Raw genomic sequence first — 107,901 nt, forward strand, 5'->3', positions numbered from 1 at the left:
ACTGCTACCTGAATACTAGTCCAATGACTAAAAATTATACTAAGCCACGGGAATTCCTATTACTCGATGTGTTATTTTCCATTAAATCAGGTTTCATCAATTGGTATTTTGTTACCATTGTTGTAAGTTCATTTTAGTGATGAGCTACTGGAGCATTCATCGGTTCATGAGCTAATTAGCAAGTATCTACGTATACTGTATACACAGTGTGTATATACGTTTCACAAATTTGGGATACGTTTCACAAATTCGGGAATTTTCAAAATGTGTATTAGACTCTTTAAAAATCATAAATTTGTCATTAGTTATAGAGATCTTCCTGATACCAACATGCCGGTTTGGCTGCTCCAATTGCAATTCCGGACCTGATCGGGAGAAGTTAGGAACTTCGACGATGAGAACCAAGACTGGGTTATTAGGAAGTTGTCGATGCAGTATCAGACATACTGCAACATCAACTGAATATATGATAGAATTGTGGGCCAGGACATTCAGTTAAACTAGCGTAGTTTGCGAATTCCTTTCCTGACAGCCAATTACTTCCTCACAATTTATATGGCGTCGAACTAAAACACAAACTCTGAGAAATATTTAATATAATATTGATATTCATGAACCGCAGACATACAAGCTTTTTGTGATTTATTGATTTACTTGGTGGTCATCTCGCATCAGAATAATGAGTTCGCAGGACAGTAAAATGTTCTCGAAGAGGTAATATACGAAATTATGCCTATATATATATATATATATAAATATTAAAAAATAAGGGTATATTCAATTTGATACCGGAAACGTGTTTTCCAAATTCAGCCTAAAATCGTGCAACAGCTTGATTCACGCACACCAAGTAACGCAAACATTTTTACTTAAGCACCTTACAATTAATACTGATATTTAAGGCAGAGCAATACTCAGGAGTGATTCTTTCTGCATAATGAAAGTAAATTTGCAAGGATAGGCGAAACAATCAAAATTATCTTGATACTTCTTCTACGTTATTGAATTGTATTGTAATTCAGCTTTCCCTTTTCGTTCTGTGTCACGAGAGTTAAAATTTATTGTAAATTGATTTGACACAAAATTGCATCATTTCTATCTACTCAGTTTAAAACGATTTCAGAACGTTGCATGAAATAAGGCTACCACATCTATTGTCTATGAACAAGTTAAATGATAAATGGATTTGCATGATTCTTTGGGAAACAGCTTTTATCTTTACTCTAAGCCTCGTGCAAGAATCACTGGAAGCGTGCAAATTCACATTCAAGAAGTCACTGATAAGTCAAATTAGAATTACTACGCAGGTAAACATTAAATAATAATGGTATTTTTGTCGGCTGACGTTGCAGGGACTCGTATTTAGACGATGCACGGCGCATGCAATGCATTTGCAGTGCTTTCTAGGGCTTATAATGTTGACATTAAATTGAACCATTTCCAATATTTTACACTACTTTTCGATTAAAATTATTTGAAAATAATATAGTACTCGTGACTACAAAAGGATGATGGAACAACACGACCTATACAAAAGGATGCTGTTATCTAATGCTAACATCAAAACCTGAAAACCCTCAATGCAGAATCTGCTCTTCCAGAATGTTGTACTAAATATAGTTATTTGAAAGGAAGAAGAAATTAGAATTAATTTATCACGAATTTCTTGTTTCGGACGTGAACGTTGTAAGAACGAAGTGTATCATCCAATGACTCAAAATCGCTTCCATTTACCGAAAAAATATTATAACTGACTAGTCATTTGCTCAATTGTAATCATTCATAATTTGTACGTAACGAGTTTTTACCCTCGCCTCATAGCGTACCGTACTCAACAATAGTTACGATATTTCAAATAAATGAACAAATTTCTATAAAATCACAAACATATTGATCTAAAACATCTTTATTCGCAGACATTGGACCATTCGCACATATTTAAGTCGATAATCACCGACACAAGGCTGAAAATGCCGAAATATTTTATTTAAACACTAGAAGCGGAGTCAACGTGAAAGATTTGGCAACCTTAATTAATTAACCCTTTCACGGGGAAGTTACCATATATGATCACTTGAAATCGCGTCACAAAAAGCCTCACCACGGCTTCCTGTTTGTTTTTGAGGCATCCTTATAATGCCTCAGTCAATCACTAATTATCTGACCATCGTTCTATCTATAGCATCACCAGCTGCAAAGACCACAAATTGAAATATGAGCATTTAAATGAAGGTTTTGACTCGGACAATGGAACTGACGCTCTTTCCGCATTTTCTTCAAAAAGTGGAAGTATAAATATATATATTTATTTATTTTGGCAACTTGATTAAATTTAATTAAATTAAATTTTTATGTTTCAAATTTTTCATTTGCATAAACTGAATTTTAATTATAAAGAAAAATTTTGTGTACTGATCGCATTTATTGAATTCTTCAAGTGCGATTTAAACCTTCAATAGGCAAAATTTGCATAAGTTCATAGAAATAAATATATTGTATAATACTTCTTACTATCTTGAAATGGTTTCTGAAATTTTAATTTCTGAATATTTCAATGCTTGCCCGCTAAAGGGTTGGCGTGACGCCGATTCCTGACATTTAAACCCGCGACCGCTGCCAAAATCTGGATATTCTTGATCATCCGACACATCGCCGACTACGGCTAGAATTTTCAAGGTTGTCACAGTAATCCTGAATTTTCTCAGTAATCCTGACCACTCGGCCACCCCGAATTTTGAAAGTTTTTTTTTATGAGAAATTCGTCGTATCAAACGAGAAAATCATGATTGAAAATCGTTGATTAAAATGGATTTATCTGTATAAATCGATATACGAGAAGCCGTGTCAGCTATAGAATTTGTTTGAGATATTTGTTTGATATTGATTGATTGATCACTATATCGATCATTTGATATCGATTGATAGATCATTTGACTGCTAATAATCTCCTGTCAGACTGTCAACATGGCTTTGTTGTCGGGAGATCCTGCACCACTAACCTCTTGTCGACTCTGAACGAATGGACCCGCCTGCTGGACGAAAGGGAGCCAGTAGATGCAGTGTACCTCGATTTTGCCAAGGCATTTGACAGTGTCCCACATGAGCGGTTGTTGCGTAAATTGAAGCCTAGCAAATTACGGAGCAGGCAATAAGTCCAGCAGCTATCTCAATCAATCGTCAGCTATGGAAAGATCGGGTTCCAAAGGCCAGATCCCTTGTGAATCAAGTCACGAAAAGTTCAAGAATCGGCAACAGGCCATGCATGGACCTATTTCTTCAACGCCGACACTTCTATTCTATTCTAAAAACAACTGCGATCGATTCAGTTTGCAGGCTTTAAAAATATGATAACTTGCATTGGAAAAAACTCTTATTATTTAAAATTTTTTATTTGGTGGCGGTGTTTACCTCCCATGATTCTCAACTGAACAAGAGTGAAAATTGTAAGACTTTTAAATATTGTCAGAAGTTACTTTGACAAGAATAATACTTAAGTCTCTTAAAAGGATGAACGCATAGACCGCATGCGGCTCTTTCTCGTGGTGGGTAAAATTTGTACATTTATATATACCGTCCCGAGCTATCTATTCTATCTCTGGGGATACATTACTTAAACATGGAGACAGAGTAAACGGGATGTACGGATTTTGAACATCAAATATCACTTTCGTGATATTTTTTATAAATTGAATATAATAAGTATAATAACATATTGATAAATAATATCTCTGCTTGTGATATTCCCCAGCTTAAATTAGGATGAACAATAGTCCTGAGCACAACCAACATGTTACTCATGCTTGGCTGGAGATTAAATTTGCTCTTTCCAGCTTTTTTATGCCTGATTTATTGATACTCTGTGAGACGCTGGCAATTATGGAGCTGTGTGGTCACAAGCTTAACTTTCATCAACATTGTTCATCCATTAGATATATGTACAAGTCTTTCTTTCTTGCTTTGGGAAATGTCTCACCCGTCCTGTAAAGGGAAGTATCGCCCAATTAGTTTAGACTACAAACAACAAGAGGCAGTTATCGTTACATTACTGTAGCTCTACCTGACTATAATGCAAACTCGGCAGTAAGTTGTTAGCATGCCTATTAACCCTAGAAAGACCAACAAAAATATATAGCGTTGTAGACCAACCGGGTCGTTTACGCCCGATCCCTATTTTTTTGCAAGGGCTCTGTTTTATCTCTAATATTTTCTATATAAAAGGTCTTTTAAGTGTTAAATACTGAGAATATATGTTTTGAAGCATTTAGGATAATTACTAAATAAAAAATCTTCCTTTTATTGAAATTATTCCTTTGTTCTAAGATTTGGAGCATGGTGTATCCGTTTTCTTTTGGTTACATACTAACACATACAATAAAGCATTCTCTATTGCTGGCAATATTCTAATGAAATGCACGCAAAATAAAGATAGATGAAAATATTAACCCATTCTATTTGAAAAGAATATGAAAGCATTATATTATTATCTTATTTTTTGCACTGAAGACATATATTGACGCTGTGTTCACCACAAATGCTCTGTTGACAGTCTTCGCAGTATATCTTAGATTTCCTGTCCCCTTTCGAAGGGCACAAGTAACATCTCTTTCTCTTGTTCGTATTTTCTGCGGCAACACTCGAATAGGATGAAACAGGTTTTTGAAGAGGGGGGTTGTTATTAGCTGTTACTCCTGCAAGTGATTTCGCTAACGTAATAAGCAGAGCACGGCGGACACCTTTCTTGCATTGCAGGAAGTTTGAAGTTTGATCCATATAATTATGGCATTCATTGCGCTTATATCTATCATGTTGAAGAAGACAACCATTGGCCATCTACGAGTCATTCGTTTGGTACTATAGTATCGAACCATCTGATCTATGGTATCTACTCCTCCTTTTGTAAAATTATAGTGCTGAATTATTTCTGGTTTGGTTTCACAGGGTGACTCGATACCTTTGTCATTGTGCATTGTACTTAGCAATGTGACAACTTTATTTTTCTTTGGGCAATAGGAAACAATTGTTGAATCTCTTTGAAAGCCATACATGCTACTGAAAAGCTTTCTATCTTTAGTGACCGTAAAAGCAGTCGGCAATTCCGTTCGATTTTTTCTTATTGTTCCAACTAGTGTCAGCTTTCTTCCCAGCAATTCTCGTCCTAATTGTAGACTAGTGAAAAAGTTGTCACAGGTGATATTTCTACCACTGTTTTTGTAGGAATCAGATAGATTTAGTACAACAGTAGTTCCCAAATTTGAAGCTCTTTGTTCGCTGGGCTCTTTGCCTTTGTAAATGTCCAATTTCAATACATAACTTGTTTCACTGTCGCAAATTACCCAGAATTTGATTCCGTAATTTCCAGGCTTTTATGGGATGTATTGACGGAAAAGACATCTACCTCGAAACGGTAGTAGTTGTTCATCAACAGTCAAGTTTACACCCGGGATAAAGGCATCTTGCAATGTGATGTTCCACAAGTCAAATATCTTTCGTATTGGTTGCAATTTATCTGGTGACCTGTTTTGCCTCCTCTCACAAGCGTTATCGAATCTCATCATGCGTAAAATCTCTTGAAACCTGTTTCGTGCAAAAATTGCATTGAAGATTGGTCGTCCATCATCCTTACTCCATAATTGATGAACTGGTTCTCCTTTAGATTTGTAAACTCCAATGAGCAGAAGAGTTGCAATAAATTTATTGAGTTCTTCAATATCTAGTTGCTTCCACCTATATGTAGGAATCAGATAGATTTAGTACAACAGTAGTTCCCAAATTTGAAGCTCTTTGTTCGCTGGGCTCTTTGCCTTTGTAAATGTCCAATTTCAATGCATAACTTGTTTCACTGTCGCAAATTACCCAGAATTTGATTCCGTACTTTCCAGGTTTTAATGGGATGTATTGACGGAAGGGACATCTACCTCGAAACGGTAGTAGTTGTTCATCAACAGTCAAGTTTACACCCGGTATAAAGGCATCTTGCAATGTGCTGTTCCACAAGTCAAATATTTTTCGTATTGGTTGCAATTTATCTGGTTACCTGTTTTGCCTCCTCTCACAAGCGTAATCGAATCTCATCATGCGTAAAATCTCTTGAAACCTGTTTCGTACAAAAATTGCATTGAAGATTGGTCGTCCATCATCCTTACTCCATAATTGATGAACTGGTTCTCCTTTAGATTTGTAAACTCCAATGAGCAGAGGAGTTGCAATAAGTTTCTTGAGTTCTTTAATATCTAGTTGCTTCCAACTATCTTTGAGTTTCAAGTCTCCTTCAATATTCGTAAATGTGGTCAACTGGTCAGGATTCACAACGGGACTCCGCAGCGCTTGTATCACTTAGGGGCCTCGGAGGCCCGCTTGGTAAAATATGATGTAACACTAAAAATATCAAAAAATACTGCATTATTTTCAACAATTTTTGTATGGAGGTTACATATGTACTACGCAAATAAAGTCATGTAGTTTCCGCGTAATAAGTTTACAAGTTTCTAAAATATAGACTAATAATTCCTTGAAACGGGCCTAAGAGGCCCGCTGGTCGTTCTAGGGTGAAATAAACTATGTCGATTATAACGATGCGTGCCAGCTGGTGAAAACTTTACCGATGCTTGCAAAAATTGAATATAGGAGATCATTTAACATTCGGTTTTATTCTAGTTTCTCTGTCAGATTAAAAACAAGTTAGCTTTAATCATCGGTTTTCACGGCATGAAGAATTTTTATCTGTGCACCCCATCACATTATAGGCCTGAATGTTTCTGTGACAAAAACCCAATTTATTTTAAGCGAGCGATGAAATATACGGCTTGCATTAGGCCCTAAGATTGAGTTTTTGGCTCTAATGTAGTACTAATGTAGTGTATTTTCAGGTGGCAGCGCAGCTCTGGTATGTAGGCACCATGTACTTGATGTTGATGTAGGCGTCTTTGCCGCCGTGTCTCTCCAGCATCTCCAGAGTTTCTTGGATTAGGTCGCCCAAGTTTTCTCTCCTCTGTTGTGAATAATCGATTTCATCCCCGCAGTTAACTGAAAAATTATGAAAACATCAGTATGACCAACATGCATTAAAATGATGCAAATTCAAGATTGTTGTTAATGATTTCTTAACTGTTTTGGTGACCGAACTAGCTAAGCTAGTCTGTCTTTGATACTAATCTAAGCGTCTAGCTTCAGCATTCCATCCTTTTGGTATGTTTTAGGTGTTCATTAACTTCTATACTCGTAGATTGGAAAATTATATTAAATGCATGGAATATATGAATGAGAGAAAATTCTAATTTTTCTCTGGGTAGTGGATGCTACTTCAGCAGCAATCTGATTTTACATGAGGATAAGTAACTTTATATAATTAGGACGTCACGACGAAAATTTTCTGAAATACGACCTTCAGTAATCAACTGACTGGTGGTAATTTTTTTCGTGAACTGTTCATTGTCATTCATTAAATGTACAATGAATGCGAAACTGCAACCACAGCGGCAAGGTTTACCACTTACCTAACCTATGATTTGAAAAGAAGACTGCGGGCTTAGTTCTGCTCAGTATACAAGGTTTCAACATTTTGTTAAGCATAACTTGTCCATCTCATTCCCTCTGGATTTCTCAAATATCTTGCTTGGCCAAACAGATGGTCCACTAGGATACCAGTTTGAAGACAAACGATAAAGAATGGACATCAGTTAGTTTCATTTCACACTTGATTTCTATTTTCCTGATTAGATTATATGTTCATCGTTTTTGAATAATGAGAATTTAAAGAGATAATCGGATAATAGAATTTATTTTGCGTGCAGCGCGAGCCAGTGAACATATGTAAGTAAATAGCAATCAGTGGACTGAATTAAATTAAATTATTGTAGAGTAGTTCTTCTGGAGTAAATCAGCGCCGCTCTTCCAGCGCTCAGCTCTCAGGGCTTTAAGCTTTCAGTTCGCTCACGTCACCAGGTCCTGAAGTTTGCCTGATAGGCTCAGAATTCAAAATAAAATGGTTGCATTTTATTAAATAAAACTAGCAGCACAGGGCAGTTAGATACACTGAGGGACCTTAAACCAAAGTAGGTTAAAAAATTTTTTCCAAACTTCACGTTTATAATTTTTTATTGAATATGTGCTAAAAGTGTAATGTACAAATCGGGTACAAATGCTCAAATGTTTAGTGATCACTCATGACAAATGTCATATGATTTCGTTCATCCGGCTTTGGAACATGGAATTCTTGTAGAGCAAGTCCTCTTTGATTATATGTTAAACATAATTCAAATTAATAACTAATAAAACCAACCATTGACATGCTGGAAGAGATTGAGTGTGGGCAGGAGCTGCCTGTAGTAGGGCACTATGGCCTCTCCTGCGCCAGGGGCGGCCTGCAGCAGCTCCTGCAGGACCTTCAGCACCGTGCACACCACGCCAGGGATGCGCGTGTTCAGGGCGCCTGGAAGAAAATGCTGCGTCACAACAAGCGAGTCCTACGTAAAAAACAGCATTACGAGTGTCTGAAACAAAGTAGTAGACTCGAGGCGGCTCAACAAGCGAGTCCCTCGTAAAAAACTGCATTACGAGTGAATATACCGCCTTTGCAATTAAGCTCACCTCTACAAAAAGTGTCCGTGATCTCTCGAGAATGTAATGCCACTTAACCATGTCACCATAGCTTTATGCCTTGAACACTATTCATCTACTTTTTCATTTATTTATTTATTTTTTTTTAAATCTAAAATTATCAATTCAAGCATTCAACATTACAAATTTGCTAAAAATGCTCTTCAATTACCAATAATATTTCTTTGACAGGGTGCGATACTAACAGCACGGATACGCTTTTTAACTAAAAGGTCTTTCTTTCTTTTGTACCGAATCTGTAGGTCTTACTATTTTTGTTATTTTGATTTAACAATAAAAAAAATATAAATCACTTTCCCAAAACACTTTTCACTGCACAATAGAAGCTCACATGCAACTGTAAAATAATGTATGAGCATATGGAAGGCTGATATGCAGCATTTCGCACCGCCATAATGCTGTTAAATGTGCACGTAAGTTTTATTCATGAAATTATCGAAGCAAAATACAGTTATATGACAATATTGGAAATCGGGACTACGTACTATTGAATTATTTTGTTTAGTAACTTTGAGTATACTTTAATACGGTTTTAGTATACGTATAATTGAAGAGGAATGCCTTAACTTCTTATTTATCCTGATAAAACTGTTTCTTGAAATTGACATGGATAGTAATTAGACATTTTCATCGTTAGCTTAAATAATGATTTACTGTAACAAATGCAATAACGTAGAAGCGTCAATGATTTTTTGACATTTTCATAGCGCCATTGGATTGCAGCTTCTTGCAAATGAAAATAAGTGGTAAGAACAAGAGGAATATTGACGTTACGCCCATTACATTATATGGATGAAGTGAACGGTAATTTTGTTTTCTCAAAAAATAACAACAAAACATTCAGCTGCAGAGCGTATTTGAGGGTCGGGTCAGTCCATTAACGATCGATGGCGGCTCGCTTGTGGAGGGGCTAACGCGTCTTTAGAGCCAACATTTAATTAGTTCCGGAGTCTAATTTTCCCGGCAGGATTCATGCAATAATTCTGTAAACATTATTGCACGCAGACGCTTTTATGACGTAATGACGAGCCAAATGTTACAGATGATAGGAGCTTATACGAGCTTATACAAGTAATACTCATGATGAGTATTACTTCAAATAATACTCATATGATACGAGCTTATACATGTAATACTCATTCCGAATTTTACTTATTAATCTTAATATGATCATCAACGCTGGAGCATAAAGAAAATTCGATCCAGTGTTCACAAAAATTTATTATATGCAAACTTTATTATCGAAAAACGTTTACTTTTACCACGCTGTAATTAAAGTGTTATATAATTGTCATTAAAAAATTAAAAAAACAACAATCAGCGAATAATCCAACCATCTGATAACCACTTCGTAATTGAAGCAAGAAAGCGAGGCGTCATAAATAGTCAATTAAGGCACTTAGACATAACGGGCTGAACCTGTAATGCTTGAATGAAACGATCATGTTTCATGGATAACTTCTGAACGAGGCGTGTATTTTTATGGCATTATTTATGCCTAAGTGACAAGAAACATTTACGAAAATATCAAATAAAGGAAATTTTTAGAAATCAAGCAAGATTTACTTTTCATGGGGAGAATGAGCTGGGGAATAAGAGGCACAATCTTGTCACCGCCGTTGGCCAGCAGATCGCGCACGCCCGCCCGGCTGAAGAAGTCGTATGGATGCCTCGTCTCTCGCAGCCCGTCGAAAAATAATGGCAAGTACTGACCGTAGTCCAGCTTGCTGAGGTCAACCTGCACGAGTGGAGATGAATAAACTTATAATATAATATATTAATTGGCAATAAAGCTGGTAGTCCAGCTTGCTGAGGTCAACCTGGACGAGAGGAGATGAATAAGAATTTCATAATAATAACATATTAATTGGCAAGTAATGCTGGTAGTCCGTCCGGCTTGCTGAGATCGACCTGGACGAGAAGAGCAGCATCAAACAATTGCTGAACAGTGCATGAGATTTGTCAGAGCTTTCGGGCATTAACTTGGGTTTTGACACGAATAAAAATTTATGCTAACCCGAATAAACGTTTAGTAAGTAAGATATTAGCGAAACTTGACATCAGCGAATTTATCACATTTTTGCCTGCATTATTTCGATGCCAAAATTGTACATCAGCAAATAAAAATTATCTTGCTGAGTTGGAAGTAACTCACATATCGAAAACCAATGTTCCAGAAAATATATACAGTGTTTTCGTCGTTATTCGATTTCCTTAAATCCGGTTAAGTTTTACTGGAGTGCTTATAAAATAGAGTCGAGAACATAGATATCCATGAATATTGAATACCCGCAATCAAGAGTGTTGTAGCATATTTTCAAAATTTAACCCTTTAACATAAAATCTCATATAACAGATAGTATACCAAAGAGACTACTTCTTATTTTTAACTCATTCACCATTATTTGCTAACAATGGACTTCACCATTATTTGCTAACAATGGACTTCACCATTATTTGCTAACAATGGACTTCACCATTATTTGCTAACAATGGACTTCGCCACTATTTGCTAACAATGGACTTCACCACTATTTGCTAACAATGGACTTCGCCACTATTTGCTAACCTCACCTTCCACCTGAGGGACTGTCCTCTGTGGTCGTGTAGGATGGTGACTGGGATGTCGCCTCGCTCGTACATCCTCCTGAACGTCGTAGGCGGGGAAGGTCTCGGCTCGAACACTTTTAGTCTCTGCCAGTTGGACGATTCCAAAATGTCAGTACGCAGAGTTGCAGATCATTTTTAGCGTTTAATTTAGCCGATATTTATGATAAAAATTAACAGCGAGTAGAATAATTTATTCATTATAAATATTAACTGCATCTAGGAATGATCCGATTCATCAGTTGTAACCAGTGAACAGTTTGATGTAATGTTCATGTGCACTTTGGGTTCCATATTATCACATGTGCGCTCATAATAACTATAGGTTAATATTACTAATGTGCAATGTTGGAAGCAGAACGAAGTAAGTTCTTCAAATGAATCTGTGAATTTAGACATAAATAATAATAATGATCATAATAATCATAAACGTCTAGATTCTCGAACAGCACATTAAATTTGTCCATGTTCACTTCAGACCTTTAAAACGAATTCTAATTTAGAGCTTTGTTCGTCACTGACAATAACTACGCGTAAATAAAATAATAAACATTAGTTTCACCCATTTCAGACTGCATGATTTTACATCGTTATAATCGTATCGATTGTAAGTACAGTTTTACAAATGAAATACGACACGGGTAACATACTTGTTCACCATATGATTGGAAACAACAGTGAAACTGTCTCATTGGCAGGCATGACTTAAAAACACAATACGACCATCGACAGGTGCCCTGAGTACAATTTTGACGAGGGTAAATATCAGTATGGCCCGTATGCTAAATGGGGCACTAGCACTACGAAGTAGCACTACGCACTACAAGCCGTAGTGCCTACTATAGTGCGACATGGAACACTACGGTTGGCATGCTAAATAGGGCACTAGCACTATGAAGTAGCACTACGCACTACAAGCCATAGTGCGGCATGGAACACTACGGTTGGTATGCTAAATAGGGCCAAAAGCATAACGCGCACTACAAAAATCTGAAGTGTCCTACACACCGCACTTCACGACGACACTACGGTTTATTTCACCTTGTTTACTTCGTCAGCTATGGATCTGTTTGGCTTACAGCAAAGGCATCATCGCGTAAAAACCTCAGGAACTACATGCCATGAATATAAAAAAGTGTACCGCTTCAGTGAATAACATGTTATTCTTATGGCTGACGTTTTCCTTGGCGAAACAGATGAACCGCGTAGAAGTAGAAAATACTTTTATTGTTTTTGACACCATGTTTTGTATTTTCTTTTTTGTTTTTTCTGTAGTCATTTTGAATTCTTCTGCAAGAACTTTCCATGTTTCTCTCTTTTGTTCGATGTTTTTGGGAAGCGTGGACTTTGAATATATGATGGGAAAGGTGCGCAGACGCATTGCAAATTTCAGCTCACCATCACAATTTTTACTAGTACCATTACCATCACAATTAGGCATTTTACATCAATCTTCTGCAAAGAATGAGAATTACTTAGGGAATGAGTAATTATTTGAGCACTTAACTACCATTCTTCAATAGACTCATAGCGTAGTCCGGCACTATAAAGTACTCTAACAGCGAAGTAGCACTTCAAAGTCTTTCTGCATACGAATCAGTAGTGCGACACTAAGCGACACTAAACATTGTAGAGCTACTTCGAAGTGCTAAGTTTCTGTGACGTATTTAGCATACCAACAGGACACTTCGTAGTGCATAGTGCTACTTCGTAGTGCTAGTGCCCTATTTAGCATACGGGCCAATATCAGCCGTGTATTTGGCGGCTGGTTGCTCACTTTAGGCGCGATGACGTAGGTGTTGCGCATGCGCGATGCTGGCGTGAAGGCCTCGACCGCGCGCGCAGACTGCGACCGCGGCTGACCGGCCAAGTGGCCGAGGAAGAAACTCGCCTTCGACGCTGAGCTCCGCGGCGGCGCTGACGCGGAGACCCGTGGTTTGACACGCCGTCTGGAGGGCTTGGGGGGACACAAGGGAGCAATGTAGGTGAGGATTGTGTTGAACATCTCTACGAGACAGCGATTACCTGACCTTCCAGCATTCCATTGGAGCTAGGTACACATCAACAAGAGGGAATCGGAAGTCCAGACGGTGAAGTTGTCCCAGGCAAACCGCAAATTTTCAGAGAATTTCATAATTATTGTGATAAATATTTGGGTAAAAAGATCATGAGGACATTGTGATAAATATTTGGGCAATAAGATCATGAGGACCTTTGTTTATAAAAAAAATTGTACCATTGAACTTCTTCGAATTTTCTTTGAATGCGTTGCTCTAACGGTCTTACTCCATAACCTAGCCCCGGACACGGAGAAGTAGTGAATTTCGCAGAAGTAAATCTCATGGCACTAATACTGAGTGTAAGAGATCGCTGTGCCTGCAGTGTCTTTGAATGGCAGTTCAGTAACGTTGAACGTAGAAATGTTTTTTTTGTGAAGTTGTATTTAGCAAATGACTCTCACTGAATATTTATGATAGAGAAAATATAACTGAGACCAGAAATGATAACTCCACAGCATTAGATATCAGTTGAAGATATTGTTTTTATTTCATCGAAGACTTATGAAGCGGCAGCAAATTATTAATGATTAAGCTCCTGGGAACTCTAATGGTTAAATTTAAATTCTGTCTTCAGACTTTCACGCGTTGCAAAATGTGATGTTATTGCACCTAAAAGACATGGTAAAATGTTTATCAAATTTCTTTTAATTAAGAAATAATGACTAGATTATTGAATTCGATCAAAAATATGGGAGAAAAATGCAAAAAGGAATTATGTGAGTAAATGCAAGTTGAAACAGTCAGATTCCGTCATAATAGTGGAGCATGTTGGGAATGAGACACGACAATTATTCCAATATAAGCTCATCTAAATATTAAATGAACCTAGCACTCACTTACCTCCCGTGTATCGTAATTCGCCGAGTCTGCCAGTGCACTGCCCCGGACACCCCACTGGTAGCGCTCCGCTAGCGTCTCAGGATCGCCTGGATGTCTCACTGCGGAACTCAGTAGCAGTGGAGTTTGAACCTCTCCTTGTTGTGCGCTGGTTGGGAACTCTGAGAACTTGTCACGCAATCTCTTGTTTCCATGATGATTGTTGGAACCTGGGCTGGTGAATGCAGCGATGCAGGTCTTTGGTCTCGCTCGCCGCATATTATTAGACTTTGAAGACCCAAGAATTTCTCCTTTCTCCACGGCATTATTCTTTGTTGAGCTTCGAGCGCTTAAGGCACGCGCGTGTCGATTTTTCAATAGTTTTGCTGATTGAGGCTCTTCTGAAACCACACTTTTTTCGTCCACTGTTTGTTGAAGCTTAGAGCTGACGACGCTGGATCGCCTACTGCTATTCGCACTGCCTTCCCGAATATCTGCCGAATTTTTAGCGTTGGCCGAAAGGCGATTCGCAGAGCGAGCTCGTGCATTGAACTCTTCTTCTTGTTCGATTTCAAGCTTTCTTAATTCCGCTTCAATGTCTTCGATATTCGGTCCATGAATAATGCTCTTAATGCTGCTGGTGTGGGAATATGGGCGTCGCCTTGAGTAAACGTTGTCAGGGAGGCGGGAAATCACGTTCATGTTTGCCGAATAGTTCTTCCAGTCCCGTTACTGTTTATTCCAGTCTTCAATATCGACTGCTACTCATTTTATACATTTATATGGAATTACGAACTCAAGTCATGACGTATTTAATTAGGCTGCTGCTCTCTTTAACGTAGCCTGGATCAAACTTCAAATTACTAGACACTATAACACTATTCTTTGAAAACAAATAACATCACAACTCCCGGGACGCTATATCAATTGTTCGACTCATCCGTAAGCACAATGTGTATATGCTAATAACCGTCGAGAACTCTAAATAACCACCGAGAAATCAATCAGCGCTTCTATTTCAGAGACCAGCTTACATTATGCCAAAAGTTTCTGTTAATTGATCAGTTGTCTATTCGTTGGGGCCATCGGCACAGGATTATATTTGAGGTTTTTGCCGGCACGGCACAAATGCGATCGCGGCAGACGCTCTACCCCGAGAGTTGGCAAGGAACTGTGGTGTGGCTGCGGTGCCAGTCTCGGCCCTCCTAACCAATATCGACCGAAGGAACGCTGCTTCGTCTGATTTCAATGACGTCATAACTAACGAGCATCATACATTGGTGTCACATGTTTCTGTGAGTGCATTGATTGAAATCAATAATTACCATATTTATCAAACAAGTAACTATAAAAAAGGAGGTGTTACAGGAATACTTGACAAGTAGAATGTTATATCAGGCCTAATCCTGTTGAAAGTAATCAGGGGGCGAACAGACTCGCATTTGTGAGGACCTACGTTGTCATGGCGACGGCGTTGGCACAGCTGTGCAAGATGCTGGACAGAATAAATGTGATTCTGAGACGAGGTTTTACTAGGCACCGATAGCACTATGCTTGTTTATTATCTGACTATCCTATACTTTGTGATGACTTGTAAACTATTTTTCAAAAACAATTGTTACGGTCATCAATGATAATTTGAATGAACAGTTTGAAATTCTCGATAGGCTCCACTATTGTCCTGAATTAAAAAATTAGGAATGATTTTAAATTTTTCATTAAACAAACAAAATAATAAATAATCAAGAAACTCTTCACTTTTTCTACAGGTATTTTTTTGTGCAGCCGCTATACCGGACTGACGAAGTGTCACAATGACTACGATGATATAATTTTATTGTTAAAATCTTAGGTTTTACTTTCCTTTTTCAGCTCACAATATATACATCAGTATTTAAAGTTCTATATTATCGCACAGTTAGTAAAATTATTAATATATTATTATGATTTTTAATTCAAAATGGTTCGAACCAATTAGAGTCCAATCAATAAATAAATAGGGAAAACTGCTTTCAATGACCCAAGACAAACTGCCCCAAAACGGCCTTTAATTTCGAAACTACCTTCAATGTCCTCAGACAAACTGCCCAACACTGGCTGACATCACCCTCGGTCGACCTGCGATTAAATTTGCTGCCGTCATTTGCACAACATGTTTGATATTTTAATTTGAGTTGTTCTGCTTCACATCTATGGACTGGTCTCCTACAAAATTGTTTTATTTGCTTCCTTCTGATTATTTGAGTAATTTTTCGTCTGTCTTTTTACAACCTGCGTCGTCACGACCTCCGCAAAACCTGAGCACGACATGAGTCGTGGCACCACAAGGGAGCCTGAGCACGACCTGAGTCGTCGCAACTTTAAACCGGCATGCTGCACGGCACTCACGCGTTAAATCGCAATGACAGTGTAATTCAGGAGGGGCAATTCTATGAAAAAATGTCTCGTTTATAGGTTCGACGATTGAGCCTGCATAGGCGTCCTAGGTGACTAAAAAGCGTGACAAGCTAAGCGTAATATTATTTCCTATTACCAAAAACCTTATTCTGCATTATAATTTTATTCCTGCTCAACAAGAGTCGAATCGACGATAATAGGACAAGTTTTCAAAGCGGCACAAAGAGAAACGTATATGAAATATCAGATTGGAAAAGCGTTTACTTTGTAAATAGCTAAATAAATATTACAAACAACAACCAACAAATAAGACTCAATTTACATGTTTCCTCGAGCAACAAATAAAATTCCGACTGAACGCCGCCGGAAAATTCGACTCAAGACCTGTTGCGGGTGGTTCTCGAAAACCGCCAAGCAATTAGCAACCAATAAACAATGAAATTAGTCAAGTTCGTGTGATCAGTCAAAATATTCTCACTTATGAGTATAGGGATTTTCTGAAGACATCTTGCTTCATCTCAATGTTGGTACGGATATAAACTAACGCTGAATTTTGTTGTTGTAATCGCTTATCCTGGTATAGTGGCAATTATGGAGGTGGGTAACAGGCCAGTTTTCAGGGCACTAAGTCCACTGGTAGTTCCACGACCATCACTGGCTCGCTAACCCGCCAGAACCATTATATTGCATTACACAACACCCTGGACAAGCCAGGTACTCATTTATCAAGCAGAATTAGATGAATGCTGAGTTGGCCATATGAGCTGAGCTTCTGGAATAACTTATCATGAGTGGAACTCGATCTCTAGAGCTGGGTGCGAGCGACAATTAACGCTGAATTATTAAAGTAACAGATATTCCATCGTGTTTAACATATCCGAATGATATTACAACCTCCCGACTCGTAAGCACCATACCGCCAACCGTTCCCTAAATTCAGATTTTATTCCCCTACATCAGAATCGCATTAACCGAATTTAGGCTAAATGTTAAACAAGGATTGGACTTTAAAAATTTAATAAAAATTTCAGTTCAGCTGGTAGAGTGGACATTTTTAACAATGAAGGCTGAACAAAGGCCGCTGCCAGCATCAGAAAAACCTTCACTCGAAGGTTAATTAAGGCATAAATCTATTCCCTGCTTAGCCTCATAATAACGCAATAGTTGAACTTTCGTTTTGAACAACGCAACATATTTTTAATGAGATTAGAACAATGCGAACAGAATAATGAGACATCATCATAACACAACTATTTCGAGCACAATATTTACACACATTTCTTATTAAATAATTATTATAATATGCAGAAGTTACCTTATTTTACATGTATGACTATACATACAAGTCCCAATGCCTGAATCAATACTTAAGGTTTCCGCGTTGAATGAACATAAGCCATGAGCAGAAAAAAAAATCATGCGTGTTCTTCAGTTCAACAATTGGTCTATTTAATAACTCGGGCACAGCACGAGCTCAAGAATTCCTATCGTATTTGTTCCTATCAACAATCAACGAAAAAACGAACGCATGTGAATGTTCTGAATTTCATTTAACAACATTCAAGAACTTTTCCAGCTAATAAAATACATTTTTTGACAATGCAGAATTAAAACTAAATTCGACAACTTTGCTCGGCATCTAGCGAAAACACTAAATCAAGCGAAATATTTATTTACAATTTTGTTAACCTGAAAAAAAGATGTAAGCCATGCATGTAAGCCCACAAAGCAAGCGACTAATCCAGCACATCTTACGGTTTTACAGAAAAAAATATCCTGACCAGATTCGAACACGCCCATTTCATTGGCTAGTGGCACCCAAGCATGTAATACATTTTCTGCTTTACCCACGTACATGCCGCATATAATTGAGGAGGTGTTGGAACTTTATTATATTAATCAGGCAGGTGAAGAGTGAAAGTTGTGTCGAAACGCGCAATTATTAACTTCAAAAGCATCCAATACATGCCCACACTCCCACAAAGATGATGAGAACCATTGAATTGTTTGAAAAAAATCGTGTTCAAGAAAAATTTGTAAGTTAAGGCACGTTCAAGATAGAGATTAATTGGTTGCCAGGTGTTTCTCCGAAATGTATTGAAAAAATCGGGCAATTTGAATGACAGAATAATTGTCATTCATCGTCACTGTAGAAAAAGAAGTCATCATTTTAGATCAACGCAGAATTCTATGGATGCAATAAAAAGCCAAAGCTTAAAAATATTCGCGGCAAAAACTTAATCATCATCAACTTCGCAGCCACGAGGTAACATCTCCCTTCATGTCCAAATTATATTTTCATTCGTGTCAAAAAGATGGACATAAAAACGAATCATATAAAGGCAGCTTAAAACTTCAAAGTGACCGAAACTTGCAAATTAAAGTTCCAATATTAAAATGTAATACCTGCTTAATTGAAATATGTAGGTAACCGGCCGAGCACCAGTCGTCATGCCGCTGAGCGTTCAAGTGTGCGGAAATTTTAGCGGCACTTACGAAGATTTCCATCATTACATTGTTTTCCAGAAAAAACATAGCTAGTATTTCAATAAAGTCTACGGACAAAGCCACAGCAAACGAGCGCTCGTAAGTTTTGAACTGCATACGCAACTTATCAGTGGTCCGTGAGAATCACAAATGATCCAATGTAAGATACACCGATGATTCCAAGTGAGTATATGAATTATTTCCATATCATTTGCACAGATGATTCGAAGTGAGATCCACAGATGATTTTAAAAAGATCCGCGGATGATTCAGAGTGTTATAAACAGGAAGATAAAAATACAAGCTATAAATGATTACGCTAAAATGAGTCAGAGATCAACTTAGGTGATCGGTAAATATCTTTTTTATTTTTCTTTTCTGCTTTAAATCAAATTTTTTCATTAACACTTCCATCGAAATCAGAGTCGTTTTACTTGAAAAATAATTTGCTTGGCATCACGGGCATGAAAGTTCAGATGAGTAAGAAATACCTGACATATGCATAATACAGGAGGTAACGTAGTAATTCTCCGGTCAGTACCACAATTTATGGCGTGTTAAGTCAATGCCAAAATACTTATTGATGCTAATCTGGATTACCAGGAGTCAGATAAGAAGATGGAGAGTGTCAAAAATATGCTCTCTTGTATATACTTCGAACAATCTAACGCACAAATTACATACGCAGCATGCTGATCCAGAAGGCAAGTGAAAAGAAACCAGGAAAAATAGCATAGCTGAAAGTGAACCTTTCGTTGTCCAAGTCGATATATAAATAATATTCACTGGAATTGGCTCTGGAAAATACGTAGCCTTATCTGAGTTTATCTGCTGTTCCTGATAATAATGACAGGGAATGTTTGCTCCAAAGAACACAGGCTCAACTCACCACGATAATGTATTCAGAGCATTATGATTCTTTCGAAGAGGTCATGTTAAATAGTAACAAATGCCGTGATAAATAAAACGAATATGGAACATGAGAGCAGAGAGGCGCTGGATCTTTAGTCGCTTCGAACGATTTTGGTCGCAGCAAAGTTGATTAAGTTATTAAGTAAGGATTTAATGTTAACGGGGTCACATTAGGGACACTAATTACTAACTTCAGCTGAATGAGACCATGGATTTACAAACGCACTTCAAGCTAACACTATAACTACATCAGGTGATTAAACAACACTTAAATTATGACGCCATATTAACAACAGGCCACACGTTACCACATTATATACAGTATACAGATTGTCTGTAAGTGAAACATTGTACAGACCAACGTGAGCAGCAACTGAATTATACCGTCAAACCGCCTAACTTTGACCCCTTTATGGAAATTTGCTCTCGCTGCAGTATCTCAGCCTACAATTTATCTCTTGGGATTAAATATTCCTCAATACACAATTGGCGAGAGTGGGAGAAAATTAATGTATAAAAACTTTTATTTGGTTACCAAATACTTTTTTTTTTAAACGATGAATACATGCTCCACAACTCGTATCCTAGCTGTCAGCGTTGAAAATGAACTAAGTATAAAATTAAAAGGAAAAAGTTGCCCTACGATTTTTTCCATGAAGCTGTGTAAAGTTAGTTTTATAAGTGGCCAAAGTTAGGCAGTATTGCGGTATTCTTAAATGATATCAGTAAAAATCATCATACACTTACGCGTACACTGTATTAAGTAGAAAAACATGGCCTCTCTCAACAATTAACAAGAATAAATATAACAGCAAGGCACTTATTGTCAGGAATGTAAAATTCGCTAAATTTTAGAGTATAGTAATTCTAAACGATAAAATTTAACATTTCTAGCGGGAAAATTTATTGCTTAGAGTCAACAGTCAGATTCAATAACGAATATAACATAATTTTACTATATTTTCGTGGAATTACACACGACTCGCATAACTGAACCAAATAATCGGTCGATTGAGCAATAATTTTGTATTTTATCGATAACTCCAATCATAATATAGGAGCTCCATTTTGACTAATAAATCGTGCTGGAAGAGATACATTCAAAATAAAATGAGCTATTCACTACTGCATAATAGAACACGGTAATAATTTTCCATAACCGTGATATTTTTCCGTTCGTCCGCGATACAGCGGAGGATTGCGAGTCTTCATGACGATGGCTCAATAGAGCGATAGAATAAACGGTAGATAGGATACCCAGACGCAACTCCATCACTCCAGATCCATCTTGATATGTTCGTTGCTCCCAACAATTATTCTCTCCATGCAGACAGAGGAAAACTCCTTATTTACTCCCGTTTACTGATGTCCGCATTATCGCTTCAAGTTTCAAGTTACAAAGGAGGCACAAAAAATTGCAGCGTGTTTCGGGCGTTCTGTTTTTTACGACTAAATCCTATTTCATAACTTAAACATTGCAAGTTTTATGGTCTAAAGTCACAAGTAGGATTCGCATCAAGCATTTACAGTTTAAATTTTAGCGATAATTAAAAAAATGGAAAGCTAAGGCACTCTTACTGAATAACTTATTAACAAATTAAGGCTACTTAAGCAAGGCACATGCTGCACACATGATATGGCTCCTGATCTTCACGACGATCAACGAGGTTAGCAGCATTAAACATAACCCTTAATTTATGATGCCATAAGGTTGAAATCACAATTTATCGAACGCAACATTCAATGGCCCGTTAGTTGTATTGCAGCCCAGGAAAAAACATTACTCTTATTCAACATAGTATTGTATCAATAGAAATAGCTGAAAACATTACTCTTATTCAACTCTTATTGTATCAGTAGAAACAGCTGACCGATTCAGGGTATTTATTTTTAAATGTTCCCCTGTACATAGAAGGCTGTATCTTTGTTCACGTTAAATATCGATAATCCAGAAAACAATAAGTTGAGATAAAATGCGAGGTAAACAAGTTGAATGACAATAGATTTATAATTTTATATCTGATTTTAGAATAACTGTGATGTGCCCCGCCATAACTAAATCATCATGAGGCCTTCATGTTGCATTCCTTCAACTTTTCTTAGTGTCGAACCTATCACGTCAGGTGGCAATTTTAAATATTTATAGATGAGTGACCTTATTCGCTCTCGTTTTTCAACTCAAAAGCAAAATAGTATTGCTACGAAAATTTAAGAAGCATTTAAACCATAAAATTTTTCGAAACAAAGTAAAGTAACTCTTGAAGTTATCTAAACATTGCTCGGAATATTGTGCCATAGTCCCAAATACAAACCCTGAACTCCAGAAACCCAAAATCCCCAGAAAATCTGGAGTATGAATTCGATATTGCGCTCGAACAGGGAATTTAACCAATTAGAGCTTAAATCTGAATGAAACCTTCAAAGAAATAATTTGATATTCCACAAGCGAGTATAAATGTCTAACTATAGCAAATAAACAGAGTACCAGCATTGTCATAAAATTTTCGATGCATACATTCGTTACATTTACATATTCAAGATAATCTTTGATTTTCAAGAATGTCTGTCTGTTTGAGGTGTGTCAAATGTTAGAAGCTTTCAAGACTGCCAGTGCAACACTGGCAGTCTGCGCTAGAAAAGCGCTAGAGAAGAGCCATTTTGTTTATTTAGAAGTGGCGCGGTAAGATTGTATCTGCGCTGTCATGCTTGTGCGTGGTGCGCCGCTAATAAAAATACCATTCCTCCAAGCGAGACGTCGCTCATCAAAACGACCAACGACTCGTTACTTTGCCACGCAGGCGGGTCGCCTGCCGAAGACCACCACTGCCCTGGATGTAATGGACCATCATGATTCCTGCCTTCCGGAACGTAGCCTTCAACACTTCAAGCCGTCCGTATCTAGGCCGTGCGTCGAACCAGCCCTCGGTCGAACGGCCACTTGTCGAAGGACGATAAATTTTGGAACAGAACTACGCTTTCTAAAACATAACCTCAGATGCGGTGAACGTAAAATTACGTAATTTAACGATACTCGGAAGTCATATTCGATCCGCGGTCTGGTGTTGCACGGCTGGTGGTGGTCAAGGCCGGAAGAGGACAAAGCTGAGTGGTGCACGGCTGGTTGGTGGATGTCCGGAGAGATCCAAGGCGTTCAATTCAGGGCTTATTGGTGCACAAAATTGGTGGTGCACGGCTGCGCTCCCCACGCAGGCTTTATCCTGCTGCACCGAGCTAACCTGCCAAGCCGGGTTAACCTGGGTCAGTGCCAACCCAATTCACTCGGTATTTAATTTAGGAATCTATGCATCAACGAAGCGATGTTACATTGCCGGTTCCATGCGATGCTCTGTGTTATCAACCCACATGAATGTTTGGTACTTAACATTGTTGGAATGATAAAACATTGTTATTGAAGCAAGTGGGTTTCATCTGCAGCTTCGCAACAAAATTTTTCAACGAATTCACACATATTTGTACGTAACGAGTTCGTCCTACCAAATATCATTTTATCCGTCGATAACCAGTATTTTGGTTCAAGTCTTGAATTAGAAGGCAAGCTCAACATGATCATACATGATCCTACACGGAGCATGTAGCATTGTCCGCATTCTCAAGTCACTCATCATAGTGTTGGCAATAAGACAAAGTTTTCCTATTTTTATCAGAAATCTCCCTCTGAGAAATTCTGTACAGAACCTAAATTTATAGGAGTAATGCAAATTAGCGACAAACAATCGATGAGATTCCAAAAGAAAAGATTGCGAAGAAATATGAGCTGAATGAAAAAGATCAAAACAAGATGATTGCAAAAATTAAATTCCGAAAATAACACATATTCACGATTTGTAGCGTAAATCACATGTCCGTTAAAAATTTAACACGAGAACAGCGGATTAGTCTCATTACGAATGAAAGAACCTGAAAATTTCCTGGAACATCATGCGATAGAAAATTCTAGTTTGAAATAAATGAGATGTTGATTGTTTTTGCACAACAATTAAAAAACACGGGTAACGAGCGTCCACAATAGGCACGTAATGGTCAATCCGATTAATGCTGCGTTGTACTAGGCGAGAAACATCGGTTTCCTTGAACATGACTGCCGGCGATTAAAAGATGATGTTTCCTTGAATATGATTGCCGACGATTAAAGGATGATGTTTCCTTGAATATGACTGCCGACGATTAAAGGATGATGTTTCCTTGAACATGACTGCCGACGATTAAAGGATGATGTTTCCTTGAATATGACTGCCGACGATTAAAGGATGATGTTTCCTTGAACATGACTCCCAACGATTACAGGATCGTCGCCAGAGGCGTGGCTCGCGAGACATGTTTCTCCTGCTTGGCGACGGTGTCCTGCAACGCGCGCAGTTCTGTCGACAGCCGCGCGTTCGCTGACGCCAGCGAGTCCAGCCGTCGACGGTAGCGTCTGTTCTCTTCCGCGAGATCGTCGACTCGCCGCTCGAGCTGGTCTACGTACTCCTTCTTCTTGCGCCGCGACTCCTGCGCTGAGATCTGCAACACAACACGAACGTTAGGAATTATTTCGTGGATCGCTTCTTCTCACCGATCGTCACGAGAAATCTTCGAAATTCGAAAAGATGGCAAGAATCCGTTAAATGACATCTCCCTTGCCACTCCGCCACCTCGAATACAATTTTAGATCCAGTTAGCTCCCAGACACGAGGAGGAAGATGAATCTATAATTAAAAACCTAGGAAATTCTCTTAATCAGCTACATCGCAAGCCAAACATGACTGTCTGTTTGAAACTTTTTAACGAAAGAAAATAAAACGCAGATCCATTGATACATTTACACAAGCCAATATAGAATTAGTTACGAGTCGATCACACTCGGAGCCACTCGAGAACACTCATCGCTGCACTTCTCAGCGCCTACGTTGTATTTTATTTTGTTTTATCGAATGTAAGTGAATGAGCATTTGGGTTATTATCCTTATGACCAGGACAGTAAAGTTCCTATAAAAATATAGCGACTGGCAGTGGATGCGATCAACAATTTGCAAATATTTGTTATTTTCATAACCTCTCATTAATTTCTATGATGCTGAACATATTTCGCAGACTTCTCCGAAACGCTTTTTTACAACAAAAAAAAAGTGAAAACAATTTTATCTAATCTAATATCTATAGAATGAATGTAATGGAACATTGATCATCTAATAAATATTAATAATTTTTTTAGATTAAATTCATTAGATTTATGTAAAAGTCCTAACCTTGTTTTTAATTTTCCTGCGTATTTTTTTGAGTGACTTTTCCTCAGCTTTGGTAAGAGGAAGCTTGGTCGGTACAGGGTAGCCCTCCGACACCAGGGTGCGCTTCTCTTCCTCCGTCAGCTGCAGTACACCCGTCGCACCTTTCTGCACAGGCAGGCAGCAAAATAATCTCAAGTGGCTCTTGGAAGACATTAACTCCAGTATGTTACATACCAACTGATTTTCTGAACAATTTTTTGTATTTCTTGATGCTTGAAATTCGGCTTTTGATGGGAGGTTAAAAAAAATAGAAAATGAAACAAAACCTCCAATTGAATGGAAATGAACGTAAAAATGCTGTTATTGTGTGCGAATTTACCGCGCGGTCGTTAAAAGCTTAATCAATTGGCGCATTACGTCTGAAGTAGGAAAATAAAGGCAAATTATTTGCCTACCAAGATGATCAGCTCTAAGTTTAAAAGATAGGACAATAGTTAAGTAATTACGAAAATAATTTTGAGATAAAACATGTGAAGTGGTTATTTTGCAACAGAAAACCAAAACAATAATAATATTAAAAGTTTAATAGCATTACTGAACAGTAAAATAATTTCGGGAAGAGAAACTCACACACATTGAAACTCTTACATGAACCACCCGAGTACTGATGATGATGATTCGCAGTACTGATCTTAACTCTGAGGCTCTACCGAAATTTTGAGTACTTACTGCAACCCTGAGTACATATTTTATCCCCGAGTAAATCTTAACCCAGAATAATTATCTTAACCTTGAGTCCAGTATCTTAATCCTTGAGTAAGTATCTTAACCCTGAGTAATTTAATTATCTTGGCCCTGAATACATATCGCCTCCCTGATCTCCAACACACCCACCGGTTGCGAGGATATGAGCGGGGTGTATCTTATAACCCCGAGTAATTTAATTATCTCGATCCTGAATACATATTGCATCCCTGATCTCTATCACACCCACCGGTTGCGAGGATATGAGCGGGGTGTGTATGGGGTGTCGTACACCAGAGGTGTGGCGGGAGTTGGAGCGTCTGGGGCTGCAGAGATGAGGCGCTAGAGTCTCGTAGAGCGGCGGGCAGCGCTCGGGGGAGAGGCCGCTGCTGTCGCTGTCGCTGCTGCTGTAGGAGGGCGGCGTCAGCGGCAGGCTGAAGCCTGGGCCAGAGAGCGAAGGTAATTTATTATAAATTAATTCAATTCATCGATTATAAATGTTTTATGAAGCCTGGGCCAGAGGGCGAAGGTAATTTATAAGAAATTCATTGAATTCATCAATTATAATTATTTTATGAAGCCTGGGCCAGAGGGCGAAGATAATTTATTACAGATTAATTCAATTCATCGATTATAAATGTTTTATTTAGTCTTATTAGCGCATTTTCTCATATATGAAAAAATGCACTATTGTGCTCGCCATGTTCGTCTGTCCGTCCGTCCGTAACTTCACGTTTTTGTCGACGAGAAAATACGCTCTCTGTCACTCACTGCAGTGGGTACTGAATTATATTTTTTTTGTAGACGTGTTTGTCGGTAACCTCGAAATCTGATAGTGACTATCAATAGATATAATAATTTAACTGGGCTTGGGATGGATTACTGTGCCGAAGTCATGCTTTTTGAATGTCATTGGGATTGCAAATTTTGGTTAATTAAGGGTTTTCACGAATCGTCATTCATTCTTTCATTTTCGAGGGCTCTCATTCTTCATGACCATGGAAAAACTTCCATAATTATGTTATAGCGTTTCATCACATTTGTTCTCTATACGAAGAAAAAGAAGCTAGTATGAGTAATAGACATAAATAATCAAGAGGAAGCTATCCTCCCAAGATCTGTATCTAGGTCAGGCTTCCAGAAATGAGCACAGATCTCGCGTTATCTCTAAGACCAGACTCACGCTCCTCGTATTTCAGGGTCCAAGATAAGCGCCCGTCTCTGTGTTGGGCTCGATACTTGAGAGGCAATATATAAGGCACTGAGCGCACCTAAACGTATTAATTCAAACGCTTTTAGTCACATCAGAAAATTAAGAGGCAGGCTCAGGTAACGTACAGGGCAAGTTGCACAAACGTTCTTGATTTAAACAAATCAGTTGCTCCCGAATATCATTTAAGCGTTCCTTTGAAAACTTTGAAGGGGATATGAACACAAAACTAAGAATGGCGATTAAAATTACAAAACAGAGAAGAGAAGCTTACCCACTGAGTCTCAACGATATTACGTTGTGAAACATATGACATATACTAGAATATAGCACAACGTTCACATGACACATCAGTCTTCAGTTTAGAAGCAATTAATGAACGGCATCATAAAGAGTTCATGCAATATTTATTCTTCTAAAGAGTATCCTGATCGTGATGTGTACTGATCAGAGTATCCCACTCAGACTCACCTGAAGCGGAAGAAGAATGAGGTCGGATTGACTTGACGTTAAAAAAGTTCAAATCAACATCGCCGCACATCGATACGTTTGAATCCACCTCGAGTCGCGGTCGTTCGAAAGTTTCAGCGTTATTTCTGTTTTCAGTGGAACCCTCCAGTCCTGTCACAGGCACACGGTTAAGGCTCGAACTGCATTGCTGGACTTTTAATAAGTTATCTTTAATGGAAGGAGATTTTGGCACAGTAGATGGCTTCACGGATAAAGCCATCGAAACGTTTATTTTGTGTCTGGTGTCGAATGCTGTCCTCGATAAGGAAGAGGCTGATGTTCTAGAAGACGAAGATGGCACAGTTGATGAGGTCAAAGTTGGTCCTCCACACCGAATCATGTGCGATGCCGAAGAAGACGATGAGTTGTTCGAACTCGAAGAAGGTACAATTATCTGCCGATGAACCACCTGAAACGAAAAAATTAAGTTTGTAGATCTGATGAGAGGATATATCAATTTTTAACTATAGCATGCAAATGTTGGTAAATTTAGCGCAAATTTGATGTAAAAATTCAACGGTTATTTTGTTGGCACTTGAACAGTGAGCTTAATTCACACAGCTGAGCAAAAACTTTTACGCAACCACGTGCTATTTCTGAATATTGTCAGTTATTTTGAGTTGTTTAGAAGAAGAACGCGCGTCAATTTGATAAAAAAAATTAGTGAGCTTGCTAAATTTCATATTTATATCCAAGCGTTTGAATTCAACAATTTAATTTGGAGCACAGACTTGCTTTATAAACATAATTGCAGACAAGATGTAAACAAAGATGAAAACAATTATGATTGACATGCGTTTGAGATGAGTATGAGAGGGCCTTTACCTGAAACTGACTAGTGACCAAAAAAAGGAACCTTCATTACTAAACTGTAAATAGCATTATACCTAATGCTCGAAAATCGTCATCTTCCAAAAAAATGGAGTTACCGAACATTTACGCCGCCGAAACATGAAAATATTATATATAATATAATATTTTCATATATATATTATTAAATTTAATATTTTTTTATATATAATATAAACGTAAAATGTGCATCAAACTTTTCGGACATGACATAATTTCGGTAGAGTTTGAACAATAATTTAAACTCCATCAGGAAAGAATAAAAAGCTAAAATGTCACATAAGATAGGCATAGAATAATTTTTTCTTGCATTGTAAGAAAAAATATTACTCAAAGTCTCGATTATTTTAGTAGCATCAAATTGACGTGTTTTAAATTGGTCGCGAAACCAGTTTGAAAAAGTATGGTCGCCAGGCAAAGCCTGCATGGGTGGCCGGACCACTCCGGCTCCCCGCCAGTGAACAGGTACAGGCAGTGAGCTTATCTCGCTTCCAACAACTCAATTCGATGTCATTTAGCAAAGCTTATCAGGTTAACATGGCGATCTTATGGGGCAACTCGTGATAGATTGATAAACTTCGGTGACTGCATCGCGCCACACGTAGCTTCACAAACAGCGGGTTTTTCAAGCTTGTTTGCAGTTGAACTTCAAGCAAGACTTTGAGCGTCGATGTAACATAGATTAAATCAATTATTTCGATTGAAAAAAGGCTAAGTTTGAAGTTGAAGTATCTCTCCATCCGTCTGTCCCGCACCATTCGAATTTATCCAGTATATTTACTCAATACACTTAAGAAGCCGTAAGACGTCTATCAAAACAAATAAAAAAATTCCCGCAGGAGGATTCTTATACCAAGCCAATTTCGTAGGTAAAATTCAATTTACTATCACCTGTTTTTGGGCCTGTGAGAACAAAATTGGAGAGCCAGGCATGGTAACTAAGGTTCGTCGTGCGTCATACGTGCCCTCTGTAGTATAACGAAACAATATATCTCCCTTTCAAAGGGATTAAACACATGGATAAAATCCAGAATCAAAATATTTATCTATTGGCTCAGAACTTGTAGTGAAGCTAAAGCTTCATTTGAAAATACATATAAATTACTTCATGTGCAACGATTCGTTTCTACTTTGATTGCTTGCAAAAAGTGAATGAATCAAAGGCACAGAACAAATTTTTATTTATCATAAAATTAAGAAGACCAGGATTTAAATTTTAGATTCTAGCTTTTTAGACGCTAGGAAAGGTTGGTCAATGTTGACATAGCTGTTCGCGCCTGGGAGGCGGCAGAGCGCTGGTGGTAGCCGGTTCGGAACATTTAAAGAAGCTGTCGTCAAGATAATTGAACTGTTGAGTCGGTATCCAACGATAAGGTTTCTCGGATCAATGGCTCAATTAAGTGACTGAAGAACACGACAACAATAGTTGGGTACTTTCGGCAGGCTTCAGATAATGCTTTGATAGCTTACTTATCCAGTAGTCGTCTGATAACACCTGATAGCTTACTTAATCAACCGCAGAGCTGGACCCCAACCAAGCGCGTTGCTTTGTATCGACAACGACTGCATCTCTTCATGATTTAAAGTCACATTATAGGCAATTTTTTGTAAACCAAATGGACCATCAGAGTGAAACTGCAAGACATATCCAGCATTCGATCAGGAACGCGAGAATGGCAATTTTCTCTATGGACTTTTTTTTACAGATTTTTGCGGATTTTAATGGCATGTAATACAGCTTTGAATGAGTTTCAAAGAAAACTGGTGAAATATTCTTTGACAAACGAGCTAAGCAGCGCCGCAGTGCGAGTCTAAATATTTCCACAGAAGCTCACTTCTCAGAGCCGAGTCGACCTAAACCGAAGTTCCGCACGCAATGTATCGACCACACATGCCCTATCAATAAACATAAGCCTTTAGTTTAATTACGATACGAACGAACAACAGCCGATCAAACTTTATCATAGAATAATTGACTTGACTGACAGCTTCATTAGCAAATTCATAAATAAATTTGAGGACAACACGTGAGAGACAAAATATAACATTTAAAAATTCAATATAGTTTAGTTGATGGGCTCAAGAGGCTCATATGGGACTAAAGTTCGGTATGACTATATATATAATGAAAAAAAGGGGACATTATTTCTCACCTTATTAGTTGATTCAATTTCGCTTCTGCTGAGAGTGTGAATACCGATTCTGTTGACAACTCCACAACGCTGCGAAGCCGAGGTGTTTAAATTTTCTTTTCTATACTTCGAAGCGAGCTGGTCACAAGCTCCTTTCACGTTATTATTCATTGTTAAAATTTCTTTTGGAGAAACAAGATGAACTGTTTTGATTTGTTTCTCCGGTTCTTTTGGCTTTTCAGATTCAGTAACATTCTTATAGGAAAAAGAAGATACGTCACTGAAAGCAGAGATGGTGCTTGAAGAACTCGCATCCGATTCAGTCGAGTCTGCAACAACAACTTCATTTTGGGGCACATCTAAGCCTAACAACATGCCAATGTCAATGGCGTTTTTGGAATTCCAAGAATGAGAGGAAAAACCACCATCGTAGTCACAAGTGTTGAGATCTTCGTTCACGGGCGGCTCATCATCACTATCGTCATCGGAATCGAAGCTTCTGTCGACATCGGTGTCCTCGTGGTCCAGATCCATACTAACGCTCTCACTTTTTAGCACAACAACATTTCCTTCATGGCCGTCCTCCCACGACGGCTTCGAATCTATAATATCTCGGAACGAAGGCGACGACGAAGAGAAGACCTTCGTCGCCGCTGAGTCAGAGGCCAAGGGTAAGGCCAAAGAAGGGCGTATATCTTCCAGAGGCCTTATGGTCGTAGGCTTCGGCGTCTCCACCTCCGTCATAGGGATGGCTGGGTAGCACTCGTTCTCGATATCTGTTGGTATAGTACGTACGTTGTGTGAGGCAAATACGTGATAACTCAATGGGATGGCAATGACTATGCTGCATGATAACTCAATGGGAGGACAATGACTATATTGCATGATAACTAAATGGGAGGACAATGACTATGCTGCATGATAACTCAATGGGAGGACAATGACTAGGCTACATGATAATTGATAACTCAATGGAAAGGTCGTGACTAGGCTGCATGATAAATCATTAGAAATTTCATTACTGGGCTCAATGATAGCTCGATATAATGTTCATGATTAGGCTGCATCATAACTAAATAGAAATTACATTGCTAAGCTGCGTCATAACTTAATTTGAAAGATTAAATACAAGAATACCCTGTTAGCTACCTCAATTAACCAGATCCCATATTGCCTTAATGAACGTTAATTAATTAAGCCTAAACTTCAGTCATCATCAATTACATCGCTGATGACAGAAGGAGATAACATTGTCATCTGAAGGACATGACTTTAAACAAGTTAATCAGCAGCGACCATCATTTCGCTTTGTCATTACAAACGACTATAGCACTGCAGGAATAATCGTTTAATGAATCGCACTGACAGCTTTAAAACAATGTAACCAGTTTTACGAGAAGCTTGGGAAATTATCCAGAAAATCTAATAAATAAGTAAAAGTAATAAGTAATCTAATAAGTATTCTACATCAGCAACATAAGATACGAGCGATTCTCTAGAAGATGTTCTCGTACCATCACGGATAAGCTCAGTCAAAGTGTTTACATTAAAGACATTAAAAGAATAATGTCAAAGACATTAAAAAGAATATCATAATAGTTCAATTTTTTAAATGATGCGTACAACGCAAGTCTTGAGCTACACAAAAGTATATTTATTGCATCGACGCGTTGAAATACTGCCGAAAGTGAAATTGTTTTTCAACCGACGGATGGTAACAATGGACAGAGAAATTAATGTAATGTGCGCTAACAGCCGTTCCGAAAGCATCAGCATATAATATACGGGGTTTCATTTCATTAATTTGAAGATTTTTAATAAAGCAGCAACCTATGAACTTTTAAGTATCCTGTACGACGGTAGAGCTTAAGGAAAAATGCCTTCTGAAACAACGAATTACCGAAATTAGTCCATCATTCATACGGCCTATAAATACGGTGATATCAGCGGTAACTGGATTGAAGTGATTGTCGAATCAAGTAGCTAAACAACTTGAACTTTTCAATGGTGAGACATTCCGACTAAAAAAGTCAGTCGATTAAATATGAATACAAACAGTTAATTATTAAAATATAAGTATCAAGAACTTGACATTTGAAATAAATATTGATATAATGGTCGGAGAAAAGGTTTTAGATCGTATTCATTTCAGAATTCAACTGGCAAAGACTTCCATCAGCGTAAATCATACGTAGGGGCTCCATAGAAAAAATTATTATCAACATCAAAAATGATGAACTAATTTTATTTTAGCACCGCATCGCCTATGAAGTGATGAATGTTTCATTTGCTTAAATATATCAGAGCCTCGTGGAGCACAAACTATGAAAAGTTAACACTAGTGTCCCATGATGTGTCCCGGTCCCAGACACTTCTTCTACGTGAACAAATAAATGTCAAAAATTAGTTGCAATGGAGACATCGAAACGTGAATATTATCAGGTTCTCATAGACACTTGTGCTGAAACCTGCAAGATGGGCATCGTGGTGTTTTGTATGATACGAATAGAATAAGTAAAATGTTTAGGCTGGAACTGAGCCTCGATCTGAGGTTTAATTTTTTCTAATTTCGAATAGATCGTTACCAACTTAGGCAAGTTTCAAAATTATTTTATAATAATACCCAACTCTTAACTAATATTTTACGAAGGTTTTAAATTAATGCATCTGGCCTGAATTCAACGTTTCACCGAGCGCGGCCGCTAAAACATAAGAATCACTAACATTCACGTCTCGTCATTATAAGTATAAGTATACAGGAGAAAATTAGTCTCTTGAAGTATACGAAAGAATATAAAAACTAAAACTAACGTTTAGAGCCGCAAAATATAAATGAAGATGCAGGAATGAGGCTGTGTTCAGCGGTGGGAGAGTTTAACACGCCTTGGGTAGCGATCTTGCTGCCATTCGCCTGCAGTTATCACGAACGGCAAGTAATTTTGTAAGCCACCTCATCGGGATGTAAATACAGCTGAGTCCGAGTACTCAAATGTGACTCATTTTGAATTAAAGGCTACAGATCCTGAAAATCGTACTGGGGATTATTTTGTCAGCTGTCACCATAACTAAAGAGGAAGAAGATCGTTTTTATAATCACCTTAATATAAGCATGCATTTTAAAATAAAAGTTGAATTGACAAAAATTCCAAGGAAGGATAAGTTTCGAAAATAAATAAAAATGAGAATGAAGTCAAAAATCGCAGAATAACCAAAGTTATTACTTCTCAACATATTTTTGAATAAATATGTAACTACTACTTCACACAAATAATTGGAGATTTGTTACACATGTGAATGCAAAAAAATCGCTCAGAGTTGCCCAAGTTAGCATAACTTGTTTGAATTCGCTTGCGTGAGCAGAGCACGCGTTTATCGGACCTCCAAATCAATTATAAAAGGAATAACAATATTAAGAAGGAAGAAATTAAAGTACATCCACCCACTTCACCCACTAAGTTCATACACCCACTTCACCCACTAAGTTCATGCATCCACTTCACCCACTAAGTTCATGCACCTACTTCACCCACTAAGTTCATGCACCCACTTCACCCACTAAGTTCATACACCCACTTCACACACAAAGTTCATGCACCCACTTCACCCACTAAGTTCATACACCCACTTCACCCACTAAGTTCATGCACCCACTTCACCCACTAAGTTCATACACCCACTTCACCCACAAAGTTCATGCACCCACTTCACCCACGAAGTTCATACACCCACTTCACCCTCGGCATTTATACACCCACTTCACCCTCGGCATTCATACACCCACTTCACCCACGAAGTGCATGCACCCACTTCATCCTCGACATTCATGCACCCACTTCACCCACTAAGTTCATGTACCTAACAGCCTTCATTCATAAGGCTCGGGCCTTATTATCTGAGACGTTATTTATCCGAACAAACTCGTGCGCCTGTCAAAGACCGTCATAATCTCAGGCATTATTGAGAAGAACAAACTCGAGCCGCCGTCATTGCACGGCACCAAAAAATACCAATAAAAACTCGCCGGTGTACCAGCCGGAGGATGGCACTGAGCTGCGCCTCGTGCAGCACGTCTTGTTTTATTGCGTGTCTCATTCGTCGATTGCGTTGAGTTTACTTCTTTAAATAAGTTGGATATAATCATTAATTGATTGAATGTCCAATAACAGCTCATGAGGCCCTAAAATACATTTATGAATCGCTACACCCGCGTAGGATACTGAGCCTTTAGAATATGGACAAAATGTCCGCCGTTTAAGGCTATTCGTATATTATGGTCGGCGGACAAAATGTCCGCCGTTTAAGGCTATTCGTATGTTATGGTCTAATAACAGCTTGAGATCGTGTCCATCCATGGCCACGCCAACGGTGGCACCATATGCAACCAAATCCTGATCGCTTTATTCTGTGCTAGAATTAGCATCTCGAATGCAGCAGGACATGACAGAAGGAATACTAACGACGATCAATGCCTTCATTGGCTCTAGAGCGCACATCAAGATCCTTAAATTTACAATTTTAGTACTTTAGCGTGTCTTCTTACAGCCCAAATTCTGTAAATCACATTTTTAACTCATTTGAAATTAAATGAAGGAGTGATTTAAATGCAAGTTAATTTGTAACAAAGTTGCGCCACAATTTCGTTATTACTTAGTTTCACCAGTGTTTTATCGTTCCTTAGCTTGGCTTTGAATAGAAAAATAAATATTCGTTGATGTAAAAATTATTTCGTTTAGTCGGGTCTCATATAAAAATGGGCGACATAAATAAAGCATTGGTTATGTATCACCTCTCGTCCAAATATTTATGAAATAAAAGATTTATTGGCCATTTGATGACGCAAAGATTACAGTCAATTTTCAACATATTTGTAAAATGAATCTAAAATTCTACACTAATAACTTAGAACAACATCAGAAAACACTTGTGCTTAGATATTGAAACTAGGGCGGAATAAATTATGTTCCTGACATGTCGGGCTGAGCTGTATGATGAACTATGAAGTAGCAGGCGCATGTCATAACCTCTATGAAGTAGCAGGAGCATGTCATAACCATCTGGCACCTCTCGGCGAGTGTAACACTCGGCCCTTGTTATGGAAGTCAGAAGCTGCCAAGGGAGCTTGTGCCCTTAATCCATCACTTGGGATCTGCGCAAGATAATTATCACAAAAAGTGGCATCACACCTCTGGAATACTCATCGATGGCGGCACCCTTCTTGCGCACGCAGAGGATAACAAACTCAGTCCGCTGGGGAATGTGACTTGAGAATATGCCCAATATGTTGGCTTCAAGCTTGGACAAAACGGCATTACATCCCACAATGAAGCAGCAAATTTGATAAGAAGTTTATACATTACGATTATTCTCATTGTTTCCATGATTAACACAACAAATTAATTCATGCACGAATAAACATGCGCCAACCATTGGTTCAAACAGTACACAAAAAATTTCCATCTAGAGTCGTATATGAGCTTGTCCGAGCAGTAAATTATTAGACAAATTAGCAAGATCGATCTGTCAATTTTCAGTCAAATTAGCCAGGTTTAGTTGTGAATTGTTGGAAATATTAGCCAAATCAGGCCGTGACTTGGTGGACAAATTAGCCAGATCGAACTGTTGAGCTGTGGTCACAGTTCCACACCGGACCTGCGAACAACGATGCGAAGCGTACGAGCTGAACGGTAAAGGCCGGGTCGGTTCATGAGAGATTTTAAGTGTTTAATAACAGTCATGGAGTTTAATGTCTGCGGTTATTGGGCCCTCACATCTTTTGAACATCGTCTCCCCAACTGATGGTCTCCATAACTAGGTGATGACTTGGACTAGCAGCCAAATAATATGAATCTTTAGTCTAGTAAATCAACTTGTGAACTATCATTATAGCCAAGGAAAAACAGTCTAGTCCAAGTCTCCCATGTAATTAGGTTAATTGTAATGAAGTTTTAAATGTTCAAGCAACTTCCGTAGGGAATATGTATATCGTGACATTATTTTGTTGGCGCATGACAGCCTAATCTTGTAGATAAAGTATATTCGAAGATAATGCGTATTAATCCAAATCTTGAGATACCCACCACGTGTTCGCATGTGAGCTACTTGACGGCATTACAGAAGCGATCTCTACTGCCATTACCTGATCGTTAAAGTCCGTCACCTGGACGTCCTATAATCATTTATGATGAAACCACAACAAGAATGTGGGTGGTTGTCAAATTCCTACGGTGTTTGGAAGTGGAATCTAGCAGCCATCTATCAGTAAGTACCGATGACGTGGTGTCAGAACAACAATTTATCATGCAGACCAAGCCGCCGCCGATGGTTTGGATAGGCTCTAATCTTTGTGCGGCACGCAACCTGCCCAAAAATGCGGACAATCGCGGCGAGAAAAGTGACGAAATTGCTACCTTGTCAGTAGCTGTTGGATCAGGAAGCAATAGATGTAGCGCCGAACTCGCTAAATTGTTTTCTAACTGAAGACCGCGTACATTGGTAAAGATCTTCCAAGAACTTTTGATCAAGACCGCGATAACAATTATTTTTACAGATAAACTGAGCAATATTTTACAAGAAAAATAATACCGGCAGATGAAATATGATAAAAGAATCGCTATAAAATATAAGATACATTTTTAGTTCGACGGAAGAATATGGGAATGAACAATTTTGTAAGAGAACTTAATGCTTAATCGAGTATTGTCAAGTTCCGCACAATAATTCCTGACGGAACTTATAATGAAGCCTATTGAATTCTGATTACTTTTTCCACGATTACAGCATTCGTTCATTTTATAAAAAATGTTGTTTTTAAAAAATCCGGCTCGAGAAGCAGTGCCTAAAAAATTTGTCAAAAAAAAAGTTTATACTATAAACATCATATCACTCGGGCATTCTTGCAAATATTATAGTTTAGACTTTAGAACTTGTGGAATCAGGATAAAAACTTCTAAAGGAAGCAAGGATAGATTGATAAGCCTATTTTCTTGTATAGTGCGCCCAATTACCAGCGTTCCGATGAGCAAATGCAGAAATTTCGGCGCTGATGTTTTATTCGCATGGTAATTTCTACGAAAGAAAAATCAAATTATGAATATAGAAATTCTTGCCTTGATTTCAAACTCGTAATATTCAAGCAAAAATTACTTCTTTCCAGAATTGTAAGAGATGTAGAACAAATGCGAGAGGTAGATCAACAAATTTCAAGCAATAACGTAGAAATTACAAGCGTTTCTTCGGCGAGTAGTTCACTAACTATCTCTTCGGAGAACAAACTATTACAGAGCGCACATCCATAAATAATTTCATAGGTCCAGCAAGCAATGAATAGTTACTCAACAGACAAAGGTTTAGGCTTATGCACCACTAAGCGCCGCCAGGGTGCGGTATGCCGAGGCAGGAGCCAACCACATTCATTTATCGCGTCCCTAAGCGACGTCGACGGCGCCGTTTAATCGCTAGTGAAGCGCTCGCTTCATTTCGTTTGTGGCGCTGAGTGCCGCAATGTGCAGCTGTCACTACCTCATTTGTTAATGAGTTCATAGGAACAATATTTGAAGAAGCGTGCCTTCAGGTCCCTGCCTCGCAGCATGGAGGACAGTAAATCACATGATAATTGGCAACCGAGACGACTGCTGAGTCACCTGCTGCTCTGCTATTGGCAACTAAACTAATCTTTAGTGTGCTTTGCCAGGACAATATAAAACTGATTCACATTTCTCGCGTGAACAGCCGGATGTCAGATTACTTATGCAAGAAGCTAACAATGGGAATAATTTCTAACGGCAATATCTGAGTAGTAGCCAGGGAAAAAGTTTGTAATATCAACTGTTGTAATTTGGAATGCTTAGCAACATAGCACAGGATTAAAAGGATTAATGATAAGCCAAATACCTGGCTGCCCAGCAAAGCCACGCTGCCCAGCACAGCCACACTGCCCAGCACAGCCACGCTGCCTAGCACTGCCACGCTGCCCAGCACAGCCACGCTGCCTAGCACTGCCACGCTGCCCAGCACAGCCACGCTGCCACGCTGCCCAGCACAGCCACGCTGTCCAGCACTGCCACGCTGCCCAGCACAGCCACGCTGCCCAGCACAGCCACGCTGCCCAGCACTGCCGCGCTGCCCAGCACAGCCACGCTGCCTAGCACAGCCACGCTGCCCAGCACAACCAAACTGCCCAGCACAGCCACGCTGCCCAGCACAACCAAACTGCCCAGCACAGCCACGCTGCCCAGCAGGGTGAGCTACGTCTCATATTGTCCAGCTAAGCGACGTAGGAGAGCAGCGGCACAGAGGCCCCGGCGCGGTGGTGCTAATGCAGCTTTCATGTCAGACAGCAACTCGCTACAGGACGCCACTCATGAGGTGGACACGTGCTATGATTCTTCAAGTAAGGTCAACAAATTTGTTCTTTATCATCTATATATCGCTTTGTAATCAGTACATCCGGCATTAAAATAATTGAAATAAATATTATTCCTGCTTTGAACTAGTGATTTTCCAGTTCCTCGCAAATCCTTACAGTAGGCGCGTGTTTTTAAATGCATAAATATTTTCATTAAGTAAAATACTCCCTAGCTTTACCACCAGATACCGGCGGCACCAGTACCACATCTCGAAATAAACTTAGTGTTGTGGAATTAATTGCAAGGAATGTCCGAGGCAGCAATTTGAATTTTGCGCAACTTCCTAAAAGAGTCAATGAATGTCCTTTCAAGGCATATTTTCCTGCTATGGAAAGCCAGAGCCACCTTATTGCGATGGGGATGCAAGAGAGTATTTTTGCTGAGCCTGCGGACCAAAGATCACCAGCGACTGCCATATCTCAGCCTCACTATAACCCAGTGAATGGCAACGCCGAGTGATAGCTTCTTGAGTGAGTCTTCTCGGTCCTCGACAGCTTCTTTTGTGCAGCAAGTAACGAGCTGCTGCGTCTCAATAGCAGCTGATGTCTCACGAGATAAAGCCAGACTTGCGCATGGAAAACTTCGCATCAGGCATAATCCACTCACAAGCCCCCTAGTATAGCCAATGTGTCCTACAATAATCATGATATATTCACGACTCGGCCGATCTTGAGGTCAGCAAACACAGACATGTGCGCATCTCCATAGCACCGCGACGCTGGGGCGCCCCAAGATAAGCGGATGGATGACTGAGTATCCATGCAAGTGCTTGTCATATAATAAAAGAAAACTGGGCAACGTATTGCAATATCCGCGTCTGAACATCTACTTATAACAACGCTGCCTAGACACAGAACGAAGCTTGATTTTTAAATGAAGAAATATTTCGTTGATTTCCACCACACGAGAAAAAACCTGTAAAACTTCTTATTTTCTGACGGGTACACAAGATGTATAATTTTTTTCACTCTGAGCTAAAATAGAATTCAAGTCAAGCATGAGAGTCAAGCATGAGATAAATGGTTACAGTTAATATTATATTCCACTTTTTGAACTCAGATTTGTATTTGGACTACCCAACTTGATCATGTATCTTTTGATCTTATACCTATCAATAAAGTATTTATTGCACATGGTTGATTTGATTGCTTGAAACAATAAACAGCAAATGATATTCCACATTTGCGCTGTAATTGCATGAAAAGAAATGACGGCTTTAGAAGTCGACTCGAAAATCGTAACTGACGAAGGCATTGATTACGCTGCAATAATTATATACAATTAAGTACCGTATTGGGCGGCAGGATCACGTCATCTATTCAAATGTTCAAGTATGACAGACCTAACCTGTGATGACAACAGACAATAATGCACAAATTTCTAATATAAGTGATGCCGAGCACAAAATTATGGCACTGCATCGTTATTGAAGGCTGATGTACAGCTTAATATAGATTCAGAGCTCGGCGACAAGAGGCGATTTGTACGAGTATGATTTGTGTTGGTAGTTTTTATTCAAATGACAAGAGCCTGAGTGGAGCAAGGTAGTCTGATGGTCGTGTTGGCTTCATGCCACGTACGGTATCGTGGTAGCAGCTATGTTCATGCCACGGTATCGTGGTCGTGGTCGTGTTCATGCCACTGCATCTATATACTCGATCCCAGCCTCTCGACATTGACATGGCGCATTGGCTCCGATGCAACATGTATAATGATATCTACTAGACATCGTCCGCATTACCCACACACAGTTTCTCACTAGGATTATAAATTTAATAAATTTAATACGGTGTCTTTATTTGCTGTGTATTTATCGGACCAGAACATGCGGGCACCACTCGATCTCAGAGATGAACCCACGTCTATAACAGGGTTAATAATTATAACAGACTTTGTGATCGGAAGCTCGGGAGGATCCGGCGTCACCGAATACGCATAAATTATCGACGTCAGCGGAAACTTTTGCGCAGCGGGCAAGCCTGCGACCTATAGCCTATTTATAATAATAATCTGCCCTCATAATAAAGAGAAACGACTGTGGCTGCCGACAATACTGTTGCATTACAGTTCAAAAATAACTAATATACCCTCACAGATAAAACATCAAATTTACAGGCATTCCTAAAATTTATCTATTGTTTGACGCTTCGAGTATGAACATCTTCAAAAACAGACAAGACTAAGCTCTGCAGGAGCATATGTTCAGTCTTAAAATGCCTAGCAAATTACGGACCAGGCAATAAGTCCAGCAGCTATCTCAATCAATCGTCAGTTATGGAAAGATCGGGTTCCAAAGGCCGGATCCCTTGTGAATCAAGTCACGAAAAGTTCAAGAATCGGCAACAGGCCATATGGGCCTATTTCTTCAACGCCGACACTTCTATTCTATTCTATTAAATAACAAAGAACTTGTAATGTGATTTGATGAGGAAAAAATTCTGGACATCCAAACACACTTTATAAGTATACATCATTACATTGGACCCAAAAGAAATGACTCTAAACGTAAATTATCGGTCAGTGTAATTTCAGCATTGCCAAATTGTTGATAGATTTCAATGAAGAAATATTTTCCGACAGTTGTAGCAGTATATTTGATTGAAAGTAGCATTTAACCAGTCAATTATCGAATAAAGATCGAAGCCTTTGCCTGTCGAGTTGCTGAACGTGATGGCAGGAAAACCAACCTGGCTTGAAGTTGGTTTTCTTGCTGAAGTCGTAGTTTATAGAGCACTACCTGTGATGCGCTTAAACACTTGTAAGTTGAATTGACGAAGACATGAAATATCCTTGTAAGTTTACATCGTCGAATGCATAGAATGAGAATAAATTCGTTGTGACATTACTGAGTACATGGTCATCCAGCCCACTCATTGATTTCTGGCATGAGTGTGGTAAGAATAGAATGTAACTTAATGGAACCTCAGTCTGCATGGGCACATTAAGTTCTGACCCATAAATTATAGTGTCATTGGAGACTACATTGATGATGATGTTTCAAAATCTACATTGAGCTAATAACCAGATTACAGACTTCTGAATTCGCGATGCGAACTTTTCGAGGAATGCTTGTTTGCACTTCGTATAACCGCTTGATAGACAAAATATGTTAAGAGGCTCACCGTCTGAAGTCCAGAGAGATATCATAGCCTGAGAAATGATACTCATTTGGACAACCTTCACGGCTGCATCTCTCTAAATAAATGTTAGCTATTGGGCATCCTTTTACAGTCGGAGATTAGTAGGCAAGTTACGAACTTAGTACTAAATACCCTGCCCCCACCACCACAGAATATGTAGCAAAGCATGTGGGATTGCAGGGGGCACTCATGCACGGGTAGGACGTGACATGGAGACATGAGCGCGCCCCACACCATCACCCCTCCAACTTATTCACAATGAACAACGAAAATCCACGGCCAGTGACCTGAAGCCGCCGAAGGTCACAGTTTAGGGCCTTCAAGAGGACCCGGTAAAAATTGCACAATTATCCAGGATTAACTGGACATCGGGTCCAGTCTTTTGGCCTTGCATGAATGATTAGGCCCTAAGCGGAGGGTTCATGGCCATATTTGAAGTATACGAAGCTCAGTCAAGTGGGCAGCGCAAATCGCAATGCGCAGCCAACACGAATATTTCTGCTATAAAATTACTTGTTTGTACGGGAAATGCGATGCTCTTCGACTCACAAATTGCGTATCCGTAGCTTTGATATACGTCTGGAAATACGGGATGGCTCGAGTGGAATCAATCATTACCCGAATGAAAAAGATTATAAAGTGAATATCTGAACATCATACATGTATAAGTGAAACAAACAAATCGTTCATGAGTAAGAAGATGCTATAAGTGTTAGAGAAAAATCAGCGATATGAGAATAAGTAAGAACAAAATGGCGGCACGGGGAGCGACTCGCCACCGAAGCCGAGAGGTATTTACACTTCAGCATTTCTCCCCTGCCAAGGTCGCTGGCTTCCTCAGGCGTCAAGCTACTTTTATTATGACTAAAACCAGGATAAACATAGGCCAATAATAAGTTCAGGATAACGCTCCCGTCTGAGAAGAAGATTATAAAAACCTCAGGGACCATCGAAAAAATCCTTCTCGGCCAAACAAGGATAGGCCCCAATGGCAGAGTAGCAGCAATACGTCAGGGCATAAAGAGATGCAGAACTTGATTGACTCGCAAGATAAAATGGCGTTCGGCCCGACCAATCACAGGCTTCCAGACAGTCGCATACGAATGTAAGAAGCATCTGCGAACCTTATAAGAATTAGCAGGTAAATCGAAGGTCCCTAACCTTCACGAGCAACTGAAGGCCAGGGGTTCAGTCCCCTTAACCAAAACACGTTCCGAGAGTTTTTTAGCGCCTCCTAGTACGGCCAAGTGAAGGTTAAAGAAACGAACGACAGCTTGCGCGACGATGCTCGACGTTGTCCCAACAAATGACTTCAGGGCGCCGCCAGTTCCTTTTGGTGAATTCTAATTTGCAGCTTAAGTGACGGTGGACCTGGTGCAAGCGAGCGGCTAATGATCTGGACACATGTCCGCGTGCAACAAACGCCCGGGCACACGAACACTAGCGAGCTTTGCAACACCAGCTCGTGCTAGTGAACACTCAGAAGCACCCATGCTAGTGAACACTCAAAAGTACTCATGCTAGTGAACACTCGAAGGCACTCATGCTAGTGAACACTCAAAAGCACTCATGCTAGTGAACACTCAGAAGCACTCATGCTAATAAACATTCAAAAGCACTCACGCTAGTTAACACTCATTAGCACCCATGCTAATGAAGACTCAAAAGTACTCATGCTAGAGAACATTCAAAAGCACTCATGCTAGTGACGACTCAAAGGCACTCATGCTAGTGAACACTCAATAATTGCGTGGCATGCAGGAAATTGGCCCCGTGTTCAGCACGAACATCAGATCCATGCTGTGCACGATCGAATATCAGGCCTCAGGAGTGCACGAATGACGGGCTCATGGTGAACATGAATTTCAGACGGCATATCATGAACAAATATCGGGCCTGAATTAAGCACGAATAACATTCCAGTAGCGAGCACGAATATCAGGCAGCGTGGCATGCACGAATATCAGGCAGCGTGGCATGCACGAATATCAGGCAGCGTGGCATGCACGAATATCAGGCAGCGAGGCATGCACGAATATCAGGCAGCGTGGCATGCACGAATATATCAGCCAGCTGGTTGTGTAAAATAACTGAAATCAGGCAAGGCGGTACCGAAGACTGAATGGCGGCTTCAGTTCATTTGGCTGACGGCGAGTTATTAAAAGCAAATCGAGCAGCAATAATTAATGCATGACATAATATATAATGACATAATAATATAATATGAAGGATATGAGTCTTGATTTTATGAGATGAATTTGAGGAAAAAGGAATGGCAAACATTAGAATTCCGGGACAATAAGCCATAATGTTTCGCGAGATGTACGACAAATACTTTCTAACTTATATCCGAATAATGTTGAAAGTATTCAACCCTCAGAAAAATGAATACGTCAAATTGTCCAAGTAATGAAAACATTTTGTTACCTACACAAGAGCAGAGATATATGTCCCGGACTGGGCCAAACTATGTCAGGATGACCCACAAGGGCTAGGATCGAGTGCATCGCTATTGGGCCAACTCTCTCATTACTCTGTGTGTAGCACCGCTGAAAACCTTTTCTACTGACCAGATTCAGTATCTGGTTTTTCGTTTTGAAATTCGAAAAGAAAATTTATTTTAGAAAGCTACTGTCATGAGCAACAAATTCCAAAATATTCATTATTTGATTGAGCTCAGAAACAGTGAAGCTTTGAATAATCTGTCAGAGAATCATTTATGTACGAATATCTGTTAATGTTAAAAGACTTGAGTGTTAAACCAATAGTCTTTTATTTGTCATGATTCTTTTATTACACAACTATGTTGCCACATCGTAATTCATTTTGTAGCTTATACAACATGCGCATTCCATCACGACCATAAATGAAAGCATCATGGCATCACGATAATAATAAACTATGCATCACTCTAATAACCAACGCGAAGTCTAAGATTATGCGCGTTCCAATGATGGCTTCAAGTTGGCTGGAAATTTAAAGGTCAATTTAACTTAAATGCTATTTACTTCGGTCAGAACATTAACAAAATTTAACAAGATAGTTCATACTTTTTCTTAGAAATTTCCGTTCATGCAACGTTCTGAAGTGAATTCCTGATGAAAATATGTGTGGGCAAGGGCCAATAATACGAAGCATGTAATTCTAGTGGATGTCTAATGAAGATGCAAAGGTAAAGTTAAATTATTAGAAGAAAGTTAGATTAGAATGATATTAAAATTAGAATACAGAAAATTAGAATAATATTAGAATTATAATATTAGACAAAAATTAAAATTATAATTTTATTAGAATATTAGCATGTAATTCTACTTTTCGAGCACGAGTATCCCAACCCGCTTGCTTCTTTTATTGTGCTCGCAAGATAGTATTAGTTACGGTCGTATCTTGGACCAAGTCTTTGATACGGAAGTAAATAAATCTAAAATGAGCTATCTTGACGTCACCTATACATGGAATAGATCATGATTAACTTGTGGAGAGATGCTTAAAAATTATATGCTCAGCATAAGTCGTACACTTATGCCGTCTAATCACCAGCTTGATTGGTTTAGTGCCTGACGTCGAGCTGGTTATTTAGACGCAATTAATTTGTTGTTGTGCGGGTTCAAGTCCATTATTAGGTCAGCATTTAAAGCAAGAGTTCTGACAACATGATCGTCGAAAATGGAATAAAATATCATGTTACTTGTTCTGAAGAATAGGTTGGTGGCGACACCACACACGGCGAGGCGACGAGGGTGCTGCTAGTCGTGACAGGTCTGGAGGGTTCCTCCCTCATAGCGTGCACAGTCTCAGCTCACGCAGAACCTGCATTAACTTGCTCAAATCCTCTCGTATTTATCAGCGAGGTGCAACATTGTTTGAACATCGATATTCGTGTCCTCTGTTTTTTCGCGTGTACAGGTTATGGAAGTTAAAAGATTGTAAGGAAAATGACAACAGGGACAATAAGGAAACACTGAAACCACCAAATCATGTTAATAACTAATGATAAATTTAGGATAACTTGATCAAATTGAGAATATAATTCAATGTGCACTAACATACCTGCGAGTGAAGTAAATCAACCGCTATGAGTTAAGGTTCCGTTCAAGTAAAGATATCCTTGACTGTGGCACTTGCCATTTCTCGTGCACTTAATTTTAGCACGCTGAACAATTAAGATGTTATATTTACCTCATAGAGTCTACGGAATCAGCAGGCCAATCTTGGTTCAATCAATGAATGAAATACGTCTGAATTTTCCATGAGGTGAAATATCGCCATGCTTCAGATAAGGTAAGAAAAATCAAAAACAAATCACAAAAAAAGTGTTATGACAAAAATAGTCAAGCCCTACAACAGATTTATGCCCCGCAATAACTGAGTCATGCTGGATACCAGCGTTCCTAGCATGACATTCACGATTTTTGTTTACTGATTTTAGGCAAACAGCATCGCAGTGGGAAAACTTAGCTGCATTAATACTCTTTTCGGAACTGTACGAGGTTTAAACCAGAATAATTTCGAGCATAGTTATAGGGAGCCCAAGGTGTATTTTATAACGCCAAAGATTCGTGTGGCCTCCGGTAGTGAGGGAAGAGACAATATATTCGTAAAGTGCGGCCAAATAATCGCAGTTCAACAGCGATAAAGTTTGAGAAATTTTAACATTATCAACTAGCCAATTACGCAATCCAGTCCCGCGGTTGATAAGTAAAACCCAACTTGCAAAAAATTTATGTAAGCAGTTTTTACCTTCATTCATGTCCAGAGAAATGAGGCGGCATGCATCTAAACGCAGAACGTTTCAAGCTCCTTTTAAAGTAGTCTCGCGTCAGCATGGATCATGCAAAAAATCCTTATTCTAACAACATGCCCCGTAAATAAATGACATGAAAATAGAAAATTTCTATCGATGCCGAATAATCTCTTCACCATCGTTATACTCTTCACCAACACACTGATCAAATAATAGTAATAGCATCGTAACCTCCTATTGAACAAAAATAATCAATACTCCAACGGCATACTCATCAAAGAATAATATGAGAAACAGCGAATAATATGAGCAACCTTCTATTGAAACCAAATAATCGTAACTAGACCAACATACTCATCAAATAATGATATAAGAAGCATCACAACCTTCTGTTGAAGCCAAATTAATGCGTCGCGACTGGTTCGCTGCTAACATAAACCTGTGAGCTCGTAAATCGAATTGGTAAGTGCGATGCGATTTTCTGCTTATGGTGATGCAAGCGCAAGTACCTGGCACCTCTGATGATCTACAATTACGAGGGGCTAGAGCGGCTGGGTATCAGTAGATCCTGCACATCAAGCTGTTAGAGTAAGATCACTACCTCTGCGCGGCACACCTTAAATGGAACAACTTATATTGAGCCGCTGGTTATTAGATCATTTAGTTAACATGTCGATTCTCGGTCATGTTACTCCGAGGAATAACATCGATTTTGGATGAAATAATTAATGAATTAGTGCTAATAGCGCCCTTTCTTCATATAGGAAACACGAAAAACCAATTTAGTTATAAATGCGAATGTGATTTAAAGCCAACTGACCTTGAATACATTGTTGTATTCGATGGATACAAGCGTTCCAGACGAGAAACCAACGTTTAATAGAATAAATAACACGAGCTGAGCAGCTTGGTGACTAATTTTCCTTCGACTAATATATTGGACTTCAAGGGAGTTGAAATCGATAAAAAAATAAACATAGCAAAATAAAAATGTTTTCTATCAAGCTTATTTTCTGTCACCAAGAGCCGATTGGTGGGTAATTTAGTAGCCTGAGTCATGTTTGAATAAAACTCTGGATCAAGGCAATTTAATCAGGCACTCAGTTAGTCCAATTCGTTTCGATAGCACCGTTGAAAAATATCGGGCAAAGATATCACAAGAAAAACATGATTCAATTTGATAGAAACAAAGATTTCTGCAATTGACGAACGATACCAACAAAATGAAAGCACTCGAACGACGGTCATCTGATCCTAAAATTGAGTTGCTTGGCATGACATTTATATGGATATTCCGAAAGGCTTTCTTGCGCGGCTCCTTCAATCTATTGAGATAGCCATGCAAACGAGCCGCCATTGTACGTTTGAATAAGCACAAGAAAAACAACCTTCAATATTGAAGCCAATAATCGAGATTAGCATGACAATCATTTAGGCAGAGTAAACAGAAAGATGTGATCGCTATGGAGTTTATGCAGATTACAAGCTGCTTCGACAACACCCGATAGTTTTAAGGCAAGCACAGGATTTAGTGGCTCCTTGCATCTCATTACGTATTCATGTATGCAGAGCCGTGGCATGGGCCCCGGGTGTCGCACGGCTACCGAACTACGCTGCCCAGCGCCTCTGCAATTCTCGTTGTATAAGCCTCATCGTCCCTGGAATTTGTCGCAGAAATAGCGAGCCTATACCGTCATGGAGGTCATCCTTACGACGTCCCTACAGTGACTTCACGTAGACGTCATATAGGAAGAGTTTCAGGACGTCAAGCAATTTCAACACATCAACTATCGACTATAAACCCGTTGAGTTACTTACCGGGTTCGTTGCAACTACCGACAAATAATAATAATATAATCCACTCTAGTCATAAATAATAGGAAACCTAAAAATAAGTGAAATAGGAAACCTGAAAATGAATATAAATAAATCGACAAGATTCAATTATAATGTTAATGAATCAAATTGAGAAGGAATAGTAAGGGAGTATTGATAGAGAAGCAAAATAATTCGATACATTACATTGAGTTCAGCTTCATAAAGCAATTTAATGCAACAAAGAAAGACATGAACACCGTTTCAAATTAAGTTGTTCAAGCCTCATGATGAAAATTGCCTGACAGTACTACGTACTTTGCGCGCCTCACAAATGATGAAAAGTTTCAGCGAAATATGAGCAGCTATTGAGGCATGGATTGCAAGATCAGCATTTCCATCACTGACAGACAAATGAGCGAACGCGAGGGAACGATCCTTCATGCTCTTGATTGAACCGTTTCTCTGGCAGCTCTTCCACATGAGATTAACGGGACAAAATCCACCTAATAACAATCTGTACTCTCGGGTACCTCAAAATATACGTGTCTTTTCTGGTGGGTAAATAATCGTGGCTTTGCCACCACTTTGATTTATGCTACATAAGAAGCTGATCGAACGCTCATTGAATATTTCAAATGAAGTTAAAAAATTCCCTACCAAGTAAGTAGTTTTTACAAATAAACTGCGTCCGTCCTAAGAAACGATGGGCAGTGAAACATTTGTAACGCATTAATTGAATCGCACGTTAAAAGAAATTTTATCTTAGTACAGAAAAAAACTCACTCTTTGCAGGTACACCGCGGCCAGCATAGCTTGTCTCATCACAACACCAGACTTTATTAATCGGCACGGCATTGAGTATACGCGAGCTAGAAGCACGATAAGTGGCCGTAGCTCTGTACTATTTTCAGCTTAAGAATATTGATGGGCACCGCAGTGCTAGCCAGTAGGAGCCGCGGTTTAGCCTTTCAGAAGAGACAATCGGTAGCTCACCTGCTACGAGATATCGCTGTGCCTGCTTGAGGAGCCTATGACTAGCATAAGGCGCCTGATTTAGTGCCTGTAAAGCGCGCAATCCAGCAGTCCTGGTCATATATTTGGCGAACGGACGCGCCTCTTATCAGACTGGCGCTGAAGAAACAGGCTACAAGGTGCCCATTGAGGACATTATTGCAACTTGTCGGATTTGTCAGTTATTGTAAGGTGTGATTACGGCGCGTTATTGTTAGTAGTCGGGTGCGCGATGATGGCGCCATCTAACACCGTCAAATTGACCACATCCACACTCAAGACCGCAGCGCCGATCATAATTGGATGCCGCGAGCTTGCACTAAACCCGACCACAGAAAGCCGACCAAGACAAGACGCATTTAGCAGCGCGATATACTACCTACCTTCGCGGGTAAAAAACATTCACTTGGCTTCTGTTTGTCCCGAGTGAGCAAGAGACGCACACACGGCGGTGAGTTGGGCACACTCATGTCAGAATAAAAATATAACTTAAAGCTTCAACCGCAGTAGATGAAAATTACATCTTGGATAAGGAGATGTATAAACGTAAAGTAGAAGCAAAATAATTTTTAACGACCCAAATCATTGAGTGTAAGTAGACCAGCAGCATGTGGTGCAACCGATAAAGGTGTAAGTTGATCACCAAAATGGCTGGTGCAGACCGCACCATTCACCACCGACGCTGCAATATTCAGATGGATGTTGTGATAAAAGAAGAACTCTTCGCTCCTTAGCGATAGATTTATGTTTGATCGAGCCTCTAGATACGTCACGTCGGAATAGATGTTGAAATTCGTAACCTATCATTGGAAATGAACCTAGATTACTTGCATTAAAGCTTTAAAAATAATAAAAACACTAAGTTCTACCAAGCGTTGAAAATCGCGGAAAAGTGTACAGGTGGACGAATTTATACGGCCTTCAATGTCAATTACGAAGCACAAGTGCGAGCGGTGAGCTTACGGCCTAAAGGTTGCCATGGCTAAGGCCACATGTCAGAGGCGCTGAAGATTAACGCTTTATTTATCACTAACCCAAGTGCAGACATGCAAACAAGAATTTATGTACGATTACACGACCAATACTTCGCATAGAGTTCTCCTTCACTTAAACGTGCAATAATTTAAACGTAGTAAGCAGAACAGCCGAAAAGACACGACTTTGATAAATTGCAAGTATTCCAGCAAATAAAATAGTCGAGAGTAAGTTGGCATTAATTACATTGCAGATCGGAAGTATTTCTGCCTATATCGAAGCCACGAAACGATAGTCACAAAAATTAACTTTCGACAAACTGTTCTTGTGATTTCAATCGAACAAAATGATAATGAGAATTCTCACTTGAAACAATTAAAGAAATAAAACGACCGATCTTTTATTCCAAATAATTAGGAAGTTTCCCTTAGGAAGTTTCCAAATAATAATCCTAAGGAGTTTCCAATGCCAACCTAAGCGATGCACGTGAGAATATATGTTGATATTCATTCACACCATTTACTGCGGCTTTTGAGATCTATAGCAAAATGATCATGATCATATGGTTCAGGTCCAATTTTTAAATCTTAAGCTATAAGGGAATTTCGTACTTCTGGTCTTGCAGTTTTTTGCACGCACGCATTTATTCACGTGCAAGTGAACCCTTCAATTGAACTTGTTCAAGTGTATGGACACATATGAAGAGAGAATAATCTTTCTAGTATGTCGAGATGCCGGCTACAATTTCCAGATGGGAAATGTTGCAGCCCAACATACAGTTTCGATGAATATCTTCCGGAACATGTTTGCAGGCATTGAGTGACTTTGATGAGGAACACAGAACATATTCAGAATAAAATTCCATTTAATTCAACAAGTGATCTCACTCGAGTTGAGCAAATTTTAGAATATCTACCTACAGCCCTCAGCGGGGCGCTTCTTTTGTATCATTTGCGAGTAGTTCCGTTGCATTAGCGAGTGTGGAGATCAGAGCATTCCAATTTAATGGGAAGGCGCTCGCTGAAGAAGACCCGAGATTGGCCAGTTTTGAAACGGCAGGCAATTTAGCGCGGCAACCAGAAGCGCTGCGGCGAACTTCACAGTCGAGATTAAGTGAGGCTAACCACAGGCATTTGCTTCTCCCATAAAACACACGCGAGTTAAAATATCCAACTGAATACCGATTCCTTGTACGGCAATGACATCAGTGGGAGAAGAAACGCCGGTAGGGAGGTGGTAGGTTACGACAGTAAACCAGTGCTGACGCACGTTATTGCTTTAAAGTTTATTGCTCTACAGAGTTGTGGGTGGTAAAACTGCTGTAATATTTTTTTGCACCATTAGCAAAGTTTAAAAAGTAATTTATAACATCACTGAAAACATTTAAGCGTTGACAGCGAAACAACACTTGAAAAGGTCAAAACCAAGTCAGATGAAATCCTGGTGTATCCTGCCAACTTGTGGTCGGTGTTACAAATTTTAAAATTTGTTCCAGTTTGATGGATAAAAATTAATAATAATATCAAAGTTTTCAATATTCAAGGCCACATCTTGCGTACGAAGGCGTGCATTGGACACAAGCATTGCACAAGAGGTAGTGGGTATAGCCACAAACAGTCCAAAGTTATTGGCGTCTGGCCGGCGATAAAGAGACTATAGGCGGGACGATAACCATGAGAAATCAATTACCAGCGAAGACTCGCGCACGCAATCGTTCGTTTGCACGCACCTATACAAAGCTGAGGACCGTGTGGGCTAAAACAATTTTATCCGCAAATAAATACTCTTTTAATTGCATTGTATTTCAGCATTATCGTCGGCTTCAGCCTGGTCCGTTCGTAATTCTGATGACGATTGTCGCGCTGTGCTGCAAGGCACTAACAAATTCGTACTAGCTGATATGTTATATTTGTTATCAGTAATCTCTAGATGATTAATAATACTCATTATACGGCCTTTTTATTAAAAAATAGTAGTTAATTTTACATTTTTTATTAATAACATTCCGTGCGAATTGAAAGATCACAAAGCAATTAATAACAAACAAATATATTTACTAACAATATTTAGAAATAATATTAAAAAAATAATGTTGACGGATGTATTCAATGGTCTTACATAACATAATATTTTTAGATATTATGTATACCTTAACCTTGAAGTTTTGTTCTCAATATGTTGACATAAAACGACTTTTTGGTGCAAACAATCACTGATCAAAGCTTATCAGTCGAGTCTTTACTATGCACTAAGAATGTAATTGCTCACAGTATGGCTTAATTCTAAACCCAGTCGCAGTTCGAACTGAAACTAATTGACCAAAAGCGTACTATTTGCAATAAATGAGATTTCGGAGTGGGATTTTTTTTTCGCTCTCTAAATCATTCGAGAACAAAATTTATCTCCTCGTAAATGTGTACCCCGCCACCTGGGCAGAAGTGCAGATACGTATAAACTCATACAATCACTCCCAGATCAAAACAAACATGTTTATTACCACACGATCAATGCGAGTGAAGAAGAAAATACTTTAAAAAGTCACTTTAAGTCACTTTTCTCGACCCCCTGAACGCTAATTTATAGTTCGGCAGATTCTGGTATAAATTCTCTTGTGACAACGGCTGCATGTGAGATCTCAACGCCCCGAGATAAGTACTTACCATACAGTAGCAAATTTCATTCCATAACATAAAAAAGAGCACGCGCTAAACTTACATAAATGACTCTGGCCATATTAAACAGCAAACACGACGTGACTTTCACGATTCATTACTCACTCGATCTTTATGATTCAAATACAGCATTTATGTAGGCAATAATTTGGCCTAGGTTGTGCTCGAGACCCAGTTGCATTTATTACACATTCATTTGAATATATCGATCTGCATTATTTCTTTTGGTTGTATAGTTTCTGTTTTATGTTGAAAATTATTTACAGATCTTTACAAATTTCAATTAGAAGTGGCATAATGATGGCTCATAAATAACGAATGACCATACCGCTTAGACATGAGAAATATTAGTGATGAGAGCGAATGTTAAAAATTTATGGATGAAATATCCTTCGTCATCCTGGAGTAATGTCCTCACGTCAGAGCCAATAATGAGCCACTGCCACATTACTATTCATATTATGGTATAGCAAAGATGGCTCGAGAATCCGTAATTGCGCATCCTATATAGTAGGCTATGCAACATGTCCACAAGAGCGGCACAATCCAGGCAATGAAGCACTGCTGGATCATTATCCTTTAAGCCCAAGCTGTGAGCCCTTTATACTGTGTATATATTACAGTTGACATTTAAAAGCGACTCCAAAGACTCATCACTCAAGCCCTAAGCGTAGAAGGCCTTGGTAATCGCCGGGAGGCAGGCCATAGGCTCAACGTGTGACTGGCAACGAGAGTGGTGTTCATTTGCCTGAAGGCTTCGCGTGCAAATGACAGGTTGTTCGCGGCTGAGCTTAGACCAAATTGACACCGTCGTCGTGTGCTCCCAAAATAATAGTGCACACCTTACCTGACGCAGCTCTCGCCTCCGTACGACACGGCTATCGAGGAACCATCATTTTCGTTTCAGTTTCTTATTTGTTATCAACTTTATACATCTGAGTATGTTGTAAATTATGGCATAAACATCGAGTAAAATCCAGGTCAAGCGCCTCTACTGGGTATACAAATCGTTGCCATTGGAGCTCCCTTAGGACAGGGAACCACGTCAGGAGCCTATAAAGTTGAAGACGTGGCGCTATGACACCTCGACTGCCATTCAGAGGGTCTCCACTCAAAACTCTATACTCAGTTGCGTCACTTATATCGCGTGCACAAATTAAGTAAAGATGTCTAAAATAGTAACCAAATATAAAATATCGTAAATAGACATTAATTAAAATTTAATTTCGTACAACAGAATTTGCAGTTTCGAAGAAAAATGTTTAAGAGGGCAGATAAAATACCCGTTCCGTGATTCTGCGGGGCAGGAAGAAAAAACCGAGAAAAATAAAAACTTAGCTTGAACGTTTCTTCTAGTACCTACAAATTCTAAGGTGATAACAATAAAAACAAAAAATAACTGGAGTTTAATTACAGTTTACAGTAGAATGTTGTGAAAAGAGACCAATTTGTCCACTCTGAAGAGCATTCTGATCCAACTTAGGATGGATTTTCAGAAAATAGATCAAATATTCTGAGCAAATGATAGAAATCATGTTTCAGCTCGTATAGTGTTTCCTTCCTCGAATCGCATTGTGGATATAAAAAATCAACATCCAGAAGCATTATTAAAATGATATATAACGCCACAATCTAAGCGTTGCTTGTTAACCAAAAATTTTATTACCAGCAGTAAATTTTCGAAACCCTCCACAAAAATACCAATTTTCATGCATATAAACTCTTATGAAAGTGTTCAACCTTACCGATAAGCCTCATACAATTTTTTAATGTACTAACAAGTCTGATTCAAGAAACGACAACTTTGAGTTTAGCGGCATTTAGCGCATTCCTCGTCCAGCCTCGGAAATTCATGGTGCAGTTTAGTTGCTAAACGAGGCGGCCGGGCAGTGGCCGGCATATGTCCGGGAATGTTATGAGCGGTCAAGAGGAGCTTTAAGTTCACTGGCAGTGGGCATTGCGTTGTGGCCGCACAATTAGGAGCGACTAGAGGCGACCACCAAATAAATACTTGCTCGTCGAAGATTATTGCCAGGCCACTTCTTAGGAGCCCAGAAAACATGGCGCGTGAGCATGCATCTTACAATTGTCTCAGCAAGCCGTGTTCGGTAGTCGAGCGTCCGTCCCTCCTCTCAGGCACACAAAGCAACACGACTTCTCGAACTTTATCAACCCAAACGCCAAAATTTTGTATTTTTGAATGCAAAATCATCTGAATCATGTGAAAACCTATCTCTAGTATTTAAATTGATGAAAATAATTTGTAAGCTATCATTTTTGGTGTTGCTAGATCGGTTCTAGGTTAGATAATTTAGTCTCTCAAAATTTCTTTGTGAACTCAAAAATTTTGTGCCCAATGCGTTTTCGTAGCTATTACACTGCAAAGAGCTTTATTTGCGATTCAGAATATATGTTTACAAGGGTAATAACAATAGCAAAATTGAGAGCAAAGAAGTGATAAATAATAAACTTCCGGGGTTCTGGATAGAGTAGAAGAAAAATACATGAAATAATTAGTAAAAATATTCAATTAGTTGCGAACAGCGGGATTGCGAACTGAGATCGGGTACATCCTACATGGCAACAAAAGATAGTCTTGAACGTTTTCTTCAAAATCAAAAAGAAAGTTTTTCCAAAAACTAAACCAACCATGAATATATATAAAGCAGATGCTGAAAATTAAACCTTAAACCTGGACAGCGTTTCAGCACTGAAAAGAAGCAAATGCTTGATATCCGAAGATCAAAATGAGTGCATACCAGTTTTAATAGACTAAGCATAAAATCAATCACTGTGCTTCACGTCGCTTGCAAATTGTGTGGATGTTGTGCATCCAACACACGATATCCAGTCAACTGCTATCATCGTGTTCCACATCCAACACACGACATCCATTCAAACGCTACGCCGTATTCACTCAACTGTCAACTTCATCAAGCGTCCACTGGAGAAAATCATCAAATTGCTGGATGATCACATTAATGACTGTAACAATGCACTAAAAATTACGTTAGTTGTCGCCATGCGCTCGAGAGTAAAGTTACTTGAAGAAGACGCAGCGGTCATGTGCATATTTTAATTAGAAAGCTACCGATATCAATGAGGAAATAATTATAAAGTTTCAATGCTCGGTAACTCTGAATGATTATTTCATTAACAATTGAGTAAAACAAGATTGCTTAATTAAAACAAGAGGTGACAGGATGAATTTGGAACTAAATGCTGCCAAAGCAGAATTATATTCATCTAATATAACTTTTTTTATTGGGAACCTGCTGGCATTCCACAGAAGAGAAGCTTAAGCTTAATCAAGATTTCATCAACAATTATATTTCATCTTTCCTGTAACAATAATCTTTTTTACTCCAAACCATTATGAATTACAGAGAGACCTGTTCAACTCATCATTAAACACCGTCGTATTCATTTTAAATTACCGTTATAAAATTCCCGAGAAGGAAGGTTGCATTCATCATTATTAAAATGAATTTAATCATAATAAATGTAAACAAAATTAATAATAATAAATATCAAACAAAATTATTAATAATAACTTTCAAACAAAATAAATAATACTAAATTTCAAACAAAATTATTAATGACAAATTTCAAACAAAATAAATAATAATAAATTTTAAACAAAATTATTAATAATTAATTTTAAACAAAATTATTAATAATAAATTTTATTTACAATTTTCCAATTCAAACCAAATTTTACTCCAAGATCTCACCATTATTAATTGACCCACCTTCTTGCAGAGCCTGGAGAGCCCTGGTAGTAGCGTCAGAGGAGCTGAGGCTGTAGCAGTGGTCGGTGGCAACGGAGGGACAGGTGCCACTGCCACCGCCTGCATCGCTGTCATCTGTCACCTGATGGCACCTGTTAGGTTGTGCAGCTGTGACGTCTGTACCACCTGTGTCAGATGCTGACAGCTGAGGTTTACTGTCAGCTAGCACGTCACTTTCAAATTCCGGGAAACCATCTTCCGACTTTAGCTGTCGTTCTTGTTGAGCGATGATAATCGAGCTTATAGATTCCAGGGTGGACGTCAGCGTAGATAAATGACTGAAGACGCCTAAAACAATGAAAAAATTATAAGAATGTTTTTGCAAGGCAGAATCATGAAGCTACATAATTAATCCAAAGACCAAAATCACAAAACCTAGTATTGAGCGATTGTTTCAGGATTTTATGAAGATTATAAGTAAATCTAAAGCAGCAGAGATTGAAATATAAATAAACTGGAGCCAATATGATTGACATAGCTTTAAATTAGAATATAAATAGGAAATTTGGTACCCAATTAAAGTTGTTACTAATAATCAAATAAAATATGTGCTATAATACGCAATTATTAATCTAGATTCATTACTAGATAAACCACCAATTAAAACGGCTTCCAAAAAAAAAATGCTAAATATAAGAAGAAAGTACTCTTATATAGGACATGCACACGGAATTTTAAAGAAATATCGCTGATAAGAGAGGTAAAAACTAGACGGTGTTTAATGTATGCCCTAGAAACTCATTCAAAATTTATAGTCCCTACCAGCGCCGCGCACGTATACGGAAGATCCAATGATAAGCTACTGGCGCCCGCCGACAAAACTAACACTTCCTTTATGTCATTTTCAGCACAACATTTCTACACATAAAAGTACTGCCCTGTTGATGAACTTTCTATGGTAAAATGTGAACAAAGCATGCACTCTACGGACCCAAATTAAATAATTACTTGCTAAGAATACCTCCTGTGTACATCAACCGCAAGAGATTATATGCGAAAATCTAAAATTTTCTCCTCGCTCGATTCAGTGGCTTCTTCAAAATTACAATTAAATGAGAAAAATTCGACGAGGTACCTACGGAAGCAATTAGATAAGCATCATTTTCATTATTATATTCCTCTAAATTAAGTCTTTTTGCTAATTATGCTCGATTTCTGGGCAAATCACTCACCAAGGGAAGCTTCAGTGATGAGCTTGTCCTGCAGCACGACATCACCACCGCCCCCAGCAGCAGCAGGTAGCGGGGCGCTGGTTGGTGTCGAGGCCTCCAGCAGCCCGCACAGCTCCAGGTCTGTGGCGGCGGCACGCAGCGCCTCCTGCCAAGTGAAGAAAAAATATTTAGGTCAATAAAAGGAAAAGGCAAATGGTAGACTAGAGTAATTTTGCTGTTATTGATGTTATTATTTGGTAGTAAACTTAGTACAGTTCTTAATAGAAGTGTCCAGCCGCAGAACATCCGTTACATAGCAGGTTCGATCTTCCCTTCGACCTCTGCCGTTAAACAATTCTGTTTACCCACTTTACTGGAACATAGCTTTATCCCGAGCCCCTCAATGACAATCACAATCCTATTTTCTCCCACTGAATTTCTTATGAGTAATAATTGCAAAACAAATTAAAGAAAGTTTTTAAACATCGACGAAAAATGAATGGTACAAACTTTATTATAGTTACAAATAAAAACACTTCTCATTTCGATCCGTTGTCGTGCAGAATGAGTCTATATGGTAAGTTAACTAGTTCGTCGAATTCACCTCCATATTCCAATTAGACGTCAACGAGTCAGAAAAGACATGAGCAGGTAAACCAATTAAATCCCATGATTGCAATAAGATCGGTAATAGAAATTGATTTGACTTCATTAATCGCAACTTAAATGTTTTTGCGCCAGCCTGCCACGACTGCCAGCGACTCAAGATCCAAGTCACTCAAGTCAATTCAACTATGCTGCTCAGCCTACTTTCATTTATAAATTTGAGTTGGTAAAAACTAAAAATTAATACAACAATAAAATTACTCCTAATTCATGATACGTTGTGCAGGTTAAAACACGTAAAGATATCAAAATACGGTAAATCATTAATCATGAGTTGAGCACTGAAAATTTATTTCAGTTTCCCTGTGAAATTCAGAAGCAAGCGAGAAAACTTGCCAGGGAGTAACTGCTGGAAACAGCCAATGTCGACAAGCATTGCAATAAAAATAAAGTTTGAAAATTATAATTGTTGCTTATGACTAAAGCCCATTTTAAAAAATTCTCTCACTAAGTCAAGAAACCATCAGACTTCAGCAGCTCGCATTCATCGAATAACATAATGAGAAGAAGACATACGAAATTATATAGCAACAGGCATCTCCAATTATTAGCCCCATTACACCCTCCTAAACAAACGTTTATTTAAACCAGAAAACAATATTATTTGCTGTATAATGGGCTTTATTTCGTTATAAGAAGACTGACAGATGAATGTTACGCAACCTTGAAACTGTCCACCAGCAACATATATCGACAATTAAAGATGGAGACCACTATCTCAACCACAAACTACCTTGGTTGCATGCACAATAACCACTACCTTCACAAGTCACGCATGCAACCGATGACGGCAGGCTACAGCATTAGATGATGACGGCAGGCTAGAGCATTAGACGATGATGGCAGGCTACAGCATTAGATGATGACGGAAAGCTACAGCATTAGATGATGGCAGGCTACAGCATTAGATGATGACGGCAGGCTACAGCATTAGATGATGATGGCAGGCTACAGCATTAGATGAAGGCAGGCTACAGCATTCGATGATGATGGCAGGCTATAGCCCGTATTTACTCAAGGTCAATTTGATACATCATAATTTCACTCTGCTACGGTTATGTATAATGAAATTTTGCTCACTGCATCATTACTGCAGGTGGTCTGTGTTACAGATAAATCTAGGAGCGCGTCTGGGTTATCACCGGCCACCATGTGGCGTCCTTATCACTCGGTGCACCGCGCTGGTGATCTAATCCTCAGCCTTCCATTCATTAGTTATCAGTTGGAACTAATTAATTAATAAAAGTGAAGTAAAGAGGCCACCCTGAAACTTGATTTTTCCTCTCTAGATTCAAAATCTTAGGAAGAAAAATGTTAGAAAAGTAGACTTGAATCAAGTTGTGTAAGAGTGTTCATCAAAGATAAAACAATAATTAAGTTAGGGCTTGGAGCGAAATGAATATTTAAGTTACTTCATTTGGACAATCTAGTGAGAATTGCAAACATAGTCGCGATTAACGTTTTAGCCTATTCTGCAGTGAGTCGTACTGTACGAAAATGACATCGAAGTGTACTTTAGCCTATTCTATAGCTATACTGTGCGGGAAAAGCTCATGGAGCAGTATACATTAACATATTTTGTAACTATACTGTGCCGGAATGGGTCATGAAGCAGTGTACATTAGTCTACTATTTTGTAGCTATACTGCGCGAGAATGGGTCATGAAGCAGTGTACATTAGTCTACTATTTTGTAGCTATACTGTGCGGGAATGGGTAATGAAGCAGTGTACATTAGTCTACTATTTTGTAGCTATACTGTGCGGGAATGGGTAATGAAGCAGTGTACATTAGTCTACTATTTTGTAGCTATACTGTGCGGGAATGGGTAATGAAGCAGTGTAGATTAATTTATTTTGTAGTTATACTGTGCGAATGGCTCATGGAGCAGTGTACGGTCGGTAAAATTATTATTTTTCTTTATGATTCAACGGTGCAGAAAGTTTGAAATATTTATTGAACCAATCTCGTTCTAAGATAGTGCAGATATAAAGAGCAGACCGACCAGCAAGGGGTGCGTAGATGGCATACAATATTCCACATCGATCGCACGGCACACAGACGATGGGTGGTAGGGAGCTAATTGTACACTGATTCTGCTAGTTATTCAATTTGATATATAAGGCCGTTCCACATATATATTTGCGTCGGTCAATATTCTCCGGCAATTCGCTGCTCAAAGTAAAACTTCATGAAGGTGCTTGAGTCCCGTTTTTCGCGTCATAAAATGCAGGTTTCGTTTAGTAGAAACATTTCAAATTCAAAATGCGCTTCATTGGGCTATTTAGGCTGAGTATCTAATGTTTCATCATATATTAAACCCACCTAACAAGCGTTTAGGCGGGTGAAATATTGAAGTGTAACAACTAACCTCAACGATAATCGTTTTTCCTCTCTAAATCCACATGATTGGAAGACGATATACCTAATCTGAACGTGTGCAAGACAGCAGCAAGACACGAACGTGTGCAAGACAGCAGCAAGACACGAACGTGTGCAAGACAGCAACAAGACATGAACGTGTGCAAGACAGCAACAAGACATGAACGTGTGCAAGATAGCAGCAGGAGTCAACTGGCGGACGTTAGCGGAGTCACAACACCCCGGACTGCAAGAGTTTGTTTGGCTGTAATGGCTGGGCTGGCTGCTTGAGTTAGGTTGCAGTGCTTGCGCGCCCGCAACGCGACACGATAGAGCAGTGGTCAGTGATTATGATCTCAGTTTCAGCCAGTCCCTTGGCACCCTATCAAGGTGGAATGAAAACCCGGTTGCTGATTATCTCTAAATCTTTTCAATCGCCTGATGCGAACACTTATTAGGGTTATTAGAGGAACACTCCTTTCAAGGTACATTCGCTTATAAAAGTATCCGTCCTAAGAGGACCATAAGCAATAAGAAGACTTTAAAATAATTAAACATGAGAGTAGAGTGTCAGGTCACTGAGATGAATTGATACTAGTGCTAATACTAGTGTCAATACTAGTGTCTAAACTTTGTGCTCTTACTAGTGTTCATTCTTGTCTTGGTTATGTAGTGTCAGTTATAAACTTCGACAGGAAGTCCAGTCGTAGCAAAGGTTCAAGCTTTGTTACGGTGACAAACTTCAATGACATTAAACTTTGCTTATAATCTATACATATCTACACTGGAAAAAATTCCTAGTAAGTAATTAACAGTTTGTCCTAAGCTATGCTTTCTATTATAAAAGAATTTTTGAAGCGTCATCTCCAACTTCAAATTCACTTTCGGAATTAATTCGCTTTCATCGACTTCTTTTGTTTTGTCTATCTTTCTCGTAATTCTGCAGTTTTTGTGCTCTGCGCACAAGCGTCACAGAAGCTCGATCAGCTCCGTTATAGAGGACCGAAGTACACGTCCTCGCAGTGCGCATAACGGCGCTCATACGCGCACAGCTTCCCAGAACGCAGCTCCCACTGAGGCTTGAGCGCAACGACACGATCGTAACCTGCTGCAGTGATACTCTTGACATCGTAAAGCATGTACCAATCTATATTGGCTTTATGTTCATTTTCTAATCATGCAAAAATAGAAACGAAAATCTATTCTTAATTTGCATAATTCTTCATGATTTTTTTCCTTAATTAGACGCATTACTCAGATAATAATTTCTAAGAATAGGCAATTAGACTCATCACTAAATTAATCGTGGTTGAACTAATAAAATTAATAGCCAACATCCTCAACGTACTTTGCAAAATTTAATCCCTAACCACATCAACAGTTAAGCTAGAACATTTTCTATAACGAAGACATGATAAAATATCAGCGATGTTTAGTCCGCCGTTGACACAACACAAATTTAAGAATAGCAACTGCAGGACGATAATAGAATGTAAGTTACCAGGTGAGTGGCCGTAGCGGTCGACGGCAAACAAGTGAAACAACTTCATCTTGCATCGCCAGTGACCGCGCTGCTCAAGGCTGCATTGCTGCAGCGAGATCTCGCTTTGAAACTGCATTGCCATTAGTATTTCCACACCTAACCTCTACGGCTAAACCTTTCTTAGTACAGTTTCTCTAAAAAACGAATATAATCCGTCTTTATATATATAGATGAGGATATTATTACAAATAGGATGAAACAAAATCTAAAACGACATCATGGACACACTGGACAGTACTCCGAGAAGCATCAATTTAGGATATCGACTAGGATCCTACTGTAGCAATAACCGGAAGATTTTATTATATCACAATTGAATCTTCTTAGACTGAAATAACTCTAAATGCAAACCGAAGTTCCGCTAATTTCTCCTAAGTTCACTGAATGACTCAAACGGTGGTGGTTAGATGAGAATCAACGAACTTTTAAATTTAAAGGCGTAAGATTTTAATAAAAAATACCTTAGAAAGCACATGATCCTTGACCGCGAGTTTTCTATGAATTGAGGCAATAGGATTTACGAGACTTAAATTTAAGCCGCAGATCCCGCGAAGAAGATACGTCAAGAAAACGAGCTGCAGCGTCTCCAGCCTCCGGCGACGCGCAGGCGCAGTGCGAAGCGACGCGTCGAGAGAGGTGGTAGTCTAGCGGACGGCAGCGCAAGGCGTATGATTAGGTCAGGCGTAGCGGTGGAAGCAGTCAAGCACGTTGAGTGACGTGCAACTTATAGCCTCGCTGACATCGTTACGAGTCAAGGCGTAGGTACAACACGATAGTTGTTCTTATGCAGCATAAATCGCAACTAGTGAAAGCTTTTCTTCTGAAGTCGTTATGCGGAGGCTCTCAAACTTCTTTTAAATCGTTTCCTAATTTATGACTCAATGAGCAGGTTACTTGTTTTTTAAAATGTTAATATCATTGATGTCATGAAAAATTTGGCTAACTTAAAACACTTTCTTCCCTTTTTCCACAAGAAATTACCATCTATCCAAAGCTGGGGAAATTTTCCTAGAGTTTGTAATTAATCACTGTCTTCTGAGGATCCAAAGAATCATCAGAGTCGTTTCGGTCATGAGGGAACACGCCCATGAAAATTCCGCACACAAAATTTAGTCTTTAACACTTCCAAAACACGCATGTGGATGTATTTTAAACGGTAAGCAGATACACGATGGGCATCATTCAATAGAAATCAAGTCATTTGAGATATAATTTCATGAATCGATCAATAAAATTCACTGTAAATTTCCCAAATGAGGATCCGAATGTCTAAAACCTATCGTGCTATGACAGTTGATAAATGACATATGAATGCCGATTCATAGGGCAGTCAAAATTGCATAGTCAGATTTACATCGTGAGTAAAATACGACCTCTAACTTATACATTTTATAAGTGTTTTACATATTTTATACGTACATGACACATGCTTTTATTATTTTTATATATAATTTTCGGTCATTAATGAATAAACAGAAATGAAGCCTAATCAAAATCAAGTCACACATAAACGTCTTACCATACAAACGAATAACTTGACCCATCATTTCATTTGACACACAAAGTTCGATCATCACAAAAGTGATGACGCCGCAAACCTCGATCTCGCTCAACGGAAGAAGTAGCGCCGGTGACTGCATGGAGGAGGCCTTGACACGCACGCTCAGGAGATGACGTAGGATTATCTTCGTGTCAACACGCTTTGCTTATCATCAAGTTATTCTTGCACGGTAGCTATCTGAAAGCTGACTTGAAATGAAACAATGTCGGACCCAAATGATAAGTGATGATGCAGCATTAATTAAAATTGAATGTTAACGATTATTAACTGATTAAATTTTGGTGAAATTTAAAATGTAGGAAAACCAATTGAGATAAACACAAAGCCATCGGTAAAATTAGAAACTACTAACTACAGTCGCGTATGTAAAACACTGCGATTTGTTTAGCAATGGTTATCTCAACAACTGAATACGTGGAGCGCACTTATGTGGTTTGTTAAAATCTAACGTTGGATCAATTGAGAAAAAAGAGATTAATTCATAATGTCTTCTTGATTCTTAGTTCTTAATTCTATTGCAGAACACAAGATGGTTCTGAACTCTTGTTGCATAAGTAGAGCAGCTGCATACATTATAAGGGAACGATTGCAGAAATCAAATGAGCAAATCAATGAACAAACAAAAAAGCTTCCAGATCCATGCGTTACTCATGATTAGTAAATATTTCTTATAATTAGTATATATTTCTTGTGATTAGTAGATATTTCTTATAATTAGTAGATATTTCTTGTGATTCGTTAGTAGACTAAAAAAGAAAAGACCATCGACACTTGATCACAAGATGGTCTTTAAGATCACTTAAAGACCATCCCTCACTAGACTAGGGAAACGTCAGGATTCATAGACATGCGATGCTAAGAGATATAGGTAACAAATTTTACGTTTTTTAAATAGTTATAGCTGAATAAAATTATAAGCATTTCCTGCAGTATATGGAAAAATAAGCAAGAGTATAGCGCTCCATGCCACAGCTGATCATTTCTATAAAAAATAATAATAGGAATACTAATATTTAATGACACATATTAATGCAGACGATCAGTCCAGTAGTAAACTGATTCATATTTTATCGTCATTCTACCTGATCTCTGCAACGACGGAGAAAAACTCACTGAGAACGCATACTATGTTGTTGTCAGTTGTCACACCTCAGTAACTCACTGAGAACGCACTCTATGTTGTTGTCAGTTGTCACACCTCAGTAACTCACTGAGAACGTACTCAATGTTGTCGCACCTCAGTAACTCACTGAGAACGTACTCTATGTTGTTGTCACACATCAGTAAAATCGATATCAAGCAGCTATCGTACGGGGCACCAGATGCAGCTGTCTTGGTAGGAATAATACAGCATTTGAGCAGGTTTCATTGAAGACCAGAGAATTCGTTTTATTTACAATTTTCTTATTAGTTTTTTCAATAGATCGAACAAGATTTTTCGTTTGCTCCGGTAAATCGAAAATCAGGGTACCGATGGACATATTTATTTCTTTAACAACGTTTCGAATGTAGCAATCATTCATTATCAAGTTACAAGGCACATTGAGTGATGGAATTTGTAGCGACATATGTACAAAATCATGTAAATAGGATACTATTACTCAAAAATCAAAATAGTTAGAAATAATTACAAAATCACAAAAATATGAAAATAATTAAGAATTTAAAACACCAAAAATCACTCAGAAAAAAATTATGAACAAATTTTGCCAGCCTATACTAATACAGCATATCTATACCAGCTTGTGGTTGTAGCGAGAAGAAAAAAAACAAGTGCATGTTCTTGAATGACAATGTAGTAGGTCTGGTCTAGCTCCGTACAAAGTGCATACCAACTGATTTTGCGGGATCATCGGGATAAGCTTAAATATTAGTTCTGTATATGCGGTTTTTGTCTGGTATGTGGACACGTGTAGGTGTTTGTCAATTGACAAAACGAAGCTTTGCTGCATGTCAAATATTTCACTTGATATGTCGTGCCTAACAAAATTAAACTGTAACTGTCATCGAAGACAGTGATCAATAATAATAATAATCTATGAGATTTACAGTGAATTGGCCGAAATGTGAGGAATACAAGATACCAATATTTTCTGTCCTTGAATGTCAAATAACCAGAAAACATAACCCGATCAACGACCCAGCAAAAAAGCGAAAAGTATTCATAAGAAAAGAAGGTGGAACTGTTAAAAAGGTCTAAAGAGAACATCATTGATCGGTAAATCGTCTAAACGAGTTCAACCGTGAGTGAAGCCAAATTCTACCAGCTCTTCTTAAAATTTCATTTTATCTTCAAATGCATCAGGCTAAAATTAGCGATAGGGTACATTTTGTCTCTCTAGCGATATTATTTTAATTTTCTTGACTTCTTAAACTTGAATATTTATGAATAATAACTAAAATTTATATATGACGTACAAAAAAAATTTTACTAAAAACCATCCAAGTTTATAAATGATCTAGAATAGCAGCCCAGTTTCAGATACCGACTAGTTACATCGTAACGACACTAGCAGCAGCGAGAACATATAAGTAAGTGTGCTGCTGCCGGGTGCTGATGCACCGCAGCTCTAGTCTGAGCTCCCGTGCATTTAATTTGAACGCCTCCTCACTTCAATCTTATAAAATGAGCTTTCTGTTATGATTTTGGAGTGACTATGATACGAGTTATTTTCTTCAATGAAACTAAGAAGAGCCTTTTTTGAATTGTTAAACTTCAACTACGCACTGCAATGCTGAAGTAGAAGTTAGAACTAACTGGCTGCGGCTACTCAATGACTTCATAAAAAAGCGTCAATTTGCTTAGATTTAGGAAGAGGTTCAAATGTGGGAAGAATCATTACATTATTCAATTACATGAATAATGTAAAAAAGTAGCAGATCGCAATAGAACAAAATGTGGCGTGAGATTTAATAGTTCAAATGATGCAAAACTAAGTTTCGTCATGTACTCCGTTAACGGTTATTGAACAACCTTGAACATTTCAGTCAAACTGAATCCAATACCCTACTAAATTTTCAGTTCAAATATCTTCTGAAGGGTCAATCGATTTCTGCGATCGTCATAAACTCATCAGATCGAGAGGCACAAGCTTTTCATTTCAGGGCCAGAAGCAAAACACAGTTGCAGTACATCAGTAAATTAAGCTCTCATTTAATTCTACAAAGTCGGTATGAAAATAATTTTGGGATAGTAATTAAATTAAATCATTTGCCGTTAATTATTCCTGTAAACATAGTGCACTACATTATACCCAAACGGCGGAAGAAAAATCTTGAGTGAATATCAAGTGTCGAGGTTCTTGGCTGCAAGAAAGATTAAAGTAAATCATCCACACCCATTTAGTCATATAATTTCTCTTCAGAAGTGCCTAGTGAACTAATTATGCTCAGATAATTTAGCGGATGAATGTGTTTTCTTCGTGTGTAAAATATAGCTACTGCTCAAAGCTAGAGCAGCAATTTCTTAGACTTTCAACTCTTTGATGTTATAACCTAAATCCCTTACAGCAGCAATAGCATGTCAGCCAAGTTATAACGCGCTATTTCATGTCAGACATATGTATATCCTGAACCACATCGGTCCGTAAAATTATGCTGACGATAATTATATCTTACTATTTCGAAAAAGGAGACGGACATAACCAAAATATTAGTTGAAAGAACACATTACATCTCGCCTCTGTGACCTGGATATGGAAGAAACAATTATTTTGTAATTTCAGCTAATCGTTCGAAGGCAGATATTGGTGAGCGACGTCTACATTCTCGGGCTGAGTCCCAGCAAGCAGACGTGACATGGACGAGGAAATCCTCCCGTGCTGCTCGTATGGGCACACAAAAGAGGCCTTCAAGCCTAAAAAGTGACGACCCAACACGACTTCACATGCAGGGCCAGTGAATGCTTTCACCCTTGAGAAGTATTAAAAAATGTCCTTGGATAAATTTCAGAATATTCCCTACGTTGTTACAACCTCATAATGACTATCTGTATTCAGAAGAAAGTGAAGGTTAGACTGGAATACACCGATTCATTTGTCATTGGATCAACCCAATCTCGACAGACACTTGGTTTCCAAACCTCGGGTATGCTACCTGGACAACGTTATAGCAATTAATGCAGTTCTGGTCACCTGCACTTGGCTTCCATGAACAGTTAAACTAAACTCATCCACGCAACTAAATTGCCTCTGTCTATAATAATTTTCCGCAGATAATAGGGTTATATTGCCTAGCCCGTTGCAGCACGCCGGATCAGGCAATAGTATCCCAGCACCTCGATCGCTGTCAATTTGTAGTGAAATCCCTATAGGAGTGTAAGGTTAAGGTTTAACTTTTTTAGGCTTAAAAATCTTAATCCGCTAATTAGTGCTACACAAACTTAATAACGCTTGAACAACAAAGTATTAGGTCTGCCTACGTACGTGCATGCGTACATGATAACTGATAGGCCGTCTACGATTATTATAACTTCTTAATCGACGCAAAAAGATCTCCCTTCGGCTATTGGAAACTACAAAACTGTTCCCGCGACCAGCGTTCACTCAGTTGCGGAGAGGTTAATATTCCTAAAAATTGTCGAGTGGTTAAAATTTCAGTAGCGCAGCCGTTGGCTGAAAATTTAACTCTCAGCATAAACGTGCAGAGCATTAAACGTAAAGTTCAGCATAAACGTGCACAGCTACACAATGCTAGCGTATATGAAGAAATATAGTAGCGATTGCGGTATTAGACAGTGCTAGCCACTAACATACACCTCAAAATTTCATTAGCTCAGGAAATTTCCTATCAGCCTTCAGGATTAATTGGGATAGTTGGGCAGAAGTTGAACTTTAGTGCACAGTCCATTGAAGACCAGAGAGCATTTCATATCAAAAATGTTCCTATTGTTTTTCTCAACTCTGCTAATTAGGCGTTTGAAAGGATTTCAAATTCAAATTAGTTAATACATAATAAAATGTTTTGCGGAAATATTATACTAGAACTTTTTAGCTCTCTTAAATGCCTAATTCAACGAATCGAGAAAAACAATGGTAAAAATGTTGGAAAGAAATAGTCTCTGGTCTTCAATAAAACAAGTTTAATTGTGGAGGTAGTTTCGCCTAAGAAGCGTTAACTTTTTTATCCATAGTCTTATTTGTATGTTCAATAGCCTAAAGTCTATTGATTTTAATTAATTAATAAACAGTTAAGGAAGAATCACGCTAATAGGGCAACACACAAGAAAAACTTCAGCTCCATTAGCCTCTGGACGAAATAGATTGGCCTTCACTCGCGTTCTTAATAAGATGTAGTCAAATACCTAAAAACTTCATGGTTAAGCCTTAGCAACGTTCGAACATCAACGCGTCAGTCAATATGCGAGATGAGAGTGCGTTGTAGGATTGAAGTTACGTCGCCTGGAAAGCCAAGGTTCCTCATGACATCATTCGACCTAAAGCTGACGAACCCCTACAGAAGCACAGGCGCTCTCTGCTTATGCCAGGGTCAAATACACCTTCCGCCTGCTGGAATGAGTGATTGACTCGATGGCCACGTACCGAAAAAAATTTGCAGAATAGCAAGCATTAGAATACAGTGTTTCATGTGGTATAGTGCTAGTGATATTTACTTAAAAAGTATTGCAGTAAAGTTAAAATTATTTGCAATAGATTAATGTTACACACGGTATATTTTCAATAGGAAAGTATAAATATGACGTATTGAGGGAAGACAAGTAAGTGATTTTGCTCTGAATAACGAGAATAGTGAAGGATCAAAATAAGATGGTAGCAGAGATGATTCACACTCCAATCCGTTATTACGATAAAGAACAACAATTCTAGAAGGGATTACAGACTCGTGTCAACATATCTATGTGTTTATAGATCAGGAACAGAGTATAACCTGTAGTACATCAATTTCATAGAAATTTAGTTCATTTATCAGTTCTGCTGAAGTATGATACATTTTTCACAGGTATCATGGTGCGAGGAGCATTTAGCTGGTGATCACTAACGATGGGGATGGGAGCAGTATACAGTTCTTGTAATAATACTGGTTAGTTAGTTAGTTAGTTTAGTGGCCAAATGTTTACTAGCACTTCAGCTATTTAGCTATCTCGCACGGAAAGTCAAGATGAACATCACCATAGAGGTGGAAGGTCTCAATTATTCAACACCCACAAGGGGCGGAAGGTCTCAGATGTCCAGCCCGCTGAAGATGGCTCGAAAGAAGCAGCGTTAGCATCTCAAAGAGACGAAGTGACAAGGAGGGATAGGTGAAAAGCAACAGAAACGAAGACACTCGAACAAGAGGTCGCTTACACGGGACGTCGGCCGCCCGCACGAGAGAGACAGAGAAGGGAAATGTAAGGAATCCTGCCTACAAAATAACTTAATGTAAGGTATCCTACCTACATAATAACTTAACCCCATAACTGAGACCTACAGTCAGACCGCGAGCTCAGCGGTGGGGCGCTCAGGAACAATCCCCCTAGGAGCGCGAAATCCCATAAGACTTCTGACGAGCACAGACATCCGTCAGAAGTCCCCCCTGAGGGGTAATAATACTGGAAAAAGTTTCTTAATTAAAGAATATTTAATCGTTTAAGCGAAATTGAAAGAAATGAAGGCTCATAATGAATACGTCTGAAAATCTCATGGCCTGTGCACTTCTTAAAGAAATGCCATGCTGTACTCCAATTCAAGGCGAAGGTGACGACAAGGTAGAACAAAGCTCAAACATTCAACTGTGCACAAGTGAGTCAAGTCAGTTACCTGTAAAAATTTGCTAAATTACTTCAAAAAGTGATCTTTGAACGGGACCGCAACGGGACCAACGGGAATGGTCACGTTGGTCAACAAAAAGCTGGTCGAGATTATGCGTGATGCAGAGCTGGCTTAGCACTCACCAGGGGCGGCATCATTGAAATCACGCTTGTAGCGCCTGCAGATGTCAGGATGATGCATGCCACTACGACACTTGTACAGATAATCTTCTACATTCAGTGAGACGTGATATGTAATTTGTATTGTTATTCGATATTTTGTAGGTCAATATGATGCAAATTTAAATTCAAGTCGTTGAAGAATAATTCAGGAATCACACTAATAACTATATTTTCAAGGGACTGCAATAACTACAAGATAAAAAATAAAAACTCCAAAGCATTGCAGGTAACAGTATGAAAAACTGTATATATTTCTCGAGTTTTTCTTTTTTCACAATTTTCGCCCACATGTTCAGAAACTCGCAAGTACGGTTTTTCGAGGTAGCACCTAACCCGTAATCGGAACAAACTGCACGAGTTGTCTTTGGTGTGTCGTTCCAGTCTAGAACATAAAAGCCTCAAGTGCGCTTCAATGTTCATTCTACTTTACTGTCAGGATCCATCTGATCTCGGCTTTAAAACCAATTTTTAACCTAAATAGTTACCTGCTTTAATAAAAGCATGTAAATTAGATGAGACCATTTAATACAAGGCAACATGAACCGTAGGAGTTTAGTGTCCTATATGAGATCCTCGTTCGGTCACCTAACCCCCATCACCTAACCCATCCCCATCACCTAACTTGGTTGCGGATTCTATATTGAATGTACATTGTACAAGAGTTGTGTACGTTCTCGTACGCAACGTACGCGAGATCGGAGGAAGTTCTTTTATTGCCAACGATGTGTTATTAAAACACCGTGATGAAAGCACGACACTCGCAGAAGGTTGTTCCTGCATTCGTTCAAGAACAAGCCAACAGACTTGCATTAATGAACATATGTCGCAATTTTTTTATTGAAACTAAAAATCATCAGTGAAGAATTTTTTCCCATTTTGTTTTCAATGAAACCTTGCCGAGTAAACCGACAAGCTTCCAATGGAACAAACAGTGTGACCTAATGCTGTGATGAAAAGCTGTAGCTTTTCTAAGAAGTTACTTACGCTCAGTGTTCACAGACAGAAGAGCTATTTAGACTCTATAGGCGGACGCAGGCTTGTAACCGCAATTCATTTAAAAGCTGCTGCAGTTTAGGCGCGAAGTCCGAGGCTCTGCGCGCAGAATTGAATTCGTTTTGTGCATGTCTCTACAACGGCAAGGGGGAGAAATGACAGCAAACCTTAACGCCGCGCCATAGACGACCAAGTTTTTGGACACGAGCGCTACTTCGAAACCAGCAGAACAACTAGGTAGTCTGAAACGTAAGCTGTCGGAGAAAAAAATCGTTATGCTGCCATGTGTTGCATATACAGTTGACATTCCTAGTGAGCAAAAGTACATTGTCTATAATAGAACAGTTCAGGTGAAAGTAAAAACTGATCAGATTTTTTTCCAAGTCATGACTACTACACCATTTGCACGTAATGAAATCTGTCAATCTCTAGACCAATGTCAGTTAAAAACTGAGAAGGCCTTTTCGAGGCAAAGCTTATCTCCTTTTCACCTCAATTTTACTGCGGCTGGACGATGCATGCTAGGGAGCTGAGCAGCCAGCGCACCCCGACCCCGCGATGTGAGATCATATCCGCGACCACCGCATTGCTGACAGGCAACCTACTGCAACGCGCTGTAGCTTCGCAGTGAATGACTGTGCCCTGAAGTCCACGTTAACCTATTAATTTGGTCCGTGATTTAAGAAGGTGGTACTCGCCACAGATAATACTCGCCACAGACAAGTATTATTTTTAATTCGACGACTGTGATGATTTAGCTTCGAGGACCATGGTGCAACATTTTCACCGTTTAAGGACATGCAGAAAGCACGAGGCACCTGCACCTATTTAATAGATTTCCCTCAAAATGCAAGGCTTCCAGAGTCATCGCCAAACTTCTTGCAAACCAGAATTTTTTATATAGTTAAATTAAATTCAATTGTGTTAAAATTCATAATGGAAGCCAAACTAAAAAAAAACATAAACATTCCAACATGAACTAAATGATTGAATCAACATGACTTCACTTCTGTAAGTTTTATCTGAACTAAAGAATGCCAAATAAAATATATTTTTTCCTCTAACCATGTCCCGTCTGAAACTCTCTTCTAATTATCGAAAGGAATATTTCAATGAACTATTCCCACATAGAAACCCTAAATATAGAAAAAATACCATTAGTTTTCGGGTATAAATGACATAAATGACTCAGCGAGCCTGATGAGTTGACATCTTAAGGTGATAACAGCAGGGAGCCACGGCAGGCGCCTGAGTATTTTATGAACTCGCCCATCGCTGGCAAGGTCAACATAACGGGCTCGCTGCGCCCTGCGTTATGTGCTCCAAGTAAATGAGCGATGTCCATTACGCTGGCACATCGCAGAGGCTTGGAATTACGGGATGGAACATTTTGTGTCATTAACTGGCATTATACATAATGGTAACAAATACACAGATATGATATGAGAAAGAAGAAGTAAGTGCCTGCAATGAAGCCGTTAAGTAATGAACTGGATAAAAAGGCAAGAGGAGTAAACACAGATTAAAAACAAAATGCAAACACAAAATTCTCGGAATTCCAAGTTTCGCAAATGTTGGTTACTATTGAGCGCCATTCGCACTACTTTCATATCTAGTAATTGAATTTCTACACTGTATTAATGATCGAAGACAGTGTCGTTTGGACCACTACGAACTGCATAAGAATGACTGCGTAAAGCTCGAGAATTTAAGGTTCCAAGAAGTCAAGAGTCTGGGGAGCAGTGGCCGCCTCAGCGGCAGGGCGGCGGTGTAGGCTATGGTCGCACGCCGCCCCTGCCTGACGCTGCTACGGAGTGCGTACTTCTCGGTTAAATTAGCATAAAGTAACAGCTGTTAGTCATAACTGTATATGTTATGCATAAATACTGGAATAAATTTATGATTTTTTACTTTGAAATTACACTTAAGAAACGCTGGACCTCGATAGTTTCCCGTAAAGTGGTTGTGATCTCCAACCTTATAGTTTTCTTTAGTAAACTCTTCATAGCAGACATAAACTGTCGCAGCGCTTCTATGGGAAGTTCAAGTGCGCGGTTCCCAATTAATGATCTTAATTAAGAGTTGTTAATGCAATGTGATAATATATGTTCATACGAAATTTACAGGTTTGAACTGCACTTCCTAGAGATACTTCGAATAAAATAGAAGATAAGATAGTGAAATGAGAATAATATACTATGATCATGTTCATGTTTTGCTTGCTTCGGTGTATGGAAAGAAATTATATGAACAAAACATACACCTTCGTTTTAGATGGTCGGGCAACAAGACAATATAATATTAGAGTGAGCGCCGAAAACCTTCTAGCGCATAACATCCTTAATAATATGATATGATGATTAACATGCTATCTAAATACTGAAACTATTTAAGATGTGCTACTATTTATTTTATTGAATTATTTTACTAAGATTTTATGATATTTAGAGCCAAATGATAAAATATAAATTCAGAAATGTCATTGTAGATTATTAACAGCACAATACAACGATAATTATAATATTATGTAATGGAACTTTCGAGGATTTCACATCCTGGACATTTTAAGTTTACTTGAAATGAAGGAAACCAACATTATAGTCTCTATCTCATCCCACTAATCCTGCCGGCACTCTTATCACTGCAACGAATAGCTGAGAGGAAGGGAAGCCAAACCAATTAATTCAGTGAAGTTAAAGACGCTCAATTCCTGCGGCAGCTCTCGAGGAGTCTCATTAAATTAAATTAAAATAACGTATACCAATAAAAAGGTTTGTAACCTAAAATTCAAGATATGCACGCAATTATAATTACAATGAATTCTCATAGAACAAAAAACAGCAATGATACAACGTAACCTGAGCGGCTCGATACCTTGCCTAGCAAACAGCACACATCACAGGTATGATGCATCCAGCACCTGACATGGCAAGCACACAATACAAGTAAAGTACAACAAAGAAATTGATAAGCTCAGAGATAACAAATTTACTCATCGAACATACACACGGAAAGTAAGCTAGCTCAGGAAGACCAGTAAGCGTACTATCACAGCATGAAGTACACGAAGCGATCGATTTATCGTCTTTCATTGGTCGGTTTAGCTTGAAAACTCGTCAGTGATTGGATGAAAAAGTTACAAACTCAACTATTTTTGATAGTACGGCCGAGGATATCAGGTCGAAGCAACTCGTAAGAATAAAAAGCTGGTCGGACTAAGTAAACATAATTCCACATTACTGTGCCTTTGACGCGAATACAACAATCAGTTTCCCAAAATAATGATACGGCGATCTTTCCATTTGAGTTTCAAAACCAGTCATAAGTGATAAATTTGAAAAATTTATCGTTTATTTATCATTAAATTTAAATTATTAATTGCTCTTTTTCAGCAGCAAAATTCAGGTAATGATGGACTATTTCGTGTTTTCAGTGGTCGAGCCCACCACTAAATGCTTCGAAAAACTCGCCGGGCTTTCAAGTGACGTGCTGCGCGGTTACTACAAAGCGTCCATACACCAACCGAAACTATATCCATCATCAACGACCCCAACTTTATTTAGATTACAACGCGGAATATTCAAAATCCAAAGACCCACAAAACATCAACTATGTAAATAATATAAAATAAAATTAGGTTTAATCGCAACGAAGAAATGAAAGCGATATAGCAATACGGCATGCATTTTTGTGCCATCGCGTGTCTCTATACATTTCACATCTTAATTGAAAGACTAAAAGAAGTCGTAAACAAATTTGAGAGGCAACAAATACAATTTTAATTATATTCCCTTTGGTCCCGGATTTCAAAGTGAGAGGATTTTAATTCAATGTAGCACCAGGCACGTAGGCTTTTGTTTCTTTCTTTTAAAATTATTCTAAGACGAATCATCATTGGCTTTGTTTAATAAAAAATTATCATTATTTTCAAAGGTTATACCATTTTTTATCAAAACTGAAATGATTTTCAGGACAAATTAGTACTGCAGTGCATAGTTCGGCACAGGTGCTCACTGTGAACAACTGCGCAGCGCACATGCAGAGTTCCATTAACTGCCCCAGAATTGAGGCGAGCTGGGCCATACCATGAGTACTGCTGCCGTGCGCTATCTACCTATTCGAACAATATGAAATTATACAACGCAATATGATGGAAATCTAGATTTCTTGATGAAACTATGATATGACAGCGGTTTCAACACAAAACAATAACAGTAATCTCGATGCAACTTGAAAATATGCTTCAAATAACTTTTGATTAGAATTCAGGCGCCAAATCTGAACGTAGTCGGAAATGTATATAGACAACTAGAGTTTATTGGAGTGGACATCGTGGATAGGTTTGTAAATGCATTATTTCTTCATCGCTGAGCTCTGGATGACCGTGTGGTTAAGAACAACAAAATTGGATTGACAGCGAATAAATCCTAAATCGTTGTAGAGCAGGTAAGACGCTATGCGTTTCGAGGTAGTTGGTTGTTCAATAACTATCAACTAAACTCAAATCTTTCGCTGCGAATTAAAATTACGCGGTCTCATATGCCACCTCCAGCATTCCGCAGCAGTTGACCGCACTCATCAGCGTTCACGGAAGCACGACCGGACTTACCGATGCGGGATGTTAACACGACCACGAATAATGTGAGCACGACGTAGGCGACACGAATCCTGCCGCACCGCACGCTTCACTTGCTGCACCAGACAACGGAACTGCGAGGCAGTGCAGCCTCCTCTGAGTACCGAAATTACGCAATATTTTCTCCAATTATTTATCTGAAACTATCAGCAATAAGTTAGTAATTTAGAGTTGAACTTCATGTAAAGCTAAAGTACAAGAAGTATCATATCAAGCTAGATCCCCCCAATGAACCCGGACATTGAACTTGAGCTCAACGAGAATTAGAGGTTATAATTGACCTCGTGAGTTCTTGAGCTCTTACGTCGTATCCCTAGGAAAGGGGAAAAAGGACTTCAACTCCAAGAAATAGATATGACGAACTATGTTATCGTACATAGATGAACTACTCAAGCTTCGATACTATAACGGAAATCAATCCATCGAAATAATGTCCATAATTTATACCACTGGAATATTCTTCGGTAAACAAGTATAACGATAGAAACGTGCAGAAAAAACTGGCGTGATGAATAGGGGCACTGAGACGACCCAAGCCAGGAGTTTTAACTCGCATTGCGGGCACGTTCACGCTGTAACAATAAATTTTGTATTTCATCAATCCGTGTATTGTATTTCGTCCATCCGAAATAAGGAAAATGAAACATCTAATACATGAATATTGTTGATCTCTCCGCACCGATATCGTCAGTTTATTCGCATTTCCACTAACCTCGATTTCATTAACAGGAATACCTCCTCCTTTCCCAAGTAACAAGAATACTTTCCCAAGTAACAAGAATACTTTCCCAACTAACAAGAATACTTTCCCAAGTAACAAGAATACTTTCCCAAGTAACAAGAATATTTTCCCAAGTAACAAGAATACTTTTCCAAGTAACAAGAATACTTTCCCAAGTAACAGAATACTTTCCCAAGTAACAATAATACCTCCCCTGTTCGTCTTGCTAGAGGACACACCGTGCATTGTTATTGTGAAGCAACAGCTCAGCCACGAGGAAGCTCGAGCTGCGCACCTGTGAAGCAACCGAGTGGACTTGTTGAACTGCGGCTCGTCTTAATTGCCGCTCCCAGCACCACAGACGTAAGATCTTGTTGCATGACGAACAATTTCACAAGATTAATCAACGGAATTAGCGTTAGAAGAATTATCGCGAACTTTTTCTATACGAATGACCTTTTAATGACAACGACAGAATAAGTGAAAGCTCATTCTAACTTCATGCATTACCTAATTATGACATAAATATCGCAAAAACTCGGTATATTATATGATGACAAAAACGTTTATTACACAGACAAAACTACGATATAAATGATGAATACTTTCTAGCAGATACAGCTATTATTAATTATTACAATTTTTTCTAGTTGGCCAGTATCCTATAATAGCCGTTATGTTTTGCTGAGCTTTCATCACAAACATTGCAGCAGTTAACGGTCACCGAGCTTGTCCTCTAAGATTTCCCTTTGATTTGCGCGGTATGAACTTCTTTTTAACGGTAAGACTTCCGTTAAAAGACGAAGGTGTCGGGCCGAATCTTCTCATTTTATTATTTTCAAGACTACCAGCGATTGTATGTTAAATGACGGACGGCATTTGTCGTCGGGAACATTATGGTACCAAATATAGTTTCGAACTGGTGCACAATTCTGTTTAGCGAAACTAAGAAGTTCTACTTTGATATCAACAATCTATCAAAGCTTTGTGTAACGTTGAAAATGGATTGGACAAATTAGTTAAGTCTGTAAACTTTTTTCATTATCTTTTTGATTAGTAAGTGTTACATTGACTCATCAGAAATTTCAGCTATTTTGTGTATGCATTAATTTATGAGGAATCGTTCGAGTACACAATTTGTGGCCTTTGCTAATTTTTAACTTTTTCTTTCCAATTCATATCCACTTTTTTGCGACAATGATTGAGATTATATCATCGTCTGAACGCGAAACGTGATAAACATGATCCACCACAACCACTCAATAATGCTTGAACTGTGATAGAGTATATATAAAATATATATAAAATAAATTATATATAAATATAGACGCCGTCTAGGCCGAGGCCGTAAACGACAAAAAAAAGAGTAGATAACGATAAACGATGCAGCCTTTCGCTTCAGTGGTGAACGGTGAACAGTAATAAGTCTGTGGATAATTTCATAGAATATACACTGCATGTTTCAGAGGGCTTTCACAATCATATTTCATCACAACGTACTGGTGTTGGTTAAGTCGTAGAGGAATGAATACTTCAATTCATGGTTGGAAACAAGATGATAACACATTTATGATACAAATCAATTATCATTCCTCTTTGACGAATAAGTTCGTCCGATATTTAAGAAAATCCCACGACTGGGGAAAAATAGCAGCAGCATGCAGCAGGCATCCATATGTGAGTAGCTGTAGCTACAGTCATGGTTGAACTATACAGGGTGTCCCAAAAAAACGATACTCAACTTTGAATGGCTGTAACTCGGAAAGTAATAGAGTTAAAAAATTTTGGAAGGTCTGGATTTGTTCCCTTTGTTTTGCTGCATCTCTCCACCAAAAATCAGACAGATCGATGTAGCCATGAGCGTTGGATAGAACTTTCAGTGACATGTGCTAAAATCGTGCTTGCGCAAAGTTTTAGTAAGATCATTTTGCATAATCATTATGTTGTCTTGACATGTTTTCTTTTCGCTGTTCTATTTTTTGTATCTTTGGTGAGACAAAAACATGGCAATCTTTGGTGAGAGACAATCATGACAATCTTTGTGAGAGACAATCATGACAATCTTTGGTGAGACAAAAACATGGCAATCTTTGGTGAGAGACAATCATGACAATCTTTGGTGAGAGACAATCATGACAATCTTTGGTGAGACAAAAACATGGCAATCTTTGGTGAGAGACAATCATGACAATCTTTGTGAGAGACAATCATGACAATCTTTGGTGAGACACAATCATGGCTATCTGTGGTGAGACAAAAAACATGGCAATCTTTGGTGAGAGACAATCATGACAATCTTTGGTGAGACACAATCATGACAAGCTTTGTGAGAGACAATCATGACAATCTTTGGTGAGATTTACCCACGAGGTGTATAAGGTTAGCCCACGAGGATATCCGTCTTTCAGTTAAACATTCTTGTTACGTCACTGAGATCAAGAAACGTAAACAATCCCGCCATTCCCATGACGGATTGGTTGACTGGTTTTATCGCATTTCGGTGATTGGTTAATGCCCGTTACGTCACTGAGATCAGTGACGTCTCAGGCGAACAACAAACTACATCCGCAAAAATGAGCCTCTCATGGGTCAACCTTAGTTCAACCATGGCTACAGTAAGCTACACTGCGCTGCACTGCGTCTTGCTTCATGCCGTCAACTTTTACCATGGCGGCAAAGCACCGCAAGTTGCCAGATTTAGCGCGTTTAAAAATCAGACCTAACAATGACTTGTAATTTCGCCACGAGAGTTTCCATTGCGAGCGAAGAAGTAAGAGTGAACAATGCACGGCGATCTGCGGAGCTCACGGCAGACTCGCTATCTAATCTAGATGTATGTATAGCGTCAATGTGAGTTGAAACTGTGCAGCATCACGTTCAATGATAACGAACGTAGCAATGATAAAATTAGCTTGAATATAGACGTCTCTCGGTACAAAGAAAGACGACTTTAATTGGTGTAAAATCTTATAAAATAATTCAAATTCGAAAAAATGTAATTGCTTTTTTAATTATTAGATTGAAGAAAATGCCATGTTGGCGAGAGGGATCAAATTTATGAAATAGAAACATGTAGTGAAATCTGTGTCATGTATCATGATTTCTTCGATCTCATATTGAAGAAATTCTAGTATAATTAAAGGGGCAATAAAACAGATAAATTGGAGTACACGTGCAGGAAGAATAAGCAGCAGTTAGGCGGCAAGTCGAGAAAGTCAAATGCAACGCGTGTAAATTTGTTTGATTCTACGGTCAAACAAGAAGGCTATAGCTTTTTTATTGATCGTAATACGAGGCACATTCTTTCATTTCTGGACGCAGAATGCATTTGGTTGGATGCAGAGCGCAACATATAGTGACCAGAATGAAGAAAAACTCTCAACTGCTAGTCACATCAACTGCAGTCATTGACATAAAATTGTGAATAACTTGGTGCCTGACACGTGGCTTTTCAAGCCACGCAGCAAGCCGACTCAGCTGCACGGTCAAACACTTCCACGCAATCTGTCACCGAATGTTTTGAACTGCTTTCATTAGCAACCGTCCAGAATAAATACTAATCTCTATTGATTACAGCTAAAATCAATATTTTAGATGGCGAATTGGATGAAGCATGTAAAGACACACAAATTTTCAGCTGATTACAAACCGTCTTCATTTAAATTCGACAAAACCTGTCGCGCATCCAATGACGTCAAACGTCTGCTATACAATACCCATGCTGGCCTACGAAAAGCTGAGTGGTCGTAACTTTCTTTTCAGACTCTCGCTGCTGAATTTTTATTATAATCATAAAATGGACATTGATAATAAATAATTGGTTCCCCGTGAACTTAATGCAATTTCACCATGTCAAAATAGCAAAGTCGATAGCTTGGGAAGAGAGAAAACAAATAATAATGAGCCGCTAATATCACTCGTAAATCTTGTAACGCTTTAAAGACTCTGTTTTCCGGGTTTAATGCTAGGTATGCTCGCGATGCTGCTCGACACGGAAGGCGAAAGTGAGCGTCGCGCCTCGTCATTTAGCTTCGCACTTCACGCAAACTTAGAAGCTTGAGGCTCTGCATCTGTGACCAGCGAGCGATGCTCAGCGGCTAGGTGCGAGAAAGAAAGTAGCAGGTGAGATCTTCAAATATCTTAATCAAATTCTTGAGCAATTAAAAAATTTAAACTCCGTGTTTTGCACCAGATGCATTAAAATATAGCATAATAAGAAACTTATATGGATTGTTTACACTGCGGGTTAAAAATGCATTTATGCACATAACCCACGTAATATAATAGATAAATAGGTAGAAAAAAATTTTAGTTGAATGTTAATGACTAGTTATCAGCGAGAATATATTTATTCTAGTAGACTCCAGATAAAAAAAGTAAACTAGATAGATAGGAGCATTAAACATTTGTTTCTACACGATATACCTCTTTATACATATGGTCATTGTTTAAATAAATTTTTAAATGATAGCATAATTTTGCTAGGTTATACGACCGAGCTACTACATCAAATGAGACTCAATCAAGCTCGAGACTCTTCTCAATTTCCAAAGTTGGACGAAATTCGCAGGCCGGTAGTCATGTTGGCAGAGCAGCCATTTATTTCTGCTGCCATCACAGTCAAATATCTTCAGAAGTTTGCAGGTTGGATTTCATGTTATTAATCACAATCAGCGCAATATTTCAACATATGACTATCGATTACCTCTAGCTCTAAGAACCTCATACATGAAGCAATACTATATGGACAACGTAGAAATGGAACAAAAATTCTCCTTTCATGTCATGTTATAAGTTTGAAGCGCACATGCGAAGCATCACAAGGATCAAATGAAAGTCATGTAATTGGTTAGCAGCGTGAAGAAAAAATGTCCTCCAGTCAGAAACGGAGACAAAAACCGTAGTAGGAACGGTGCGTCCGCGTACAGTCCCTTCCATGGCTATTTCTTATGTCTGCAAATTATAAAAAAACTCCTAAAAACGCAAGCCTCTTTCAGGTGCAGCAATATTACCAGCAGGTGCCTGACACGCAATATAGCTAATAACTGGTTCAATTAATTTCTTTCACAAAATGAGTGTAAAAAAATGACTAATTTTCCAAAAAACACGGACTTTTGGCACGCAAATATGTGGTCAGCTCTCAAATTTCGACCAAGAAATTGGTCAAAGAGCGGTACACAGATGCATAAAAAAATTCTTCCCTCTATATAGATCAATGATTACACGGAATGCACTCGTAACGAACGAGAAGTGAAATAACTACATTGAACATGGAATTCACATGCCTATAAGATGAGTGGAAGAAACGAGTAACGACGTATTCTTTCGTATTAATCAAAAATAAATAAAGGCAGCATGAACTGAAGCCAAAATTTCCCAGATCTTCAAGGTCAAACCCTTGGACTCGGCAACCTTGGGCCAGTGTGGATCATGGAGAAGCAACGGTGAGGAACACGTCAAAAATCCTTTCAATAACGACGGTGATTACACGCATACATTTGAATGAGATTTGTGGTGTAATTATACCTTTTTTGAAACTTGTGTTCGCAGTTTGCACGGCCAAATTTAAATAGGTTTTATCCCTTAAACACATCATGTGATGTGGCATGAAAAAAACAATGCGTCAGAGTTAACTAATTTTATTTGCAGTCAGAAAAAAATACAATCATTTCGAGTTTGCTTCATAAAAAAGAATAAATTTCAAACCAGATTCAGAGTAGCAGGCAAAATGTGAGATGTTTTGCAAGAAATCTCGGCCGTGTTCGCCGCGCGGGCACATTCCACCAGATAACAAAACTTTTTCAACCTGTAAATTTGCATGTGCGAACAAACGAAGCTAGGAAAAATCTATTTATTTACTGTTTCACACTGAAGATGCATCGCAAAATTGGACGAGCAAGCTAGACTGCAGAGCGGGCCTTCTTCTTTCCGGTTTTCCGTTATGCGCGCAAGCACGATGCAGCTAGTTGCTCGATTTTTTCCTTCTATTTACATGCACCGAAAGAGTTTCTACCACTCCTACTCACTTCCATGAAAAAATTTCTAATTTGTTTCTCTCCGAGCGTTAATTTTCTGGAAGTTAAAGACTATCGGAGAAAAGAAACATAAACGGTCGGGGTTAGCAAGGTGGCGACATTGGTAGAGACTTTCTCACAGAGCAGGGACAGTTCGTACCCTGCTGAGGGAACTGCACGTGTGAATGTAAACAACACGAGGAATAAATGTTGAGCGAAGAGAGTTGCTGAAAAAAAACTGAACAAAGGCAGCCAATAGAGTTCAATGCACAGCATCGAGTCTACACGTCTTTGCTACGGAGTGTTATTTCAGCGTACACACGGTGGAACCAAAGCTGCATTGATGGAAGGCAGCGCTTAGCGTAGTTATTCAGTCGAAACGTTTCACAAATCTACAAATATAGCATTTAATGATGAAATTCATTCATTGTTCATACAAGCAACTGAAACATACAAATAAAATTAAGTTATTGTTTAAATATAGTGTGTCTCTGTAAGGAAATGAATTCAATGAAAACATTTCAAAATAATTAGTTTGTTTATTGAACATCTATCAATTATAATTGCACTCGAGATACAAATTTAGAAGGTTTGTCGAATTATTGTCAATCATTAATCACGCTTAATGTATTGGTGAAGCATTATGTGTGATTATTATCCCATTTTAAAGTTTTGATTATAATATTTTCATTCGGTAGTTTTATCGGCAGCTGAGATGAAAAAATTACAATGAGAGTCAACAATAGCGCCACAACGATGATGCTGTTGGTCCAGGTCTCATGTACACCAGATGAGCGCATATGAGAGCGCTCGCAGATGTGGAACGAGAACAAATAATGTTCTTTGTCGAGAACATATAATATATTCTCAGTCGCGAACATATAATGTCTGTATTCGAGTAATTCTTTTCTATTCACAATAAAATGGTCTGCTATCGTAAATTTAATATTTGAGTTGAACATTTAGTGAAAGCTGCTGAATCTAAATTTCGTACGGGTCTTGGATGAGGATGGAAAAATTCATCGATTGAAAGTTCTTCAATTGACCGTCTGTGGCCATTATTTCTTGGTTAATTGAGTCAATGCAGCGTCATGAAGTGTTCTTAAGTGATAAATAAAAATCTATAAAATTCAAGTCTAAGACGGTGAATTAGTTTAACGTCACAGCTAACACGTCTCTCAGTTTTAAATCCAATTCAATCGTGATAAAAAGTGGGCGGTCGGCGCTCATGCAAATTGGCAGTCTATAAGAAATTTTTTTCCATATTAATGAAGTAGCGACTAGAGAGATTAAGTATAGGTTAGGGAAGTTGAAGTTAGAGCAACAAAAGGAGAGACGAGAAGGAAGAAGTTGGTGGCATTGAATACTTTGGTGACGTCCTCGTCTTAATGATATAACTTTCTGCTAACACCATTGAATTGCGCATGTGAAGGGCCCTTATTTAATACTTAATGCATGTTAAATTCACCTCTTGGTCCGGCCCAACATTTAATAGCTTTTCGACGCATTTATTGCTTTGCTTCAACGCAGGCCGCAAGGCTCTTATCAGTTACGCGAACCACTTGGCACTTAGTTATTTCACCTGCCTCGGTGTGAATATTCGGTTCTCTGTATTAACATTATATATTCTAAGTGCGTCAACCGGCTTTTACTAACTACTATCTTCTTGAGGTTGGGCCGACCTTTACTTATTAACCTAACTTATTAACTTTAACGTCACTAATAGGCCATTAAGCCACTTCTGAATACCGCCTACGGCAATATTTTAGAAGGTGTGTATGAGCGCCAATTATCATTGAGATACCTTAAAATCTGCGCATATTGATCATACTTTCTATTGTCTCTTGATATAGATTCTAATAGCCTTGGTTCTACCACTTTCAGTATAATTAAGTTCCTGTCTTACCGTGGATGCAACAGCTGCCTACCGTCTTATTGTGACTGGCTCCTCGTCCTATTTAGATACTATCCAGTTCCTGTTATCAGTTAGGTTTCGAGGTACGATTTGGGGATATTGCCATGCTCAATTATTGCCGTTCAAATTGGAGATATTGAATATAATTGTTCACTTGCGAATAATCGGCTCAATGGTTCTTTGCAATTAAACCGGTCATTTCTCATTTCAGCACTAAATGTGGACTCCGCCTCCGAGATTCTCTTGTGCTCTCGGAGATCTGCATTGGACCCAATAAAAGTTATTAGAGCAGTTATATTTGCGTTATTTCCTTACAAGTCAGTGGTTGGACAGCTGAGAATGACAATCAGACCGTTAGGCGTTAGGTACCGGACAGCTAAAAGCGAGTACATGATCTTATATAAAAAAAGTTCTACTTCTACATAATTTTACGCACAAATGCGTAATTACATATAATATAATTTCGTGACAGTTTCAGTCGCCCATTAACGTACAATAAATTTGGCATCAGGGCATGCAGCAAGAGTTTACGGCTGCAAAGTCTTCACCCTTTGAAATATACAGCGCATGCCAGTGTTGCCTTTGTCGCAACATTGGTTCGTAACCGTCAACAAGATCAAAAAGTCTACATCGCAGATGCTAACATTGCAGTGGACGGCACCAGCAGGTGTCGCTGTAATTTATCGCATCGTTTGCTAGAGAAGTAATCGATATTGAATCTGTTGACGTACAAACAAGAGAAAACAAACATCAAATAAAGTATAGACACAAGAGTGAATACCCTCTAGGTACACATGCCTCATGAATCTATGAATATATTAAGGCGAGCAGTCACGTCAGCTTCGTATATTATGTCAAGCCCCTATCTCGAATTCACTGCAGACTAACACAGTACTTTTATTATCGTCATTATTATTATTCTACGAAGCATTTACCGTGGCGTCTGGTTCTCATAAACTTCGAGGGCACGTCACACAAAAGGTTAATAGCAAGCCAAAAACTTTTGCAACCCACAGGCAGAAGATGACACGACTCCAGCAATTTTTGTACTACCAGTGAACATTTTGGACGACAATGTATCCAAATATTTCGCAAATGAACGAGATGCTCCATCAGCAGAACCTGGCGTTGGTCAAACCGTTCGTTACTCAGGACGCGGGCACGGCAGGCGCGCTGGGCTGAGCTTGCTTGGTGCATCATTGATCTCGCGGTGTATCACGCCGCTATCGCTATTTTAAACGACTGCTGATATGAGCTCGTATACGATATATGGACAAATTTAATTATTATTCACTGGCGGTATAAAGGATTATTGCTGTTGAAAATAATTATTGCACATATTTCAAGTTAATTTATAGCATTGGCTTTAAACAGACATTTATTGTGCCTCAAAAGCATCACAAACGATTTCATATATTCAGCGATCTTCTTTTCTACCAGCAGCTAAGAATTAAGACCCGTGTTTTGCCGTCGGTAAACGAAATTACGAACAGACTTCAAGAATAACAAGTTCTCCCTAATTTCGACTCTCGCAGAACATCTTTCTTGCTGTCAGGTGCCGTATTCAAGTGATAATGTAACAATAGTTTGTTGATTATTCATAGGAACCTAGTCAGCAAAGACATGTGCGATGCGCAATCAAGGGTGATCAATTGTTCGTCCTTGAACTCAACAGCTCTGAAGTGGGCCAGGAATTAATAAAATGTACGGAGAACATTTCATCTTAAATTGGTCCACAAAAAAGTCGTTTCCATTCTACAAGCAGAATTTTTGTAGCATTCATCATGCAGAAGAGGATTACGAAAATTAATTCAACAAGTGCATGCTTTCTCATCGCCTAAATTTTCAAGACAACCATTACATTTTTTGGGATTGAATAGTCAATGAAACTTTCTTTCAAATGTTAAAACATTCACAGCCGATCGCGTTTTGACTGTAATTAAGACTTTACTGCTAAAGCAGCAGTAAATGATAATACAGTAAAATTTATTTCATAGCGAGCTATTAGCATTGAAATGATCACTCCACAATGAAAATAAATGAACTTGAACCGTGTCAGTTTGCAGAGATACCTCGGCTTACGAACTAATTGATTCGTTCAGTGACTGGGATCCTATGACGAAATTAAATGTTCGTACCTGGAAAAAGTATTAGTATTTAATGTGTATTGACACAATTAAATAAATTATAGTACCGAATCGCTTTGTAAGCACCTAACCGGTTCTAAAATTCGGTTTGCAAGCAGAGACGTGTTCGTAATTAATATGTGGAAGCAAAAAACATCTCGAAGCGACGGTTCGTATGTGGAAAATTTTGCAAGTATAGAAGCGTTCGGAAGTCGAAATATCACTGTGTTTCTCTTTCTTGGTTCTTCAAAGAAATCTCCAGTTGTATAATAAAAAAATTAGACATTCATTATTTATAATAAATGATAGGAAACTTATGCACGCAATAGAAAACCCACGATGATTTAAACTATGGATGAAACAAAATATCCACCTACATGAGAAAAGATATTTGATCGAAATTATTGATTTGACCTACACGACAATTTTGAACATTGGAGACAAATGATACCTACTCTGTGGAAGATTATAGATTGCAGGGTATTTTTCAAAAATATTTTCAATATTTTTTTTTGCCGGCTTTGAAACGTTACGACCAACCAGTAATGGAAACCATTGTTCGGAAAGTTTTCTGATCGGGTACCACTTGGAGGTTCCGTAGTCCCCGCGTACCACTAAGTACCAACCGCGGACTGAAGTTACTAGATGAGTCGTTGATACTTCGCCTTGATGACATCTTTCTAAATGCGCTATTAATTGGAGCATTAGGAAATGGAATTTTTTAATTCAATGGTAGTCCGGCTGAATGAGGTGGGTGGCGTGTAATAGCTGCTGCATATCATTGCCAGATTATCTTGAGATGCATATTTAACATTTGTGAAGCAGAAAAAAAATTAACCGTGAATCGTTGATGACCCTAGCTGAAAGATTTCGCGATCCGCCTGGTAGGCTATCGCGTACCAGCAAGGTTTCCGCGTACTATAACAGTTTGAAAATCCTTGCCTCTGACGTTCACGTACGTTGGCAGCATGAAATATTTTACCGGTGCTCAATGCTCAGGCCATGCCTACATACGGCTTCCGTTGAAGTGTAAAATTTAGTCAAAATCTTATTTTTAAACGAAGTGATGTCTCGGGTACCTAGCTGTCTTCATACCTTCGCGAATATTTTCATTTTCTTCCATTGAAATTTCGAAGGTGGTCACTGAAACATTATTAATGAAAATAGAAATAATTTTGAAGCGATTTTGCTAATGTATTCTAATTAGCAGTTGCTTTTAAATCAACTCAGTGAGCGATTCAATTGAAGTTAAGTACTGAAAGAACTCAAATGCTCAAATAACAGTTTTTTTATTTCAAAACATCATTGTATGACTTAAGTATTACTACACGCGGGCGAATGTTTCAGATCGGAATGAGTCAGTTCACGTCTCATAGATTCTCGCAGCAAGAGGAAGCCTATACGCTGAAGTCATGCGCTAGTGTTCTAACATGCTATTGTTCTTCTTCTTTTGCAGTAAAATGGGATTGTAAGCCTTTCATGCTCGAATTAATACAAATAAACCGGCGCCTAAGATCTGTAATAGAAACACAAAAGTAGAGGTAATAAGGAGCTTATCGTTCTGAAATTAATCAAACATAATAACGGAATTTTTGCTTGCGTTTGAGCGAAAGGCATTACCATGGCGACCGCAGAGGAGGGCGAAATGTTCATACTTCCGTAAATTTGTTAAATAAACAACTGGAAGCATTGGGCCAATATAGAGGCAAATTTTCTAAGATAATAACAAAATTTCTCAAGCTGAAAAGTTTCACTGTAGTTTCAAGAAATAACAATTAAAATCATTAAAATTCAACTCGTTAAAATTCAACTTTATCATCTAATTGAGTCTAGCTTAGAGAGGCGCAAGATAGTGCTGCATCTCTTGTGCAATGATCTCTTAGAAGGCATCACATGCTTCTTATCATATCACGATACGGAGAACTTGGATCTAGAAAGCACGTGACAAACTTGTCTCGCGGATACACTTGACATCTCATGCACCTGATGATATTAAGCTTGGATGAATTATTACTTTTACAATAACTTGAGAGAAAAATTATATTTTCAGTTTTTAATTTATCTAGAAATTGGTTGCTTTTTTCAGACAAAATACAACTGGTACTGTTAATTGATGCTAAAGCTTTCAGTATTAATGCATCATCTTGTCGGTCGTATGGAAGCTGATGCTTTTAGACCACCAATATGAGTAAAGTGATTGATACAAAATTATTGTATTTCAAGTATTATTGAAATTACAATATTGAAATTATTGTATTTCAAGTAATATTGTATATTTCATACAATATTATTATTGTATTCATTTCACCTACAGTTTTATGAACAATTCTCTTCAAGTTTCTAATTCATTCTTTCTTTTACTATATAATGACATTCATTTCAGAACCACACCCAACCTGAACAAATGTGATCCAACTGCCTTCTAATGCTGTGCGATTTAGTCAATATTAAAGTTTAAAAGATAAAATATATATCTGCTCAATACCTAACAGACCTAAATTTGAATTCAGCTACGAAATGCCTTATTCTATTTCAAAACAAAATATATTTCATAACTATTTTAATTGTATTCATAACAATTAGAGAGTTAAAGTAAAAGAAAAAGTTCCATTGAAAGTAGCGGCAGGAAGGCGAGCGCAAAGATCAAGCAGACCGGCCCGGCTAGCTGGAGCTGCACAGGTGCGGTGGCAGCTGTAAGAGTCGTACAGGTGCAGCTACACTTGTGTCCAGAACCTGACGCTTCATCAGTAATGGCGACAGCATCGACACCCACCTAGTGGCATGGTAAATGCACTGGACGTTATTCCTTACTAATTACTAATTACTAAGAGGGAAGCTCATAATCCCAAGGCGAACGTTCTTAACAACAGTGACATGGCTCGGAAACATAGGTGGTCGACGTTGTCATCTGTCAGATCTCTTATTCCAGCTATGAAAGAGGATTACATTTCCCCTAGTAAATATTTGGCAAAATATGTGTGCTCTTATGAGTGTGGGGATGTGTACATGCTTTGTACATTGAAACTTTTTAAACCAGGTGCAGCACTTCAAGGATATTAGAGGCTAAACATTTTGGTTAACATATAACATGTTTACCGTACCAACAATTACTCAAATGTAATTTTCAACAATGAACAATCTCTTCAAAATTGAAGCACATTTGAAACCACCCTGATATAACATAAGAAGTAAAGGATAAAACAAATCGTAAGATGACTACTTTATTCGTGAGAAATAAAACGTGATCTATAAGAGGTCATTTCCGCAGCATTGTAATCTCAAGATATGAGCACCGCCATTTCGGGCTCCAGATAACTGCATGAGCGGGCTGCGAAATGGCTTAGTTAAGCCCTCATATCATAATAGCAGGCTTGGTACGAGGCATAGCTTACTTATTGAATTAAACCGAGACAAAATTTTGCTCGTATATCATAATAGCAGGCCATCTCTGGCGGCCATGACAAGCACTCGAGACACCTTTTCATGATAATATCGATTAGGTAGTACCTAAAGATGACATTCATTCATAGAAGTAACGTAACGACGAAGAGAGAACAGCCTAATCCTCTTAAATTTCAAGCATAGTTACAGATATTATAAATGTTATGTTTTTAGTTAGCAATAAAACGGTACATAATACATAATTTCATTAGGTATCCCCTGCCAAAGGATGAGTAGCACCGATTCTCCCGAGTTAGGCTCGGGTGGTGGCACGAGTCGCGCGTGGTTGCGTCAGGCAGCGGCTGACTATCTTATCAGTTAGCGTCACACTCACGGCATAGTAGTCGTAGTCCCACAGCTCTCGTAGATCGTTCTCGGCGAACTCAGCCAGCGTTTTATCTTCGTAATCCATAGCGTCTGTCAATACTTTGCTGTTCCACATTTGAAAACAATTTAAAATAATACGAAGTCCTTGCTAATATTGGTTAGATTATTAGGAATACGGTAATGAGTGAATAAATAAGGTGTTACCGAAGTCATGTTCGACAGTGTTGCACCCATTCACTTCAATAACATCAATCTATTGACTATTCCGTTTATTAATATCTATTGTTAACCAAAATGAAAATATTTTTGTCATTGATTGTCTCACAAGGAAATATACTTTGTTTACAAGTTTTCCAGGAAAAAATATGTCCAAGAGCACGCTTTTTTTCATAAATAAACAGCCAGATGTTTGTCGATCATTTGTGAGACTTGCCAATATCGATAACCGTAAACCAAGTTGCCAATGGTAACGTCGATGGGAGTGTGTGTTGTCCGGTCGCTAGGCACTGCTACCCTACTATCGGGTCACCAGTGATCGTGAAGATCGGTCCACGCTACACACCCTCACTCGACCACGGCCGGCATCTCACTGACTAGAGAAGCGAAGCGTGTCCACGCTGCGCTGCCACTCTTTACCATCACGCCGGGCGCATATTTGAACTGCGGCGGACCAACAGCTGATGTTAGACCATGAAAAAACTTAGGCTCACCAGGAAATCCCCACGCTTAACGTCACTATGTGCTTAAAATTATGCTTGTGATTGATGAATTCAATTTCATTATGGGCTGCAATGATTTATTGATCAAGTCTCCTCCCAGCACAATCGCAAATTTTAAACGGCAATTTAGTAATCACGTCCTCCTATTCATAAATTGTAATTGAATTTCCATGCTAAAAACCCAGCAACTTTTTGCAATTATTCAACGCCACTGGACAAAGAAAGATTCTGCCCCAGGTTCTTGAAGTATAGCAGTAGTGAGAAGACATCAATATATAATAGTTAATTAGTTATTACGACCACGCAACGCTCACCAAAGACCAGTCAAGACTTGCCGGCATCTCCGGTGCTAAGACTACCAGAAGAATCGTGATCATTTATCTTAATAACTCAAGAAGAGCAATGAACGCTCTATACAACATCAGTGTAATCCTTAATTTTCATGCCCCCGGAAGAAGCAATCCAAACTAACAAAATTACAAAATTTGCTACGACGTCTAATCCTGGCTATTCTTAATGTTTATGTACAATCCAAAATTTTTACAAGCAATAGGAAGCGCAGCATAAAAAATTACGTTTCGCGACCTGTCATGATGTTCCTGAAAATAATGCTGATGCGCAATGTTTATGTGCCAGGTTTCAGATCTCATCAGTCAACTCCAAACCTTCCTGCAGCAGCCTTCCAGTAAGTCAATTAAAAGAACTTTTTTTCAAGGATAGCAGAAGCTGGAATGTCCATTCTTTGAAATGAAAACGCTTTCGGATTAACGGAGGTGATTGAAATAACGCATCAAAGATAATTTTTAGTAATTAAAACAATTTTTGTATTCCTTATAGTTGCATTAATTTTAATATTTTTGTATTTTCCAAGTATTGAGTACAAGAAAATTTTAAAATGAAGTAACATGAATATCATCAGAAAAAGTATACTTTACGAGTTAAATATCAAAATATCAGAAAGACGTTTCATTGTTGGAAAAAATATTTCGTTGAAAGAGGTTTCGTCGTGAATATCAAATAAAGTAAGAATGCGGACTGAATGCATGCTGATAAGCAGAGTTCACTCCCTTCCTATTTCTGACTATCGCCAAGAGATACCATGAGATGAAGACAAACAGTGGTTCATACGAAGATATTCTGCCCAATGAACGATTACCCGTAGTTCACTCCAATTCATACATCAGCGGTGAAGTTCAGCCTTACTGTGGTACTGATATATGATGTTATCTCTCAAATTGATCCACTTAATTAAAAGTTGCTGAAATGAAAAAGAATTGCAGATGAAAAGATAATTTTAATTATAATTTGCAGATGAAAAGATAATAATTGCAGATAATTATAAAATTGCAGATGAAAAGATAATAAACCCCGTTTTCTGTTTTTGCACGGCTAATGATTCCACTTGATACCCGGTCGTTCACACATGGACGTCTTCCTGCTAATGGAATGCAACTATGCATATACGTCGAGATTGTTGAATCAGCTCCGTGCTGAATATTTGCAGGTATTTATTCTATTGTTTATTTGTTTTTAGCATGGCAGTCGAAGGAACAAGCTTTAAATGACAGCAAAGATAAAGATATATTGCAAATTGTCAAACCGGTCGATTTAATTAAGAAAAGAGCTAATTGGAAACATGCACGGTCGGGACGAGCAAATAAATCGCTTCGACGTGTGAATTGATTAAGAACTCGCCATTTATTATTTCAAATGCGTCACTCTTAACCAAAGAGTTACATGAATTGCCCCGAAAGCAAAATTATTATTCTCTCCAACCGCTGTTTAAACTTCCCTACTTCACTGGAAGAAGTTATCTGCAGCGTTATCCCGTAGCGTGTGGTGAGGCTGTCATGCAAAGAATTTTCTTTGCCACAGTGGCGGCCGTTCATTATTCCAAGCACTTATAGGGACCTCAAATTTTCAAGATAAGTTGAAAATTAAGTCGAAGGACTTGTTATCGTACCTTGGCTTGTATGTGATTACTTTTACTTTTATGAAGGCGCCCCCAGATTGCTTCCGATCGCTGCTGCATGCCGTTGACCGTGGCCGCTATCTCGAACGTTGGATGTTGCGCGGTGCTCGTTTCTTAAATGATTCGATCTCTATAATCGTTTAAACGTTTCTTACCTTCTTACGCGGTTAATTCACGCGGTTCACGTCAAGTCTCACGGTTAATTCACGGCCACCGTGGCCGTACTGTTGATGTTGCCCGTAAATAGCAAAGAAGCAGCCGATATACTTGCGGGTTGTTGATGTTTGTTTACTGTACAGGGTGTTTCAGAATTAAGTAACCCTTTTAATTTGTTAATAAATAAAAAACTAAGAACGTTATGAAGTTGAAACTTGTTTTATTTAAAAGAAGAACATTTTTATGGTAATATTGTATCCTAGTTTTTAAATATAATATCTTTTAAATGCCCACCACAATTGTTTTGACAAAATAGGACTCTTCTCTTCGTTGCTTTCATAACCTTCATTAATTGATAATTAAACACAAATTTAGCAAGCTATACAGGATAATGACGTAACTATGATACAATATTACCATGAAAATGTTCTTCTTTTAAATAAAACAAGTTTCAACTTCATAACGTTCTTAGTTTTTTATTCATTAACAAATTAAAAGGGTTACTTAATTCTGAAACACCCTGTATTTCAAGTAGCAGCAATGTGTCAAATTTCCTCGTGGCCGCTTCAACTCGAAACTGCTGACGTATGCTGAGCTTCATGCTAGCGAGAGCAGGACTTCAGAAAAGCCTTTGCCTGCAAAATTTTCTCTGCACGTCGTGCACAGTTTGAGCTATACAGGCCCTCTTCGTAAACGTAAAGCCCTCTTTGTAATTCTCTCGGAAAAAACTCACTCTCATCTACTCGAAATAAACAGTCCTAAAAATACAGCACTGGTGCACCCACGTTCCTCACCATCCCAACACAGCACACTAAGTTTCAAGTGATTTCACGACTGATTCAATTCTTAATGAGCCTCCAATACAAGCTCTTGGTCAAATAAATCTTATTACATTGCTGTGAAGCTGCTGCTTCATTTACACTGGGCTTTCAGGAATGGTTTCTTCTGTCATTCCATTATATGCTTCACGAATTAAAAACCTGATAATTAATATTTTTTACAACCAAAGTACTAATCTGCATTCCATAAGCAAAGATTTATTTGATACTTGAACAGCTATAATGTTACCTGATTGGCTGGGATGCTCTATAATTCTATATATAGATGTAATTTTCATTATCCTGTAATTGCGTTCAGCACCCGATAACGTCTCGTCTTATCTTCCAAAGTCACGATTGCATCATTTCTTTGAATCAACTAACTTACCAGGCCCGAGATATATTGGATTTATTAATATACAGTACGCATCGCACTTCAAGCACCCTTTTTCATCCGATTCATTTTAGATTCGGAAGTTTGAGAAACTGATCCTATTTATCAAAATCAATCTGTATCTCAATTAAAATTTTGCTCGATTTATTTTTTTCTTTTGGTTGTATTTTGAGACTGAATCACTTAATTGAACATTGAGATCATTTAATTGAACAAATTAATTAAACGTTAAACTTAACATGGTTATTTCACTTTCAACTTTGTGATTGTTTGAAAAGATCACCACTAAACGAGCTTGTGCATGGTAAAGATATACCTACCAACAGTTTCCAAATCGGGAGGATATTTTTCATACAATTCCCTTTCTCGATCGGGTCGACATCTGGTTTGTAAGCTTACGGAGACAAGAGCCACTATATACAGTATAAGTCACGAATGTTGTTGCATTTCATTATGTATTGCCACGGTGTGGTGACATAAGCCATTTCATAATATCATTACTATTTTATTTACTCCTAATATATGCACGAGGAAATAATCAATATTTGCATAGTTTTTGCTACATAGCTCCGAGTTACCTAATCAAACTCAATTAATTCTTTTAAATAAAAGAATTCGTGACCGATTTGTCGGTCGCACTGGACAAAATGAAGCATCCATATATTTCTGGCAATCAAGGTCACCTTACTGTATGTGCTTTTTTATTGTGTAGATTCATCAAAGACTCCCTTTATAAGTCGCCGTTACCAGCAACAATGGATGTTCCGAGGAATCCCATAATAACAGCAGTGAAATCTGTAACTCAGGACATGCTCGCTAGAGTGTGCGACAAATTTGTCTGCCAAATTGAATTGTACTGTATATGCGGTACATATGAAGGTGGTCCCATGAATACTCCTACAAAGATCTTCTTTCGAATCGTGGGAAGACAGTTACACAACTTTTTATGTGATAAAATTCATGTCTTCCATAACCCCAACTTACCCGCCTAATTAAGCCAAGACTCTTCGACTAACCTCGCAATACAAATTTGAAGGCAAGCCTCACATAATTTTCTGCCGAAATTTTGTGTAAATGTGATCTATTCTTTGGCTGGTATCAATTATATTATAGCCAGGTTTTATTATCATTAGCGATGTAAGTTTTTTTGTTTCATCAAGTCGCCAGAGGAGGCCTGTTTGGCTATTCCACTCGCCAACTCGTCAGTTTCATTTTTAATTGTTGGGAAATTTCTACTATGGAATTTTAAGGAACCGAATACGTTGAACCCGTTCAATTTATGGGCGGCTAACATCCGCAGTGATTTGAAGCATCTACTTCCATAACTGTTTTGCTTTCTATTTGAAAAGTTGTGCTAAATTACTATTTCTATATAATAATATTCATTTGATGAACCATGTTCTCATGTAGCGCAGATACGCTATTGAAAAAAATATGTATATATAACCCTATACAGTGTAACGAACGAAGCTACATCGAATAATGGAAGCGACTTCTAAAACATGAGAATTGCATTACTGGAGCAGCATATGTACGAGATGATTTCAATAACACCAATTAGTGGTTCATTTCTACTTGATTCATCAAGAGTAGGTTCCATTTTGCACCATTAATTCAAATACTCAAATAAAAATGATGCACGACCTTTTACATGTACGTTAAATCGTGAAAGTGGCTCAGGGCGAACACCGTAATTCCTTTGAACACCAAAAAATAATCACACAGAATTTGTGTTCTGAATTATGTGGAAGTGATATTAATCAGAGCAGCAATCATGTATACAGTTCCCTGTAAAACTAACTAATAATAATATTGTACTGTATAGCACTAACAATTAATTTAAGAACACTCCTGAGTCGCAGTCAAGGCACAAACTGTCGAGCAAAGCGAAGGAATTCTTTCAGACTTTATTTATCGTCGATATTTGAATGAAGTCCGATCGAATATGCAAGAAGTTCGAATTCGGCTAACCGATCGAATTTGCAAAAAGTTCTACATTGGCAAATGAAGTTGAACCCTCTGGCTGAGCGCATTAAACGATCGTTACTTCTTCCTCAAAGGAATTTAGATATTACGCAAGGACTACTACACACAGGACATGCATAGCCTATGTCCAGCCTCTGCTAGCAGAGGCGATCGCCTACACTATGAAAATGCTGGTGTTTTAGTGGCATCAACAAATGATATGCCCATAATTGTTTCATACAATAGTATTACAATGTGTGTAGTAGTCCTTGGTCAGACCCATAGACTTTTTAGCCTCTGCTAGCAGAGGCTGGACATAGGCTATGCATGTCCTGTGTGTAGTAGTCCTTGATATTACGATTAAATTATTTCGATGGTTATTTTAAAGAGAAAGGTTAAACACAAATGTGTATTTCACAAATAGAACCCCATTTAGTAAACCAACATAATTTTTACAGTTTTAACTATTTCAGCACTAGAAATTCAAGACGGCTCGGACGAATTTACGGCCGGACTCGTGGCCGGTCTCACCGCCCATCTCCAAATTCAGATTCCAAGGAATACCTCCCAAACTAATGAACGCAGCTCGATAAAACTTAGAACACGCATTCATTAGGAGCTAACGGTGATGTTTAGCTCGTGAAAATATTTTTAAATTTCACCTTCATTCGGGAGTTATATGGCGCTATGGGCCGAAATTCGCAGTGATCAAATCATTTCTTCCAAACTGCTGAACAGATTCGAACGAAATTTTGAAAAGAAATTCCTAACTACCAAACGGTGAATTTTAGCTCGCACAAATTTATTCTATTCGGAGTCGTGTTCTGCACGTGTTGAGTACAAATCGTCAAACAAACGTACGAACTTCTGACTTCGACTTCGCGGACTGCCGACCCTCTCCAAGGAATAGCATCCTATAGATCATAACAGATCCCCCTCCATGTTTTAAGGTTGGGAAGAGGCAGTCGGGATTGAATGACTCGTTTGGCTCCAACGTCTCCAAACGTAAACTCGGCCACAGGTAGGAAATATGGTAAGCGATGATTCGCCAGAAAAAATCCCATTTTCCACTGCTCGAGGGACAATTATTTTGGGAGTTTTTTTTTACACCACTCTTAGCGTTTTGAAGCATATGTATTTGAAACCAGACGTTTTCTAATTTCAGCTATTTCATAGAATTTAGGTATTTGCAGCTCTCAGCGGACTGTCTATATGGAAACTGGGTTCTGTAGGTGATCATTGATTTTCAGCAGCAATTTCAACTGTCGTGGACTTTAGATTGTGCCCCACAATTCGACTTGGGTACCGACGGTCTCTTTCAGACAACTTCGACTTTCGGTAAGACCTGTGCTTTGCTGGAGACGTTTTTCCTCCTCTTTCAAAGGCAGTCATTACTTTTGAGACAGTACCTCTAGAATTAAACGCGATTCGGGAAGTTTCTGTCATATTAGCACCTCCCATACAGCCATGCACCAACAATTTGGCCTCTTTGACAGTCAGGCAGGTTTGCCATAAATTTGTTATATGTTAGGTTAGAGACACAAAAATTTACTAAAAATATTTCTGCGAGCATAACATATCAATTATCTGCAACAATAAACAATAAAGCACCAAAATATATCTCGTTTTCATTATTTATAACATGGTCAAAAATTACGATTTCAAAATATCAGGCGTTTCCCTTGTTTTGTCTAACACCTTGTACACATTGTACACAAGCAATCTTTCCTCCAAGTTAGATCAGACACTAAATACGTAAAAAACCTAATGTTTTGTTGCGAAAATAGATGTTCAGGGCAGATAAATTGATTTCCTGTAATAATAAAAGGAAAAATACTTTCGTAAGTCGACCGTTGCGGAAATCGCGTACGGATTCACGTCGAATTCCAGCGGTCACGTAGCTTCGCATGCACCGCCGAGCAGCAACCACCTTCTGAAGACTCAGGCTTGCTATATTGTTGTCGTGGTGATGATGTCGTGATGTTGTCAAGCGATGATTGAATGCCTGCGAGTTAGAACTATCTTCAATATGAAATGCTCATTCGCATGTCTCTAGTAAAATTTGTTGTACGTACGATGCGCAGAGAACTGTATTTCACTATTCTAGACGTTCACCTGAAATAAGTTCATGAAATTTGGGAGCATGAAGTGATCACGAAGAAGATAGCCTTGAACCAATCATTTAACGGTAAGTGGAAGGCCTACCGGCATGACAATCTAAAATCTAAATCAATGATTTGCAGCCGACCTCCGCCGCATGCTTCCGTGAAGTTCTAATGTCAACCCAAAAAGTTCGGCAAACCCTGAACAACGTTCGCAGAGATACCTCCTATAGCTGACGGCGTAGACCAGGAAGACTCTAGCAGCTCTTCATCCTCATGCCACTACCAAAGAACAGAGGAGTTAGGGAAACGGGCATTTACAACGGGCATCTACATCCCGCTCATCCGTAAGTGGCTGGTTAAAAGACTAAAATTACGAGACTTCATGATTTTCAAGCACAATTCAACGTCAGTGTATACGTCGAAATTTTGTTTTGTCGTAACCGTTCCAGGCGAATGACGTTGGAACAACACTGATTTTATTGGAAAGGTACTAGTTATCTGGTACTAGTTATTATGTTAACAAATTTTGTTGAAAATTAACTAAATTTTATGCTAAAACCAAAGCCTCATTAATACTTTATTCCCATTGGCACAAAATTGTTCACATTCGAATACGAACGAGCTTCTCTAAATTTCTCAAAATAAAATTTACCCACAATTTTGTTTTCACTCCATTTTGGATGTAAAGTAACTTGACTCGAAATTATGTTGCTTTCTCGCAGGCGTAAGGCAAACTCGAAAGTGAATATAGTTTTTAGAAAAATTATATATTATGATACCTACCTATATCTTCACACTATATTCACATTTGCATTGCATGTCTTCGATGAAACGCATGCCTAAATTGCTCAGCCATGATCTACCAATTTCACTGTTATAAGTATTCCTATTTACAAAAGTGAACAGCAAATGACAGTATTACTTGTTCTTTGACGTTCGCTAAGTTAAGAAATTAAATTATAATTACGCAGAAATTAATAATAATATTCATTATATTATATTATTATTCAGTAATATTCATCTGCCACCATCAGCTGGTTGTTTGATCACAGGTAATTAAGTTGTACTACAGGCTGAAATTATTCAGCAGATGTTGGGAATCATAACAACAACTCTTGGTTGCCAAATAAATCATTTATAATTACAAAGAATAATTTTCCCGTGGTAAAACAAACTAGGAAACTTGCTAGTTGCATAACTTATTTTATTCGCCTAACTAAACTAAAAATAGGGAGATAGAGATAATTTAGTAGATTCTACTAAAGAGAATTTAGTAGATCCTACTAAAGAGAATTCGGTAGATCCTACTAAAGAGAATTCGGTAGATTCTACTAAAGAGAATTTAGTAGATCCTACTAAAGAGAATTTAGTAGATCCTTCTAAAGAGAATTTAGTAGATTATTCTATAAAAGGGTTTAGTAGATTCTACTAAAGAGAATTTAGTAGATTTCGTGCCGGATGATGTGGAGTGGGTTGTTATCAATTAAGAACACCTGCTGATATTCACCGATCTCTCTGACAATTTAATTCGCAAGTGTTCTGGACTAGTTATGGCAGTGCCAAAAGTCGCGATGAACTCAGAATTACTAATTCAAAATCACTTTTTCATTTGAAAAAACGTCTTGCAAGTCGATTCGCTGTTTATCTTCTTTACACATAAGAGCGTTTCAACTAAGTTACAAATAAATTCCAGTCCAATTATCGCTTGGAAGCACTAACACAAATTAATCAATAACTAACAAAGTTAAAATTTAACGAAATTCTTATTTGATGATTAATGTTAATTTTTATCTCGTTGATGGTTGGTGGTTGATGTTCCATGGCATCAGGACACTGCATTTCATCATTCATCAATTCACACATTAAAGCTACCTGGCCGTGTGTAGTGTACAAGTGTTCCAAGTTCATTTTTTCAGCATCAATAATTCAGCCGACGACACTTCATTTCAGTGCTGGCAGATGTGCGATGCGTAATGAACTCCTTAGTACAATGCATGCAGATGGAAATTCTAGGCACTAAACGTCTGCATTTGACGTATATAATTTCATCGCAATTAATTGCTAAGGCAGAATGAACTTGATACAGATGATCTTAGCAGCTGTACAAGTTCATTATAAAGTTGTTAATTAATATTCCAGTATTATTGGCATGAAGAACTCAAAAAATTCAAATCAGTAATCCAAATAATCGGTGCTCTGCAAGCGATCAATAAATTTTTCTATAAGTAAAAAGCTTTCTTAGTTCAGAATTTGGCTTTTCATTCTCTTATGGAGCAGACTACAGAATAAAATAATATCTCTACAATCCAGCATGCAACCTTATAAGGTTGCATGCTGGATTGTAGAGAAATTTTTTGGCATGTGTTGATTATAGCTATGAAGCAAGATTTAAAGTTATCAATATTTTTAACTACAAAACATAAAATGATAACATAAAGACATCACTACTTTTTGAATTAAGGTAAGTGCAATTGTCAAATTGTCAGACTGCAAGACTCAGAAAAAGGAATGATTAGGAACAAAATCCGCTCATGAGGCTATTTTTCAAGTGTTCAGTTTTAATTGGCAACACCGCGCATTTTCCTGATCGTGAAACTCTTATGAAAATTATCTCACAATTCAAGCAAAATAAATCAAGATTAATTAGGAATAATTCGCTTTTATTTCTGTTGCGTCTGTGTAATTTAGTCACTTATATAAAGAATTTTATTTTCGGAAAGTTATATACGTCTGCTCATCTATTCTATTATATTAAAACATTGTACTTTTGCATACAAATATACAGTGTCGACTACTTATGATGAACCCTGTGATAAATAGAAGAAAACTTTTTTGTCGAAGCAAAATTGAACCTGATGAGAAAGTTTGGATCAATTGAAATATGGTATATTTAAGAACGTATGAAGGAATGAAATGTTGATTTTTGAATAATACTTCAAAAATTACCCTTGACCTCCTGGCAGTTAATGCTGGAACAACTGCTGGCTGTGGTAGAAGATAATCGGAAATTGCGATTTCAGGAGGAAGATTTGATTATTCTGGAGCTGATTTAAATATATAGTTAATCTTTGTTTCTGTTAGGCTTTAAACTTAAACCTAAATGATGCCCAGATGCCGCACGGCCTTCATTCAAGTCTATATATGATTTTACGAATGAGCATCCAACCGCCAGTTGTTCCCGCTCCATGGAGAAACTTTGTGTCAGGAATTGAAACTAGCGCCACCTACCGGTTAAATCTAAAAAACCACGGTAAATAAGCGAATGACCAGATTACGGTATATAAGCGTCCAAAATGGCTTGAGTTACACGTTTTTCAACCGTTTTTTTTCTAACAGCGTGGTGGCCGTGCTCTAAATTACGAAATTTAAGTGGCAAATGTTTCTGTATCTTATATCTAACCCAAAGACGTCACTATGGGTCATCTTGAGTTTTTTCTGCCAATAGTTTTACGTTGTCGTAAGATTCCTTTCCAAAAGTACAGTGACTGATGAAATAATTAAGGCGATTTGGAATGTGCAGTGATATTTTTTACTAAAATCTGTAGATTTGAGGCTTATATTCTTATAGTTAAATTCGAAACATTTCCGCGTGTTAATCAGATTCACGACCAAAAGACAGACAATCATTATTTTAGCGCATTTTTTTCAATAATGGAAAAAAGGCGTTATTGTGCCTGTCATGTCCGTCCGTCTGTCTGTCCGTCTGTTCGTCTGTCTGTCCGTCCGTCCGTGACCACGTTTTCGTCGACGAGAAAATGCGCTCTCCGTCACTCACTGCGGTGAGTACTGAGTTATATTTTTTATCTATCATCGGTGACGTACGTCTCTTCAAATGCTCGGTTGTCTTTCTGTATAGTGGCTGCGCTTATAGCCTATACTGTATTAGTCTGTATACTGGAGCCATGCTACCATACCTGGCGTCAGGATTTTAATTTGTGTGAACTCCATAATATCTTGTATTTATTAGCTTTTCTGACTACCGGAAATTTATACATTGTAGTTTGGCTTCCAGTGTGGAAAAAATAAACGAAAAGACTCGAAAATCTCATAAACGATCAATGAGAGTGAATAGTTAAGGTTGCAGCGCAGACCTGCCACCAATGTTAAACTTATACATTGAAATTTTCGTGATTAAAAGTATCAAAATGTATTAGAATCAGAAGAAATTCTATTGATCCAATTTTTTTGGATACTTACGCAAAGGAGTAAAGTTTTAGTACTTCTAAAGTCCTCAGTCGATGATTAACAGGTTACGAAGGTAATTGTTTACCCCTACAATAAATGGATCGAAGAGCACGCATCATTCGTTCTTTTATCATGGTCTCCCTTCGAAGCAATTGGAACTATCCAAAGAAAACTGTTTTACGAGGAACAAAAAAATATGTAAGTATCCAATTATTTCACCCCTTCTATATAACTGAGAGATGTCAACACTGGCATGTCAGCGTACAATGTACCATCGATAATACATACGTCGCCACTCTGCAGTGATGCTTCACTTACCCTGCCGCTCGTCACAAAATATAACGAATAAGTTTTGTCAAATACGATTTGTACGGTTCAATAACTACATAATGACTACGAAGAAACAAAGCTGTTGTAATTACCGTAGAGGTTGTGGATCAATAATTAAGTTAATAAAATAGATCGTGTCTATTAAAGGCAAGTGACTTGAGTGCTGTAGCGACGTTATTGGTTTTCACGGTAGATGATTTACATGCAAGCAAAGTAGATGTGAATTAAGACGAAGTTATTTTTTATCTAGATTTTTAAGCCAAAGATCACTGCTTGCCAAATCAGTGCCGAGTCTGAGGCAGCTAGGTACGTTACGTACCTGCAGTTGCTAGGAATGTCGAGAGATAAATCAATCTAAACCTAACGCAGAGCATTATTATAGAAAAATAATCCAGTCGTCTCCACCAAAGTTCATGCCTCAATTAAACACTTTCATAATCATATCAACATCAGCGTAATTTTTCCCGACCGCTTTATTACGATTAGAGGTAACAAGGCCAAAAAATAGCCTGAATGCTGGATTATAGCTGATTTGAACAGTTTTCAATCGTTTCAAACTTTCTAAGCAATAGACAGAAGACAATAGTGGTAATCACATAAGCAACCTAATTGCTTCAGCTTTACACTTCGATTGAAAGAGGACAAGGTTCGCTCATGAAGATAAATGAATAACAAGAAATTCTTGTACTAGAAATAATTTGTTGCATCCAAGGCCGCGATCCTTAACCTGGAATCTTCTCGTGACTCGTTTCATCCTACAAAAATGCTAGAAGAAACTCGCCGTGACGTGTTTCATCTCCCACATAAATGCTAGACGAAACTAGCCGTGACGTGCTTCATCTGCCACAAAAATGCTAGAAGAAACTCGCCGTGACGTGTTTCATCTCCCATTGAGATAATAGAAGCATGATGAGAGATGAGTTGCCGCCACGTAAAATGCAAGAGATTAGTTGATACACTTGCATTGAGATACTGCATTATTGACCACTTAATAGCTAAATAAAAAAATTTAGAAACAACCATCATGAAATGATACAATTGGCTTATTAATAGTCCCGCATGTCTTTAAAAAACAAACGTTAGCACTTTGATTCAGTTTTAATTTATCTTAATTCGTATTCCGGCTAGATGAAAGGACAGATCTCCATTCAGAAGAGGTTCTTGGGCTCGTCCTGATTCCAGCTTTTTTGGTGCTGTCGTAAACTCTTCTAATATTCTCTATGAGAATCTAATATTCTCTATGAGAATATTAGACCCACTCTCTTCTGAACAAGATTATATGTTAAACGCATGAACACCAACAGGGAACAGTCAAATATTCGACGGATGATCTGACGGTCGGCAAAGAGATTAAAGAGATCCTTGATGCCTTCTCAAGCCTGCTGCACACGAGGCGTCCATTACCGCCGGCACTGTGGGACATCTCGCAATCCGAATCCAGGCGGCATTTCCAGCGTAGGAAAGTAAGAATGAAAGGTAAGCCTTCATTTGAACTATTACTCAGCCTCAGATTATCAACCTATTCACTTAGAGATGATGCACAATCTCAGAAACTGACAACTGATTTTCATTGTTTAAATATACCTGCTGATATGTGTTATCTGGAATATCTAAAGTCTATCGTTATCAAAGAGATGTTTTCTGAAATTTTAGAGAGTGTCAGTTGAGAAATGTAAATTAAGTGATCTATTTCATTTCATTATCCGAAGATCCATAGAAATATTCGTTAAAGTAATTCTCGAAGCTGTCAAAAATTTACGAGTCGCATGAAAACATATAAGTAGTATTCCTAATTTCAGATAGAGATTTTCATCAGACCCACACATTTAATGAATTATTTTATAACGTCTGTAAATGATAGAACAAAAATTGAAACGCGCTTGCACAACATTACTCGGAAAGTATGACAATTTGCAGCTGAATGATAATGCAGAACCTCGTTTACAGCATCAAACACATCCTGCAAATTGACAGAAACTACAAATATTTTGTGTAAAAAACATCAAACAACAGGAATTCAGTTTGTTACAGATGCGTGGTGAGTTAAGAATAACTATTTACTGTTTCCATCCATGCAACCTATTGCATGTGTGTGACTTGATCCAGCTGTGTGACCTGCTTCATGCGTGTCACTTAATTCAGCTGTGTGACCTGCTTCATGCGTGTCACTTGATCCAGCTGTGTGACCTGCTGCATGCGTGTCACTTGATCCAGCTGTGTGACCTGCTTCATGCCTGTCACTTGATCCAGCTGTGTGACCTGCTTCATGCGTGTCACTTGATCCAGCTGTGTGACCTGCTTCATGCGTGTCACTTGATCCAGCTGTGTGACCTGCTTCATGCGTGTCACTTGATCCAGCTGTGTGACCTGCTTCATGCGTGTCACTTGATCCAGCTGTGTGACCTGCTTCATGCGTGTCACTTGATCCAGCTGTGTGACCTGTTCCACGCCTGTGACTTGATCCAGCTGTGTGACCTGTTCCATGCGTGTGACTTAATCCAGCTGTGTGACCTGTTCCATGCGTGTGACTTGATCCAGCTGTGTGACCTGTTCCATGCGTGTGACTTGATCCAGCTGTGTGACCTCTTCCATGCGTGTGACTTGATCCAGCTGTGTGACCTGTGCCATGGTGTGACTTGATCCAGCTGTGTCACCTGTTCCATGCGTGTGACTTAATAAAGAAACTTAATAAATATCCTATGCCTAATCCGAACTAACTTTTGACACCATATTTTCTGGAATAACATGAAATTGAAAGCCCTAGTACATTTATTCTATTAAATTGGCCTGCCGCATTCAGAGCCACTTCGAATTACTTCTCAATAAATATTAAACCTGCAAGTCGCATGAAGTTTCTATAGTCGCCCATGCAGTGATAAGCTCCTCTAATACAACCCGTCCATGGACTCCGAAATTCCTCGTTATAACCTACAAATTCTGACGGATTCTTCGAATTCAGATTCACGATGGCTACGGACGGATTCTTCATCGTTTGTGGACTTTTGTCACGAGGAACTAGATTCTCTATGTAAAGCATAAAAGGCATAACTTCCTGAATGTGAGTATATATCGCGTGAGTCCGCGGTACACCATGAAGTCTACGTGTTTGTGCAAGACTGTTTCTGATGTTTACATAGCGATGCTCTTCCTCTTGATTTATATTAGTCCATGATTGATATATGGTACAAATGAAATGAATTTCACTCTAATATATTAAATTTTAATTAGAAAAAGACGACCTTTATACCTGAAATATACGAACTTGTTGATTCAAGAGAAATACTTAGGCTTCCAAAAAATGTTTTGTATATTTGGTTTTATAGATTATCATTGAACAAAACCGCATGGGCTACTTGCATTTTTTATGTTAAAAATTCAAATCTAATCAATAAATGAAGGACATGTCTATGAGAACAAGCTTTGCCATCTCTGACTACTGTACCATGTTCTTAGTTTTCGATATGACCTGTTCCATCCGTATGACCTGTTCCTTCAGTACAACCTGACCCATCCGTATGACTTGTTCCATCAGTACGACCTGACCCTTCCGTATGACTTGTTCCATCAGTACGACCTGACCCTTCCGTATGACTTGTTCCATCAGTACAACCTGTTCCATCCGTATGACCTGTTCCTTCAGTACAACCTGTCCCATCCGTATGACTTGTTCCATCAGTACGACCTGTCCCATCCGTATGACCTGTTCCATCAGTACGACCTGACCCATCCGTATGACCTGTTCCATCAGTAC

At 38.5% G+C, this 107,901-nt stretch overlaps 2 protein-coding genes and 1 long non-coding RNA gene across 3 annotated transcripts; 1 reads left to right on the forward strand and 2 right to left on the reverse strand.

Moving 5' to 3' along the window:
• Nucleotides 1-5,736: 5,736 nt before the first annotated feature.
• LOC108668717 lies at nucleotides 5,737-15,251 on the reverse strand. Its single transcript, XM_018155961.2, has 6 exons — nucleotides 14,124-15,251; nucleotides 13,001-13,180; nucleotides 11,191-11,310; nucleotides 10,183-10,354; nucleotides 8,279-8,428; nucleotides 5,737-7,023 (listed from the first exon to the last, which is right to left on the reverse strand). The coding sequence occupies exons 1-6, from the start codon at nucleotides 14,799-14,801 to the stop codon at nucleotides 6,863-6,865; spliced, it is 1,461 nt and encodes a 486-aa protein (XP_018011450.2). The 5' UTR covers nucleotides 14,802-15,251; the 3' UTR covers nucleotides 5,737-6,862.
• A 7,797-nt stretch (nucleotides 15,252-23,048) lies between these two features.
• On the reverse strand, nucleotides 23,049-92,076 carry LOC108668710. Its single transcript, XM_047881107.1, has 8 exons — nucleotides 91,514-92,076; nucleotides 58,294-58,438; nucleotides 57,083-57,409; nucleotides 30,587-31,341; nucleotides 27,546-27,993; nucleotides 26,115-26,305; nucleotides 25,142-25,285; nucleotides 23,049-24,416 (listed from the first exon to the last, which is right to left on the reverse strand). The coding sequence occupies exons 1-8, from the start codon at nucleotides 91,619-91,621 to the stop codon at nucleotides 24,195-24,197; spliced, it is 2,340 nt and encodes a 779-aa protein (XP_047737063.1). The 5' UTR covers nucleotides 91,622-92,076; the 3' UTR covers nucleotides 23,049-24,194.
• LOC108668714 lies at nucleotides 84,948-85,905 on the forward strand. Its single transcript, XR_001930614.2, has 2 exons — nucleotides 84,948-85,695; nucleotides 85,824-85,905. It is a non-coding gene; the product is annotated as an uncharacterized LOC108668714 (long non-coding RNA).
• Nucleotides 92,077-107,901: the final 15,825 nt, after the last annotated feature.

Source organism: Hyalella azteca, unplaced genomic scaffold (genome assembly GCF_000764305.2).
Source record: "Hyalella azteca isolate HAZT.00-mixed unplaced genomic scaffold, Hazt_2.0.2 contig7054, whole genome shotgun sequence".
NCBI lineage: Eukaryota > Metazoa > Arthropoda > Malacostraca > Amphipoda > Hyalellidae > Hyalella > Hyalella azteca.

Excerpts from the sequence above, each read along its gene's own strand:
- LOC108668710 (XM_047881107.1), bottom strand. The coding sequence starts at position 91,621 with ATGTGGAACAGCAAAGTATTGACAGACGCTATGGATTACGAAGATAAA. Across the intron at positions 58,439-91,513 it reads GGGACTACGACTACTATGCC|GAGGCGCTGCGTGCCGCCGC; the intron begins GTGAGTGTGACG and ends TTCACTTGGCAG. Across the intron at positions 26,306-27,545 it reads TCATTCTTCTTCCGCTTCAG|GCTTCAGCCTGCCGCTGACG; the intron begins GTGAGTCTGAGT and ends TCTCTGGCCCAG.
- LOC108668717 (XM_018155961.2), bottom strand. The coding sequence starts at position 14,801 with ATGAACGTGATTTCCCGCCTCCCTGACAACGTTTACTCAAGGCGACGC. Across the intron at positions 13,181-14,123 it reads CGAATTACGATACACGGGAG|CCCTCCAGACGGCGTGTCAA; the intron begins GTAAGTGAGTGC and ends TGTCCCCCCAAG. Across the intron at positions 10,355-11,190 it reads GACAGTCCCTCAGGTGGAAG|GTTGACCTCAGCAAGCTGGA; the intron begins GTGAGGTTAGCA and ends CCACTCGTGCAG.